General features: G+C 39.2%; 3 protein-coding genes and 1 non-coding gene across 15 annotated transcripts; 2 read left to right on the top strand and 2 right to left on the bottom strand.

Moving 5' to 3' along the window:
• Positions 1–15,977: 15,977 nt before the first annotated feature.
• On the top strand, positions 15,978–32,044 carry DIPK1A (divergent protein kinase domain 1A). Of its 3 annotated transcripts, none has more exons than XM_050306603.1 (5): positions 15,978–16,172; positions 26,796–26,930; positions 27,207–27,314; positions 27,981–28,157; positions 29,278–32,044. In XM_050306603.1, the coding sequence occupies exons 1-5, from the start codon at positions 16,119–16,121 to the stop codon at positions 30,088–30,090; spliced, it is 1,287 nt and encodes a 428-aa protein (XP_050162560.1). In that variant the 5' UTR covers positions 15,978–16,118; the 3' UTR covers positions 30,091–32,044. The 3 variants fall into 3 exon arrangements, with proteins under 3 accessions (XP_050162560.1, XP_050162561.1, XP_050162562.1); XM_050306604.1 differs by lacking the exon at positions 15,978–16,172 and adding an exon at positions 17,797–17,898; XM_050306605.1 differs by lacking the exon at positions 15,978–16,172 and adding an exon at positions 18,381–26,266.
• A 970-nt stretch (positions 32,045–33,014) lies between these two features.
• Positions 33,015–39,608, bottom strand: RPL5 (ribosomal protein L5). The gene is made up of 8 exons (XM_050306610.1): positions 39,490–39,608; positions 38,695–38,764; positions 38,484–38,599; positions 37,095–37,229; positions 36,340–36,542; positions 35,345–35,522; positions 33,825–33,913; positions 33,015–33,178 (listed from the first exon to the last, which is right to left on the bottom strand). Exons 1-8 carry the CDS (start codon positions 39,490–39,492, stop codon positions 33,079–33,081), a joined length of 894 nt encoding a protein of 297 aa, XP_050162567.1. The 5' UTR covers positions 39,493–39,608; the 3' UTR covers positions 33,015–33,078.
• Positions 35,681–35,777, bottom strand: LOC126635898 (small nucleolar RNA SNORD21). The gene has a single exon (XR_007627827.1). It is a non-coding gene; the product is annotated as a small nucleolar RNA SNORD21 (small nucleolar RNA).
• A 111-nt stretch (positions 39,609–39,719) lies between the features above and the next one.
• Positions 39,720–117,821, top strand: EVI5 (ecotropic viral integration site 5). Of its 10 annotated transcripts, XM_050306591.1 has the most exons (22): positions 42,820–42,900; positions 55,347–55,398; positions 55,654–55,883; positions 59,709–59,898; positions 62,669–62,893; positions 63,933–64,007; positions 64,643–64,768; positions 65,531–65,674; positions 66,703–66,792; positions 66,902–66,999; positions 67,562–67,622; positions 69,515–69,568; positions 71,771–71,803; positions 72,362–72,508; positions 78,196–78,330; positions 80,437–80,577; positions 81,082–81,240; positions 82,835–82,981; positions 86,915–87,010; positions 95,979–96,074; positions 111,456–111,465; positions 116,543–116,743. In XM_050306591.1, exons 2-22 carry the CDS (start codon positions 55,390–55,392, stop codon positions 116,590–116,592), a joined length of 2,316 nt encoding a protein of 771 aa, XP_050162548.1. In that variant the 5' UTR covers positions 42,820–42,900; positions 55,347–55,389; the 3' UTR covers positions 116,593–116,743. The 10 variants fall into 10 exon arrangements, with proteins under 10 accessions (XP_050162542.1, XP_050162543.1, XP_050162548.1 ...); XM_050306592.1 differs by lacking the exons at positions 111,456–111,465; positions 116,543–116,743 and adding an exon at positions 100,590–100,610; XM_050306583.1 differs by lacking the exon at positions 111,456–111,465 and having other exon boundaries at positions 42,821–42,900; positions 116,543–117,821.
• The last annotated feature ends 740 nt before the right edge of the window (positions 117,822–118,561 follow it).

Below are 118,561 nucleotides of genomic sequence, written 5' to 3'. Positions count from 1 at the left end.
GAGGGTGAATTTGTGATTCCAGTCTCTCTCCTGCTCAAAATGCCCAAGTTCTCAAAGCCACCTTCTTGAGATAAGCTACCAAAAATAAGATACTGGATCAGTTTGCTATCCCTGGAAAGGGGCATAGAGAGAGAATCCTGGGCAAAACACAAATGCAGCTTAGTCTGGCCAATTCTTAGTTATGTCAGAATAGAGCAGTACTTATGATCAGAATCTCTTGTTCACAGTTGTTTTAAATACAAGTTTTAGGGGATAGTTCTTCCCTGAATGCACTAATTAGGCAGAGTTGGGGGGTTGTGATGATATACTAAAAAGAGACTTGGACAACACAAAGGGCCTTGGCTGCTCTGCACAGATTTCCATGTACTGCAAGCAGCAGTCAGATACTGCAAGTGCTAAAGATAAAGGAGCGCCATCAAGGAGAAAAAAAATTGCTCTCAATCTGAAGTATATCTGCATAGAAATTCTTATTTTTAAATCACAACAGTGGTGTGAGAACCAGTGGTCAGCAAACTTTCTAGTCAGCAACAGAATAAATGTCAAAAATTGGCTACCTCACGACTTTTTCGGTGTCATACTTGGAGAGTCTTACCAGCCTGTTGTCCTGCTGTATCTTTGAAATTAATTTGATCAAAATTGATTGTCAAAGTAGAATCACTCACCTATAATGTGAATTGTTTCACCACCAGCACCACAACCGCCTAGACACATGGTAGCTCTACCCTCCTTGTCCTTAAAATGTTGTTCCCAGAAGGAGTTTGCAGAACGTCACTGCAGAATTGCAGAGCTGCCTGGCCCTGTCCTATCTGTAAATCATCAATTGTCACAGAGCTGGGAGTTGCTGCTGAAATAGCATTATCTGAGGGCAGCACAGAAAAGAAACTAGGAATCCCTATGTTATATAAGAATAATGAGAATTTAATAAACTGATTAGTTTGCTGTTGCAGGGATTGCATCAGTTAGGCCAGAACGTACCCCCAAAGCTGGTTACCATTAGCTTTATTACTACAAACAGCAGACTGAGTATTTTACCACAACTGAGATTCCAGGTAATTCTCCTGTAGTATCCAAGAAGTACAATATGAGCTCATAGCCAAACATCAAATAAAATAAGTTTAAACTCTGTTGCCTTTAAGACCAGCTATTACTAATAGCTAGAAAAATTCCAAGCTGTATACCTCCCACAGAGACACCTCATCCCCCACCACCTTAATTTAGTAACTCATACTATAACATCCTTTTTGATCACTTCTGCAAGTCACTGAATCTCCATCTGACAGGAAGCTCCTTTCTGGAGCAGAGGCTGTGTGACTCTTACCCATCTCATCCATGTGCTAGACCAAGTAAATTAAATGGCTGAGGGATACAGAGACACAGGTGACTTAAATTCAATAACTTCTACTCAAGGATAAGAAATCTGCACTGAAAGAGTAACATTTGTTATTCCTCTGCCCAGCCTGACCAGATTATTACAGGGTTGGGAATCTTACTGGAAATGTGCAAGTGATCCTTTACAAATGGCTTTCAAGTTAAAATGCTCAAATTGACAAACCTATATTGCCAGGAGGAGAACCTTTGTTAATCACTGGCATATGTGGGGCAAAGAAATCAAAAACAATAGTAAGAATTGCTATTTTTAGCAATTTAAAGTGTTTAAATTACTCTTTCCATCATTCCTATTACTATACTGTGAGACATATAGGATTAATCTAATTTGGAGCAAGCTAAAATCTTTGTTTTCTGTTCAGTGCTAGTAGTAAAACAACCAGTTATTTCTTCAGGTAATATTTGGCAAGACTGTATGTCATGGCTTTGAAAGGAACTTTCTTGACTTACTTTCTTTTTTGTCTTCTGCTAATACCTCAAAATTATTCAGAAATACAGTTTAAGCAATCTCTTCTCATGCGTTTTCAATTCCAGACATATTATATGTGTACTTAGAGCACAGAGTGTCCACAGCCCAACTAAATTACTTTACCCCCAGTGTCAGTAAAGGCTTTCTTTTGTAGAAGTTTTGGGGAAAGAAACAGCCTGTGGTTATCTATCAGATTGTGCTTAATAATAGATATGTTCAGCATTATTCCACATCATGTGATAAATAGCTGTATTTCAGAAAGGAGCTAAATAATAACAACCTGGCACTGTCTTCACCTCTCTTAGTATTTGTCCACATACTGTTAGGCAATCTTTTTTGCCAAAACAAAGTCCTGGATTTTTAAAATTGAATCTTGCCTTGCTGACACAGCAGAGAAAAATTAAATTTCATATTCAACATATAAATTCCCTGGTACCCAGCAGAAATGGATAAATTTTAAGAGTCAGAACAGTGGCATTTCCCTTGACCTCAAATTTCCCTTCTCTCAAATGCTAATGTGTTTTTTAAAATATGTTGTTATGTTTTTTATACTTTCATTGCCACAATGTCCAGATAAATATTAAACAAGCACCAAAACACACACAACCCAAAAGAATGTGAGCAGTGTATGTAGATGAGAGCACCAACGGCTGCACAGTATTATTTTCCATTACCTTATTGTATCACACAACATAAAGTCAAAATGATACCCTTGAACAAGACAATAAAGCTTATCCTTGTACAGATGGTTGTCATGACCACAATTCAGCAAGGAGGGAAAATTAGATCCCAGGACATTTTGTCTGCATTGTTTAAGCATGGGAACAGAGAGGAAGCTCACCTGGGATCTTTCTATCTTAAATCAAGACAAATATGGTACATCCATTTTTACATAAACATAATAATTAGTGAGACAATGCACATATGCTGCATTTATTACGGCTCAACTCGGAAAAGAATCTTCAATTTCAAAATTTAAAAAATAGGCAAGTGATGTTATAAGATATAAAGAATTTTGTATTAATTGTCTTACCACTAGCTAGCTAACAATTGTTCTCATAAAATTGCAGTATTCACTCTTTATTCTAAAGATATAAAAATAGCACTGAAAACATTTAAAAATAGACATCTTTAAATATTTTTAATATTAATTTTTTCATCCTCACATAACAACAACACAGAGGAAACTACATTAACATTACTGGTGGTGAGGTACCCTGATATTGATCTTTACATAAAAACACCTTTTTTCTAGTACAAGCACTTTGCCATTTCCAGCTGTGCTTCAAGAGAGGTTGTGTGATGACATCAGCAGCTCTTTGAGGATTCTGGGATGAATCCCATCAGGCCCCATAGATTTGTAGGGATCCAGCTGGAGCAGCAGATCCCGCACAATTTCATAGTCGTCTGGTAGCTGATCATTCTCATGGTCTTCCAGCTCAGGGCACTGAGACCCCCGTGGTCCATCATCCATGCTGAAGACAGAGGCAAAAAAAGCCTTACACACCTCTGCCTTGTCTCTGTCCACATTTGGGAGGTGACCATCCTCATCCTGGGATGGGCAGGAAAGGCTTTTATTGTAAGAGATTATGTCACCCATCTGTCTTAGTTCTACTAACACTTCTTTTGTACTTAAAGACAGTGAGTGGGTCTGAAGGATCAAAAATAAGTGCTTGGCTAGGTTTGGCATTGCTGCCAGTGCTATGTATGAGTTACTGTGTTCTTACTGCTAATACTGCCTTTTCTATATTGACAACTTAGGAGCACATGCAGCAGTACTTCAGGTCCAGAAAATAGCTGTGGGAGAACTGCAGCTTACTGCTATTGCAGCTTGAGGGAATTTTGTGAGGGTATGCAAGCGTAGTCCTGAGTAACCTTTTTCCTTTTTCTTATGAGATCAGTTCATAAAAATGTGAGCTCATTACTCAGAGATGGAATTTAAGAGAGCTTTACTACTCTCCCTGCACTGTCATTCTGCTGCTGTGGTCATATAATTGCTTCCTTTCAGAAAACAAACAGCTGCCAAGACTTGAAATTTGGTTAATTGCTTGGATCGGAAAGAGATTCCAGTTCTCAAACTCGCTGGGAATTCAGTCATGCACCAGTGCGATGCATTCCTTCCCCTACTCTCTAAGCACAAATCTGAAAGCAGTTACTGAAGCTCTAGTAAGTGACTAAAGTCAAAATGCAGAGTCAGCATTTCAGAGTTAAAGCCTAAGCAAGCATTTTATTCATTCACTTTAGCTCTGCTCTGCTGATTTGCAAAAGTAATTGCAGTCTCAAATATTTTACATTGTGATTGGTTGTATCATAACTTCTTGAAGACTGTGGCATTATACAGTTTTATGGTAAGGTTTTGTCTGTCAGTATCTATGCTCCTTTGTGGACTGTAAAGATGTCTGCTAGAGCAGAATTTCCAGCTCTTTTGTGGTTAAATTTTGTAGCAGTACAGACCAGACTTCCCTCTTAACTCTAAACTGAAGTTAAAATATGTTTAACGGCCCCCCAGGACACAGTTACATGGCAGAATATTACCATTTCATCTGCGGTGAAAAATCTGTTCTGGACATCAGTCTGGCTGGAGGGAGAATTAGTACAGCATTCCTTCTGCTCTCCCACCACCTGGAATGCAGTATGGGCCTTCTCACAAGCTTTCAGCAGGTCTGCCAAGTCCCACTCAGATGGAAAATTCCTCACTTCTCTTATTATTTCCTTCTTTTTTTCTTCATCTTCCTGATAACATCCCTTTATCTATGAAGATGGAGACAAAATACTTTTGAACAGTGCAGCATGACAGGACCCTGCTAACACTTAGAGCTGTTTCACTTAACACTGAAGAGCTGTTTGCAGCCCTGAAATTCAGCTGCAGGGGCTGAAGATAAAGCAGTATAAGATAAAGCAGTAGCCCTTTCTGTAGCTGCTGCCAGTCCAGGGGGGCTGTGCAGAAATAACCATAACTGGTCCCGGGCCAGCACACCAGCCAACTCATCAATCCCATACTTCATTCCTACACTGCTTATGAAATAATGATACTGTTACATTTGTTAACTTTGATTATGCTTACTTAAAAGGTGCAATCTAAGTATCATTGTTTTAGCTAATGCAAATGGAAGAGCTGTTGTCAGACACACAATGATCACTCCGCACTGATGTTCTGTTATCTCAGCCTGAAAGCTGAGATTCTGTTCTAACACAGCATTGCTTATCTGCATTCAGCTAAAAAAAAAGAGTGTACAGAAACAGGATCAAAATCAGTTCTTATTACAACAGTCATTCATTTTCTATGTTGCCATGTTTCACATTGGCATTACCCGTCTATACAGTTGTGACTCTATCCCTAAAATTTGGGGCTTCTGGCACAGACAATTTTTCGCTATTTTTTTTCCTCATGCTATGTGTTTTTGTATGAATCTATAAACATTAGTTAAATATCAACATAAAACCAAAATAACAGTACTTTCACTTGCAACATCATCAGGCTGCAGAAGTGTACCATAAGCCAGACTCAGTAAACCAGTGACATTCTTCTAATGTATCTTTAAAATAGTAGGAAAACATGGTCTTATAAACACAGAAGAGCTATATTTCTATTAGATTAGGTAGTTAAAACAGTACAATCTGAAGTTGTCATAGCATGGATGCAGCTGCCAAACAGCTAAAATTAAAGATGGGTTTGGGAGTACTGGGGGAACGTGGCACACGCACACAGCCTGTCAAGTTGTCCCCTGCCCCAGCTTTTGCAGCCAGCTGGAAGTGTGAATTTTGCAAAGTAGCTGATGTGAGCTAAGAGCTGGCAGTCCCACTGCTTCCCTCCTGGTATGCTGCCATGGCTCCACTGAGCCCACTTGGGTGCTCCTCTGACCTTCTCCATAGCTTCAGGAGTATAAACTAAAGGTAAAAATCAGGGGTAAAATGTTTCTGCTGCTTCAGTCCCCTGAGCCTACTCCTCAGAGGTAGGGGAGGCCTGGGCTGAAGAATGGGGTTGGGAGAAGAGCTGCAGCAAGGGGCTGTGAGTCTGTCTCTTCTCTGCAGTTGTAGCTGAGGGTACAGTTACCTGACCCAGCCACACTTGTCCGACAGCTGCTGCCATCTAAGGTTGCACTCACTTCTGCTCAGGGGGCTGCTGGTGTCATCTGACATCTGTTGGCTTGTCCCTGTGCCAGGAGCCATGCAGATGTGGCAGGTCAGTGACTGCTCTAGCTGAAAAACATTGATGTATATATGCATATATAACACACATATGTATGTGTAAAAATGGATTTGTTTGTAGACAGGTCAGCTTTTAGTAACTTGATGGGTGTAGGAGCTGAGAGTACATATATGTGGAAGAGGGAGTACAGAACCAAGGTAGCAGAAGTGGTGATAAAAATATTCATACAAAAATGGAAAGGCACAGGCAAAAGGCTTATTTCTTCCTCTGGTCCAGTTATAGAATGGAACATCTACAACAAGTCAAAAGGGAAGCATAAACTGACCTTCAGTTTGATCCCACGGGCTGCCATCTCTTTCAGACGGCCAAATGCATGTTCCAAGGTTGGGGGCAGCTTACGAAGCGAACAATTGAAATATTTCTGATTATGGGATAAATGAGCTTCTTCTTGAGTCAGGAAAGCAGAAGTTTGCCAAGTAGGACTTCCAAGTAAACACCCTGACCCTGTGAATTTGCTGCTACTGAAAAGCATCATGTGATAGCCTCAGCCTGGAATCAAATCACGCTCCCTCACCTGGGCAGCCCTGATGGCCGTACAGGGTCCTGCTGGCTCCGCTCTGCTGTGCTCCATTCCAGCAAACCAAGGGCCAGCGACTTGCCCAGGAGGAAGGCAAAAGGGAACACCCAGACCTGCCACAAGCAGATGTGAAGACAACTTCAGGATGTGAAAGACCACATTTAAAGGGCTTGTCGATAGGAAAACACACCAGAAAAGCTGAGACAAATTAAAGAAGACAATGCACAAAAGGGAAAGCCTAATAAGCATTATTAGTGAGGATTATGTAATTCAGAAGTCAGTTTGCTACAGTTTAATTCCTTCAAATTATGACAGACCATTGTCAGCTTGCCTCTCCCAAGAACTTTACCAGCTGTCTCAAATGTCTCAGGTAGGATCGATTCTAGAGCTGTACTTGCCAAGGATAGGAGGAAGTGCAGGCAAGCACTGACAAGACACTGCACCAAACGTGCAGGAGTGCTAAAAGTAGAACTGATTTTCTTTTACCCTGCCTGGAATTCAGCAGAACAAGAGGTCAAGTAGTGATGGCCTCTAAGGACTTTTTAATTTACTGCAGGTTCTAGGATGTAAAATGCCTGTGACAGTGCTATCATACTAGTAGAGATATAATGCTGTATCAGATTACCGGTGTGATTTAATTACCAATGCATAGCCTGTGGTGAAAAGGGCATCTGTACTTCCTAGACCTGTAATCCAGGTTTTACTTAGAAACGTTTTTTTATCAGAAACAGCAAATTTATTGAATATGTAATTTTCTTTTGTTTAGAAGGCACTTTGAATCATACACAATGGTTGGGAAGGGGGATTGGGAAAAAAAAGAAAAAAGATGGAAAAATTATGTAGTTTCCACTCTGTTCTGGTTTTAAAATAAAACAAATTGTAACCATCAGCTTCTGATGGGGAACAGTAATTGTGATTTGAATTGAAGTAAAACTGGACATAAATCGATATCCTCAGGTTCAAACAGTACTGTGCAGAAGGGTTTTTATGTGGATGGTTGCAGGATGTGAACAAGAAGGTAGGATAAAACATAGGTAAGAGGAGGTCAGCTGGGATGTCAACACACAGGAAGCCTTTGTTGGTGTATAAAGAGGCAGTCACAAAATAAGCTGATTGAAAACTCTGCAAATCTCATATCAAAGTAGACCTAAACTATAACAAGTTATTTAATACCTATCTAGACAAAACAGAAAATAAATAGCTGTAGTAATTTGAAATATTTTCAAAGAAATTGCACTATCTGTGTCAAATACAATGACTGCATTGACCAGCCACCAGTTAACCCATATTAGAGGTGTAAAAGTCTAACAAAGACTCTCTGTGTCTTCAGAGAACTGTTTAGTTTACCTCACCCACTACTTCTTTTTTTTTTTTTTTTTTTTTGCAGGTATACTCCCAAATCCCAAACCAAAATTGGTATTGTGGGTTGGAAATGTGGATTTGTGAATTAAGTTTCCTTTTGTGCAGCTACATTGCCATATAAAAGATCTAGAAAGGGTCTGTTTGCCTGCTCAGTCAAAAGAAAATGCTTTATCTCTTATAGCTCCTACCTGAGAGTGACGGTGCTGTCATCTGAATGTTGTGTTTGGAAAGAGGGCTCTGAACCTACATACAAAGAGAACTCAGGGCAGGCACAACACTTGCATTGTTCACCATAATGACACCACATATATTCAGTTTATCGTGAAAGATTTATGTTCTGTGCCTTTCCTCTGAGATAATAAAAGGTTTAATTAACTGCAATAGTTTATTATTTATATATTTTAAAAATTATATGACATTTTAATAGACTTAATGTATGTAAAAGGCAGCCTTTTTTTCTTTTAAACGAGAGACAGAGAATCAAATAGCATGATTGCTGATGTAGACTTATACAGAGCAATCTTAAAATGCATCTTTGAGGCCTATGTTCCTACAGATACCATATCATCAGCTAACAAAATTACTTTAGTTGCAGTTCCATTATGCATTTTCTTTAGCAGTTGGGCTGGTTTAAGAAGTTCTGACTACAACCTGCTTTTTGGGTGCTCTCCACACACCTCTAGTGCAGCCAAAACCTTTGTCCAGCTGTGCTGCAAATTTCATTAAAGAAATAATCTGGATTAAAAATAACATCTAATTAAAAATAATTGAATAATATCGATGGGCAGGGGCAGCGAGGGGGGAGGAAGGAGGAAGGGAAATGGGATGTCCATGATGCAGAAATAAAATGATCTGAGAGAGGTCAGGGGAAGAATAACTTCTGTTGTGAACTCCAGTATCGCTGAAAGAGCATGTGGCAGAACTGGATGGTGAGAGCTGCAGTGCCAGGCTTGAAAAGCCCTTTAGGAACTGGGCATAAGCCTAATTTGACAAGATACTTTTACATCATATTGGTATGGTGTAGCAAACACATGACTGTAGTGATACTTGCCTCACCAAAATTAAATGAAGCATATAGATAAAAATAATAGTGCATACTATATTAGCATAAGCTTGATTATTTACTTACAGAGTTTTAAACCATTACTGCTCCAAACTGCCTTTTGTCATTCAATTAGGGGGAAAAAAAACACCTTCAGGAATGCTGTAACCTGGTAGCTTTTGTGCTGTCATTATTTTATTATTATTTATAGATGGATCAAAAACATCTGGTGTTCAGAATTGTGTACTATTTAACAGAAAATAACTCAAATAATATATTTTAAACTGCTGAATTTATTCTGCCTGGGTATTTTTAATGATGTATGAAAAATTTGTGTGTGAATGTTCCTATTTTTCTTAAAGCAGCATTTTTCTTCAAAAAATATGAATTGAAGTATAAAATAGTTTTACTTTATTCTAGTAATTATATTTACAGTGGGAATTCCTGCTAAGTACTGTAGAAATATAGGTGTTGCCAAATTTAAAATAATTCAATTAATACCTTATGTCTACTGGCATTTTCAATCAACAATCCCACAGTACTTTCTATGAAGTAGGCTACAGGAATTAATTAATATACAGTCAATACACTGCCTAGTCTAGGGATCAACAAAGGCATGTGCTCTCTGCCAGGAATGTGCTTGACTCTCTGTTGTTTTGTTTATTTAAAGGAAAGTGAAAATTGTTTTATCTAGAAAAATCCCAGTGATAAATATTTAAGTAGATCAACTGTACATATAGTTAATTAATAGCTTGGAATTTCTGTAATATAGCTACTTCCTTCCTAAAAAAGTTCATGTATTACAAATTACCTCAAAAATTACAAACTTCATTAAGATTTTACCAAAAATACATTAAAAAAAAAAAAAAGATTTAGACCTAACAAATTTATAATCCTTACAATTAGAGGTTTCCTGAAAGGAAATATTTATTTCCTACAGATTTCTGCTAATCATTACTGCTTTCCAGGGTGCTGCCAGATTCCTTTAACAAGGAATCTGTACAAAATTTCTGCATTTCACTTATAGAGGTTTTGAACGTAGCAAAACAAGTAAGACAAAGTGTTATGTTGTGAGTAATTTTAGCCAATATCATGAAGACTGACAAGTCATGCCACTACATTGTACTAATTCTTGCATATGGGGCCAGATTTTCAGCTTCATTAAGGCCTGTGAACCGAAGCAGATTTACTTATGTAAGATTTAAAGCCTGACACAATGATTAGTTCAGTTCAAATTCCTACCTAACACAATGATTCATTCACTCTGCCCAACAAATCACTGGGTTGGAGTACATATTTTAAGGAGACATTGATTTTAGGGCAGACTTGAAGTGCTTTTCTTCTTATCCCATTTTAAGCAGTTCCTGTCTCTGCCACTTCTTCCAAATGTCAAGCTATTCCTGCATTTCTAAATATGCCAAACTGAAGTGGCATGCAGAATCAAAAGAGAGAAATGATGTGGCTTTTTTCTTTTTTGGTGTTACTTTAATTTGAGTTCAGCAAAGAGCTCACCGTTCAGCTACACAGAGCTGCATGGCAGAAATGGGAGAGCAGCACAGGAGTAGGTGTAAGAGGTAGAGGACAAGCGAGGAAAGGGCTTCCCACAGCAGTTCTGTTGTCCGTAGTTGCTCTTCTGGCCATTTTTCTCCTCCATACCATGGCTGGCAGAAGGCAGGGCAGAGCTGCACCTCACTAGCTGAGGTTCACAGTCCAGCATTTTAGTGTGAATTGACTTCTCAGGCAATTAAAGCAAAGGTGCTCGACTGTGAACTGAAACAGTTCTGTTGAGGGAACGTCCTCTGGCAGAGGGGATGGCAGGACAGCTGGGGGTTGCAACGCATCAAACCGTTGCAACTGTTTTCCTCTGTGCATCTCAGTCAGAGCTCTTAACTGAGTACACCACGTGCTGAAAAAGGCACTACCCTGCCAGGTAATTTGTTCCAATGCTAAACTTCCCTCAGAGTTAAAAATTCACGTCTTCTTCCTGAATTGAATTCTGCTGACATATCCTTCTCACCACTGACCTTCTTATATCAGCATGGAATCCAGTATTTAGGACCTAAGAGGATTTCTGAAAGTGTGGGCTAAAACTTGGATGTTTCCTGGCTCTCTGAGCTTCCTTATAAAGTAAGCAGGAAGGTGGAAGTGTTAATTCAGGGGAAGAATTTTTAGGAAATGGGAGTAGAGCATTAAGAAAATGCCAACTGGACTGTTTATCTTTATGGGAAAGTCCATAAATAGGAATTAAGTCTCTAACATTTCTATTACAAAAATGTTTGTGTTTTTTAACAGATGACTACCATGAGCATAAAATAAATGAGCAAAGAAGTATTTTACTTCAAATAGTGTGAATAGGAGTTTATACTGGATTATAACTTTATTTTGCCACTAATTCAAAGAAGGAAACAGCCTGGATAATTAAATAACCATGTTGAAAGCTGGGTACATTTTAAAATCCTTAACAAAAATAAATTCTCTGAAAATGATAAAAGACTTTCCAAACCAGAAATAGATTAATCCTAGCAAGTGTACTCACCATGCATTTTAACATATAACTTCAATTAATCTTGAGTAAAATTCTTGAACCTCATAACTCCTGCAATTATTGAGAAAATAGCCTTGAGAGGACATATATGTACAAATGAACCTTAATTTTATTGGTTGATTGAATCTGAACTGTGTTGTCATTGTAGACTTTGAAACAATACAAACACAAATGTGAAATGTTGTTTAGCCTTTGCTTACAATTGACTATTAATGAAATAATGACCACCTTCAAATCTTTTCTTCTGAGCACAATATTTCTGGAGTTTTTTCAGTCCTCTAATGTATACAGGACTGTAACATGTAAAGCTATCTATTCTGGATTTATGAAGAACTATTTACTCTAAACATGTTATGTTATTAAGACCTATTTGCTGTAATGTTTTCTAGTACATTTTGCATTTTAAAAGGTATACAAAAATAAAACAGACATTGTGTCTCTTAAAGCAAATAGTTGTATCTCTAATTAATCAGTCTCTCTGTTTAATAATAGTGGTTGTATCTAATCTCGCTCAAGAGCTACAAATGAGTCACACACATTTATATAATTTATCTGACTGTATTAAACCACGATTTTTTTATACAAATATGTGCTTAAATAAGATAAAGGTTTCAGTGGTTACAAACAGCCAGTTTACTGTAGCGTTAAGTCCAAGCCACTGAGGAAGGAATTGGACTGCCTCTAACCTAACTCAGAGAAAAAAAGAATCAAAATTAATTTTTAGTTCAGATCTTTGATCTACTTCTTTATACAACAGTAATGGTTGTGCCAGCCCAAGGGAGAAGGTAGGTACCAACAGCAAGAGAAGGTGACAGCATCTGCTTCTGTAGCAGGGTGGATTTATGTGAGATTTAACTGACCATGTAAATACAGCCTTAGAAATGACACTTGCTGGCTGGAAGAGTCTGTTTCTTCATATAGATTAATGATTTGTTTATACCAAGTTAAGCCACAAGGGAATCCTTAACAGGCTGTGTCTGCTTTCTGGGTAAAAGATGGCTCCACCTATTCATGTAATAGAAGCATTAGTGTTTGTAAAAATCTGAATGTGATAGGAAACAATCTATTGGGACAAATTAAAATTAACACATTGATTAAGTCAGAATTCACAGAAATTTGCAGAGGGGAAGGAAACAGAAACTTACTACAAAGAGAGCATGGGGGAAAGTTTTAGGTCTAAAGGTTGGATGGGTCCCCAGATCTTCATTCTCATTCACAAAGACAGGCCTAAGGAAGTAGGGTGTGTACAAAAACACACTCCTAGATAGATCTCTGAGCAAGTAGATAGCTGAGTAATAGGTAAAGAGAAATCTCTACATTTTTCTAGACTTCATTTAGGAAATGCAAGTAGTTTTAACTCATTGTAATGTTATATATTGTGTAAATGCACTTATTAAAAGTAGCTTCAAACGAAGGTAACTGGCAAATGTTAAGGCATTTCATTCCTATTAGTGCTGTAATATTTTAGAACTGTGGCAACTGCTCAGGATCACAGAATATTTCTTAGGCCTATCCAAAGAAAAAGACTACTAATCTAGGATGCCATGCTAGGCAGACTGGAAGTTGGTAAAGCTGCTGGTGAGAAAGAGAAGTCTTGTGATTATCAACATTAGAAGTCTTGTGATCATTAACATTAAAAGTCTTGTGATTATTAACATTAGCCAGAGGCTTCCTGCATATAATATGATGGTGGGGAGAATGTGTGAACCCTGAGGATTCCCCATGGAGTCTCTTATGATAGCATTCCAGTTAAATCGATATGTGAGTGCAGCTGCTTCAAATAAATGAAAGAAGCAAGTCCAGCACCATTGCAATAAGTTAATATTAATTCATTTAATATTAATTTCATTTATGTTAAAATGTGTATTACTTGCTCAAGTAAAAGAAACTTTTCTTCAAAAGAATTTAGAAAAAATTCTTTATTCTTTTTGAAAGGTGCATGTTGTACTATCCTGAAGAAATCAGATTCCTCTCTGTAGTTTTTCAATATTCTCATTTGTCTCATATTTTCATTTCTTGTATGTCCAGAATTCCTGGAGACTTCAGCATCTGCAACCATTCTTTGATTTTTCTGAGTTGTTCTTAATGTGTAATAGGCTCCAAGTTGTCACAGAACTGCAGATAAATGTAAGGAGGTATTACAAAACCACATTTACCTTTTGACACTGTGAGTGACAAACGCTGCCCTTGTATAATTAGCAGTTGATTTCTACCTTATACACAAACCCTACATCACTGCAATAACAACATTCAGTGTTCAGTTATAGCTGGATAGGAAACTTAAATATTAATAGGTAGCAATAAAGCAGCATAATGTCCACTGCTTGGGCATTAAGATATACCAGAATTTTGGCACTGGCATACAAAAATGGATAATGTGTCAACTGCAGAATTGAAAGGCTGCACAATAAATAAATAATACGTCAATATGACTTATATTCTATCTGTGTGGTTTTTCTGCATCTGCTCCCCAGTTTTAGAATATTTCTCTGGTTTTGCAAAACCAGCGAATGCCAAGTCAGTGCATGTTAGAATTTTTCTCTTACTGTTCTGCTTTACATGGCCTTAGCTTTTTATGGGAGTTACCTCTACTGAGGCTTAACTGGGAATTTAACAGGTAACTCAAAAAGGCTGAAATAGCCTCATTTTTTAGCATTTGGCAAAGCCTGGGCACAAAGAGTACTTCAGTGCTGGAATAAAGCACCTCACAAATGATGAAGATCTCATGTACTAAGAGAAAAATATATATCCCCTAATGAACATATGCCAGGAACTGTTTGGATCTAGATGTAACAGGAATGAGACATTTAGATCCTTGCCAGCCATATGGGAGACCCACATTTCACAATTATTCCCAGCCTGTCATTCCAAGGGTTGGCATAGAGCTCTGGATGAAGTAAGGGCTTGCAATTATTCAGCAAAATGTTAAAATGTTTGCTCTGTGGCATCCTCTTGTGTAGCTGTTCCATTTCATGTCCATAATCAAGCTAAACTCGTGCAAACCACTGAACTGTAGCAGGAGGTGATGCAGAAAGTGCAGCCATCTGGGTCTGCTGAAGAGGAAGAGAAGAAAACCCCCCTACCATGAGAGCCACTAGCTGTTATTAAAACCAGGATTGCTTTTACAGGAGTGCCAAATCTTACTAATTAATTTTCAGATTTATACTTCAGGGTGACTCTGGTAGTGATTATATTATTCAAAAACCAGCCACAGACATATCTTTCTTTAATAGTAAGTCCTGCCAAAAAATGGGAGCTTATCCTTACAGTAGTATTTTTGTGAACTATCTTTTCATCAAAGCTGCCTTCTGCACTGAACACCCAAAGCCATAATGTGCTATGTTCATCTCATTTTTATGCCCACACCGTGGCATAATCTTTGTGCCCGAAGTCTCATAGACAAAAAATATCAGAACTGGAGACTCTCAGCTTCTGACTTTGACTCCCCATAAGCCACCCAAGCCTCATGGGCCTCAAGGACTCCATAGGCCCTTTAGGCCCCATAGACCCTCTGCTAAAAGGAGTCACAATCAAGTCATAAACACAAGGCAGCTTGACAAAAATCAAACTTCACATAAGAAAGGGCTATTTTATTTGAGATTAAGAGTGTTCCCATAAATTTCAATTGGACTGAGACTTCCCACAGTGCACGAAGTGTTGAGAGATCCTCTGGTGAAGAAGAAATTAGTAACTTCTTAACCACTTTATGGCACTAATGTAGAATCATAGAATGGCTTGAGCTGAAAGGGACCCAGATAATTACAGATAATCTAGTTCCAAACCCCCTGCTGTGGCAGGGACACCATCCACTAGACCAGGTCGCTCAGAGCCCCATCCAACCTGGCCTTGGACACTTCCAGGGATGGGGCAACCACAAATTCCCTGAACTACCTGTTCTCCACCTCACCACCCTCACAGTAAAGAATTCCCTGCTATGTGTTAACATAGGCCCAGGCAAACGCTCCTTCCTTATTTTGAAGGAAATAATCCTCTTTTTTTTTTTTTTTTTTTTTTTTTTAAAGGCTGTAACAAGCCTGCAGCTGTTTTTAATACCCTGCCCAGTAAATGACAGGAGCCTGTTCGCAATCAACGACACACGTTATTTATTAACTGACTTCTCCATAACTGTCCCCAGACAGCGTCCGAGCGCCTTCTGGCAGACAGGAGCGGAACCCGGGGGTGGCTGTGGGCTCCAGGAGCCCCGCACGGCCCTGGCGCGGGAAGACGGGCCGGGACAGCCCCGGAGGCTCGGGGCGGGCACGGGCAAGGCGCCGAGCGGCGGGGAGGGAGCTCCCCGCGCCTCGCCCCCTCCGCCTCGCCTCGCCCCCTCGCAGCTGCTGCGTTCGGCTCCTTCGATCAGCGGCGGGAGCGGGCTGTGCGGCGGCTGAGGCGGCAGCCGCCCGCCCGCCTGCCCTGCCCGCTGACAGCCGCTGTCTCTCGGCGCCCCCGGTGCCCGAGGCGGCGCTTCCCTCGCCGTGCCGAGGCCGAGCCCCGCGGAGCCGGCGGCGCGGCTGCAGCGGCAGGCGGGGGAGCGCTCCTCGCCGCTCCGCCTCCGACCGCCGCCCGCTGCGGGGATGTGTGATTGCCATGGCGAGGCGGCTCTTCCCGGGGGCCTGGCTGAGGAAGCCCCACTCCGCGCAGGTAGGCCGGCGAGGGGCCGGTGGCGGCGCCCGTCCCTCCCCGCCAAGATCCCTCCGGAGCGGGCGCCCCCCGCAGGGCTCTCGCCGCTCCCCCCGCCCCGGCGCGGCCGCCGCTCCCTCCCGCCTTCGCCTGCCGGCGGCCGGGGCTCGGCCGGCGGGCGGTGGCGGCTCCGGGTCCGGGGCGGGTGTCGGGGCACCGGAGCAGGTGGTGGCGGCCCCGGGACCGCGGTGCCTCTCGCCGCCCCCGCCGGGCGGGTCGGGCCTTGGCGGTGCGCGGAGCAGCCTCCCCGAGCGCCGCGGGACCTGTTACACGGCGGCCGGTCCGCGCTGGCCCCGCGCTCTCGGGGACCGTCCGTGGGGCAGCCACACCTGCGGCACCGCCGGGCCCGGGGAGCGCTCTGCACGTCCCGCCTTTACACCTATCGCCGGTGCCGCGGGCACCCGTCCTGTCAGCGGGGGGAACAGAGCTTGCATGAGCAGACTCATTTTTTCACGTGTTCTAAAGAAATTAGTGTCGGGCACTTTTCTTCTGCTGCCCAGTTGGTAATTGCTCCATGCATCTGTGTGTTCGTAGACAGACTTTTGTATTTAGGTATACAGGTACACGTTTGCATTGCTTAAGTTACCCGAGTAGTGATGTTTGTGTTGGTAGTGCCGTGTCTGTCGTGGGGTGGGAAGTTCTGCTGTGAAATGTCGGTCAGATATGACCCTGTGGTTTCTTGATAGGTATACTCTGGGTTTCCTTTTTATTGGTTGGATTGTGTTTTAATTAAACTGTAACCGAGTATTTGTTAAGTTGGAGCAGAGAAATATTTATATTTATTATATATGCTGCTTATGTGTCCATCATCTGTTGATATGCTTTGTGACCATTGGATTAAAAAAATTAAACTTTGTTTTGATGCATTTTAAAATCTTGAATGTCTTAGTTTCTTCTCATCTGGAACTTTTCCAATCTTACTCTGTTTTTGGAAGTACTCAAAAGAGAGTATAATATTTAAGGAAAAGCATGCAGATATAGTATAATCTTACCCTCTTCAGTATTTGTTTTATGGTATGTATCTGCAAATCTGGGTCAGTATCACTTGGGCTGGGAAAGATTACTGTAGATCTATTTACTGAATTAGACGCTTGTCTAGCATTTGGATTCCTATAGAAGATAGCCTTCAATACAAATAAAAATGAATTTGTAATCTATACACTCTTCTCCATAACTGTCCCCAGACAGCGCCCGAGCGCCTTCTGGCAGACAGGAGCGGAACCCGGGGGTGGCTGTGGGCTCCAGGAGCCCCGCACGGCCCTGGCGCGGGAAGACGGGCCGGGACAGCCCCGGAGGCTCGGGGCGGGCACGGGCAAGGCGCCGAGCGGCGGGGAGGGAGCTCCCGCGCCTCGCCCCCTCCGCCTCGCCTCGCCCCCTCGCAGCTGCTGCGTTCGGCTCCTTCGATCAGCGGCGGGAGCGGGCTGTGCGGCGGCTGAGGCGGCAGCCGCCCGCCCGCCTGCCCTGCCCGCTGACAGCCGCTGTCTCTCGGCGCCCCCGGTGCCCGAGGCGGCGCTTCCCTCGCCGTGCCGAGGCCGAGCCCCGCGGAGCCGGCGGCGCGGCTGCAGCGGCAGGCGGGAGCGCTCCTCGCCGCTCCGCCTCCGACCGCCGCCCGCTGCGGGGATGTGTGATTGCCATGGCGAGGCGGCTCTTCCCGGGGGCCTGGCTGAGGAAGCCCCACTCCGCGCAGGTAGGCCGGCGAGGGGCCGGTGGCGGCGCCCGTCCCTCCCCGCCAAGATCCCTCCGGAGCGGGCGCCCCCGCAGGGCTCTCGCCGCTCCCCCGCCCCGGCGCGGCCGCCATCTCCTCCCGCCTTCGCCTGCCGGCGGCCGGGGCTCGGCCGGCGGGCGGTGGCGGCTCCGGGGCCGGGGCGGGTGTCGGGGCACCGGAGCAGGTGGTGGCGGCCCCGGGACCGCGGTGCCTCTCGCCGCCCCCGCCGGGCGGGTCGGGCCTTGGCGGTGCGCGGAGCAGCCTCCCCGAGCGCCGCGGGACCTGTTACACGGCGGCCGCTCCGCGCTGGCCCCGCGCTCTCGGGGACGGTCCGTGGGGCAGCCACACCTGCGGCACCGCCGGGCCCGGGGAGCGCTCTGCACGTCCCGCCTTTACACCTATCGCCGGTGCCGCGGGCACCGTCCTGTCAGCAGGGGAACAGAGCTTGCATGAGCAGACTCATTTTTTCACGTGTTCTAAAGAAATTAGTGTCGGGCACTTTTCTTCTGCTGCCCAGTTGGTAATTGCTCCATGCATCTGTGTGTTCGTAGACAGACTTTTGTATTTAGGTATACAGGTACACGTTTGCATTGCTTAAGTTACCCGAGTAGTGATGTTTGTGTTGGTAGTGCCGTGTCTGTCGTGGGGTGGGAAGTTCTGCTGTGAAATGTCGGTCAGATATGACCCTGTGGTTTCTTGATAGGTATACTCTGGGTTTCCTTTTTATTGGTTGGATTGTGTTTTAATTAAACTGTAACCGAGTATTTGTTAAGTTGGAGCAGAGAAATATTTATATTTATTATATATGCTGCTTATGTGTCCATCATCTGTTGATATGCTTTGTGACCATTGGATTAAAAAAAATTAAACTTTGTTTTGATGCATTTTAAAATCTTGAATGTCTTAGTTTCTTCTCATCTGGAACTTTTCCAATCTTACTCTGTTTTTGGAAGTACTCAAAAGAGAGTATAATATTTAAGGAAAAGCATGCAGATATAGTATAATCTTACCCTCTTCAGTATTTGTTTTATGGTATGTATCTGCAAATCTGGGTCAGTATCACTTGGGCTGGGAAAGATTACTGTAGATCTATTTACTGAATTAGACGCTTGTCTAGCATTTGGATTCCTATAGAAGATAGCCTTCAATACAAATAAAAATGAATTTGTAATCTATACACTACCTTTCAAATTAGGGTTTTCCAAATTGTTTGCCTCCTTTGCCTTGATAACCTCTCTTTGATCATTATATGGGGTTGTTTGATAACATTGTTCTCATTTCTTCTCAAAATTTAATTTAAGGCCTTCCAAGCAAAATATGTTATTTTAAAGTCCACTGAAAAACGGGAAGACAACAAAATTATTTATTAACTTCTTATAAAAAAAGTTAAATTCTTGTTTCTATTGCAGATTAAAAAAAAAAAATTCTGAGTGTGCTTTCTTATACTGGAAGCTGCTTTTGAATATTCTACAGATTCGTTTTCAGAGATCTGATAGTGGTTTTGTGAACATAAACATATTTTTCTGTGTTGGACAGTGAATGTATGCTGATGTTTGATGCATCTCTGGAATGACAGCAGGCTATCAATATATTGACTCTTCTTGTCACTGCACATTACTGTTGGTGCTTGACAAATGCAGTCGTGGTTTAACTGCACTAATTGCTGAGTGCTTTATGGAGATTTGTCTCCAAAGAAGCCAGTGCTCTCTAAGTAAATGTTAGACTTAACTCACTGAGGGCTCCAAGCAAGGTGAAAAGATTTGTGTAGTATCTCTGTGCAGCACTTCAAGTAGCACAATGGGGAAGGTGTTTGCACAGTGGAAGGTTATCGGTGAGTGAATTCCAACTTTTGATGGCTGGCGTTCCAGACTCTTTGAAAACTGCGTTGTGAAATGTGTTGACAGAACATCAGGTTCTGCAAGACAAAATTTCATACCTGTTCTAGTTTTCCTGCTGTAATAGGAGCAGGATGTTATGCGTTGGTTTGCAACAGATAGTCTGTGGCAAATTTACATGTCCTTCAGCTTTTATGCAGAATGCTAGATCCATAGCTAATGTAATAATAGCAAAAAAATCCCCAAAAATACTCTAAAACCTGACGAGCTTTTGAATTCTGCTACACATCACAAAAAAGTAATCTAATTGTATTTATAGGATTTTACAGTTGGGTAATTAACACTGGGATTTTGTGTTTTATAAAGAGAGGTTAGTGTCCTAAATTTAGGAGACATTGACCTGAAGTTCCTTCTAATAGCTGTAGTTACCAATTGTATCATGAGGCAGGGGACAAGCTGAAACGTTGCTCACAACAATTATCATGTAAGGAGCATTTTCATGCTTGGAAACTTCCTGACCTCCAGAGATTCTGGACCAAGTTTTCAGACTCTTTAGAAGTGCCCCATGGACTTCAGTAACGTACAAGAGACTGTCTTTGAAGAGCCAAAGAATAAGCAAGTTTAAAGCCCCACATAACAGAAATTTCCTGTATCATCTCTTTGCTTTAGGATTTTAATCCCTTTTGTTTTGTTTAACCTTTTAAGGAGAGATATCCCATTTTATTTCAAAAGATACCTCAACTCTGTTTACTCAGTTTAGTTACTCAGGATACAAAATAATTCAAGATACTGGCATAATCTTAAGAATTCATTTCTGCTTTCAAAGATGTGAACATGTCCATTACATGGCATCCAAGACAGTGTGGGCTAATGCTCTGAGACATCATGTCAGCATACCTGAAATGCATCCCATGATCCACAAACCAACCTGAACAGAGAACAAAACAGAATTTCTGACATGATTGGCCTACATTTTTTTCAGTCTATCCTTTCCTATTGCTCCTAAAACAAATGGAGTAAACAGCTCTGATTTGGAGGAGATAAGTGCACTACAGTTATCTGGAATACTCTGCAGAATTAAGCTCTCTGTACGACTAAACAAAGAAATGCTTTCATACTCTTAAACCATAAAAGTGTTTTAAATAAAAAGTACACTTACCAAAAAACTGTCAAGTTATGTTGCATGTTGATTCACTACTCTCCATATGCTTTGGAGTGCATCCAGGCTTGAGTTTTGCCAGAAGTGGTTTTCCAGGGGATGAATGTCTAATTATTATTCAATGCACATGACTTAGCAGAATATACAAGTGATGGAAGAAGTTGACTCTGAAACATCAAGCATAACGAGTGCTTTCCCTCATTCTTGTGTTCCCTGGCTCATATTTAAGCATCTTGATGGAAGAGTAGAGTTGAAAAGAGAAATTGTTTCCTGAGTTTGAACAACTTCTTCCTTTTTTGATACTTTTGGAACTCTCAGTCCTCCTGTTGCCCTGAATATGTTCTTATTACAAATTTCCTAGCAGTTTGTCACAATTTCAAATAAAGTCTCTCTGTATGTGTTGCTCCCTAAATACCAGAGTGGGACTCCTTGCTCAGGAACGTGTTCCCATATGACATGTCTGTCCCACAGACATGGCATATGGGTAGTGAGTCCTCTGCGCTGTGGGACCACAAGTGACCAAACCAGGCTCGATAAATCCTGTCCCTACTGCATTAGTACAGCACGTGCACAGGCTGGGTCTACACTCACAGGCTGATTGTGGGGAGGAAATAGAAATTGGAGAGGAGGAACGTATGGGAAGAAACCAAATAATGAGCAAGTTTTTTGCTGAATGTGATAAGGAAGTCCTTAGAAAAGTAATTCCATTTGAATCAGAGGGTGGAAGCTTGTGGTTGTCCATAAGCAGTTGGATGCTGTTGTCCATGCTCTGAACTGCCAGGATGGCTTTTGCAAGTCAAAAGCTACGCGGCTGCATTGGCACAGTGCTGAGCTCAAAATAAACCCTGCTTCTCTGGAACTTCCTGCCAAGTATGTGATGTAGTCAGATGGCATTTGAGAAGGATTTTCTGCCTCAAACACATTTGCTTTCTGCCTGAGAAGGAGGACAAATTTGGATAAACCCATATATACATTATTCTATAAATGAATATGGTCAATATTCTGCAGTGGTCCTGAAGCCTGCAGGCCACTGCTGGTCTCTGAGTTTGTACTAAATGGTATGCAGTTAATACAAATTTGCATTAAATAGCACATTAGTTTAAAGTTTAGTGTTACAAAGGTTCATGGAAGGTTTCAGCAAGAAACATGAGGAACATAGAGGGTTTGTTGTCCCTGAAGCTTGGGTTCCCAAGCAGTTTTTATACACAAAACAGCTTTGCCTAAATTGTCAGATGTATTTCTTTTGATCTTTCCTGGATTTTTTGAGAAGTTTTCTGTGCTTTATGTTCTACAATATAATACGGTTATTAGAAATAGTTTTAAAAAACCCAAAACAACAAAATCCTGTCTCTAAAGGAAATCACTGTATCTTATCTTTCAAATAATCAAAGATAATCATTAACACTTATTTTCTATAATTCCTGATTCATAGAATATTCGTCTTATTTATGTGTAGGGGAAATACTGAAGAAAGTTAACTTATTAGGGTTTTCAGTAATCCTATTAAGAGAAGACTTTCGTAGAGAAAAGTTTTGTGAGAAGCTTCAGGAAGACCATTTTTTCTTGATCTCAGCAGCTCTAGGCTGAGGAAAGACCATGAGAGTTTGGGTGGGAAGGAAGAGGACTTACCTGAAACTCTGAACACCATCCCTGTTGTGGGAGTTTTGTTAGTGTTTGGTTAGTGGGTTTTTGTTGGGTTTTTCTTGGGTGGGGAGAGAGGGGGTGTTTTTTATGTGGGAGTTTTTGTTTGATTAGAGCTTTTTCTCTCCCCTGTCCCCCTCCCCAAACCCCTGCCTGAAATTTAGATAGAATACCATAAGCTGTTTAAAAAACATACCTCCTTTTCAGGTTAGATGCTCAAGAGTTGTGTTGCTGGAGTTCTGTGATGGTTGTGTTTGGGGTTTATTTTACGAAGTACAGGATGAACCTTTGTCTGAGATAAGGTTCACAACAATACACTGGTGGCATACGTTTAGATGGAAAATAGAATGTTTTAGGTTAGCTCTGTGACAATTTAAAGGCAAGAAGTTAAGGCTGGTTTGAGCGAGGCCATTCTTATTTCAGCCTGGCACATCTTAATTGTACTTGCTGAGTAAGGGGGTACCAGCTGAGTGCTGTGCAGTTGGCTGGGTAGTCCAAGATGCCCCTCTTAGTTCCCTGTCCCTACAGCTCAAGTGGCAGAGTGAGTGTGTGCCCGTACCTTAGCTTCTCCAGCTCCTTATTTGTTTGACTACTGGAAATTTCCAGAGAAAACAATTTTTTTCCCTGCAAATGATGATGCAGAGTATGACACCTGATCTGCCATGTGCTGGTAACCTTTGACAGAGGATTTGGGCAAGGACATGGAAGTGGAAATAATAGGTAGTTGCTTGCTTAGTCAACTCGATGTCAATCCTGATAAAAAGATGTGCACAAACCCCCTAATGATTAAACATGCTTTCTTTGCATAGCTATCAATAATTGAATATGATCTGATTTTATCAAGATACCATGCTTTAATCACTAATACCTTTTGTACTTTTCTTTAGATGTTGCTGTGCATCTTGTGGTGCTTTTTGCAAAGGCAAAGTAATTCTTTCTGTTTCGTGTTGTATTTAGTTACAGAAACATTAGGCCAAAGTAAAAATAGATGAATGACTCACCTAGTTAGATAATTTCAGGCACTAACTACAGAGCACTTATTGGTAGTATTACTAGGTTGAAACCTAGTAATTCAAAAAAGATGTTTATCAAACCATGAATTTTTTTGAAATATAAGAACAAAAAATGAGAAAATATTACAGAAGACATTGAACCTGCACGACTGTGCTGCAGCAGTTCTTGTTTGTAAGTGCTTTAAAATTATTCATTTGTAATTTGACCAGCAGAAAGTATGAAAGGAGCAAAGAAAAAGCCCATTGTGTTCTGTAGGTGGACTGAGAAAAATCTGGTTGTATGCTCACAACTGATCCAGGTCTACTGCTTTGGTTCACCTCTCAGTTTAAAACTGTTTCAGACCCCTCTGCTGGAGGGCTGCCTCTGAGCTGATATCCTGGGCTTCCAGAGATCTGGGGAGCAGTGGATCTCTAGGTTTGTTTTGGTTTATTTTGTGTAGTGTGGGTGTAAGAACTAAACCAGAGAAAGAATCCATCTACCCTGCTCACAGTTTTCCTTTGGTTCTGGAAGTGAGAACAGGGAGAGAGACGCTCTCCTAACACTTTACCATACCACCTCTGCTGGCTTCCCAGAGCTGAGAAGGACGGATGCTTGTGGATGGTGAGCGCATCTGGTACAGGGGCAGGACAAGGATTCTGAAGGAGGAAAGTTGTGCTGGAGAAACTGAAAGAGTGGATGGGGCACCGAGTAGTGCTGGAAACTTACCTGAGATGGAAGACAGAGAGTGGAGGAAGATGGGAACTAAGGCCAGTGTTGGACAGTCAGATGAAAATAGGCTGGAAATAATTGGAAGAAAAAGAATGGCAGAGGATGTGTGGTTCAGGAGGGGGGCACTAAGATTGTCTAAACAAGTGGTTTGAGATGAGTACTGGAAAGAAAAAACCAGTAATTTAAAATGAAAATTGTAAATTACTAAATACAGAAAATGATCTGGAAGAAAGAATCGATGAGACTGAGTGCACCTGTGCTGGAACTAAGATTTCAGTTCTCTTCTTTAGGGGGTGAGAACCTTATTATTGAACCCATAAGGTTTCACTCACTGCTGATTCACATGTAGGATGACTTCTACTGCTTTTCATTGGTCTGTTCAATTAGTGTGGTTTACAAGGAAGTTTGTGATGCTTCCTGTTGTAAGCATGTAGGTGTGGTATTTTGTCTTTTTTTTCAACTAGGAAATTGCATAAAAGGCTTACAGTTCTGTGATTTTAGTAGTGTTCTTTATATGTTCTTGTTGGTTGGTTGGTGTTTTATGCTGCCCAGTCCCTTGCTGTCAGATTTGTTTTCTTGAGTGTTCTGTGCCCAGCTTTCTCATACATTTTTTTAGCTGTTTCTAAATGTGCTGTAAACCACACAGCATTGCTATTGGTCTCCTTTTGTACTCCATCCAGTGTATATCCTTATTGTGGATACCATGCTTTAGAGAAAATTACATATTGCTCCAGCTAAGATCTTTGTGGCTCTGAGGAAAAGAGCAGAAATTATTTGTCTTTACAACACTCGCAATAAAATATCGTAAAAGAAGAAGTTTGAAGGATCTCCCTGCTCAAGATTGATCACTGGAATAAAAAAAGCAGTTAGTTGTATCTCTGTTGTTTTAACTAGGTAGTTTTAAGATTGTCAAGCATATGAAGGCATGAAGGAATAGGGATGAACGGCTGAGGCCCATGGCAGGACCCCAGCTGTATGGATTGGAATCTCCTCTGGGTGTTTTGAAACTGCGTTTTGTTGGATCATTTCTTCCCAAGAGGAAAGGGTGTAATGCATGCTGGTTGTCTGTCATATTTTAATAAATACTAGTAAGTTATTGCAGTCTTTCTAGTTAAAAATAACTGACTTATTTATGTCTACTGCAGTTCTATGGGTGTGATAGCAAAACTGCTCATCATTACTACTTGTCTTAGAACCCTTTCCAAACATGGAATAATTTCTCTATGAGGAACAGCTAAGTTAGAACCTGTCGATCTGGAAACGAGATGACATGACAGGGAGGCATGTGACAGAGCTTACAAAATCATGGCAGAAGGGGAGAGAGTGGACAGAAATTGATAACTCCTCTCTTCCAGTAAATGAACTAGGGGATCTCAAACAAAGCTAATATGAATCAGACTTAAGCAAAATAAACTCTGGCCCCTGTCCTCAGTACAGTGGATAGTAGACCTGAGGAATTAATTGCTAAAGGGTGTTGTGGATGCTAAAAGCTTATGTGGATTTTTGAGGGAGTCTGGGTAAGTTCAAGAAAGATAAATGATTTAGGATTTACTAAATATAGAATATCACATCTGGCTTAGCAAGTTCTTTGAGAGGAAACTGCAAGCACATTTGGGATATATAATACATTCTCAGTCTGTGAGAGCATCTTTTATAGCTAATGCTGAAGATCAGGATACTCATAGAAATGCATCTCATACTGACCCAGCATAGCTGCTCTCATTCACTTTCTTTATATCCTGTTGCTAAAGCTGACTTTCTAATTATTTTCTAATCCTGATGGAAGAAAATCAAACTGTTACCACATCAGACTCTGAGGGGAAAAAAAAAGAAAAATATCAAAACATCCCTCCTACTTAGCAAGACACTTAGCTCTCCCTCAGTTCTTAATTTTTAAATACTTTTTTCCTCTGTCCCTAGTGAAAATTGTAAATGTGAGGCCACAGAAACAACAGGAAAGTCTTGCATACATTTATGGGAAAGATGACTGAAGGTGAGGCTAGTACAGAGGAATTTTATTTGCATAATTAAATGATGCAATTTCGAGGAAGGAGAGGGAGACTTCAGCACGTGGAACCTGACCCTGACATCCACCATGTTCTTCATATATGTATCTTGCATATTTACACAGTAACACAGATTATGTTTTGAAAAAAAGTCCTGATCTGTTGGATTTGATTTACCGTGAGTGGAACAGAAGTAACTGGTCTTAGAGAAAAATGCATGTAATTGAGCTCTGGTAGTTTATGATTTTGATCAAATTGGTTCCTGCAGCCTGGCTTGCCCTGTAAGGGTCTGACACCTTTTTTTCTATTTATTTATATCTCAATTTTCCTTCCATTTACATAGGTCAAACTGACCTCCCCTGTCAGTTTTGCTCCCTGAAGGAAGTGAGTGTTCCATGTAACGTAGTCTGCTTGTTTTATCACTGTGGAAGTCAAATTCCTTAAAGGTGAAATAGTAAATCACGTTTACTGCTGCTCAGTGAATTGTAAATCATATTTTCTCTTTGTGTCCTCTAGGTACGTTTGTCGTCCGTGCGTGTGAAGTATCTCTTCATCTCTTGGTTAGTAGTGTTTATTGGCAGCTGGGTTATGTATGTTCAGTACTCCACCTACACAGAGCTGTGCAGAGGACATGACTGTAGGAAAATAATAGTAAGTATATTTAGCATAACTTTCTAAAGCCTTTGACTAATTCCACAAGCCAATTCAGTCAGTGCCCTGTGTAATTTAATCAAATTCTCATATTGAAGTAAGATTACAGCTTAGTTACAGATAAAACCACTTGTGTCTCTTAACATTATTTTGGTATAGGGTTATTAAAATTGTTTTCTTAGATTTTTCTTTCTAGAGTCAGGTGTTAGAAGAGATGCAGTTGTTGCCTCCTTTCTCAGGCAATTTACTAAATATATTTCTCCCTGTTTGTTTCAGTGTGATAAATACAAGACTGGAGTTATTGATGGGTCAGCATGTAGTAGTCTTTGTGCTAAAGAAACGTTGTATTTTGGAAAATGTTTGTCAACAAAGCCCAACAACCAGGTAAGGCTTTACTCATCCAACCTAGTTTTATTATTTCCCGCTGAAATGTCATTGTCTGGAACATCAAGAAGACCTCAGTGTCAGCAAGTTGTATCTGTTTAATACAGGTTATTTCAAACTTCATTTGCTGTGACATGCAGAGCGTGTGTGTGTGTATATATACAGACATACATACATACAAAATATATAGAAGATATAATACATACTATTAATATATACAGTATGCACCTATATACAAGGGTATAGATTATTCCTATATGTAGAAGGGTATATCATTATTTTATAATACATGTATTCTGGAAACATATATACTGGATCCTTCCACAGTTTGACAGAACAAGCATACTTTTGGACAGCATACTGCTCCTCTGCTCTCCTGCTTCACAGATAGAAGCAGCAGCCTCATACAGCCTGTGCCCAGTGGTATTAGTGCCCATATGCTGTTTGTGAGGCTGTGTTCTGCCAGTGTAGTGTCTCCTAAGTACCTGCAGCAGTTCTGTTTGAGGCTGCCACTGTTTGGATTGCTCTATGCATTGTCTGTGCACAGGACTGCTGTTTGCTGAGCTGTGTTGTCATTTGACTCCTGAAGCAGTGGCTGGAAGACAGGTAGTCTGCAGATGAACTTGTACAGTGTTTTTTTAGCTTTTTCCCTCTTTTTCTGCATAGATATATTTAGGAATCTGGGGAAATCTGCAAAGTGTTATAAAATGCCAGATGGAGGAAGCTGCTCAACTTGATTTTGGTACTGACCCAGAACCAAGGAAGGAAATAGTCCTATTTGATAAACCAACAAGAGGAACCACTGTTGAGAAATTCAAAGAAATGGTATATGGTCTTTTTAAAGTAAGTATATGCTTATTTATTCTATTTTGACTGAAAGGCTCATTTTCCTGAAGCTGGAGAGAATACCCTATTGTATGAGCCTTGTTCAAGTGTGTATTAGAAAAATAATCAGCACAAAACTAGTTTTTCCCAGAGGTGCTTACCTTGAAGTTCGAAGTAACTAATTATTCGGGTTTTTTCCTTACGTTTTAAATGATGGAAGTTGGCATTCATCTTGCATGTTTACAGCTGTGACTTGTATTTGTATAGAAAATACAGTAAAAACATTTAATTTTGGTGCTTTTGAGGTTATTGTTCATGCTTGGGAAGAGATGTTGTGTTAACTGAGCAGCAGGAATCTGTCTCCAGAGTGACCAGTCGTACTCATCCTTTCTGTGTTATATTACCGTGACAATATTTCTATTGCCTTAATGCTACCCCAGAATTTTCGTAATATAATCACCTTCATCCTCTATTAATTCTGATTTTGGGTTTTCTTTCTTAAAATTCTCTTGCTGTTGTCATAGCTCCCATGTCTCTCCCTGTTTGCCCCTGTGTGTGCATTCATGGTAGTTGAAAATGGAACAGTTCTGATTCCAGCAGTGGCTTCTGTGTATTGACCCAATTGAGGTGCTTATATCAAATAAGAAAATTAAGCATTTCAGTACACTTAGCTTAAGAGATTTGTACCCAGTGTGTCTTGGTACTTTTTATAGATGGCCAAGATGTAGTTGACAATGTAATTTCTCTACACCTGTAAGGTTTAACCAGCTGAAAACAAAACCTGATCTAAACATTTGAATTCTGCATACTCCTGCTAAGAGAATATTGAACAAGCTAGTTCATACAATTTTTCTAAAGACTGATGGGACCAAGAATAATGTTTGAATTTTAATGTTTGCATTTTGAAATGCAAAGAACACTAATACTTTCAGAAGATCATATGCTTAGTGCCTATGAAAACAGAACAAAAAGGAAGCTCTTCAGGCATCTGATAGCAGTTCCTGTAACATCCATAGCAAATAGAAACTAGAACATACACTACTGTGCTATTCATATGAGATAACAGGAGGTAGAATGACAGATGGATTGGTGGTAGTTAATGAAGTCACGCCTAATCTTTTTTGCTTGTTGCTTTTAGGCAAAATTGGGTGAACAAGGAAATCTTTCAGAACTGGTTAATCTCATCCTATCTTTTGCTGATGGAAACAAAGATGGCAGAGTCTCTTTGCCAGAGGCGAAATCTGCGTGGGCACTTCTGCAGCTAGAGGAGTTTCTGTTAATGGTGATCCTCCAGGATAAAGAACATACTCCCAAATTGATGGGTTTTTGTGGGGATCTCTATGTGACGGAAAGAGTTGAATATACCTCTCTCTATGGAATCAGCCTTCCATGGATTATAGAACTTTTCATTCCCTCTGGCTTCAGAAGAAGCATGGACCAATGGTTCACTCCATCATGGCCAAGAAAGGCAAAAATAGCTATAGGGCTTTTAGAATTTGTGGAAGATATTTTCCATGGACCTTATGGAAACTTCCTTATGTGTGATACAAGTGCCAAAAACTTGGGATATAACGATAAATATGATTTGAAAATGATGGACATGAGAAAAATTGTGCCAGAAATGAACTTGAAGGAAATAATTAAAGATCGTCAGTGCGACTCAGATTTGGACTGCATTTATGGTACAGACTGTAGAACACTATGTGACCAAAGCAAAATGAGATGTACCACAGAAGTAATTCAGCCAAACTTGGCAAAAGCCTGTCAGCTACTTAAAGACTATCTGCTTCGTGGTGCTCCTTCTGATATCCATGAAGAACTAGAAAAACAACTGTACTTGTGTATTGCCCTTAAAGTCACAGCAAATCAGATGGAAATGGAGCATTCTTTAATACTCAATAACTTAAAAACTTTACTGTGGAAGAAAATTTCTCATACAAATGATTCTTAGCTTCTTCACCAGCAGAAGGCAGTATTGATGCCTGCCACTAGAGGTGGTCTGCCACATTTGATAAAAACAGTCTGCACCTTTTTAAAAAGATATTTCTTTACTCAGATTTTATTAATGGTTCTTTCACTCTTGCCCTTCAGTAAATACCTTGTGACAGGGCTTCTCGAAGAATGAACATGCCACTGAATGATCGGGCAGAGGCCAGGACTTCTGGTGTTCAGTGCTGTGTTATGGAAACAAAAACTTTGCATGCTTGACCGTTCTGTGCACTTTGTCAGATCTTGAACAGGATGAAAGTATTCACTGTGCCACCACATCAGCTGATGGAACATCTTACAGTTCTGTGAAAATCATTGCTCACTTGTGAAATACCTGCGAAGGATTTTTATCGTGAGTAGTTTTCTTAAGAATCACCACTACTGCAAATAAAGTGTCCAAGTCCAAGCTGCTGTTAGGAATAAACTGAACTGTGAGACTGAAGTTTACTAATATTTTGGCATGGCAGAATTTGCACATTAATAACTTTTTAACTGTGGAAAATTAGAATTTTATTCTAGAATGGACAGGTTGTAATATGAGACTTAAATCAGATTCTGTTTACACATTTGTTACCTCATGCTTACATCTTGAATGTTTAACTAGTTCAACACTTTTTAATTAAGTCACTGTATGGTGAACCAGAGTGGGGGCCAAGAATTTTAGAATATTATTTTTTAAAATCATCTGTGTGGTCTAGCAGCAATACCAGCATCTGTTTCAAAACCTGTAAATTATTGTATTTCAGTTGAAATCTTTAACTTAAATTAAGGTGTAGCAAATATTGAAAAGTAAGGAGTTTGTGGACTAAGCTATTATATGGAAACGGAAGTTAATTTTCAAAAATACTGATAGCAGAAGTATCCTACCAGTTAAAAAAAGGAAGCTTGCATAGGGTGAGAATCTGCTGTGTAACCTGAGAAACAAGTTAATAGTTGTGCAGTCTTGACTCTTTACTGTCCCTCCAAATTTAGCTACAGACTTTTACTTCTTGCAATCATCAAGGAGATTTATGTGAGAGCTAGACCTGAACTGTAGGACAGAAGCTGGATTGTTCAGGACCGTGGAATATTGCTTAAATTGGAGCCTATGAGATTGTAACAGCTAGGAAAGAGCTGGAAAGTAAGTGAGCTGCAGTGTGTTACTGTTACTGGTTTTTTTTTTCCTAGTAGCATCTATGAGTCATTGTTAAGTCTCGAGTAAATAAACACCATCTGATCCTGACACTCCAGACAGCATGACCACACTACCACCTTTAACATCCCCTTGTTGCTCTTCAGATTTACATCTGTGTTCGTAATCTTGCAGAATTGGATGTCCATAAAACATCTTGATAGTGTGTTAATGTTTAATTCATAGATGCTTTAGGTATAAGGTTGTTCAAACCTTAATGATTTTAAAGCCAGTCATCCACATTACTTCTGAATCCCTGCCCCTTAATTCATTCTCAGCTTTATTTAAATATTTGAAAGGTTAATTGCTTTAGGTATCCTGTCTTAAATGCAATCCTTGAATGATTAAACTGAAGTACAGGGCCACAATAACATCACATCTTCAAACCCTGTGATAATATGCAGCTTGGGTTAAGAGGGTACTGTTTTGTGAACAGCAGCTTTTTAAGAAATACTGTGCTCATCCTAATTCTTGTCTCAAACTTGCTACTGTGCTACAACCACAAACTAATAAGTATTTGTAACCAGCAATGCACTCAAGTGTAAAGTGGTCATGTTCTTGGTGAAAAAATCTGAGTGATGGCTAGGAGGTTTTGGGCAGAAAAGATTCCTGCCGTTAACAACTGAAAAACATTTTTAATAGTGATTTGTTGTACAGAACCTTCATATTTATTGCTGTTGCATCAAGTTGAACCTTTTGTTGGAACAAATCACTTGTTTACAATAAATCACAGGCCTCCTTTCAAGAGCAGTATTTACATCAACAATCAGTATCTTAAAGCAAAACAGTCTTCACACAGACTGTGTGCAAACAACTTCAGCAAGTCTAATAGGACACAGCAGCACCTGTGAAACTGAGATAGTAGGACCTGGGGGTTCTTGGATTGGGGGTGCTCCTTGGAGGGGCCATCTCGAGTTGTGTTGCTGTGCCAGGATAAACTGCCTTGTGGAATGGGATGTCTTGGGCTCTGCTCAGGGAAGCCTGGGGTGGCTGGGTGTTGCAGGGGGGGTGTGGTGGGAGGCAAGTGGAGCACCTGTGGGCTCAGTGGAGCTGTCCCCAGGGAAGAAGGGCCTTCTGTCCCAGCAGTGACACTCTCTGGTGTCGTGGCTGCCAGAGAGTCTGGGAGGGGTCAGGCAGGGAAGTTTCCTTATCAAGGCCTCTGTAACCAAGCATGAATGTGTAACTCAGAAGTGAATTCTCTTATCAGTCATTTAATAATGTCAGGTATTCAGCTTAAGACAGTATCTGCTTCAGTAGCAGCCAGAACCTGGAGGTGAGTCTGTGAAGTGCCTGAAAGCCTAAGGTTACCTGTGGGCAGAGGCTTTAGAACCTACTTTGACTACTCTTGTTCTTTTCCTAAGCTACATCCAGACTGCCCCCTAACATTACACTGAAAGAAAAATTGTGAAGGAGAGGTAAAGCCCTTTTTAAAATGTTAAAATCTTTTTCTAGTTAGAAGCAGCAAACTCTTGTACCTAGTCTTTGATACTCACCATGCCAAAGATTAATGAAATTGATTTCCCCTTCTTACAGGAGTAATTCTAATGCAGCAACCTTGGTCTTTGAAGTCTTATCACCTCTCTTCTCAGTGAAAGTTCAATTCACACAGTACTTTGAAAGGGGGAAAAAAAACCCTTTCAGGTACAGATTATCTAGATAATAAAAAAGATTGCCTTTATTTTTATAAACTATATAAATAAGCCAGTCTTACACCGTTGCTTCCTCAATAAATTTATTGCCACTTTTTCCAAAGCGTCACAGAAAACTGTGGAAGTTGTCTTAACTCTCAGTTCTGCGCTCCTGGGCCCGGAGGAAGCTGGCCTTCTTCTGAGCAACACGGTCTTTCTTCTGGGCGAGGGACATCTTGGGACAGTTCCATCTGCAATGTAAGCACAGGGTATGATATAGTCAAGGCAGAAATAAGCAAAAAGGTGGCCAAGAAGCCTGAAGTGCACCACAACTGTGATTAGGAGTGTGATGGAGGAATGTATGTATTCCCACTTCTGTAACAGGTTTTATTTTCTTGCAATGACTTAAGGCTGTAGTTAGGGCACCACAAAAAGATGGAAGTTTGATTTCTCAAGAGGTAAACCCTGTACTCTTTTGTGACTAAAGTGTAGACATTATCAGCCCAATGCAATAGCTACGCCTTGATTTCTTTTCTCCCACACCCCTGAAAAATCAAAATAGTTTAGTACTGACAAAGTAGTGCTCTCAGCTGAAGAGAAGCAGCTTTCCCACTGAAAACACTGAGACCTGAAGATACACACCTCAGAGTTGCAGCTATTCAGGCCACACGCATCCTTCACTTGGAAGTTTTATTAAATATAGTTAAGAGCTCTTGAATTTCAGATTCCTACTGCTAAAGTTAACTCCTAAATTATACAGAACTGCTTTAATCTTAATCTCATCTACAGTGTGGATTTTGACACAACTGGTATGTGAATTGCATTGCTTGTTTTACTGTAACTAAAATATCCCCAACTGAGAAGTCACCTGGATGTTAAAGAGAAGGAGAGTTTTACCTCTTTTTCTTGACTTCTCTCTTGGGTTTCTTTTCATGGACTGGATTGTCCCGTATAGCAGCATGGGCTTTTTTATACATTTCTTCCATCTAAAAAAAAAGAAATTAAAATTTAAAGTCACCAAAATGGTCCAGCTGTATGATATCAAAAATCCAAGATACCCCTAGCTGAGCATGCAATAGAAACCAGTTTCATCACAATATAGCTTGTAATTTGGCATGGTTGCCTTTAAAACACTTCCTTCATATAGGAAAGAACTGCCACAGGATTCAGAAATTCCTTCTGTCACAATGTTAAATTTAAATCTCCAAACCCAAACTCAAGGCATTTAACAGAGAAAATAATTTTATCCTTGTTTTACAGTTAATTACTCTAGAGCCTTAGTTCCCTACAGAACTTAGAAGTCTCATAACTACAGGCTGGCATCTTGCAGTTGCTGAAGCCTGCTTTCAGTGCTGCAGCTTCTCTAGATTTCAATTAAAAGGCAAGCCAGAAAGTTATTCTACCTGGAATAAAACACTTCATGGTCAATTAATAAAAAAATACTTCGCACAAACCCAGGCAACAGAACTTTAATCTTACCACTTTTCAGACCCTACTGCAGTACCCACTACAAAGCTGCTTAATAAAAGGCAGATGTTGTGAAGCTGTAGCTGCTCTTACAAGTCTTGCAAGAACCAAGGTAGTGCCTGCATTGTCCCCAGGGATGCAATAATGCTGCTCTGTCCCAAAGACAATTCTGGCTCCATAATGACACAAATTTTAAGAATACCTTTGCTAGTGGTTAATTAAGACCACTGACCTCAGCTGTGAAAAACTTTCTAGGAATGTATGTTTTAAAGCTCCAGGACCATTTACTAGGAAAACCAGGCAAGAATATTCCAGGCAGCAGGACAAGCATCTGAAAGGAGCTTAATACTTGGAAAAAATGGAAGAAGCACCTCTGTATTCTTACATATTCTCTAATATTTTGCACAAAACACTAAAATTTAAAACAGTACTAAAATAAAATGTGGGTTCATGAAATGCTAGCTCCTAGAAGAATACAGCTAGCTTGGGCTATTCTGTGTTCACCTGGAACACAGAACTACCTCTAGGGTCACACAAATCCTAATACAGATTTGACACAGAACCACATGCTCACAGGTGCAACTGCTACAGCTGCAGAAATGACAGGCTGTGGTGCAGGATAAGGACTGAGTGGATAGCATGTACAGAAACTTCCAAGTTAATTTCTGTATTGGGGAGGAGGGGAAGTGGTCCAGCACAGGATGCAATCCCATAAGCTTTGATAGGCAGAATGTTAAGCTTCACAGCAGAAAAAAATGTCCCACTTTTGAAAGTTCTATGATATACTACACAGCCCTTAATGAAGGAAAAAATATTTTCTTTCCACAGATAACACACAGCATGAATCACAGAATTTTACATATCAAACTTACTTGCATTACTACAGAAGTGCCTACGCAAGACTTACCAGCATCTCTATTAATGCACAAGATCAGCTAGGTAAATCTTACCCCGTCAGGTGTTACATTGTTCTTTATGTACTGGGAGAACTGTTTCTTGTAAGCGTCTTCATCCTCCTCCATCAGGTAACGCATATAATCTGCAACATTTTGGCCCATGATGTGCTTGCGGTGAACCTCCGCATTGAATTCTTTGCTCTCTGAGTCATAGCCAGGGAAACGTTTGGTACTGTGGAACAGCAGTTACAGTCACGACACTGCCAAATGCTCTAATTCAGAGGCTAAGATCCACACACAAATTACTGATACATCAGATTCTCCTACAGGTAACTGAGGGATAGGACCCTCTAATGAAAAATAAGAAGCAGAAGTTTTAAGTTCATCTTGGCTGCCATCAGTCCCGTCTTGAAACACTGCAGTACATCACACACACACCATGGACCAACTACAGAGTGTTCAGTCATTGCGAGTGTCATCACGTAGCAGCCAAGTCAGAAAAACTGGACAGTTAGTCAAGAATAGGACAGCATGGGAGAGGGGAGGAAAACACACAAGAGATCTCAGGATTTTCTTTCCTCTGCTGCTGCCAGCAGAAAACAGCAGTCAGCTTAAAAATGTGATAATTTTAAATGCAGGTGGACTGCTCAGGCTATTGTACTGACAACTGGAGCAACATACCTGGTAAGCACAGGTTTTTATGGTGAAATAATAACTACACACAATTTGGTAAAGACTTAACAGAACTCTCAAGAATATTTACTTAAGTGCATTCAGTCACTTGACTTTTAGTAGAAGCAACGGTGTCTAAAAGTTTCTCAGCATCTCAGCAGTTTTAAGATTCCCAGCAGCAGTATCAGAATTGCACTTGTGGATTAAAAAACAATTGACAAAAACCCCACAAACCCAGAACCTAGGCTACATAATCGTTACCAGGTCAGAACAAAATTATTAACAAGAAGTGTTATTAACACTTTAGTTTAAGCAGACTGTCACATACAGAAGCATCTGAGGTTAAGCCTAAAGAAATTCTTCCAAACATACATTACCTATGAGGGATGGACAGACCACCATCCACTGCACCCTTCAGAGCACCAAATACTTTGTTTCCAGTGGTAGTTCTGGCAAGACCTGCATCCAGGTAACACGTAAAAGCACCAGGCTTGCCATCCACGCTTTCTACATTGTATTCATCACCAGTGACTTCAACTTGGCCTTCGTAGATCTTATCGAGGCCAAATTTATTCAGAAGCTGTGGGGAAAGAAAACGCACTTCTGAAATTCTTCCCATTACTTGACAAAAGGTAGAGTCACCACCACCACTTTAAAATGTGAATCTGCAGTAGTCATGTTTTTAACAAATTTCTTTACAGAAGGCTTTTTAACAATCACCAGTGTAAGAATGTCTGTTATGCTTAAACCTACAGTTCCAACAGCCACACAAGTGATTTTAAGACTTATTCATGAGCCCATGTAGAAAATGGACAGATGCAGGTCACATGTTTTCAAACTCTTCAAGGTACATTTCTTACATTTTCATCTGGACTCCCTCCCTCCACCAAACTTAGGGGCTGAGACTTAAAGCGGGCTGCTGGAGCTGAAACTGTCTACAGCTGTCATACATCTGCGATTTGACAGTCACAAAGAGGCCAACAAATCTGTATGGTAAAGAGCCAAAGTTATTATTTTGAGAAACCCACAGACTGAGGTGGGCTGACACACCACTCAAGGAAGTGGGCTTTCCCTTTCATAAGAAAACCAGAAAAACAAGAGCAGCCACCTGCAGGCGCCGTGACATACGTACCCTGCGAGCCAGGAGCAGGCCTGTGCAGTAGGCGGCTGCGTAGTTGGTCAGGCCAACCTTCACGCCGTACTTGGGCAGCTCGTGGGCATAAGCAGCACAGACAATCATGTCGCCTTCAATCCTGGCATAGGCAATCTGACAACGAAACGAAACGTTAGTGTGCTCACAATTCCAGGCTCCGTTTATTGTTCCTCTGGCGTCTGCTTAAGCCAACAGGAATACCGTATGGAGGTGTGCAGCCAACCGCCAACCTCTGCGTGCAAGCTCAAGGGAGTGCGGTGGTTTGGTTTGCTGGAGGTTTGTTTGGATTTTTTTCCTTGTGATTTTTTTTTTTGGTTGGTTGGTGGGTTTTTGGTAAAGGAATAATCAACTCCTCAAGTAAATACACAAAGAATTCAAATCTGTATTAGTACAGCAAAAGTGTATGTCAGGCATAACTTGTAATTACCTCTCCACATAGACTAAGAGGCCAGGAAATGGCCTACAAAATGAACTTTTCAAAGAATCATTATAGATGGGGGTGAATTCTATCCCACTTTCTGGCACACCTCAGAAAAATGCAAAAAGCATGTGATACAGAGTTTGTGACAACACTGTTGCTAACATTATGGAATGAAATGGGTCTGTGACTATCATCATCTCAGGGGTCTCCCGTGAGACAGCAGTACTATCAGGTATGTTTCTGCTGACTCCCACACCTCCTTTCAACATCCAAAAGTTGTCCCCTTTTTGCAGGATTCCTACATACTGGAAGGGCACTATCAGTCAGATGCACGCACCTGCCACTGATTTTCGAGTTTCAAACATCAAATAACCTCGCCAATGACTGAACTGACTGTTCTCAACAGATAATCATTCTATGAAGGAACAACACTTATACTTTTCCAGCTGTCTCTATTTTGAGCTTAACAACATATATTCATGATACAACAAACATGCCTAAGTTTTTAACTTCAAAATTAGTCAAAACATTCTGAAAATCAAACAAGAAAGTGAGCCCAGTGAGAAACTGCGTATGATGCAAGACACAACCGCATACTTCATAAACATGAAAAATGCTTACTGTTCTTATTTACCAGAAGCCTTTAATCTCACAGGAAAGCCATCATAAGGCCTTGCTGCTTCATATGACCCACATAACATTCACTAAAGCAGTACAGTCTTAGATTGCAAATAACCTCACAGAAGAACATTAACACTAGTAAAACTTCTTTTCTATGATGAACATAAACTATTACTGAAGTTGTGACAACATTAAAGGAACTATTATACAATACAAAAACTGCTCAGATCTAGCCTAAAAATCCCCAGATCCTCCAACTATCCCCCTTCCTGTTCACTTCACCCTGGGAAGGCTGGTGAGCAGGCAGGAAGCACCACAGGCCTTACCTGGCAAATGATGTCTCTGTTGGTAACACGCACAATCATCCTGTACTTAGGAGTGTTGTACTTGTTTTTATCCTGAATTACCAAACGTTTGCGAGCATAGTAGTCAGTTTTTCCCTCTGAAAAAGCAAGAGTTGCAGTGTAGAAAAATGTGTGAACAAAGTAAGAATATTCTTCAATGAAATTTAATTTTATGTTACAGGGAATTTAATACCTCTCCTTCTCCTGAATTTCACTTGGTATCTCTTGAAGTATGCCTTATTCTTGACAACTTTCACAAACCCCTTGGATAAAAAATATAACTAGATGTTATTAACATATAACCATGTAAGTCGAGACCATCCTAACTAAACATGCTATGAATAAAACCGTGGTGCAATCAGGAATAAAACGGGCTTTCTTATACATTTACATAAAAAAAGTCCTAACATTTAAATGGGGGAAAAAACCCAATAGATCAAACCCCATAAATTCTGCCCGTCCCACAGGAACTAGTGCATACTTATCCCCATAACTTCGTACAGAAGAAGAAAACCAGTGTATTTGTTAACTGGAGGCCTGTCTGCCCGGACCGGAGCAGTGACCGTGGTCATTTCCTGTCACTCGCGCACAGCCAGAGACTTCTCGGCCGCGTTCTGCCCGGGAGCCTCTCCCCCCGCAGCCCCTGCCCCGGTCGGTCCGACGGCACCGGCCGCTCTGTCAGACCCGGCACCGCCGCCCCGCGCCCGCGGCCCGGACCCGACCCAGCGGCGCCGCCCGGGCCGGCGGGACCCGGCCGAGCGCGGCCCAGGCCGACAGCGCGGCCGGTGCCGGTGCCGGGCCGTGCCCGCCGGAGCCGCTCGCTGCCGCTGCGGCGCAGCCCCGGCCATGGCAGCCATTGCCACGCCGGCAGCCGCCCAGGGCCCGCCGCAATCGGGCTCCATCCGCCCGGGCGCGGCGGCGCTGCGGATGCCGGGCCGCGAGCGCAGCCCCCCCGAAGCCCCTCGATCCCCGCGGGGCCGGTACCGACCATCGTGCCAGGCACTGTCCGGTCCCACAGGCCGGGGCCCGCTCCGCACGACAACTGCGCTCCGCAGCTCCGGGGGAAAGGCCGCGCGCCGCGCGCAGCCGCAGCTCCTGCCTGCCCGCCGGGGCGGGGCGCCGCGCGCGCCCTGCTGCCCCCTGCCGGCCCGGAGGAGCCGCCGCGGTGCGGGCAGCGCCCGCGGGCACCACGGGACGGGCCCCGCACACCCGCGGCGCTCCCGCAGCTCCCGCACACCCGCGGCGCTCGGCACTGCTGCGGACACACCCCCACCACTGCGGCCAGTGCTGCTCCCCCCTCCTCAACAAAGACATTGCGGTGCTGAGCGGGTCTAGAGATGGGCACCGAAGCTGGTGAAGGGTCTGGAGGGTAAGTCCTAAAAGGAGCGGCTGAGGGAGCTGGGAGTGTTTAGGCTGGAGAAGAGGAGGCTCAGGGGAGACCTTATCGCTCTGTAGAAGTACCTGAAAAGAGCTTGTAGTGGGGCGGGGGTCGGCCTCTTCTCCCAGGCAACCAGCGACACGACGAGAGATCACAGTCTAAAGCTGAGCCAGGGGAGGTTTAGGTTGGACATCAGGAGGAATTTCTTTACAGAAGGGGTGATTTTTGGAATGGACTTCCAAGGGAGGTTGTGGAGTCACTGTCCCTGGAGGTGTTCGAAGAAAGACTGGACGTAGCACTCTGTGCCAGGGTCTAGTTAACATGGTGGTGTTCAGTCAAAGGTTGGACTCGATGGTCTTTTGCAACCTAATTGATTCTATGATTCTGTGATATCAGAGAAATACAATTCTAAGGAAGAAAATAATATTGCTGTCGTCTAACACTTGCATGTAATGCATGATCACAAGTCTCCTTTTGTTAACTACCTAAGCAGTTATTAGCTAGAGATATAGCACAGCAAAGGGGTTTGTAAACAGAAAATAATCCATAAATTTGATCTTTAAAAAATCACCAATTATGGAAATATGACAGAATTTTAATTTCCTTCATTTTCTAGGGAAAATTCTCACAACTGATCAAACAGCAAATAAGTAAAAATATCAAACCAACGAAAAACCCAGTTGAACGCTGTTCTTACAAAATTAAAGATTTGTTAAATTATTATTAAATTATAGATGCTTGGGATTACTGATATTTGATGAATTAAAGCAAGAATTGAACATATGCTTATATACATATGTATATGTATATCTATATACACACTGGATCAAACAGGTCAAATGGCATCAGATTTCTTGACATTGTCAGACAATAATGCATCTTTTTTCCTCATGTATTTATTTGGTTATTCTCATTCATTTTACTTTAAAAAAACAAGAACCCACCTCACTAGTTATACGTAGACCAATATTTTAAAAAGTTTTTAATGTGATATAAATAACCAGGAGAATTAAAGATATAATAAATGTTTCCTACATCAGGGAAGTACCAGCATGGTTCCTGCCAGAAATGGAGTCACCGTCCCTTGAGGTGTTCAAGAAATGACTGGATGACTAGACGTGGTCTAGTTGACAAGGTGCTCATCAGTCAAAGATTGGGCTTGATGATCTTGGAGGTCATTTATGAAAAATAATTTTGTGATCTAAGAATGAATTTTAGAAAGCTCAGAATTCTGCGTGCTTTTCTATTTGTACATGAAGTATCACTAGGGGAGCACATTGTCTTAGCTACTCTGGCATTTAAGTCCACGCTCTCCAATAAGGTTCTGCTGGCCACCGCTGGGCAATTACTTCGATGACAAATGTCTCACAGTCAACGGCAAGACTCCACTAATATGTTGTTAAACAAGGAAAAACAAAATCAATTCCTTCTTCTCTGTAAGAAGACCTTTTACTCCTAAATTAGCTCACCGTGACAGAGATCAGCCTGTTAACCCATCACACCCACACACTTTCTTGCTCATTGTCACCCTGCAAAACGAAGGCTTCCAGCTGAGCTTAGTAGCCCCACCCCTGAATCTCTCACAAATTCAGGGTGAATTGCTCCTCCGGCCTTCAGTGACAATGTTTGTTGAAAGGGTGACTGCTGTTCGTAGAGGCTCTGAACTTGTTGCGGTAAAAGCCAGTATTTTCAGTGCTTTAATGAAGTGCTTTTTAGTTATAATGCATTGATAAGTATATGCTCTTTTCCCCCCTCCCCCATGTTAGTTCTCAATTTCTGTCATATTTTATGTGTTGTTTTTACTTAGCTGAGTTCTGGAGAGCAAGGTATCAGGCAGGTCCTTTAGAGCGGTCTCTTGTATTTGTAAGTCTCTCTGTCTGACGAAACCGGTACTTTATCAGCACCTCCTGCAACCAGGGCCCCCCTCCCTGTTTGTCTGCAGAGGAATTAAGGCAGAAACGCTGTTGTCTGTGACTGGGCTGACCTGTGGTCACTTGTAGGAATCGTACTTCTTTTGCTATATTCACAGCAGTGACAGCCTTACTTCTGTGCAAAAGAGTTATGCTGAAGGCCTACCCATAGCCTATTCCTGCTACTGCTGCTTATTGTTTTTTTAAGTGTGTTCTTTGCATATTTGTCTATAAAGCAGTAGTGCAGAGTGCTGTATGTGTGCTGGAATTACTTTTATTTTTTTAATGAAAATTATTTAAGATTTTATTAGAATTCTTCCAAATTAATATTTCTGTATGGTTTTGTCTAGGAGCCTCTTCTCATTGTAGAAGGACAATGGCAAATGGGCTCATTATTAGACGGGAAGCTGCGCCGGGCAGACAGTGTCTCAGCTGTTTGTGTAACCTAATCGGCATCTGGCTGAAACGTGTCTGACAAATGTGCGCGGGGAAGGGCCCATGTAGCCCGAGGCTGCGTGGTGCTCCCGGAGAACGCGTTACTGTGGGCAGCTTCCAACGCGGAGAACGCGTTGTGAAAATCCCTGGGCAGACGCTCTAATTACACCAAAAAAGCCAACTCTTCGCGGAGTAGGGGCTGCTCGTCCTCTCTCCGCGTCCCGCCGCTGCCGTGAGGGGCGAGCTCGGGGCGGGAGCTCGGATGCCGTGACCCGGGGCCGGGCGGGGGCTCGGCTGACGGCCGGGGCTGTGCCGGTGCGGCAGCGGTGACACCTGCACGGTGCGGGGCACAGCTCGCCGCCCAGCCTTCCAGCACCGGGGCGCCGTGCCAGCCCCCGAGAGCAGCACCGCTGCCGTTCCGCGGAGAGCCTGGCGGGGCAGAGCCGCCGCCGCCGCCTTCCCTTCCCGTTCCCGGCCCGGGGGCTGCGGGGGCCTCGGCGGCCCCTCGCGGCGGCTGCGCGCCCAGTGCGCCTGCGCGGCCGGGCCGGGCCGTGTCCGGGCGCGGGGCCGGCGGGCGCTCTGTGGGCGCTCGGCGGGGGCTCCGTGGGGGCTCGGCGGGCGCGGACACCGATGCCCGCGCGCGCCCGCTCCTCCCGCCGCGGGCAGCGCTCCCAAGGTGAGGCGCGCCGGGCCCGCGGAGGGGCCACGGAGGGAGGGCGGGTGCGGCCGGGCCCGGGCGGGGCGCGGCGCCCCCGGCCCCGCTGTCCCGGCGCGGCGGGGCCGGGCTGGGCGGTGTCGGGGCGCCGCAGGCCGCCCCCGGCCGGGCCCTCCTGGCGGGGTGGGCGGTGCCGGGCAGGGATCGCCCGCGCCCCGCCGGGAGGGCGAGGGGAGGCCGCGCTGCGCGGCCCTGCCCGGCTCGGGGGCTGCGGGGCTGGCGGGGCTCGGGCCCGCGGCGGGAGCTCCGCGGGGACAGTGCCCGGAGGGAGGGGCCGCGGCTCGGGGAGACTCCGACGGGCCCGTCTGCAGAGGGCGAGTTCTGCCTTGGCTGGTGGGAGTAACGCTGAGCCGGGAACCCGCCGGTTTGTCGTTCTTAAGAGAGAGAGAATTTTCAAATAGTGCTTCGGAGGTCTCGTTTCCTGCCACCTCCTGCTACAGCTGCATGAACGTGGTTATATAATGAGGGTAAAAAGTCGATATTAATGTTCTGGCTACTTGGTAGATATTATAGCTGTATTTATTAGTGTCATTTTGCTGTGGTTCCATATAAAGCCTGCTAATTGTCAGCACTGATAATCAGAGCAATTCCATAGTAAACGAGAAGTTGGGTTTATACCATTTTCAGTTTCCAGCGTGAGCTGCCATTAACACTGCATATATCAAAACATAGCATTCTACATCAGTCTTCATCCTTTCCAAAGATCACGTGCTAAAGATGTAGAAAGAAGACAAATTGATACAGAGAAGAGCAGATAATATTCAGTATGCTCTACTTATCTCCAAACGTATTTGTTAAAAAATTCAATTTTTTGTCTAAATTTTTTGAATTTTCTTTACTTCACATGTCTAAGGAAGATGGTAGCTGGATTTTGTTTGGTTTGCTGGTAGATAGTGTTAAAGTGTTTTGTATAAATGTGCCTGTTTATTTCTCTTCCCTTTCTCCAGTGTGCGGTGTCAGCTTTGATGATTATACAGCTCTCTATTTATGCTTATAAAGATTTAAGGCTTATTTTGAAATACACAGCTATGAGTTCTCTTTCAAGTAAGGATTAGGAAAGGAAATAGAGACAGCCAGGGAAAGAAGAGCATGATCAGGAGGAAAGCACTCAGTATTATGAATCAGCATTGCCTGAATCTGATAAAGTGGGATGAGAGCAGCTGTAGGTATTGTCACTGAATATCCATCCAGCACAACAGTACCTTGAACAGGAACAGATGTTTGGAGGACAAAAAAGCTTTAAAAGAACAGTCTTACTTCCTCCCCATATCTCTTCCTAGGCTCCTGCAGGCTGAGGTTTTAAGACTTCCTGAGCTACAGCTGCTGGCTTGGATTTTTTGTTTTGGTAATGTTGGTTGGGTTTTTTGGTTGGTATTTTGGGTTTTTGTCCCCATTGCCCTCCCTGTGTTGGCCTTTTGTAGACTTGTTTAAGTGCTGTTGAACAAGTAAGGAGGAGGTGGTTGGAGAGTGGAATGGTTGAAATGGTGTTAATGGAAAGGAAGAGATGGGAGAAAAACCTTCCCAAATTTATGGGAGAAGAAGGGATGGAGAAAGTGACGTGTCTAAATAATTATTGTCAGTTTGTTCTCTGGGTAGCATTGATAGTAAACAAAGAAGTAATCAAAATGGGAAAACAAGTTCTTTGTCAATGAACTTTGAAAAACAAAACTGTTTACCTTGCGAATTCAAGGTTCTAATATCATAATTTAGAAGGAGGCAAACAGCTGAGTTGGGGGTATGCATACTTAAGATTATGCTTATATTTTCTTATTCTTCCTGTGTTGTTTCCATAACTCGTAGAAAAAAAAGAAATTCTAATACTTAAGGAAGAGACACAGTGGAATTTAATATTTTGGATATAAGTTTAAATATTAAATGCATAGTTTAGAAGAACAAATCTTTCTCTGGCGGTCCAAGAAGAGAAACAATAATGAAAACAAACCCTGAGTTTATGAATGTTGTTTTCTAAACTAGCCTATACTTGCCTTGATTACAGTCTCTTCATTCACTTTTTTCCAGACCCAATTAAAATAGTTACAGTTTAAAAACAGAAAGTAAATATTATAGGAGTATGTAACTTGGAGTTGTTAGATATATTCTCTGAAGTTCTTGACTCTGTCACTGAAGGCTGTAGATAGCATACTGAATTAAAGCCTCGTGTCTTCTGTATTTGTAACAACCAGAATCATCTGTAGGCCAGTTTTTGATCCCTTTAAGTTGGGAATACTGTCTTTCATGCCGTTGTCTCTGCTTAAGTGTCTGTGGATTGTAGTGCACCCTCTTCTTCTCCAACAAGTGGGGATTGCAACACCTGAGTGTAGTTGGCTAGTGACAGTGCAGGGCCTCTGCTCTTGCTGTGCTCATTTCATACCCAGCTGTGATGTGGTTTTGTTGTATGTGTGTACACAGAACCTGTATTCTCAAAGGTAGCAGCAGAAGTCATTTACTGAATTGTAGCTTTTCTATAATTACTCTTAATGTTGTCTAACTTCCTGTGAACTCTGGAAACTATTCGGTTTAGCTGTGAAGTGGTGTTTTGGGGAGGGCCTGGGAAGTGTTGAGCCTGTACAGGGGTCAGGCAAGGAAGGATCTCCTTTCAGTCATGATGACAAGGATGATGCTGTGGGCTTTGTCTTATTTCAGACTGTGTCAACTTTGTTTGCTAATTGTCTGCAAAAGTAATCCTTTCAGTCTCAGCCAGACAGTTGTATATTTGGGGTTAAATACAGTAGTAGGGTTGGTTTTTATTCTGGACAAGAAGTAAGCTGGTGTGACAGAATGACTGTGGACACTTAACTTTTTTGTATTAATTTTCAACTTGGAAAGCAGCTAAAAACCATCACTAAATGTCTTTGTTCTTTGTTCTGAACAAATTTTACCTGGGCTATGCTGCTGAAGTCTGTCATCTTGCCTGACCTGTATTATCTTTACTTACACAGTTAAAAAAAAGAAAAACAAACCCTAACTTAGTGTTTTGGTAATAGGTTGTTATAATGTGTTCTGCTACACGGTAAGCTATTGAACTTCCCAGCTCCTGAGTTTGCTTATGCCCTATTGTCATGACTAAATCTTAGTGATTCTTAGCATAGCATTAAATGCCTCTTTGATGACATCATAACATGTTCTTGATGCTTTAATATAAAGAATATAGTTATATTGGGGTGATAATGTATTAATTATGTAGTTTTTTTCTTTGGTTTCATCAGGGTGGCAGATGGGGCCAGTCTTTCAGTCATGCATTGTTGTTGTCATAAGTTAACCATTCACTTGTAGCTAGGAGGATGTTAGAAGAACTTACTGTTATTTTTCTTACAGAAAACTATCAAATGTCACTTAAAATGGGTGTAAAAAAAGTAGTAGCTAGCCAAAACCTGACACTGGGAACACATCCAGTCCACATAACTATAGAGTGACATTGTACAGAAGTTAGTTTTACATGTCTCATTTTTCATGTATTCTTCTTGATTATATGTAGTTCGAACAATGAGCTGCTTTCAGGCATAGTAAGAGGAAATTCCAGCTTCCATGCTGTCTGAAACAGCAGAGCTAAAACCCCGTATTCATTAAGCAGAATAATTTTTTTCCTCCATTGGAATGCATTACTGGTGGAACTTCACAGGTTTGGCTGAGGCCTAAGTAAGTATTTCTCAGCCCTTCGGAAAAAGAATTGTGATTGGTCTTTCTAAAGACAAAGCTACAAAAGCAAGTTAGAATTCCATAGTAAGACACATTATGTTAAAATGGGCTTGGGATTTTTACATAAATTTTTTGGTGTCAGACTGACACTTAAAAATCATCTGTTTCAATGATCTTCCTTGCATTTTTCCCCTAGTAGGCCATTTTGAAAGAAGTAAACAGGCCCCTACTTCCAAATGGAAGTGCAACAGTCAGTGGCCAACTAATCAGAAAATAACTGACTTCCTTTGATGAGCAGATACATATTTCTGTGAAGAGCCATTTCCCTTTATTTAGTATCTAAGGAAAATTAGATTTCCAAGACCTGTGCTCAGAGCAGGCTGCAGGAGCACTGTTACTTGAATAGCATGGAGGAAGACTCTTCCATAGCCATAAAAACACACTGGTTTCAAGTTATACTGTAAGTGCTAGTGAAGGCAAGTCATGGCTATGCTAAGAAAATTAGTGGGCAAAATGAAGTATTACTGCCAGACCATGAATGTGGGATGGATTGTGTTAGAAGAATTGACTGTTGATGTATGCAGCTGTGTTTATACCTATGTTTACTGGATAGCTTGGACAACTTTCCTATGTGGAAATTACTAAATTGGTTATGCTTCTCATGCTAAAATCTTTACTTTTCATTTCTTGTTGGCTGTCAACAGCTGCAGGTTGCAATGAGTTGTAGTTCACAAGAAAAGCTGATTACCATTCAGTCATTTATTTAGAAACTGGTTTACTCTTTTGAGTTTGAGTGTAACTGATAGAAAGTTGGCCTTTTAGCTGATCATTTAAAGGAAAGAAGAGTAATATCCTGAAGTGGGTTCTCACCAGGCATGTGGTTTGTTTAAAATTATAGTAAGTAATTAATAAAGGGTTAAGTGTTACCATGTTGCATAAGGGCCATGCTTATGTTCTTCAGTTTCTCCATCAAGTCTTCCTTGGAAAGGGAACTGTGCACAGCGTGGTAAATGAGAGATGAGCGTTTGGGTTCTAACCTGCAGGTTGTGGCATAAGTTATATTATCTCTGTAACCAAGGAGAATTAGACTTAGAAAATACTGGAGGTGCTGGTACATAAAACCCAAAGCTGCATGGAATGGTATGTTTTCATGTGTCAGATACTGGATCCTTTTAAACTTACCAATTTAACTCCTTGTAAATTGTGTATACCTTTAAAATAAAGAGTTTTGCTAAAAACATTGATTTTAATTAAGGCTCAGTGAACATTTAAAAAGATGACTCAGTTGTTTCTCACTTCTGGAATATGGACCTAAGCCTTTTAGTAAATTTAACTCCATTTGTATGCTTTTGTTTATTTTTGTTCTAATGTAGGGTAGATGCTAGTCCTGGCTCCTTTCCAGGAGAAAGTTGGCTAAAAGCAACATTAAGGAAGCTAGGCTTTGGGGAATGAGTAGGAAAGTAAAATATGTAGAAAGGAGCTTAAATTATAAACATGTGACCTTCAAAGTGTGTTACTCTTGTAAATGCCTGATGATACTTGAACTCCAGTGAAATGATTGAGTTGCATTTTACTGAAAAGAAAAAACCCTAAATCTTCCAATCTAGTGCATAAACAAACTGACTTTGCAGTCAGTTCTTAGCAGATTAATCTGATTCTTCCCTGTTTTGATAGCCAAGGGGATAGTCCTTCAAGTATATGTGTGTGTCATTGGGCATGCTGAGCCTCAAATACAAAGAAGTTTTCAGCCTGAGGTCAAAGAGAACAAAGGAAGTTCCCTGTTAAAGGTTTTTACTGTAGTCCATCAGTATTTTCTCTTGCAGCCTGAGGAGCTCTCAGCCATCTTACGTACAAAAACACTGCATTTAAGTTCTTTTCCCCTTTATAGAAGGCCTCTGTGGTTTCCTGAAGGTTGTTACATCCCTGTGTCAGATTTGAAACTTTTTCGATAAAGGACCATCTTTAGATGGACAGGAGATAGTGTCTGCAAAAACACTGTGGTTTTTCTCCTCAGCACACGGGCAATGCTTGACAGACTGTAAATCATGCTGGATTTCGGAGGTAATTAAAAACCTGACATTGTTCTTGGAAATAAAGGGAATTCAGTTTAACTTGGTCAGTGATGGAAATGTTAGTCATAGGACTTTGAGCAATGATTTCAACTTTTAGTGGATTGCTACGTTTCTAATGAAGTTCCTTCGTAAAACACCTCACGTATTAGTTGTGTTTTTCCACTTCAAGTTTCTTTGGGACCATCAAAACCTCATGACTCATTAGTCTGATGATGCCTTTTAAAGAATGAAAGCTTTCTGATAAGAAAGATGACTTTTAAAGAATGACAAAGCTTTCTGATAGCATGAGTTTTACACCACCTAAAATGTTAGACTGCTTTATTTTTTTTATATCAGAAAGACTTGGAGAGCTAGTGAGTATCAAATAAAATGGAATCTAGGGAATGCTAGCCATGATACTCCTGACTATTGTTAGGCGATATTCCAAGTAGGATCAGGAATATGAGGGTAAGTCAGGAGTTCTTCCTCGCATGTCAGCAGAAATCAGTTCAATGAATTTGTAGTGTGAAAGACACAAATGAAGCTTATAGTGAAACTATGTTTGAGCCCTAATTTGGGATTTTAGCTTGTCAGGGAGCATGATAGCAGGCTGATTCACCAGCTACCTCTGCTGCATGTGTCATTGACTGAGTCAGTTTAATTTATTCTTCAGATATTAGAATGCCATTAACTTTGAAGCAAGAAGGAGACTGGGTCTGTGGAATGCTATATAACTGGCTTGAAAACCACATACACAATTTCAGCTCCAATTATGTCAGACTTCTTTTTATATGTAGACTAGTATGAAGATTACTTCCTGTATTCTGGAAGTTCCCATTTCTTTCTCTTTTCAGGAAGAGAAGGAATAGTTTAAAGCATATCATATGTGCAGCAGTGTTTGTATAAGGTGTGCAGTTATTTTTACTTTGTCATATGATAAGAATGGTTGAGACAGTATTTTGGGTAATCAAGATACCTGTAACTCTTTAATACCAATTGTCTTTAGGGAAATGCAGTAAGCTAATTGGACGTGTACAGTGAAAAAACTTTTTAAAAACGTATCTGAATAGACTTTCTTAGAAAAAAAACAAATGTCTGGCACTGCAGATGCGTGTGGTGCTAACATGTTTGGGCTTACTGTAAGGGCCTGCAATTTACCTTAGGATTCTCAGGGAAAGAGGTTTATACAAATGTATGTAATGTGGGGTGTTGCAGTCTATTTTCAGCTAACCTTACCTAAAATATTGTGTGTGCTAATCCACTGCAGTGCTCCTTTGAGTAACTCTAAACACAATATTGTAGTTCCTCTAGGCAATAAAGCCCTGTAATCATTACTAAAGATATTAAACATAAAGCTTAGATACTGAGTTTTATACATAATAGGCATGTGCATCTGTGTATAATATCAATATAAACATTTATCTTTGCAGTGACTTTGAGGATGTAGCAGACAGGTCTGTGCCTTGCCTGACTGACTGATCAGGTGGCTGAGAATTGCCAGGGGTTCTGTTTTGCCCATTGGAAACTGCATCAGAGTACAAAGTCTTTACTAATTAAATCTTATGTCCTCCATCTTTCTAAAGATCAGTGTGTTCAAGCTCAAAATCCATCCATTTCTTTAGGAGGTATCTGCATGACCTTAGGCAGGCGGATGCAAACGGGGTCCTCCTGGGTTTGCTGGCACAGCGGGGGCAGTGTAGCTGTTCATACGGCTTGGAGCCTGAATGAATGTCCCTGCTTTGGAGCTGGGTGATGCTGCTTAGTTCCATGTGTGCTCCTGCACAGGTAAGGAAGGTGTACCCCTGCCTGCTTGTCTCCAGACTTAGCCATTTTCACTGCAAAGTGTTGGTGTCCTCAGGAGCAGGCTGGAAGTGGCATTTGTGTTCAAAAATCTCTGATAAATTGGCAGGTTCTTGAGTGAACCCTCTCTATGGAAAAAGCAGGTTTTTAAAATTGGTTGATTCTAGTTTTGATCACATATTAATAATAGTTAATAATGGCTTGAACATCCTGATGGTGCTCTGGATGATTTGGCATACTTCCCAGCCAATGTAGGTTACTTTTTGTACTCTTCAAATATAACTTGAATTTCAGCATCTGACAAATGCTGGGAATAACAAGGAAACCAATTCGCTTTGCAGAGCTGAAAAACTGGCTGAGAGTGAGTTGAGCAAAGAATACTGTTAACTGTGGGCTTCCAGCCTGGGCTGCTCAGCTGGAGAGAGATTGCCTAGACCTGGGAAGTGTTGGGACTTGGGGAGCAGAGCCTGGGCTTGAGCTCTCTGTAGCTGTGGCCCTGTGGCATAAGAGGGCGCCAGGTGGAGCAGCTTTACAAGGTGAGAGCCCCAGCGGGGAGGTGCGCAGGGCACAGGAGGAGCAGCAGAGGTGGGAGGGGGACTGCAATGACAGAGCTGACTCGTGCAGTTGGATTTATCATTGTGGTCTAGCTAAGATCCTAGGAGGGGCACTCTGGTGTATCTGGCTGTCCTTGTTACTGCTACAAACAGCTGAGCACATGACTACAACAATCTCTTCCACTGCAATTAAGAGTAGCAAAGGGAAGGACACTTCGTAACTGAAGTGCAGAGCATCGTTGTTGCCGGCAAAAGGCCTGCAGATCTACCACTGTTTAAATAATAACCAGGTTTTTAAAGAAACATTTGTTTAGGAAAGCCTTGAGGAGACTGTCCAAAAATACAAAGATTAAAGGTTTAAGGAGATCTGCTTTCTTGAGTCTTTCCAGAATGCTGTGTTAAGCAAAATCACATCTCTAAAGCAGGGAGGTTAAACCAAGTGCTCGTACAGATTTTACTGTGTTTCCTGGGGTCGGTGATATCCAATAAAACTATCAGCCATCATCCATAGTGCATGTATTCTCATTGCTGTCACGGTGAGTTTTAATTGGGGAAACCCCAGTTTCTGTGACAGGGCTAGAGAGAAACTTTTAGCTCTTTCCTTTGTGCTGTCAGAGGCAAGAGGGACGTATCTCCGGGCAGTCAGCAGGATTCACTGTGTACGGTGTGTCCGTGTTGCCTTAGAGGAGTGACACACATCTCCTGCCCCAGGGGTGGTCAGCACAACGGTGGGAGGGAGCAGTGGTCTGTGCTTTAGTGATGGCCAAGTAAAGTACCCTGCTGGATGGAACGGTGTACATGGAGCTGAAAAGCTTATGACACGTAGAAGGGATTTTCAGTTTTTATTAAGAGGAGGGTAAAGAGTTGGAAAGGCACGATTAGGAGCACTCAGTGTGTGTCCATAGGAATGCTGATATGTTGCTCCTTACAGGAGGAAAAAATAATTAAACTATATAGATTTGCAGCTTAAATTTGGTAAAATAATTCAAGTAACTGGATCTTTACATGTTGACATTGCTATTCTGTGTTCTCCACATCACTAAAACCAGCTCAACAAATGTAACTGCTATTTTCAAACTTTTCTGAAGCAAATCATTACAAATAAACCCCTATCTAAATAATTTGCTTTATTGCCAGTGATTTTCTGTTACAATTTAGACTAAGCTCTATTTGCATGTTAGTATTTAAAGGCAATCAAAAGATGTACTAAAAAGAAATGAGCAAAACAAAAGCCCTAAAATTACTATCGACAATGTATACCCACTTTCAAAAATCCTAATATTTTAAAACTGACATTGTAATTCTAAACCAGAGTATTTTATTTCCACTTCTCATCAAAATACTGATTTGTTTTCAGATTAGAGTAAAACCACACAGCAGAAAGAAAGGTTTAAAACTGTGCATGTGACTTATTTTACAATTAGTATTCTGATGGTTATTGGATTCTGGAGGCAATTTACCAGAGTCATAAATATGAGAAATACATTTGTTCAGATCAGGTTTCTTGGGACACAACTCAAGGTTTTCTCACTTTCAAATTTCAGTGACCTGTTTTCTGGAAGGTCTTAAGTCACTTGTCAGAGAATAATTCTTTGAAATCTTCTGCCACTGTTATAAATTTTGACATTAACGGAGGTGAAATGATGAAATACGAAAAATCTCGTCGTTCCTCTATCCTATTTAGGGAAATGGATGATGAACTGATAGCTAAATGCCTTCGTGTCTAGGTCCAGGAGTCTTCACTGATGCTGACAAAAACGTGGAAAACCCTTACAAAAACGATATAGGCATGGCTAGATAGCTGTTACAATTTTTCCTGATTTAGCTTGGCCCTAGGTGACTGCCATAACTGGTTTTCCCCAGACAAATTCTTCATGTGTTTTTGGTGCAAACTTCACAGTGAACCTTTTGATCTTCAAACATTTGCTTTTGGCAGCTGTGCACTCTACTTGCTCTGTGTGTCAGTGCTTTCAGAGAGCTGGCTTGGAATAGGTTTGTATTCTGATACATTTTAATGGCACTCTGAGCTGCTCTTAGAAACAGTAGAATTGTTAGATACATTGTTCTGACTCATTTAACTGCTGTTTTGCCTGGTTTTCTTGAGCATACTTTTTCTTGATATTCTTTACATAATTGGCTTTTGAAACCTTTGAGTTAATTTGTTTTATGCCTGATGAAATGCTGGTGAATGAATGTTAGCAAGGTTCTTGATTTCTGTCCCTGACACCACCCTCCACTTGAACTCTCTTACCACGCAGTGTGAGCTTCATATTTATAAGCCAGATTGACCTTGAATTTAGTTTTCTGCCTTAAGTCTTCCCAGTTACTTTGTGAAGAGATAAAAAATTGAATGTGTATTTTCTCTTCCTGTTTGCACTACAGGGTATTACTCAAAATCACTGCTTTCCTAATCTTTATACCTAAGATTCTTAGTTCGGGTGACTCTTAAAGCCTGCTGAGCATGGCAGTCATTTTTACCGTGTTGTTGAGATTGGCCCTGTTTCTGCTGGCACTTATTTTTGGAGTAGTTGCATTACTTGTGATATTTTAAGCAGTTTAAAGCCTTTGAGAAAATAATCAGTCTTAAGTAGATGTATGAGTTACCTTCATTATAATGCAATTTTATTCAAAGTGAAACAGCAGTAACTTATCCTTTCATACTGATAGTGAATAAAGGACATAGACTGAGAGTGAAATATTAATATTAATTAAAATCCTAAAATTAGGACTTTGAAACATCTAGTAATTCTTATTTCTTGTATAAAAGATGGTGTCAAAACTAGTGTTAGAAGTAATTTTTGCCAAGATTGTGTTTAAAAGGTATATGTTGGGATTTCTGTGTTTTGGTTTTTTTTGGTTGGTTGGTTGGCTTTTTGTTTTTTGGGGATTTTTTTTGTAATTGATATACCTGAGTTTTTGTTTCCCACAGTGACATAAGAAACAACTGGAATCTTTCCGATGCTCGTGTCGGGACCTTACTATTCCCACCCTGCATCTGAATGAAGGCTTCTGGCAAAATCTGATGCCGTTTTCAGAATGAATGCAAAGCATATGGAAATTGGCAACCCCTTTGCAGTCTCCTAGGAGAGCTCTTCAGTGTCTTGTTGGGGGTGGAGAGGAAGTGAGAAGGTTGAGTACCACTGGTTTGGGTTTGGCCTGTGGTGTTCCTCTTGTTATCTGAAGGCATTCAGTGTGTCTGCCTTTTGATATGAAGTGAAAATAAAACACTGCTGTATTTGATTGACAAAAAGGTTCTTAGTAGCATTGCATCCAAATAAAAGCTTCTGCTTTAGCAACCAGTCACTCAGTCTGTATCTCGTGCTTCAGATAAATGCACAGTGTTATGATATGGATTTACTCATTCCAGTAGTTCTAATTAGATTCTATTGAAGTATCTTCAGAAGTGATTTTTTTTCCCCTGTAGCTCAGTGTCTTTTGTATCTTAGTAATTATTTATAGGCTGTACTGCAGAATTGTTTGTGGCAACTATTGAGTAATTCAGTGTTTTGAGGAAATCAGCAAAGGTCAAAATAAATAGTTACCAGCAACACCACTTCAAAAGTTCCTCTTCAGCCTTTGTTTTGTGAAGTTTTAACCTTTGCTAGACAACCAGCCCTTCCTCTAAGGTGCATCTGGATTTTCTCTGAGTTAGACTGGAGAAGAATTAAACTCTGAGTCACTGTAGGTCAAAGCCCTATATTTTCAGATGCTGAAGGAAGCTCTAGTGAGGGGTTCACTAGAAAATGCCCCAAGGGCTGCTGTTTTTTCTCCCTGAGTGAGCAGTGGCACTGTTCTGACTGTTCTGACCCCACAGCTCTGGTCAAGAAATAGTAGCAGTTAATGATCAGTGCCAGGTAACCTTCACTTTCCCAGCCCCACTGTTTCCCTGACTGCTCAAGTAGCACCTCTTGCTCTTCCTCCAAAATGCCGGGCCTGTCCAGGCACGGGCAGTGAGATTGGGGATTAAGGGCACTTGGTGTAGGAGTGACCTGAAGGGAAAGTGAGGAAAGAGAAAGCTGGCAGTGTGATGCCTTAAGTGAGACATTCAGGAACTGTTGTAGATTCCTGGGCATAAATTCTTTGGGACTGTTTTCTGCACACTGGCAGATGTTAGAAGATATTTTGCTTTGGTGTAGATTAGAAATGTGGTGCCTCTGCTCCTCTGTCCTGCCACTGTAGGGATTAGTGAAGGTGAGCAGTGGGTGGCCTGGAGGGTTTACACTGATGTACTTGTACTGCTTCAGTGCCTATCGGTAAAGTAGTTGACTGTTTCTATATCTAATTTTCTACAGTTTTTGTGCCATTATTAGTTTATCAAGATGTTTTAAAACAAGCTTTTATTTCTATTTATTTTTGTAATGGGAAGTCGGAGCTGATCCTGGATCCTGTGGTATTTCTGTACTGCAGAGATGAGCTCTGTGAGTATGCATCAGGAATTTCTCTGAGTCTGTCTTTGTGGATGAGCAGCATACTTGCATGATACTTCTATAACCTTGTATTGCTGTTGATGCTTGTGTAACTTCTGACAGCCTTGGGGGTTCTGGAGAGATAAATAATCTCAGTGTCCCTTTGTGCATATTGTATATTTTTCCTTTGTTTGGTGCAGCAGGTTTAGTGGAAAAAAGGAATTAAAAAAGGGCAAGTTTTGCATCCTCTTCTTTTTGTCCTAACAGGTGGCGACAGACAAGGTTGCAGGAAAGCTGAGCTCTACTCTCTCATGGGTGAAGAACACCGTGTCACACACCGTCAGTCAAATGGCCAGTCAGGTGGCAAGTCCATCTGCCTCCTTGCACACAACATCCCCCTCCACTACTCTGTCCACGCCCGCCCTGTCGCCATCCTCGCCAACACAGCTGAGCCCAGACGACTTAGAACTACTCGCAAAACTTGAGGAACAGAACAGGTAAATGGAAAACCTTTTTGCTCTTCAAAATACAGCCCTGAGACTAAAATTGTTTTATTGCAATTGCACCACAGAGGCTGTTAAAGGGGGGTAGGTAAAACTTCATGGCCCAACACTTCAATTCCAAGGCCCTAAGGTTTAAGAACTTGAATTCTTGTGCTATGTTTTTACAGATTCTGGTTTTGTGGAACTCTAAAAGGTGTTTTTCTCTCCTGGTTTTACAGGAGCATTTGTAGTTGCTTCTAATAGTAAGAAATTACTCTGAGTCTGTGATTTTCGGTATCCAATTTAAAATAGAGTATTTTGGGGATGAGACTCGTGTATAACCTTACCTTCTAGGGTCAAAACTATACTTTCTATTAGCTTTTTGAAATCTCAAGTATTTCTTAATTCCATTTTCTCTGTTTCTTTCCATTTTTACCCAGTTCTTTCTTTTAACTATATAACCTTCTATGTGTAGAGATAGTGTTCAGCCACATTCCTCTGTTAACACTACTAGTAATACTTCCTAATTAGTCCTTTCTGTTCATCTTGCCTTTTTTATTGTATAGTAAGTAACTGTTTTCTTGGCAGCCTTTCCATGAGTGCACATTTATCTGCACTGTGTGCAATTAAAGGTGCAGCTTTTAGGTGGATCAGTTGCTCTTGATGTCCACAGTGATTGCAAGTTTGCAGTCTCACTAAGAAATGGAATTGGACTTTATAATTTCTTAATGCTGAATTTCCAGAACCTGTACTCATTTGCACTTTCGAGGCAGGACTTCTAAGTCATCTGTCCTCTTGCAAAATTTGATTATGTTTGATAAATATGTTTCAGTAGTAGTTTGATAAATATGTTTTTGAGAGATTGACTGCAAAGAACTTGAGCTCCAAATATCTTTTTAGACTTGGCAGGTGTCTGCAGGGCTTGGATACCTGCTGGAGATGGCTCTCCCAGTGCTGTAGTGCAGTGCAGGGATTGGTAATTTACCTCAAACTAACTTCTGTTCCAGCTTCTGTGAGTGTGACTGGACTTTGCACTGAGGCAGTTGAGGTGCTCTATTTTTGGTTGGGTTGTTTTTGTTTGTTGTTGCATGGTGGTGCTTGTTGTTGTTTTGTTGTGTGGTTTTTGTTTTGTTTTGTTTTTTTCTCTGCTGACTCACTTATCAGGGCAGTAACTTCCAGTGGAGGGAAGGAGTAACTGGGGGAGAAGGGGCTGATGCCTTTGTATCACCTGGCAAGTCTTCTCTCATGTTCATATTCTGCAGCCTAAGAGCAGTACAGTTTGCAGGGAATTTGACATATCTGTCTAGTTCTTGACTGAGAATAGAACTGAGTTCTATTCTAGTTCTTGACTGAGAATGGAACCGCCTCATCCCCTCTTCCTTGTGGTTTATGAGATTGTCTCTTGAAGATGAACTAGATGTAATTTTTGCTGTGCACATGAAAAATTATCAAAAGAAGCAAAAAAAGAGTTAAATAGGGCTTTTAAGAAATCTAATTTGCATTTAATCTGGGGCTTTCTACTCTATTCATGGCAAAGTGACTTTTGTTTGTAAAGCAAAATGTTCTTTGGACTGCTTATCTTAGTTGGAGCATAATGTCCTTACATGTAGAGTCATCTCATTAAGCCCTGCAGTCAGACTAGGTGGCTTGTTGAAAGAAGAATGTGAGCTCAGGCTTTCTTTTTCAACTCAGCTTTCTTCATTTAGTAAATAAATCAGCAAATCTTGTCAGGTTTTATTTAATTTTAGCCAGACCTGTTGTTCAGTCCCACACTAGTCTTGTGTGTATATTCTACTTAGAAGGTACCCTATCAGGTGTGCCTTTCCTCCTGAGATATTACCCTTGAATACTGAAATCTGATGCTCTCCTGCTGGGTTCTCTGTAGTTTCAGAACAGTTTGTGTCTGCAGTTTTGCACAGTGGCACTTTGTTGAGAAGAAATTGTACTCTATTCAGAGGGAACCATTCTGGTTTCTGCTTGCTGGAAGAACTGCTGATGATGGATGTTTTTAAAGATTTCCTTTTCATGGTTAGCTTTTATGTCAATAAGGAGAATATGAGTTAGTTAACCTGCTAGAAAAGGGAAGAACTCAAATAGTATCAAGATATGTCTTGTAACATTCTGTAATCTAATTATACTGAAAGTCTCCTCAGAATAATGAGGTAACTCAGTCCAGAGTCCTGTGGAACTGTTTGGCATTAGTCAATCATTTATAAAGTTTTAAATGAAAGAAAGCAGTAACTAAACATCACAGAACTTGCTACTTACTGTAAAAAGAACTTCCCGTTTTCAAACCTAAGAACAATGAGTTTATCCAGGTAAGGTCAAATTGCAGAAACTTAGCATAACTTCTGTAGAAAGCTGTGAAAACTGGAAGTGACTAGTTAGAACCTTGTTTTTGTAATCTTAATGTTTATTCTATGCTTGTTTTTGCTCTGTGATTACTTTGAATTTGATTGTCTTGGATTGAGAGGAGCTCCAGACTAAACTTTCACTATGGGTCAATATAAAGCATGCTTCTAAACATTTAAAATGGATTTTTAAAATATTTTCTTTAGAACTAGATTTTTTGCATTCCATTAATATGGACTAAATGAAAATTTGTCTTAAGAAGGATTTTTTTTTCCCTGAAGGCATTGCCATTTAACCCTTTTCCAAACAAAATACTGCTGTAGACTATATTTGTCATCGTTGTGAATTAAACTACTTTTTCCATGCCTTTCATAAACACCAGTAGGTGAAAGCTGGCAAAGCTGGTATAAATATCTCTATCGTAGCAGAGAACTTAAAAATTGTAGATATGCTGAGGTTTGTGTACCATCTCAGATACAATATACCTCAGCTTATAATTTATTAAATATACCATAACCTTGCTGAAATGCTGGGCAAGGATGGCTCTTGTGCAGCTGCATTGAGAAATTATTCAACCACGTGGCTCTGATAATACTGATGTTGGAATTCTTGGAAGTTAAAGCACAAATGAAACTCTTGGTATAGCAAAACACTTTCAAGTTAGTCTAATTTCTTGCTCTGACCTAACACATGGTCTAAAAAATTTCTTCCTGCTTATGGGGCTCAGTGTGAGTTGAGGATAAACAAAGCAGTGCCTTTTTGCCCAGAATCCCAGCTCTTTGCCAAGCTGATGGCCATAGCAACCAGCTAACAGGGAAGCCTCTTCAGGAACTTGTCTGGCCCTTGGCACATCTTCAGGTATCCTTTGCTGCCCGATAACCCCAGAGGTTCTCACGTTTGTACTGGGCACATTAAGTAAACATTCATTAACTGTGCTAATCACTCCTGTTGCCTGGTCCCCAGTCTTTAGGTCAGGGATTTTTCCCTCACATTTATAAAACAACATGTTGATTTGTGAGCAGTTGTCAGTAAATACCAGGAGTTTTAAAATTCCTTCAGGTTTTAATTATTTTGTCTATATTTACACTGTCAATTTTTAAAAAGTGTAATCAGGTAGAATTTTAGGAGGCTAATTCTTTGTCTTTGAAATGACTGTATTTTTTGAAGTACTCAAACATCTGACACTATCATTGGGCATATTTACCTTCCTTAGGTTCTCTTTGTCAGTCTGATGCATGACAGCTGTGGGTGACATCTTTCTCCATTTCTTAAAATGCTGCAGTGTGAACTGTTCTGTCTGCAGCATTACTTGAGATCTCAAGAGAAAACTCTAACAGTTCTTTTCAAATTTAGTACAAATTAATGTTCCACCAAATCTCTGGGTGCATTCTTTGTCAAGAGATAGGAAAAACTGACTTATAAACAAACAATTAATAGTGTGATCCTCTGATCAGAACTCGAATTTGGTTTTTTGTGCTTTCTTTGCAGACTCCTGGAAACCGATAGCAAATCCTTACGATCAGTAAATGGGTCAAGAAGAAACAGTGGATCTTCTCTAGTATCTAGTTCATCAGCCTCCAGCAATCTCAGCCATCTTGAGGAAGACTCATGGATCCTGTGGGGGAGGATTGTGAATGAATGGGAAGATGTACGGAAAAAGAAAGAAAAGCAAGTTAAGGTAGTAGCTGGACACTGGTTTTTTTGGATATATTTGTAATGTGATATAAGTGAGACTGCTTTATCTTCCTGTTGGGCTTATTTTTTTTAAATAAATATGTAGTAGAAGCTTCCAGTTTAATCTGTTCCATCCCTAAGCCTTAGTGCTTCCTATATAACTGTTGCCCAGCAAATGTCTCCTGCTGAAAACTAGATGCATTTACTGTATTTCGAATACTAAAGCTTTCAGTCTGCCTCTAATGAGAGATTTCCAGGAGTACAGGGATAATTAGCTTCATGTTTCCAAAAATGGAATTACTGAAAATCAGCTTAAGGGCATCTGATAGCTGGATGCTGTGATTATTTTCCCACTGAGCAGCTCTCTTTTTAAAGCATTCTTAACAGAGTAGCTGATAATTCTACTGTATGAGGCTCCCATGAGTTTTGGGTTTTTGTGCATGCCAAGTATGTAGACCCCAGGGCAAACTTTGATCAGTGTGTCCAGTCTGGGTTAGTTGTGGGCATGCACAGAAGTAGAGTTCAATTACATTTTAAATTCAAGCTAAAAAGCATCTAGTGCACTTGAACATATCCATGTTTCAGTGGCAGCAAGTACAGCAGTGTGGGATTTCTTTGTTTGTAGGCGTCTGTTCTGCTTTGGTTCTTTCCTGGGCTGTAGTCTGTAGTTTTATGTGCAGAATACAAATGTCGGGGTCTTTTGAACAGTCTGAAATGTGTTCTCTGAATAGGTTGTGGGAAGGCAGAACAGTGGGCTAAATTAAAGTGTCTTTTATGTGAAGCAGTTGTGAAGAGAGAACATGACTTGAGAGAGGAAACAAGGGAAGAAAATGAACTCAAGACTTCCTGCTTGCATAGGGAAAGCAGTTTCTGGAAAGGTGTTCCAAAAGGCCATGAAAAGAAGGCCACATGAACCTGGCAAGAGAAAGGAGCAGTGAGATGGTAACAAGTAGATCTGGTTAGTTAGAATTTGTTTGAACCCTTTCAAATGTCACAGATATCACTTGTTCTTACAGCTGGCCAAGTACAGTTTGGGGAGCATTTGACTTAACTTTCAGGGAATATTTAATTATATTGCTAACTAGTATTATATTAAAAACTAGCCAAGTTTTCCTTTGCTGGTTAAATAATTCTCAGTATTTTTTTGTCCAAAGTCAGCCTAAACTCTGTCAGTCTGCATTTACGATGGAATATCAGAACATCCATTCCTATTTCCTGATTGTGCCGGTAGGTACATAGGTAGCAACATGGGTGTCTTTTTGTCCTGGCTGTAAAAGCTGCTTTTAGATTATTAAGAATCTGGTAAGTTTTGTAAGTTTTAGGCATAGGCATCTATACCTTCTTCCATAGGTGATGTGTTCCACCCTTACGTCTCTCAGTCCACTTCAGAACTCCCTGTTTATTTGATTCTGAAGGATGACTTCAGTCCTGCTGTTCAGTTCACATGATACTGTGTAGAGTGGCATCATTTTAGTGCTGCCTAGTAGTGGTGTTTTCTGCTGTTCCTTTTAGGAAAGCTGGAGGGGTTAACCCCATTATTCTGTCGAGCAGGTACACGGTAACTCGAAGCACTAGCAAGTAGTTTCTTGCTTTATTAGTAGTCCCTGAGGCTTTAGATGACTGATGTCCAGTCTGACAGTGTGTTGCTGACAAAGGATAGCTGGAGACAGGTGTGTAAAGCTGATTTGTTAGGATTCTTCTCTTGGAGTTGGGAATCTTTAAGGAAGTAACACAGGGTGTCTTAGTGGCGTTACTATGATGGTTCTGAGGAAGGATGGATGGAGAGCTTAGGGATATTAGAAAACCAATTACTCTGGCTTCAGAATAAATAATAGTGGAAGAAATTATCCTTTAGGAGACAGAACGTTTGATAGCAGTTCTTAAGGTACAAAAAATGGTTAAAGGAAACGTTTTGAGGAGACAGTCTTCTAGGTCAGACTGATTCTAGTTGCAGGAGGACCACTAAGTCTGTAAAATTCCTGAATAATGCTTCTTTCTCAGTTTCCGAATTAAGCAACAAGACTACTTGTTCTTGTGATTTCTTAAAACACAATTAACAGGTTTCTAGTTCTACTGATCTGGGCATGTTTAAATCATCTAATATCTAGTTGATTTTTTTTTTTAAGATAAAGTAAATTAGTTAATTTAATAGATGTAAACTTTAATGTTTTCTTGGTCTGGTGTCTGAAACTGCATTTAGATACTTTCTTAGAAGACAACTTGGAAACAGTGGCACACCAGAGAAATTAGGCAGAACTTGTCAAGTTTGTTAAATGACCTCTGATACTTTTATTGTACGTATTTTTTTGTTGCAGTTGGCTGTGCTACAATTAGTTTCACTTTTTGTCATTTACCTATCTTGAAAGTAACTTTTAGTTAGTGATTTCTTAAATATCACTTACTACAAATTTTACCAAAGGGTGTTATGTTTAGTGATCTTTTGTGAAATTTAGAAATAATTGTATTAAATTCTGGTTAATGAAAGTTCTTGTATAAAATTATTTGAATATTCAGTTTTTCAAGTAGCTTAGCATGGATAGGGTACATTAGCTAATTTAGCCACTGAAAATCATTCAGAGATCGCTTACTTTTGTTAACTTAATAATCTATCACACTAAAATTAAAGTTTACATGTTATAAACTGTATGATAAGTTTTTACCATGATGTAAATTTTTTCTGAAATTATGAAGAACTTAATTTGGAGTGTTTTGTTCTTTAGGCTTAAGTTTACATTTTTAGGAGATATAAATTAATTTGTCTTTTTGTGCTTTAGGAGCTGGTTCGAAAAGGGATACCTCATCACTTCAGAGCAATTGTTTGGCAACTTTTATGCAGTGCTCAAAGCATGCCAATTAAGGATCAGTATTCAGAGCTTTTGAAAATGACATCTCCTTGTGAAAAATTAATAAGAAGGGACATTGCTAGAACATACCCTGAACATGATTTTTTCAAAGAAAAAGATAGCCTTGGGCAGGAGGTCTTGTTCAATGTAATGAAGGTGAGTCAGTATTTCAGCCCTTGAAAATGTATCAGCAACAACATGCACAAGGTTTGGATTGCCCTGTACAGAGTGAACTTGCACTGGTGTTTGCTTTTTTTTCCAATTTACTCCTTTTTAAACCATTGACGCTGGAATGGTTTAACAGATCACATTCCAGTTTCAAAGAGAGCTTCCAATGGTATTCTTATAAGCTTTTTATATAAATAAAGATTTATATACATACAGACATATATATAAAAAAATTATATATATTAATCTCTTATAAAGTAAAACCATTAAGTAGGCATTAAAATGAAGTCACATGCTAACTGCTGACAGTATAGTGCAATGAAGTGTGCCATGAAATACAGTAAACAACATTCACCAAGACAAGAACATCGACAATCAGAACTAGTATTCAGTTTTCAAGTATTTCTGAGGTACAAGCTAATGGTCAGTTGTTCCAGTGCCCAAACACAAAATAAGAAATGCCAACATAAAATTGTTTGCATTATTTTGTCTTCACTGTACTAGAGCTTAAATTTTGAAAGACACACCTTTCTATACAACATAGTTTCAACAGAAAAGTTAGCCGGTTTCCAAAGCATAGTAACTTCCATAATCTTCTAAATGGAAGATGCTACATGCATGGAAATCAACACATTTCATCCTCCCATAAATAAAACTGCAGCACAAATTATTTCTGAAAAAAACTACTTGTTTCTTTGTCCCTTCTGTCTCTTGTAGGAGTAGTAAAGTGTGTGATTTGTATGCCAGCTGTCCCTGTTATCTTTTGGCAAATTCCTTTAGCTGAAAACTGCCCGTATGTTTTGGTAGGTTTGCCTTAGTCTCAGTTTTGTAGGCGATCTGAGAGCAGAGTTCATACCCTCTGCAGCAGCAACCAGAACATGTGACTAAAACTTCTGAACAGAATGTCTGCCCTTGCTGGATTTTGGAATGGAAGAGTGAGTTACTAGCAAGATAGCAGGATGAACTATGATTACTTTTTATTAATGATGAGGTTTTAATTGTTGAGAGTCTTAACTTTATTTCCCAGGCTTACTCTCTGGTGGATCGTGAGGTTGGATACTGTCAAGGAAGCGCTTTTATAGTTGGATTACTGCTTATGCAGGTAAGCATAATATTAAATATGTGAACCTTTAAAATCCCTGCTAGAATGCATAATATATTGTGGTGGCTTATTGGGAATTTTTACAATAGTGTTCTTCATCATTTTGACAAAATGGAGTTGTCAAGGGCACTGTTAACTCTGCAAATGAAATGAGATTTACTTTCTGTTGTTCTGTTTGCCAAGATACTATATTGGAGTGAGAGACTACATTTATTTCTCAGAGCTAAGGTAGGACTGCAGGCTTGCAAGTTATAGTGGTGAGTGATGTTTCAACTATTGATGAACTTCTCATTTCAGTTCTATTACATTGAATCTCCTCAGAGTTGAAATGGAACTTCACACTTTATTTGATTGTCTTAAAGCTGTGTTTGTATTATTGGTTTTTGTTTTATGACAAAGTAGGGTATACAATAAAAAACTACTTGTAGACCTCCATTTCAGTTTAGAAATAATTTGATAGAATTTTAGGATATGCAAAAGCTCACAAAACAAAAACCTTGAAACAAACAAACCAACAACCAAAAAAACTCCACTGTGTATACACACCCAACCCCCAATGCCCTCCCAGGCACTTACTCTGATATATCATTCCATTTGTCCAGACTTTTTACCGTGCTTTTTTATTTTTAATCTAGATGCCAGAAGAAGAGGCGTTCTGTGTGTTTGTTAAATTAATGCAAGATTACAGACTACGAGAACTCTTTAAACCAAGCATGGCTGAACTGGGCCTTTGTATGTACCAGTTTGAATGCATGATACAGGTACATACAAAATCTGTCAAACTTTCTCTTCAGTAACTATTTATAAGGAACGTGGGAATTACAGTTCAAGAGCAGGCATGTCTGCTGGCTAATGGGCTGCACTCCTGACAGTAGTAGTTTCAGAACTTCATAAGTAAATGCATGTGGCTCTGGCAGACTGACTGGCTTTAGACACTGAAGCATGAGGATTTGAATTGCTGCAGTTTAGGCATTTGAAAGTTAATTTTGTTTGGATTGAAGACCCTGGAAGTCAAAATCTTCACAGTCAATTTTTAGCTACTTTACAAGATGGAAACTGGAAGATATCCACATGTAGAATTGAAATTGTTTTCAGATTTGAAACTTAGAGCACTGTCTTCCTGGGCAGGTTGATGGAGAAAAATAGGTTTGTGTTTTGTGATCCAGTTCATAACATGATGATCAGGGGTGGGATATCCTTTAGATATTTCCAGCTCTTTTTGTTCCATTTTAGATGTTACTTAGGGATTTACAAGCTTGTGACTTCCTGTTAGGATCAGGAAGTGTTCTTGTAATCTGTGCTTTGCAGGGTGGAAGTGCTGTAGAACATTCTATATTAGGATTCTGTTGCATGGTTCTTGATAATGATGAGTAATAGCATTCCTAGTCCTGTGTTGCTAAGCTGTTGTCTGTACTAAATATCAGTTATTTTCTTTTATTCAAAATTTGTCAAAACCGTGTCTGCTCTACGACTGCAAGCAGAAGCTTAACACACTTGTGGTTTTTATTCCTCTTCTTTTCCAGGAGCATCTTCCAGAGCTTTATGTGCACTTTCAGTCCCAGAGTTTTCACACTTCTATGTATGCATCATCATGGTTTCTAACTATATTCCTTACAACATTTCCACTACCAATTGCAACGAGAATATTTGATATCTTTATGTCTGAGGTAACTACTATAAATGCTCAAAGGTTATGTTTTAAGAGTAGCTGTTAAAAGCAATTATTTAGGTAGTGGTATAAATCCCATTATGATGAGCAAATCTCATTTGCTTTTTAGTTCTTTTTAGTTCTTACACTGATCAGATTATTTTAAGGGGAAGGTGTCTGTGTGTTGAGTAGTTTGTCAAGGAAGAGGAACTAAGTCTCTGGATGTGGACACTGTAACTTTGTGCTGTAACCTGTTGAGGGGTCACCAAAGCTGTTCTCTCTGGATGCAGGGCAGTAGCACTGCACGCAGCACAGACAGCAGTTTCAGTAGTACAGTAAGTTTGCAGTGGAAACTACTACTGCTTTCAGGCCAAGGATCAAGTTCCATGGGGATATGCAAGCCATGAAGAGGGAGTTTGAGTAACTTTAATTGTCTGGATGCTGAACAGCCGCCAAAGAAATTTATGGAGTTTTTCAGTGTCACTATCACAAAGACATGTTCTCTCGTGTTTAGGATTAGAGCTTTGCATCATTGTAACTAGTAACAAATCACAGATTATGGTTCATTTATGCTCTGCAATGATCTTTTAGAAAATAGTAAGTCAAAGGTGGATCCTTTTAGCTTACCCTCAAGAATGTCTGAGGTAGGGTATATAGTGAGACATTCCCTTGTATCTGTTTCAGTAGTTTAACTACATTGTACCATGTCTGAAATCAAAATGGCTTTTTTGAGAAGTACTTGGGTGTTTTTCTATTAGATGTATTAAAAATGTTTGATGGAGCTGACCCAGAGAACTCCTGTCACTTGAGTTTTTACCTCAGCATTAGCCTCTCTGAGGGGGGTGTCTGACATCAGGACAAATAGCCAGATTGCTTGTCCCTGGAACAAACCAAGAAACCCAGAAGCTGTTGTTGAGAGATTTTTTTTTTTTTGTAGCCCTTTGCTTGTCTGAGAAAGTGGGTGAGATTTCCATTGTTAGTAAAGAGGCATCGTACTATTGATGGTGCCATGAATAATTGTTGGATATTTTTAACTTCTGTTTTCAGGGTTTAGAAATAGTATTTCGAGTAGGTTTAGCACTACTTCAGATGAACCAGGCAGAGTTACTGCAACTTGACATGGAAGGAATGTTACAGGTAAGTTATGATTACAATCATTTTGAGAGATGTCTGAAATGTGCAGTGTGTGTGTGTATTTCCTCACAACTATTAATTATGTGTAATCTTGTGCTCTGATTGCTTTTAGCACTTTCAAAAGGTCATTCCACATCAGTTTGACAGTGGTCCAGACAAATTAATCCAAGCATCTTACCAAGTCAAATACAATGCAAAAAAGATGAAAAAGTAGGTATAACATTTTAAGAAAATAGATTATACTGTTGCTAAGAGCTAGTTTGTTTATTTTTAAAAGTAGTTATTCAGTGTTTAATTTTGAATTTTCTGTCTTTAATTTTATTTGTTTTTATCCTATATAAACAGTTAAAGCTGAAGTTCTGTCTGTAAGAAAATTATTTTAAAGCAATATTTGCTATTTTTCTTAATTATAAAAAACTGTATCTCATTTATAAAGATAACCAAAAAAGCTTTTGAAGAAAAAAAAGGGGAATTACAACACTTCTGCAAACAGGAACTAAATAGGAAACCTGGGTGGGGACTGCTTTTAGAGGCGAGGGGGATTGTTTCTTTTCAGAGTGAGGCAGGGAAAGGAGTGCTGGTTCAGAGTCTGTTCATACCTACCCAAGTCTGTGTTTAAATTTAATGTCCAGTCTAAGCATTTGCAGGAGTGCATTTCAGAGGAAATATCAATAATCTGTATCTCTGTTCTACTGATATTTGTTAGTTAATACACCAACAAGTAAATTATCCACAATTTTTCTAATCCTAATTTACTATTTCTAATTTTTAGGTTAGAAAAGGAATACACTACAATAAAGACAAAAGAAATGGAAGAACAAGTTGAAATTAAAGTAAGAAAGCCTCAACAAATTTATTTATGAATCAGTTTAATTCCTAGGTGGGAGGGTTACATGTTTGATCTGTACATGTATCAGGACATGTAATTAAAGTCCCCAAATTCTTTTCTTTCGACATTTGTATTTGGGATGCCTATTCATAAAGGACACCTACAGTGAAATTACTGAGATTTCTGCTGGACACTAAAAAAAAATCTTCAGAGACCCACTGTACTTATTTTTTATTTTTTCCTGCTGACTAAAGCTTGATTACAGACGGCCTCATTTATCAGGGGTTCCAAATATGCTGGTTTAGTTGTAGATGTCCCACACAGGAGCTCTGTATGAAACATGTTAGGACAGTTTGTCAGAATGCACTTGAGTGGTTTGTCATTGATTTTTCTTATGCATTGGACCAAGATGGAGAACCTTCTGTCTGCAGTCGCCTTTTCTTTTGGAGCTTCTGCAGTTAAAACAGACTGTGGGGGGAAAAGCCAACCTGCCAGTGCAGTTTATTTTTCCCTTTTACTAACTGACCTACTTCCTGTATCTGCTTAATCACTGCATCTTTTTCCTTTTGAGACATAAATAGGCTTTTGATGCCTTTTTTTTCCTTTTTCTAATTTTTTTTTCACAGAATGTTGTTTGATCTGGATTTTCTTTTTTGTGTTTTTAGACAATTCTGTGAGAAAAGGCAGTGGGAGAAACGATGGGCAAGTGCATTAAATAAAGCTTATAGAGGCAGTGAGGTACAGCCTTCCTTTTCTGTCCACTGACAGTCATTTTTCTTTGCAGTGTCAGTTTTTAAGGCATCAGTTCTTCAGAAAAGAGACTGACGTGCACCTGGGAGTACAAAGGTGTTCTGAGCCTTTTCAGGCAGTTTGTTACTGTTGTAGCAGGCAGTGAGGCATTAGCAGCATTATGATCTAATGCTGTAATGGCATCTGAAATCACAAGATTTGCAGGGCTCAAATGACAGCTCTCTGCAGAACAGGACAAATAAAACCATATGGAAGACAACTGTAACTTTAGATTCTGGTATTTTAATTCATTTCAAATCTTCTCTGCTTCTCCCCATGCTCCCCCCCCACCCAAAGGCAACAAAAAACCCCCTCAAAACAAAACCCAACAACCACAACCCAACAAAAAAAGTCAACAAAAAACCCCAACAAAACCCAATGCTGTCTGTTTCTAGGCCCTACTTTGGGACTTATGTAAATTGTTTCTGACCTAGTAGAGCTTCTTAGAGGAAAAGACTGTTTTAGGGAGGTAGAAAAACAAGCACATTTTGAGTTTGTGTTTTAGCCTGGCAGAATAAACCATTTACTGAACTAAAATGCAAGGTTCTGCTCTTGGGGATATGCATCTCTTCTATCTGAATGCTGACTGACAAAATTTACAGGAAGTGCGCTAGTGAAGTATATAATTGAGTACAATTCCTTCTTACTTCTGGGGCATCTGAGGTAAATAATTCTCAGTATAACCTTACAGATTAACTATTGTAAGGAAAAGGAAGGAAACCTTGCAGCTGTCTCATTAGCCTGTCCTAGTGCAGGGAGTGCACTTTCATGTCCCTTAGCCATGCAGACTTTGGCTGTTTTTGTGAAAGGGAGGCTGTCAGGTCTGGTGTGGGGTTAAGCTCTGTGGTTCATCTGCAGACGTGCTGCTTTCAGCTCATGTAACACAGGGGCTTTCGTACAACACGAGACGTCGTCTCATCTTTGCTGGTTAAACTCATCTTTTGAGCTAGGATATCATAGAAAAGGAATTAAGGTCACTAATTATTTTAGTACTTATAGTGATTTTCATAGATGTGGTGAGATAAAAATGTTGTTACCTTGCTTGGCTTTTATCAGACTTCCAATTCATACCTTGAGAAATGCATTTTTGAACTGTTTCCCTTCCAGAGGTTACGAACTGAAAACAGACTCCTAAAGCAGCGCATTGAAACACTAGAAAAAGTGAGTATGCTGGGGATTAGATTTAATCTGTGTTAATTTATGGAAATTTTATTATATGAAATGGGAATCTCAGAATTATAGTTTACTGTTTTGCTTCTAATCTATGGTATTTACTAACAGTGCTTAGCCAAATAGTATGGCAATAACCAAACAATTAGGGGCAGTGCTGTAAAGGTGTAAGGTTGTTATGTCTGACTCTTAGTGATTGAAAAAATCAAACATTTTCATATACCCGACTTCAGTTGTACTGTTTTCTTCCTGAATTAGAAGCATCTGTTCAAAGTGGAGAAGACTGCACATAGTGGACTGCTTGAGTGGAAAAGAGGTTTTTGTGAGAGAATCCTGAGTTTTGAAAATCTGAAGTTGTTTGGTGTTTTTATGTAGGAGGAAAATGACACACCTACCAATGACCAGAGAGATGAGACGAAGGCAGATCACTTCATCACTAGTGAATACAGCAGTAGAGGGTGTTGTAGCATTCACAGGAACACTGCCGTTAATCTGCTCTGTGTAGTTTTGAACTTCTGTGGCAATTTTGGGTACATGATGGGGAGAATATCTGAAGACTTATTTCTCATGGGTTTAGTGTGGAGTAGAGTTTTGTTAGGCTTCTTTGTAACTGGGTAAAACTTCAGAAGTGAGCATGTCAGCTGCTGTGGATACACTGCCAACATGCAGGCACTGTTCTCCAGTGGCCTCTCCTATGTCCTGGTATCGTGCTTCCCATGGCAGATCTCATCTGAGCTGCTCTGCTCTAGAATGAGAACGTTCTTGTCCATCTTCACCACAGACAGTGGAATTGAGCGCTCCTGGGAGTTGCAAACAATTGTGTTTCACAGGGAAGGAAACGGTAAAGTTTCACTTTGGAGTGGCATAGTTGGAAGATGTCACACTTCAGATGTTAAATCTGGTATGATTTCTTGAAGAACAGCCCATCTATGTCAAATTCTAATTAATTGATTTCTGAATTTAGTTTGGAAAATGTGCACAAGGGCACATTGTGAAAGTTGTGAACAAAAATACAATTTCATGAATATTTTTTTTCTAATATTGGAACATTGATAAAACGAATGGAAAAGAGCAGGCTGTCTTTAAGAAGCTTGAAACTGTAGTGAATCATTTCAATTTCCTTGGCAAATATATAATAATAAGTATCTCTAGTTTATACTTAAAAATTCCAGCCCCTACAATTTTTTAAATTATTATATCCGTGATGAAGTGCCAGATCCTATTGCTCTTGCAAATTCTGTACTTAGAATTTCAGAATTCACTTTCAGAGTATCCCAGTCTGATTGGAATCAAAACATTTCAAAATGGGAAAATGTTATCTATTAGTACGAATTTCTGATGATCATTATCATCACAGCATTTGAGAAACAGATCATAAAGTGTGAACAAACATATTCAGTTCTTTTGTTGAAAATTTATTTTAAAAATACCTTTTCCCTCATCCAAACTCATATGATTTAGTTGTGATTGCAAAAAATTGAGTGCTTTCAGGGGTGATAAAGTAGGAATTAATTAAATGCAGCTGCAGGGGGGTAGTGCTTTTCAGTGTGCAAAGAATGAAAATTTCTTTCTTGCAAAAGTTTGTCAAGGAAAAAGAATCAATAAACTGCTCGATGAGTTACTGCAAGAGTTCAGTAAAACAAAATATGAGCTGTTATAGCTGACATTTCCTACTTGTCTGTCAGTTTGCACCATTTAATGTTCCTGCTTCATCTTACTGGAAGCTGTAGCTCTGCATGAGCGCCTTGGTGCTTAGTGGAGTTTCCTTTGTGCTCAAATTATGCCTCTGTTTCATGTTGTGGGTGGACTGTAGTGCTGCATCTATCTACTGTATCATATCAGATAATGCATCAGTAACTTCTGTTAATTAGGGAAGCAAACCCATCAGAGACAAATACCCACTCTCCTGTAGGTGAATTTTACATGTTACAGAAATCTGACTTTGAAACCTTCTTGTATCAAAAATGGATTGTGTTAGATCTGTTGCAGAAAAGGCTGCTTCCTGGGACTTTCAGGCTGAGTTGCCTTAAGTTATATGAAGAGTTGTTAATTTTGCTAAAAGGTTTGCACAGAAAATGGGTAGAATTTGGGCATTTTCTTTCTATTAGCTCTTGGTCTTTTTTGTCACTATTATCAGTCCCTTGTTTTTTGATTTTCTTTTTCCTTATTCCTATCTGAATTTTTCCTTTGTAGGAAAGTGCTTCCTTGGCAGATAGATTGATACAGGTATAGTCTTTTAGTCTTTTACTGTATGACTCTCTTCCTACTTTTAAACTCCAACTGCTTTAATGCATGCATATTTGCATGCTATATTCTATCCCTGCTTTGCTGATTTGGAATAAATACAGAGCTAATATCTCGCTAGAAACTCATTTAATTTTGTTTACTAAAAATATATAAACCCAATACCTGCACGTTATAGTAATTTTCCTAACCTAATGTAATTTTTCTGGTACAAATTCCTGTGACAAATGGATTCTATGACACTGTATTAACACTGAAATTGAATATTGTGAACCTCAATCTGTGCATGTACTACTGAGTAATAATGCATGAAAGGAATTTCACTGAATGCAAGTACCAAACTGTGCTTGCTAAATGGATGCTGAACTTCGTACTAAGGTACTAAAGCAGCTGTTCAGTACTACCTTGTCCTAAAATTTCTACCAATTGTATCTGTGCTGTTCGCAAAACCAATCGGATGAAATAAGCGGCTAAGCATCACAAAGGCAGTCTCTCTTGGATTTGTCATTAAGTGCTTAAAAAAATAAATTATGTCCTAAGGGACAAGTGACAAGGGCCCAGGAGGCTGAGGAAAACTACCTCATAAAACGGGAGCTGGCCACCATCAAACAGCAGAGTGATGAGGCCATAACTAAACTGGAGCAAGCTGAGAATACCATCAGGGAGCTCCAACAACAGCAGCAATGGGTAAGGAGCCTGGCAGCACATCATCTCATCTTTTTCACTCACTTGTGTTTATTTTTCCTCATCATGACATGGTCTCTGTGCTGTCCTTGTAAATCCTTGTTCATTGTGATTTGCTTCTTAAAATTACACAAATTGGACTAAATGAAATTTTAGTCTGTTTTTACTGATAGATGAGATCCATAACCCTGGATAGATGTAAGTTATCAGTTTATAAAGAGCCCCAACATACCCACAATGAAACACAGCAAGCAGAAAACTCAACAACAGAAAACCACCCAACCCACCCCTCCCCACATACCACCAAAGAAATACTAACAAAACCACACACATACAGCCTTTGGTAGCTCTTCATGCTAAGAATCTCCTCATTGCAAATTGTGTCACTCTGAATACTCAAATTTGGAAGTTGGTTTACACTCCTGTATTGTTTAAGTCAGTCTATGTCATGTTAACATTTCTTCTGTGTATCTATATTTGGTTTTTTCCTAGTATGCTAAAATTTACCGCTTGCTGAAGTAGAAGGATGTTGTCCCTGAGTTTGGAACTACAGGACTTGATTAAAAAATGTGGGTTTATGTGGATGTGAAGCAGGAAAGTAATTTATAGATAGTATAGTAGTGTGTTTCTCTGTGTTTTAGGTAGTAAAATGTGCAGGACTTCAGACTGTTGCTGTGAGACTAAAGTGACTTCCTCTAAGTCACTTAAAGCGCTCAGTGTCTTCTCCTGGGGTGCAAGGGAAGCCATTTCAGCATCTTCACTTGCTAAATCAACTGCACAACTAGTGTTGGTGTGAATTTCCTCATACTGTTTTAAGTGGTATCTAAGTACTTGTTGGAGTCTTGGGCATTTCAGGTGTGTGAAATACAACTTTTAAAACTACGACATCCTGCAGCTGCTTACCAGGCCCCTTCAAGTCAGGAGGGCAGTTAGTTTTATACATCTTCCACTAAACCTCTAGGAATACTTTTGTCTTCTCTTGGAAGGTAAAGATGAGATTTACTGTTAGACTGAAAGGAAATCATAACAGACTAGTTCTAAAATGTTGTGTTTATAAAGTCTGTTTAATGCATTTCATTGTAAAAAAGGTATGCTGGAATAATTGTAAGGAGTGATTGATGAGCTGCTACTCTGTCATGTGAAATGCTGGTTTTTATATAACATGAGCAATTTCTTCAGGAGGGAACAGCACCATGAAGAAATAACAGCTAGGAAGATGGGGATGGTCTTGTGATGCTTTCCAACATTTTAGAAATATTGTAATCTTTCAAGTGAAATGCAGTGGGAAATGATAGACTTTTGGTTATCCAGCTGTTTATTGTCTGATTATAATAGTACACGTGCCTTGGAAGGTGTTTTTTGGAGGCATCCACATTAATGTCCTGTATGCAGTTAAAACTTCTAAGAAGAGACTAAGATACTCTATTTATTTATTAGTTAATTGACAGGTAATATGACTTTAAAAGCTAATGCCTTTAATTATGCTGGGAACTTACTGAGGAACAATGATGGGGAGGACTGAGAGGTTGGCTGGGTATGGGAACTGATCCTGAGCAAAACCGTAAATAACTGGATTGCAAACTTGGCTGGATGGGAGTTGTAAGGGCAGAAGACTGGACAGGTACTGAGAGAATGGAGAGTGAGTAAAATACAAGAATGAGCAGTTAAATTAAGAGCCACACTTCCTACTTTGCATGCTTGCAGCATTGTTTTCCTCCACTTAAAAGTGAATGTGACTATAGGAAGTAGTCTGACTGTGTGTGTGGAACTGAGACTGTAAATCCATGTGCTTATGGACAGGTTTGTGTCTAGTAGCTGGCTAATTCTGAAGTGTAAGGAGTAGTGCTGTGGTTTTGAGAACCATCGGGATTAGACAACGTGGGGAAAGTGCTAAAATGGCTTCAGTTAGGAGATCGCTGTGGGCTACTGCATCGGAACAGGCTTTTAACTTTGTTTCCAAGCTATGAAATGGGAACGACACAACTGTGAGCAGCTGCGTTTGTTTAGGGCGCCACCTGGTGGGAATGCCCGGGTTTATTTGGAATTTTGGCATTTTACTTTATACTTGTAAATTTTTTGCCACGTGCTGGTGCCAGTAGCTTTGTTCTTGGCAATATGCTTTTCAGTATTGTCTTGAATATCTCCTTTAATGGGTTTTTTCCTCCAATTATTTTATGATTAGCAAAAATGATTGCACATAAACTTGTAAATGGCTGCATAGTTTATCTGTGCTTATTTAAAGATACAGCATCTGTCCTACATATTTCATAATTTACATATTTTCCAGTCTTAAATAGTCTGTTTCAGCATGATAGAAACTGTAATGTTTGGGTATGAATTTCTGAATAGGAATGTATGAAAAGAACTGCCTAAGGATACTTGCAACTGCCTCCTCTGAACAACACTGTGGGATTAAAAAACCTCAACAAAACCTGTTTTTGTTGGTAGCAAAAATACCACCTAAACCATAATATTTCTAAGAAGGTTAACATGTCCTTTGTAAAAGGTTATGTGTTTGTATTTATATATTATTGAGGTTTATGCAATCTGCTCGAGGAGATTGGATAGCACAGGTTGAGTTGTTCAAGGGTAAGTACGGAAGGTTCTTACTGGATATGTCTGTAAAGAAATTCTCCACTGCAGCACTTCTGAATACAGAGATGGGTAGAGGAGGAGTATTTTGACTCAAGTCCACACCAGAAGCCTAAATTACAGACAAGTTTATTTCTTCCTGGGCTGAAGTATTTATAGGGAGTCTTCAGATGAATCAGAATGACTTCCTAATGAAGTATGGAGTCTACTCAGAGGTTATCACTGTGCTGGTGGATGGTACTAATCTGTCTTTGGCTTGTCTAGCCTTTAAACACAGAAACCTGCCAAAGGCAAGTTGTGGTGGGTAACCAAACAGTTAAGAGGAAGGTGGCTTCTTCCTCATACTGGTGGTAAATCAAGAACTGGATAGAGGAAGTTGTGCCTGACTTCAGCAGAACAGTTTTCTTTTGAGGCATGCTAAGTATATAAAATGGTATTTGAGGAGTTAGGGGCAAAGGTAATCAGCCTGTTGTAACTTAACCTGATAATTATGTGCTGAAGGTTTTATTCTCTGTTCTTTTCCCCTTTTTGTTTCTAAATGAAAAAGGTAGCTTCTGCTGGATGTAAACACCTCCAGTATGCAAGTCTTGTCTTTCCCAGTGATACTTTAATTGTCAATGATTACCCTGCTCATCAGGCTGAATGCTTTAAAACTGAATCTGAGAAATGAGAGGCAGATCAAGCTAAAAATGCATCACATTTTTAAATAGGCTCTTTAACTGTATTATATAAAGATAGAATTTTAATTGACTAAGCATTCAGATAGAATCATATGCATTTTGTAAGGTAATTTATAGCCATGTATTTGGTTATTGTTACAGCAACTTCATGGTTTCTTTTTAGAAACTCAAGCTAAAATGACTGATAATAATTAAAAGCATAGTAGTTGATTTAGAGAATATATGCTTGTGTTGCATTTAGGGAATATATGAGTGTTGCAACCTTATGGAAGGCTTCACTTTACTTTACAGTATACTCTTCTAATACTCTCTTCTGATTTCCAACCAAAACACAAAAAATAAAAATACTTAATAAAATATTTAGTGAAGTACTACAGTTAGTGCTTAAATGTGTAAGCAAAGTTAGCTGCTGAACAGTCTGTTAATGGCTCTTCAGTATAGTGTGCTGGAGAAACATTCTGTACTTACCTCTGTCGTCAGCCAAAATAATATTAGGAATGGTTGTGTTTTAAGAAAAATCGGAGGGAAATAAATCCAGTTCTGTGAAACTAAGCAAGGACTTGTTTCTTTCAGAATTAAATGACTGTAAAGCTGCTTATTTAGTGCTTTGTATTACATTTGTCTTTTCAACTGGTCAATAAAGTGCTAGTGTGGTTAAAATGTCTGGCAGAATCTGGAACAAGAAAGGTAGAGGCCATCTAAGTTGTCGTGTGTATCATGTGAGGAACTTGAACGAGCAGCCAGGGCATATGAAAGAGCTGCTGCCTCTTCTCTGTGTCTGCGTGTTCTGAGCTGTGCTACTTGTGTCCCTACACCTGTGAAGTGATGGCAGAAATGAATCAGCATTGCCCACCCATCCTTTTCTTGCACTCAAGTCAGGTCTGCCTCCACTGCTTGCTGAGGCAAAGACACTGTGTGGGTTGAAAATAATATGAATTAAATTAGTAATGTGTAAGGGCAGTGTTAATGTACAAGGATCATACTATATATGTGTTCCCTGTGTGTTCAGCTGCACAGTTAAGCAGGCAGAGCACTTAAGTGGATGGCCTTGATGACACTAAAAACTGCCTGAGTTCTGTTTGCCTTTCAATGCTTTGTTTACATCACTCCATCACAGCTTCCTGAAGAACATTTATATCAGAAATATAATACATTGTAACACTAAGGTTAGTGCCAATTCTGAATTTGGACTGTACTGTAAGTCAGGACAAAAGGCTTCCTGCAAATTCTGCAAGTTTTTATACTTGTAGAAATATAAAAACAAATGAAAACATACTTTCCCTGATCATGTAGTTCCATGGAAATCCTTGTTTTGTCCTGTTCGCCTTTGGTTTGTGCACTGGAGGTCAGGGAATGCCACACCATAACAGAAGCACGTGGAACTGAAGGCTCTTCATTTTGTCTCTGTTTTTAGATACAGAAAACTACATTTTTTAAATGAAAACATAAAATAAGACACAGTTGTATCTTTAATATAATAAATAATCTGTGGGGTTTAGTGTTGCATTTTTAATTAATTAAAACTTAATCTATTAATCCGAGTATAGTATTTATATTTCACGATGTAGTTAATGACACCAAAAATTTATTGAATTATTTTCCTCTAAACTTAATTTTCAGGGTAATGATGTAAACACAGTAACTAGACAACTGTGCTTTGAGGATGTCAACACCCACTTTTCTCCTAAATCAGAAACTGAAATATCGATTTCAATTTTCAAATACAGAATTGCCCGTCAGGCAAGTCTGACGATCTGTCAAACTGCTAAGTCATTTTTAAGCAACCCAAGAAATAAAATGTGTTTTTTAAACTACTGACTGGGAGAAAAGTTAACTGAAGCTTTTGAATATAAATGCTTCAGTTGGATGTGTCTGAATCTCAGAAGGAATATGTATATGGTGAGCAAATGGGAGCCAAGGGTTGGAGTGAAGAAATGGGCAAACCAAAGTCATTGTACATTGAAGCCATATATGGCTTTATTTTAAATCTAAAATTACAGAAGGATTCTGTTGAATCACGGTTTAAGTGAGTAGGAATTGAGAGATACTAGTATTAACCTTGTAATTAGTAGTGTTCCTGTAGCATCTTCTTCTGCATATCCCAGATCCTTTGAGAATCTTTCAGTTTGGTTAACAATGAGACAAAAGTGTGAGTTGTTGCTTATCAGTGTTAACTGGGATCTCAGTTTAGTCAGAGCCATTTGGCTGTGTGGGGTGTGGTTGGTTGAGGCAGAGAATTGGGGATATTTTTGTTGGCAGTCTGGATGGACATATTAATAGACTTGTATAAGGTAAGCACTTAAGGTCGTATTCCTGATCTTACACATCTGAATGTACTTTTCATACCAGGTCTGGTATATAAAACCCCTTTCAAACCATCTGTGCTTCATACTAAACATATTTCTGCAAACTTTGTAGCATAAATGCAGTTCACGATACAGTGAAGACTTTGTGCTACAGCTGGAAAAAGAGCTGGTCCAAGCCAGGCTGAGTGAAGCAGAATCCCATTGTGCCCTGAAGGAGATGCAAGATAAAGTTCTAGAGATGGAAAAGGTAAATTAAACCAGGACCCTCTGTACAGAACAGCACTAGAAACAGAATACAGGTCCCTGTAATTCTCCTCATTACTGTGCTCTAGAACTTTCTCTTCTATGCTTTCATGATAACAAGATGCTTTTCAAACCTGTAAGAACAACAGTAATAAAACTAAGATATGTTTGCACTGGGAAAGGTTTGTGAAGAACAAATCCCTTTTCTCTTGTTCCTGAAGCCTATTTTAGTGGAAAACTTGGATTCTGATGAAGTGTTTATAGGAAATACCAATTGTTCCAAAATGATATCATGCAACAGGAGCAGGGGGCTTAGAGTGAGCATTGAGGTGATGTGAAACTAAATAGTTCGGGAGAGGAGGATGGAAGAGTCCAATAATACCATTCCCAGGTCTTCATCATCTTCTACTTGGTCCTAATATGGGCAGGGAAAGAATCCCTCCACTATTGATTATTAAAATCTCTGCTGCTTTTTGGGTGCCATGGTAGGTTGTAACTTCCTGATGCCAGAGCTCAAGCTGTACTCAAACCAACTGTCAAACATTTACCTTTCTTTGAGGCAAAACTTAACTGCAAGATAAAATAGCAAAATTTAAAAAAAAAAAAAAAAAAAGGAAAGAATAAAAACCCAAACCAAAACACAAAAACAAAAATAAATTGACCTGATACAAAGCATGCTTTTCAGGTCTTATTGTATTGACCTTGGAAATAGTTTCCTTATATACCCAGGTTTTGGCCAGAACTTACTAGCTGATTAAATTAACCCACTGGAGTCAAGATTAGTTTTTTAATTATCTGAGCAGCTTGATGAGCACCTGGCAGGCTAGTAGTGTGGTACTTTTACTGTACTGACCATTGGTAAGATTTCAGGATATACGTTATTTTTCAAAATTCAAAAGGAGACTACTTAACTCAGAGACAGCATGCACTGAAAACTTATCTCTGAAGAAAAACTGGAGTAATGGGGTCAATTCCAGTGTACCAGATAAACTCAGATGTACAGTAATATTTCAGTCTCTTATAATGAGAAAGTGGCTGAAGCTAATTCCCTCATTCCTACAGTACAGCTCTTTATTGCTGTTATTGATGTATCATGTAATATGGGGAACTCCTGCTGAATGAGCCAAGACTCGCATGGCTGTACTGACAGTGATGGAAACATTCAGAAACGCATCCTCTCACGTCCTAGGTTTGCCAATACTCAGATCCCTTGATTTTGAAACATGGGATGCTAATAAATGGCTGTTGTGCTGTGTTCTGTTAATCGTGTGCTTTACTCTCAGCTCTCAAGAAAACCTGGCAACTGTCACAGTATTACATGTCTTCAAAACCACTGGATTTTGCTGATGAGAAATACAGTAGAAAGTGATGAAGCACAGTTCAACTTTGAATACTTGGTGTCCAATGATTCGCTGTAGGGATGTTGTAGTGGGACAGACTGTCCTTTTTCTTCCCGTGTTATTTTCCCATATTTCCATTATTAGGATTTCATCTCTGTGTTGCTTTTCCCAGTGTTTTCCTGTGTTCTGTTTAGCTTTCCCTATTCTGTTTTCCTCATGTGTCCTGCACTTTCATTTCTAAGACCTCTTCTTGACTTGTTGTTTATAAATATTAATGTATGGTTCCTTGGAAAAGGAGAACAAATATGTTGCAAAGGCTGGTGACCTACTTCCTAAAAAATAATTTTCCATTTATTATTTTCTCTGTAAACCTAAGTAGAAGTTATAGCTTTAAGGTGTAGTTTTTGTTCCTTGTTTGCTTTACTTTTTATCGACTAGCTCAAAATCTTTCAGATTTCTCTCCGTATTTTTGATGGGTTCAAATATTTTAAATATGTTTCGTTAGGGAGATACCATCCAGGGAAATCATGAAGTCAGAATACCTAAAACTACTACCTTTTCATTTTTTCTGTAGTTGGCAGTTAGAAGTTATTTATACATACTATATCCAGAAACTTGGATTTTTCTGAGGGATTTTATTTTGCAAAGGATGTGTACTTAAAGCTTGATTAGTAATAAGAGTTACTGTTCCATGTCTATATTCTTGGAGTGGGTTTCACTAAGTACAGTTTTATTCAAATACGTATTTAAGAGGATGGTCCTTGTTGCAGAGGAACAGCTCCCTCCCTGATGAGGAAAACGTTGCCAGACTACAAGAAGAACTGATTGCAGTAAAATTAAGAGAAGCAGAAGCTTCAATGGGTCTCAAAGAATTAAGGCAGCAAGTCAAGGATTTGGAGGAACACTGGCAGGTATGGGTAGTAATACACTTTTAGTAATTTTTATTTTCAATGAATGATGACAAAGCAAGACTATGAAATTTTGAATTATAGATCAAGTAGAAAGTAATGATTGTGGATCAAACTGCTGAGGTGAGATCTTTAAACGCAGCTGCCGCAAGAAACTAAACTTGGAAAGTATGTTAGAAGTTGGTTCCTAGATGGCAGAGGGCCTGCGCTTCCAGGTAACAGTTCTGGTAGGAGGGAAGTACCTGAGCAGTACTCGGACTTTGCTAAGTGGTAATAATGTCTAGAAATAAGCAAAAGTCTCAGGATATACTTGCAACTCACTGACTTACTGTAGTTGGGAATGACTGTCTTCAACTTTTTAACTGTTCTTAAAAGCAGTAAGTTTCCATGGATTTCTAGCTTTTAAAACCAACAGGAGAACTACAGCTATTTGTCCTCATATAACTCTGAAATAGGGAACACCAGGAAAGATCAGGCAGTGTCAGCAAAAACGTGCTGTTTTTCTAGCGTCATCTAGCTCGTACCACTGGAAGATGGAAAGATCCTCCCAAAAAAAATGCAGTGAATGAGCTACAGGATGAGCTGATGACAGTCCGGTTGAGAGAAGCAGAAACTCAAGCTGAACTGAAAGAGACCAAACAAAGAATGATGGAGATGGAAACACAGGTATGTTTGGAACATTAGTACGTGTGAATTGAACTGGATGCTGCTGTTGGACTAGGATGGAAGAACCTAATGCGTACAGTCCGGCTTACTTTAATGTCTCTTCTTTAGTCTTCCAGGACTATGCTCTCCAGATTTCTCATTTGAATAAGTCGGTAAACTATGTGTGACTCTAAATTCATTAAATTATATCTGGTATAACAACAAAAGAATGCTTAAGGTGTTTTAAATTTCACAAATCTAATTGGCAATTCCAAAAATAGTAATTCTAATTGTTTAAATGGCAGTGTTTTCTTGCTTTTGGGAAATTGGTGATACCAGGTTTTCTGCTGAGGTCATGGATCTGGTTACTAAGCTGTGGACTCAGCAAAGCTCTTGTGTTGGTCAGGTGTTTTTAGCAGAAGCTTTGCCTTTTGTGTGCCAGAAGAGAAACACATGGATGACCCTTGCTGAGGTTTGTGCAGAACAGACAATCATAGCTTGATTGCCAACATTACTTTTGTATAACTAGGGAGTAAGTTGTTAAGTAAAGGAATCTGAAATGAAAGTGCACTAAAATGGTGAGTTCATATTATATTGACTCTCGAGTCAGTAAGCACAGTGTGCTGTTGATGAGAAGGATTTGTAATAGACTTTGGAGAAATCCTCCATAAAATATCTGCTAAATGTAACTGTCTTTTGAAAGAGACTTGTGCATCCAAAAGGCTAAACAAACAGTAATTTTACTTGACAAGGTTCAACAATTCTAGAAATAATGAGAGCACATAAGGGTGTGCTATTGAGGAGAGATTAGTTAACTGCAAGGCACATGGTAGTTTATTTCTGACAGAGGCACTGCTTTGTCTATACCAACTGAATAAAAGTTTCCTTTTGCCTTTTAAAATTTTCATTGAACTGGCAATACTATTGTACTACATTTAAGGTGCTTTTATGTTGCTGCCTTTACCCCATGTGTTGTTCTGGTCAGTAGGGGGCACAGGGATCCTGCTGTCTGGCTTACCTGTATTAAAGTCGCAAGACCTTTTAGGTACTTCAGTGTTGTGCACTGAGTCTGTGTTTATGCTGTTTAGCTCTCAGCTGACAGAAGTGCACTGGTTCTCGTGTTGGGTGCTGGCCTGCAGCCAGTACAGATGGTACCGGCACAGCCTCACGTACAAATGGTGTGACTGCTACTACTGCACTGATCCCAGTTAAGGTGCCACGGTGCTTTCAGGAATTCACCGGCCAGAGAAATGTGCACATAATATTTCTGACATACCTGATGTTTCCTGGATACATGCTGCAGTTGGGATACAAGTTCACAAAATCTTTGCCTTGCCTAAACAAGAAATTGGGAAAAACAAATGTACATGAGTTTTGCAATAGTATTGTTGCAATGAGTCACCTGTTGTTGAGGAACAATTTGAATATCTTGATCATAAACAAAGCATCATGCAAACTCTTCTAATTGCACTTAGAAAACTCTGAATGCTTTTTCATTAAAAGTTTCTATGGTAAACAATAAGTCTGTTTTGTCAGATTTCAGAGAGCTAAATTAATATAAAAAATCTTCCCTTAACATGCATTTTCTTTCCCTTTTTTCTGTCATAAATTTCAGAATCAAATCAATAGTAATCATTTACGAAGGGCAGAGCAAGAGGTTACCAACCTACAGGAGAAGGTGCAGTATCTTTCTGCACAGAACAAAGGACTTCTGGCTCAGCTGAATGAAGCAAAACGTAGACAAGCAGAGATTGAATGCAAGGTAAACAACATCCTGAATAGACTACTTGGGTGCTAATATACATGTACATTTGAGTCCTGTCTGCTGTTGTGGGATAGAATTGTGTCTTAACTGAGAAGTATAAATCAAAAAACCAAAATTCTTTTTACTGATTTTTGGCAACATCATCTTGAATTTACCATCTCACAAAAATACTTGAGGTTTTGACAGAGCTGCTTCTTTGTGGTCCTACGAAGATAAACTTTAAAGTGTGCTTCTACTCAGAAAAGTGTATGTAATGTAAAAAGACACTCCTAGACAACAGACACTTCTAGGTTTTCATTTTTCTTGCTGTTTTGCCAATTCCATTTGTTTCTAGTGGACTCTGATTCAAAAGTGCGATGGAGAGTTTAACTTCTACTAACTACTCAAACTCCACCACAAACTGTAGGGAAACAAGCCACTGAATCCTAACTAGAAGAAATTGCTCCTACTGCCTGTCTTGTTGGCCATAATCATTGGGTCCCTAAGTGCTGTTTTGTAATGCTGAGATTATTCTTACAGATTTTTTTTTTTAATATTTTCAATCTTAGTGATACGTCTTTTTCATATAACCCATAACTTGTTTGATAGGGTCTTGATACTGAAGGTGCTCATTAAACATTGAGATTGAGGATTGGAGTGTATAGTCAATATTCTGGGTTTATGTTGACTATAAAGAGAATATTATGTTTCTAACCTGGCTAAAGAGTTCACATACATAACTGTTCTCACTGGGATAATTTGCCTGTAAAGCTCTGTTCTAGCACGGGCTAGAGAAGTGTGACAGTATTAGACAGAGCACCAGTCATATTCTTTAGAGATTCTCTGAAAACAGCAGTGGTCAACAGCCAGTGAAGTAGCAGTCCTGACATACACTGACATTAAATCCTGAAACTTGTTTTGTAGTTAATAGAAAAAAAAATTACGATTTACATTGTAAGATGTTTTACAAGTTGATGCTTCTGATATAAAATGAAATATTACCAATTTGATGCATATCCATTACCTGGATTTCTACTGTTTAACTTTGAGGTAGACAGTGACTTCTTGGGATGAGACCTGGTAGAATACCATGTAGACTTCTGTACTGCTTAAATGCACAAGTGTTTTTGCAAAGTGTATTGGAAGGTACTCAAAATTAACTTGTTCAAAACTACCTTTCTTCAGTGTAGTTTCTTCTTCATATACCCTTCTTCCCCACTACCTTTGACATTTGTTGTGAATGTTCTTTGTGAGTTTATTCTCTAATAGTTCATACATTTCCACAGTGTTTTACAGATTTAATAAGAATACCATGTCATCAAAAATAATTAAGCAATATTAAATATATGTAAGTTCAAGTGTTCTCCCACTCCTTAAATGGGACCTAACTTGATGTTGAGCTTTCTGTTGCTGTTTCAAACTTAGGAAAAATTTCTCAATTTCACTCCAACTATATAATAATATACAATTAAATGAAAAATGGAAAAGAGGATACAAAAAGCCACTTTTGATTTGTAAGGAATGTCACTCTGTTTCTTGTCCCTTCTCCATATTCAAATTACTGGAAGCATGATTTTTAGTAAATCTAAGATTAATGTCAAATATTTTCCCTTATTCTTATTATAGAAGAGATTACTTTAGGTTCCTGTCTCCCCACTTCTGTACCAGTGAATGAAGACAATTCATGCTTGGGTTATTTCACTATGTGACGAAAAACAAATTTTAATGTTAAAGTGAATTGAAAGGAAAAAAACCCTGAAATTAAAAGTAGAAAGAGAAACATGGTTGTGCTTCTCAGGCCAAAAGCTTGCAGTATTACTGGCTTTTTTAATACTAGGTGTACAAGAGACCAGTGTGTCGTGTGACTACAGTGTAAGGAATATGCTGCAGGTGTGAAGGGCTGGCCTCCAGCAGTAACAGCAGACTTGTACCTACAGGTCTCCTACAAGTAGGTTCAGTATCTGTACCTTTACTAAACAGTGTTGCTGCCACCTTAGATTTGGTCCGAAATACCAGCTGCCCAGAGAGGTTGTGGAGTCTCCCTCTCTGGAGATACTCACAACCCCCCTGGATGCAATTCTGTGTAAGCTGCTGCAGGTGAACCTGCTTTAGCAGGGGTTGGACTGGGTGATCTCTAGAGGTGCCTTCCAACCCCAACCATCTGGGGATTTTGTGAAATGCATACAACAGGTGGGTTGATTTGAAAAGACAGTGCTGCTGTATAAATACATGAAATACAACTATTTAATATGTTGCTATTATAACAACTTTATATTGAAAACTGATGAAGAAAGTTTCAGTAATCTTTCAGATAATGTCATGGAGCAATACAGACAAATATTAAGTTTTTGTAGCACTAAACATTTTTAAAAGTTCCACCTCCTGTCTCCTTAAGTCTAGCAAGTTTGTTATTCCCGATTCCATTAGTAACTGATGTTTATTTTTTTTCTTCCTTTTGTTTCAAGTCATCTGAAATCATGCTCTAATTCTATTTTTGTCAGTACATCCCAGCTAGGTAGCAATATTTCTACTTCTAAAGAACTGGTATGTTATTTCAGGAGCTTATATTTTTCTTTTAAAAGATAACTTGAAATGCATAAGCAGAAGTTACAATTTTTGTAGCAAGTTGCATCTCATACCACCTGTAGGACAACTGTTTTCTGTCACTGGTGTGTACTGTTGTGCTTTTCCCTTTTTATCTGACTACTGCTTCTACAGCAAGGACTCAATTTCAGATTGTTTCTTCTCAACACTGATCTTTCTAATCAGTTTTGCTAAAGAATTTACAACATAAGATTTGTGCCCCCACCCCAGTCTTGTCCTTCCTACTGCCATATCAAGTTCTGTGGTAACTGTGAACATGCTCTGGTGCAGAGATAAAGCATCAGTGCTATCTACAGCAACACTGTTGACTCATGTCAGATACCAGAGTCTGTCCTTCAGCTTTCAGTTAAATACATGCAATCCTGTGGACTTGTCGGTTTGGCTTCATTTGAGCAATCATGCAACAGAATTTAGCAAGGATGGCTAAACTTTGGCTAGCACACGATGGATTTCTCTGAAATGGGCTCCACTGATTACAAATACTGTTAATTGGATCCTGTAGATGATATACCTCTGTTACAGTAATCTTTAAAAAACCCCAAACAAATAGCATGTTTTCAGGTGGCTACTGAGATAAGCTTTGATATGTTCAGTTTGGTCTCAGCCATACTGTCTAACGAAGGGGGGATCAGTACTGTTAGTATGAAGCACACATTAAAATAACTGAAATACTGGCACTGATTTACAGTAACTACAGTTTAGTTACACCAGTCTGCCATAAAAGTAGGTGTACTTGAGCCTAGGCTCTCTTCCCCAGAGTTATTTGCTTTCCAGCTGACAGTATTGCTCACTATCTAGCACTGCTTTCTCTCTGTGATTGTACTGGGCTGCAGAAAATACAATATTAGTTGTTTTGTGCTCTGAAGTCTTGAGGACTTGCCTCATAAAACAGGAATAAGGATGTTTCATGTTTCCTTCTCTCTTGTCCAAACTCAGACTGCCTATCATTTATAGACAGACTTACAGGTTAAACTTACTGTGGGAAGCTGATTGTAGGTTATGTGCATTAGTATTTTATTCTAAGCTTTGTTGTGTACTGATGTGTACTGATGCTTTTTCTGAATTTACAATATAACATTTCTGGAAAACAAGACAGCTGTTTACTAGACCTGAAAACTGATAACAGCAAGTTTTCAAAACTGCAGAGTTGGGGTTTTTTTATAGTTTAGAATTTATATTAGATTATTATGCAATTCTAGGCATTTAAATTTGGGTTCTTTGGAATAGTGGTAGTTTGCACAGTAGTGCAGAGCAGTTTTCTCTTCTTATAATTTTGGGTAAAAGCAGTGCACAGTTGTTAATCAGCTGAAACTGATGTTTGTTAGCTTGCATCTGTCCTTCTTCCAGAGCAAAGAAGAAGTGATGGCAGTTCGGCTCCGTGAGGCAGACCGCATTGCAGCTGTGGCAGAACTCCAGCAGCATATTGCTGAATTAGAAATCCAGGTAACAAGTGATGGCATTAAATGTGTAACATGATGTTGATTAGGTTTTATACTTCATGGGTTTCTTTGCCTCCATTTTCTTTCCTTATTAACCTACTGAGAGTACAAGGCACTGTTTTGCCAAATAGGATAATTCTATATCGTTGAATTCCTGTGCAAGCAAAACCTTAAATCTACCTTATGTGCATACTTGTGAGCTGTTAATAATTGCTTCTGTACAAGTACCATGCTAGTGGCAACACTCTTTTTAACTCTGACTTCTCTTTTTGTTTTTTTCTTGTAATTTGTACTTTGAACAGATGAGGTTGAAAACATTCTCTGTCCAAAAATGATGCTAACATTTTGATTTCAGCAACCACTTTTTTCATGTGCTTACTCTTCTGCTATGACCAGTATGGGAGGATTTATTGTAAAACTCTTACTCCCTTTATGTAAATCTTGAAACCAGAAATGTTTACTGCTACCACATCACTATAGGATCTGAAGGTGCATCCTTTGGCCTCTGTGTTGTTCCTTACACTTTCCGTTCCCTTTTGGAGCTTTACTTGTCTCATGAACTTGGAACAGAAATTACTGTTCTTTGTATTTTCTTGGCTTGGAGAAATCATGATGTCTTACTGTAGTCTGACCTTTCTATACGCATATACTGTTGTCCTGTCTGAATTCTGCAGCAAAGGTTTTCTTGATTATTATTCCTAAATTACAAGCTAGTTACTCTCTAGTTTACTTTTTTTAAAAACTGGTATTGCTATTGTCTTTCCTCCCTCTGAAATCTTTCCTTTGAGGTGATGATTTCTCAACTAGTTGCCTTTTTCATCTCTTTGTGTTTGGAATATACAACTAAATTTTGCTGAGCTTGCATGAAGAATTTTCGCTGCGTTTCCTCTAGTGCAGCAGGCATGACATTTATTAAAAGAAAAAGCAGTCATTTCTTTTAATCATATAATGCTGTGATCAGTACACTAGAAATGCAGTAAGCATTGTATATGAATCATTTGTCGTTTTGTAAGATAACAAAAGAGTAGCTGAGTTTAGGTCAATCTTCTACTCTTGTTAACATTTTACTAAAAAACGGGGGGATGGAAGTTTAAAGGTTACTTCAAAATGTGATTTTGTAGGTGAGAAGTCAGTACTCACTCTGCATAATCCTTACTTCAGCACAGACTTCAAATGCCATCCTCCTTCCCTTATTTGACTCCTACAGGTCTCCCAAAAAGTAGTTGGAATCTTAGCAAATGGTGAATCCCCTAATGATCAGTTGTTTTTTTCCTGGTAGCTGTCACACAATTAGAATTGCATTCATTTTTTAATGTAAATACATCTAACTTGGTTTTCTGTTGTTTGACTGATCAAACCATCCATGTTCCATCATTTTACAGGTCTTTCCTATTCCCTTTCCATATTTTACTCAAGTTATAGGTACAAGAATTGCATGCAGATTTTTATAATACCTTGCTGTGAGAGATAAAGAAGTGCAGGAACATTATCTGTTTCATGACTCTGGTTAATAAATACAAAGATTACACTGCCCCTGTTTTGTTGTGATATTGCACTGTCTCATGTTGAGTTGATTGTCCACATCACCTCTCCTTCCTTTTCACGATTAACTACTTTGTAGGATGCAATTTTTATTTATGTTTTTATTATTCTAGGGTTTTTTTGTTTCCTGCTAAAGTGCATTTCAAGTCTCAATCTTTATGGTGTTCTCAGATTATCACCTGTTAATGATTTCTTGATCTTAGTAAAATTCTGGATTTTCTTCACAAATGAGTGGCTTTGTATACAGTGTGGAGTATGAAATCATTCTGTGGCTGGGGTTCATGTTTCTCATTTGCCCTGTTAGGTTTTTGGTGAACTACTGATCTCAAACTTATATAAGCATGGAAGATAACTTCTTCAGTTGTCAAATACAGATTTTGAGTGTGAACCTTATGTTTAAAACAGAAGTGATTTAGGAGAAATAAGTTCCTCTAATGTTAAGTCACTTATTTCTGACACTGTAGACGTGACCTTGAAAGGCTTTTATTGGACTATGATAATTTTTCTGATTTTTTCTTTCTTTTTTTTTTTTTAAGGAGTCTAAGTAGATACTTTTGACCAGTGTGTTTTGCCAGCAAATATGAAACTTATGATCAAAACTTCCTTTTTGTGTACTCATGTCCAAAAGCCTTTGAAACACCTGCACCAAAAAAACATCATGGAGTTGGAAAGCCTGAACTCCCAAAGCTTGTAAACTGTAAAACATGCAATTGATAATAGAGTTTAAACAAAAGCTACTTTTTAAGGAAAGTGAAAATCTAAATAACTTCTTCCTCATTGGAGAAAAAGCCCCCTCCCATTATCTTCTGTTCAGCTTGTTGCTGCACTTGCTGTGACCTGATGAGAGGAGCAGACAGGCTTTTAATCAGGACTTGCCTTGATGATTTGAAATGCAATATTTAATACCATGAATACATGTTGCCAGTCTTGGAGTGCAGGTGTCAGTCTTAAAGTAGAGATGCACAGAGCACCACAAATAGATCTGCTTGCTATGTTATTTCAAAGCTGATAAAAATGAAGGAGGAAGTTAACCTACCTCATAACCTTCCCTTTTTTTGAGCAGGGTGGGGCTTTCCTAAGAAGCTTTAGGGATTCATTGCCAGGTCCACACGGTCCATAGCAATGCTTAACCTGAACTGTGTGGTTTTCTTTTAAATGTTCATGTAGGTGTAGGTGCAAGACACTGGTGTTAAATTTGTAACACAGAGTATCACTTCTCCCACATAAGATCTGATCTGACGTTACACACACAAATGCTAGATTTAAATCACAGTTTATGGGTCACTCTTAGTTTTGGTTACTAATAATGGCAGAAAGGAGAGAGAACTCTATCATTCAACAGTAGATGTAATTTAGGAAGTTATTTTTAATTTTATTTTATTATTTTAATTTTATTGCCATCTTATTTTGGTTGAGCATTCAGTTCATGATGCTGAGCTTTTAAATTTCTGTGCAAGTATACTGAAGTGCAATGAGTTATCTAATACATGACAGATATTCTGAGTCATGCCTTAGCAAAAATAACACAGAACTGAAGTATATCTGAAGTTTAACTTACAGTGCACATACCTGTTCACACTCTGCAATGAAGTGGCTTGTCCTGGTCAGGTTGTATGTGCTCCAATTGTTTGTCCCACCCTTTTGTAAGATGTAAAGAGCCAGGGCTAAGAAATGGACATTGTCTTCTTCTATGTTTATAGTCAATCAGCAAAGGTTCACGTTTGCGTCCTCAGGAAGCTAGCTTAGTTTTCAGCTGAACTGCTCTGACAGCTTCAAACTGCAGCACGCAAATATATCTGACCTATTAACTAGCAAGTGATCCTTCTGATCACTTACGGGCAGTCCTGTTGGTCCATCGGTGGTGTTTTGGGTTGGTTTGGTTTGTTTGTTTAAAGGCTTTCCCTGCAGTAGTTGAAAGAAGAAGAATAGAAAAATTGAGGCAAGGTTAAATCAGCTGCAAGCTACAGTCACTCAGCTGGCTTAGGGTATGGAGCATTAGGCCATTGCAAGTGTAGGCAGGCCGAGGAAGCAGAGTGGGGCAGCGTAATCCCTCTCCCTCCATTTCTATTCAGGCTGGTAACTTGTACTATCCTCTTAAAATTATCCATGGCTGGTTTGGGTTGGGAGGTATAGAGCATACTTGTAATATAAAAAACTGGTTTTACATCTGAGTAATCTTAAAACAAAAAATATCCGTAAGAACTCATTCTTCTTTTAGTTAGGTTGATCTGGACAGGCGGTAACATCACTTCCTCCTGCTGTGTTTCCTGGCAGATTCAGAGAATTTTGTCACATTTACCCTATCTCTAGCCATGTCAAACCTGCTTTGAGAGCAACTGTAAAGGAAATCCATGATTGTGCTAGTAATCTCCCCCACAGTTTAAACTTTTAGCACCATTTCGTTAGACTGAAGCCTTTCTATGACCTCTGTTTAATAACTTTTCCAAGTACTGACTGTTGAGTAAAGAAATTGTTTCCATCTTTTCAAATTACAGGAAACCTTTTTTTTACTCTTATCAATAGTGGTGTGTGATGTTAGTGATGTGTTTTTTGAAAGTCTAGAATGAGTCACTGTGAAGTCACTGAAAGGACACTAGTTACCACATTTGCCCTTCTGAATATACTTCATTTACATTTTTAATGCAGTATCTTTTGCCCCAGAGTAAGAATTTTAAAGTCTCCCCTGAAAAGAGGCTGAGGCGAGGTGTTATCAAGTAAATATTTCTAAATCAGAAAAAATCAAGGATGTTAGGGAAACGTCTTCCAGCCATTTTTAGTAAAGATGATACACTGTCATCTTAGGAACAGCAACCCTCTAGTGTACCTGAATTTCAACTGCCTATAAAACCTTTTTTTTGTTGTTTTTCTGTGGTTTTAAGTTTACAGTTATTAAAGTGAAAACAACCCTAGAATGCTTATTATTTAAAATGGCATCTTTTCTCACTGATGTGTATTTATTTTCCTACTCTGATGCGATAATTGAGCGTTTTAGAAAACTTGTCCTTTTGCTCCTCTTGGGATAAAACACCTGCAACTGAAATTTCATTACATTGATCTTCCGTTGTCTTTGGTTGAGCAGCAAAAGCAGGCTTAAAGCCTTCAGTGTTTTTCAGGTGATTTCCAGTGATTTATTTATTTGTTGTCTGAACCCTTTTTTTATCATGAGTACTAAACTTGATTTTGGGATGGCATTATACACTAATGGTTTGGGGTATTTTAAAAAGGCACTCTTTGAAGCAGTGTCCCTGCACTGTGGTGTTGCCAGCTATACACGCTGGTCTGCTGATTGAGTCTGAAAGGTCTCCATGTGCTCAGTAGTTCTTAGTAGACATCAGGTGTTTCAGACTAACTGCTGCTTCTTTGGAAGATATTTTTCTCCTGGAAAGCCAGACACAGGAGGATTGAAGTATGAGATGAAAACTATGATTCTCAGCAGATATTTTGGGGGGGGGGGGGCTAGAATTTTTCCTGATTCTAAGAAGGAAATTTTTGGGGTACAGATTTTTCTTCTCAGGAGCTCTCGGTGTAACTCTTGTATGTGCAGAAGTACAGTCACTCTGGTATTTCACAGCAGGATGACAGAGGTGAGAGCTTCCAAAACTGTGAAGGGGCCTAAGTGAGTTGTGTTTTGGCAATGGGTTTTTTTGATCTATAGAGCTCATTTCCTGCTTCACTGCCCGTGCTGCTCCCACTATATACACAACCTGTGGGGCAGGGGATTGGATTGTGTTCTGCTGTGTACACTGTGTACACCTATCACCTGAGCAGAGGTGATACCTGGCTGACAGGGTGTTTGTTTCCCTGATACAGGGTTTTCTCAGCCTGTTAGTGCTGGTGGAGCTGGTCTGTTGGAAGAGACTGTAAGACTGGGAGGAGTTATCAATCCTCCAAAGCAGTGAAACTGAGATGAAACATCTTTATTACAATGTAACACCAATTGGCATTACTTTTCTAAAAACCTATCTGTGAAGAGGACATGGGCACTGCAGCAGTGCTGATATGCAGAAGCAACACCCCAGTGGGTTGTGCATGTAGAGAGGTTTGTTCACATATAACTGCAGGATGTTTTAAACAAATTCCTAGATTCTAAAATTGGCTAGCTTTCACTGTCTTGCAATTCTGATAATACTCACACTTTGCTTATGACATGTTATCTTTTTCTCTATATTTTAGTTTTAAAGTTAATATGGCTATTGTTTGCCTAGAGATTAGCTATTCTTAGTGTCATGACCTCTCCAAATACAGATTTTCTATAACAGTGCTCCCCCTTAAAAAAAAACAAAAACAAAACAAACCTAAACAACAAAACAAAAACACCAAAATACCAGCAGCCCACTCTGATGTCTATAATTCTAGATTTTAAAAAATAAAACATGAAGAAATAGTACTAATTGTTTATGCTGTTTCCTTTTAAAAGGTGCAATGTTTGTACCTTAAAGACTTCTAAATTTTAAATGGAGTCTTAACATTGCAACCCATGCAGTTGATTTGAGTGCTTTCCTCAGAAGTACAAAGCTGCTCAAGCACAGTAGTACAAAACTATTCAAGCACAGTATAAAAACAATGCAGAGTAAAACGTCCAGTTCCTACTAAAGTAAACGTGACAATAGGAAGCATTAAATGAAATTAAACTTGGTGAAAGCAAGTTGATTTTTCTTGTCAGTGGGACTGTCTAGTAACTAATGGTATGGCCTCACCAGGAGTACTGTGTGCAGTTCTGGGCCCCACTATTTCAGAAGGATGTGAAGGTCCTTGAACGTGTTCAGATGAGGGCAACAAAACTGGTGAAAGGGCTGTAAAGAACCCTGTGAGGAGGGGCCAGGGATGTTGGCCCTGTTTAGTTTGCAGCAAAGGAGGCTGAGGGGTGGCCTCATTGCTCTGTACAGCTTCCTGAGGAGTGCTGGGAGGTGCTGACATGTGGGAATGGTTCAAAGTTGCACTAGGAGAGGTTCAGACTGGACCTTAGGAAGCATTTCTTTACCAGAGGGTGGTCAAACAGGCTTCCTAGAGGCGGTCGATGCCCCAAGCCTGTCAGTGTTGGAGGCATTTGGACAATGCCCCTAACAGGCTTTAACTTGGTCAGCCCTGAATTGGTCAGGCAGTTGGATTAGATGATCATTAAGAATTATGTAACATAGTGTTATCCAAGCTGAAGCTGCTCAAGCTTTGATTAAGCTACTCATGAAACAGGAACATAAAATTATTTGTGCAGTTTCCATGTGAGTTGATAATTGTTTGGAGCATGAGTTTGCTTGTGATCTCTGGGGTTTTCACCATTCACAGTGATGCGTTAGCTGTGTTTTGGCGCTGTTCTAGCGTCATCTAGAATCGTGGTGTACAGGTGGGAATCTAACCTGCATGGGGGCAGAATATAGGGTTTGCTCTGCAGTTGTGGAGGTTTTCATGATCTCAAGATGCACATATACTGACCTTAAAAGATATACTCTCCCTAAAAGAGATTCTAGGATGATATTAAGATCACTTGATAAAAACAGTAAGAAATAAGTTTTTATGATAATCAGGAAGTAATAGATAATGTCATACAATCTAGGGTAATCTTGAGAAGCAAACCTAGAACAGCAGAATTTTTGAGAGGAAGGTTTCTGTTTTAGTGACAGATACCAAGAGATAGTAGGGAAAGCTGTTAATATTGGTTTTGGTCACATTAAAAGGAACTATGTTGAAGTTTTTCCTGACAACAATTTTTCTTTTTGAATTCTGACAAGCTGCCCTAATGAAAAAATACTGTTAAAGAATATTACTGCTAAATTTAAGTTCCTCACATTAAAATTTGCCTTTTATTAATGAATACTCATCAGAAGTGGGAATTATTTGCAATAAGTTCAGGTTATTTTCTAATGTGAAATGTCACTAGAAAGTGAAACAATTTGTCAGATCATGGTAATATTTTGTACTTGTATGGAAATGTATGTATTGATGAGAAATACTAATCTTTCCTCACAGTTTTAAAGAATGTTGGGTAGCTTAATCATAATCTGACAGATAAAGCTTTGAAATTTTTACTGTTTATCTGAAATATGTAACCTTTCAGATGTCTACTTATTATTCTCTAAATTAGATGATTTTGGTAAACATTAAAATATATTTTAATGCGACTGTGTCTGACCCCTGCATGTTTTTCAGTGGTTTGCTACTGCACCTGCATGAGTGTCTCTAAAAGACAATGGCAGGATCAACTTAGTCTACTTTTCTTTTTAAAATAAAGTGTATCTTTTCTATTGCTCAGAGATGAACAGCAACTGTGAAGACGACTAATAACTTGTCCATAATTTTTTCTATGTCATCTTTCCAATTTATCCACTGTAGACAGTTGGTAGTTTTTAGAACATGGGCTTATTTAATTAGAAATATGTAATTTCTGTTGCAGCCAGTTAAAAGGATCAGCTTCTGATCTCTAGCATTTTGAATGTTTCAAGAGGAAGTTACTGTGTGACCTTTCTTAAAGTATGTATGTAGAAAATGATATTGCAGAGTTCCCTTTTTTTTTGTGCTAAATACATTTTTGTGAATTGCCAGCTCTACAAAATCTGTAGTTCTGAAAGGAAAACTGAAACTTACTTGCCTTTCACTAAAAATGAGGATCTTGCAAGCCAGGTTTATGCTCTGTATTCAGCTTCAGCTGATGGAAGCAAGAGTCAGTTCTTCCATGGGCAAATATACATGTCAGATTATTTTGTAATATCTGCATTAACTTTACAGTGTTATTTCTGGAATAAAAAGTAACAATAAAATAATTTAAATATAATGAAAGTGTGCAATTCCCATATGGTATACACAAACAGCTTTCAGCTATTTGTGCAGTGCCAAAACCAACCTGCTAAATGTTACTGCTTCTGCTGTTAGTTTATACTGACTGAACCTGGGAACATCTGTTTCATGTCCTCTCGTGCACCCAGTTTCAGCTGAGCTCAGCTGCTTATTACACTTCTGTTTTAAAAGGGCTATGACACCTGTGTTCTACTTGTGCTAACACTTTGCTTTACTGATGCTTTTTGATACTATAGTATATGGTGACATAGTCATTTAGAGTAATAGAGTAATTTTTATGATTTAAGACAGGAACTGTTAGTAATTTTGATAATATTAGTATTTGTGTGTGTGTGTGTGAATTGGGTTTACTAAAACGAATATGCAACCTCATGTACGTAGGATGTGAATTGCACCTGTGAAGCTGTTAGTTCTTCGTGCTCCTTCATAGAATCCTGCCTGTTAGTACTGAAAGAGTCAGCCTGCTCTGAGCCACTGTCACCTCCAGGTGCCTGCTGTAACTTCAGCCAAATGAAAGTGCTCGATGGTGTCTGGGACTAGCTTCTGTTTGTGACAAAAATATGCAGACAGTTAAAATAAGGTTTTTAATAGCTTAGATCTTTGAGTAATTTGAATATGATTCCTTTTTTTAACCAAAACAGAAAGAAGAAGGAAAAATTCAAGGGCAGCTTAATAAATCTGATTCTAACCAGTACATCAGAGAACTGAAAGATCAGATAGCTGAGCTGCATCATGAGGTAAGTGATAAAATACTACAGTCTCTCAGCACTTGTACCTTTTGTCCTTTCACCTGTAGCAGGTTTTGCTTATTTAACAGTTATTACATTTTCAGTACCTGATTTTACCCAAGTACATTATTTTAAAATGAATGCAATAAAACTCTTATATGTGGATCTTTCCCCTGGGATGTAAAAGAACAAAAACTGTTTAGTTCCATGATTTGACATTAAATGAGATCAGCATTTATGTTCTGCCTTCATTTTTCTCCCTAATTTCATGATTGATCATATTTGTGTTGCACTGACTGCATTTGGAGCTGTGTATATGAAAATAAGCCCTTTTGTGTCTTTATTTGCTACAACTATTAAGGCTACTGTAGTTAGAAACTATACTGTATTTGTTCAAGTAGAAGAGTCCATGTGTAGATACTCTGGTTCTTGCTGTTGCAAGGATGGATTTTGTGGTACTATACTGAGATTGCTTAAAAAAAGAAAAGGATGCTTGCTTAATATCAGTTAACAGATTTTTAAGTTTTAAACTGCCAAAACCTTCAACCTATGAAATTTGTCTTCAAACTTCCTTACTCCAATAGTTGTAGTAACTTTCTGTTAGTTAAAAAGATCAGGTGGTCTTGAAACCGAGATGGCTTATGTAACTACCACACACTGGCTCATTTCACTTCATCCAGCATTGTGAAAAAATGTCTTTACCTAACACTACACTGCGTGCAAAATGCCCAGTCATCTTTGTATGATAGCCTGCTTCTGTTTCAATAGCCTTCTAATACACAGCTGACAGTGTTGCTTAAAACCATAGCATCACAGAGCAATTCAACAAAATTGTTTGTTTGTTGCCTTTTTGCTTTTGTTAAATAAACACACACTTTCTTTAAGTGTAGATAGTGTTTTCATAACAATCTCAGTAGATTCAGCCTTTTAGGATCAATCCCTTGAGAGCTGTAATACAGTTGAGGATCTTGGAATGCTGTGTATGGTATAGATTGCTATGCTGTAGATTGAGGATAGTCTCTAGGGCCATCAGTCCAGCACCTTTACCAATCATTAAGCTCACTTAAAAAACAGATTTAAAAATCAATAACCTCTCTTTTTCCATTAAAGCACTCTAACTAGCTTGCTTTGTTCCTTATGAGAAAAAGTTGTTTGCTGAATTTTCAGGAAGCCAGATATTTAGTGTATTTTTGCATTATGAATAAATAAGGCACTGTACTGGCTTTTTCTTCTGCTCAGTGTATGTTTAAAAGGTAAGAAACACTGCTTTGGGGGGAAAGTGGCATTACTGTTGGAAAGGTGTTGCATAATCTTCTCAGTACAATCTTTTGTTACATGCCTGGCTGAGTAACTCAGTTGTCATGAAGGCAGCCAATATTGTATGTGTTTGTGTGTAAGTTAATGTGAACAAGTTGGAATGAAGATAAGGTTCATTAGCTCACAAAACAATGATAATTCTCAGTAATACTAGTGATTATTAAACAGTTCAACCTAGACAAACCTTTATTAGCATTTCAATTTGACTGAAAGAAAATACCAACCACAAAGAACATGAATTTTAACACATGAATTTTAACAATAGCAGAATTTCAGTAATTCCATGTAGAAAACCACTCCTCATCCACATTTCTTTTTGTTGTGGCTTAATTTTTAACTTCCAAACTGGGTAAACACTACAGGAACAAAGTCATTCTGGGACACATTAAACAGAAAGAAGAAACGGTTTGACTTGATAATCTTACAGGTCTTTTCTGACCTTAGTGGTTCCATGATTTTATGAAGTTCTGTATGTAGTAGACATGTTCTACCCTGGCAGCATTCTGAATCTTTCCTTTCTTGAAGCCTGGAAGTCTTTGTTTACTAATGACTTTTTTTTCTCCCTTCCCCCTTACTGTTATGTATCTATTTGTCTAGTTTTTAAATAAAAAAATAAGAGGGAAAGTAGTGATTCCTGCAGTGTTTCCTCAAAAAGCAAAATCTGAAGAAAATAGCAACAGGAAGAGGCAAAAATGTTTACCCTCAACTGGTAAATGTAAGGATTAGAATAATTTAGTCACATTTAGTCACTTTAGTAGTTCAACAACTACTTTAAATCTGCACTGAAGGACCTTCATGTATACATCCATTAATGACTATGTTCTCTGCATTTTGGCTAGCTGCTTTTTGATTCTACTTCTGCAAAAGTTAAAAGAAACGTTACACGTTTGCAAATTCATCTTCCTGAAGATAGGGTGATGGTGTATGTGACATGCTGACCACAACCTCCCAGCTGGTTAGCATGTGAAAGGCACTGGAAATGGAACAGAGCACTGTATGGTTACCTTCTAATATATTGCTATGCTGTAGCTTTAAGCTGGGCATAAATGCAAATATTAATTAATGCAAAAGTTATAATTTAAGGCAGTGGAGGGACAGGTACATGTGAAACAAGATTAAATATTCTGGTATGGCCATCAACGTTGATTCTCCGTTTTTAACCTTTTTTTCTCTCCAGTACTGCCTATTTACAGATGTTTACACCAGAAGAGTTGCAGGTTCTCTATCTGAAGGATGGAACAAACCAATAACCAAATCCTATATTGAATACAAGTAACTGCAGACTAAGTCCATATTCCAGCCTTTGGATAAACACTGTTTTTGTCTTTGCCAGCAATCTCATATGTGTTTCTGTATCAGCAGAACCTGGAGGAGCTACATACTTTAATTCTACTCTGTGATATGCATGTTGCAACAGCATAATCTATCCTAATTGCAGGGTTCTGGTGAAAGGTCTACTTGTTCCATCAGTGTCTGGAAGCCAGGGTAGTAGCCAGGGACAGGGCAAACCTAGAATATCAGTGAGGAACACCAACAGGGACAGCAAAGAGAGTTGTTAGTACTGCCCAGTGCCTAAAGCTGAATTGTCTCCACTAGAAAGTGTTTGCTATGGCACAGGTGCAAAACGCTGCTGCTGTAACTTCTCTTGACTTTTTAAGTAGAGAAAAGTTTGACCCTCAGAGTTCAGGTATTTCTCTCAGCTGTTCCAGTGTAGTGACCTAAATCAGCTACGTATTGGAACTCTGCGTATGATTTCAGATGATTAATCAATGGACTCAAATTACAAAGGGCAATTGGTTGGAAGCTTTTAAAAGTATGAACAAAACTTTTTAAAAAAGTTTTTAATTTTGGTCATCTTTTTCGGAGCTCACAATTTTGCATGTGTCTTAAATACATTGCAGCTTGCAGCCTAAAGGATAAATTTCAGTTGCTTTTTTTACTCATCCAGGAAAAATAATGCTATAGTCAGTCTTCAATTAATATTATAAGACTTATCTTTGGTAAAATCAGGTTGTGTTCCTGTTGAATAAAACTGCACATACTGGAAACTGGTAGTATGGTACCCAAAATTGAACTGATGAGGCCCAAACCTATTAAATCTACAATGTAAATTAAATAGAAAAAGACACCTTTTTTTTTTTTTTTACCTTTCAAATAAAGTTAAAATAACTATAAATGGAATTACTATATTGGATTTTGGGCTTGTTCTAACAAGCTGCCTACCTGATTCCTTTTATACCTAACCAGAGGATTTCTGTAGCACAGTAAGTTGAATTGTATATTGACTACTTCACAGTAGGTCATAAACTTGTAGTTTATAAACACTTCAGGAGAGCAAACAGGCAACATTTGGAGCTTTGAGAACACTGTAACAAGAAGTTGGAGGCTTCTGCTCTACTAGATCCTCTAGACTTCTGTAAGCTTCTGGTTTAGTGGTGAACACGTCAGTGTTGGGTTAACGGTTGGACTCTGATCTTAGAGGTCTTTTCCAGCCTTAACAATTCTGATTCCATGCATGTTATCTTCAATCTACTTACATGCACCTCTTTCTTTGCACTAACCTGAACAAATACGGGTTAGAATCCTAATACTGAGTGTAACTTAGTGTTATGTAAAATAGTGACTTAATTCTTAAATTCCTCAGTGCAATGATAATTTCACTCAGAGATCAAGTACATGTAGATCAATTATTATTAATTTTTTTAACTTTAGTAAATATATGTCAGGTTTTATGTTCATTCCCTAGAAAGTTACTGGCAGCTATCCTTTAATCTTTTACACAGCCTGTCAACATTCAAAGAATAGCTGATGCATAATGAAAGGATACTCAGACTGCAGTATTTCTAGTTAGCCAGTAGCTAATCCTGTGATGAGTTGTATTTACTGCTGTACTTCCTTTCCTGCTTTGTTGGGCACAAAGTTGTTAGATGGTTGCGACTTATGACTTTATTGTTGAAGGCTGAAACTAGTGTGAAAACCTGAAATGTTTGTGATGAGGATCATCACAAACAGGAAGTCATGACATAAATTTCTTTGAGAGTTTTTAATATGCACTGGACTTGGATACTCTGTTTGCCTTTTCAGAAATTCATGTCCAACTGCCATTTGTTCTTTTTATGAATTGAAATCTCTCCACCTAGCATATTCTTAAAGCTATCTCTACAGTATTCTTGACTTCCAGCTTAGTGGGATTTTCTCACTGTGCAGTCCTAACAGGCTACAGCTTCTGTGGAGCAACTTGTGTTACTGCTGTCAGTAAGTACAGAAGCCTGGTTGTCCTGTCTTTGGCACAGGAGAAACAAGGTCTAGTGAGCACTGTATTCTGTCACGTGAATTTGCAGTTAATGTGCTTTAACTGACGTGACATAAATGGCATGAACATGCAGACACTGCATACTGTGTTATGTAGCATGGTTATACACTCTCAGGCTGCACAAGGAGCACTGGGACTTCACACAAGTTGCCTTTGATTAGACACCAAAATGATAAGTGAAAGCAACTTATGTGGTACATTTTTACTGTTCAAGAGCATATCCCACACAGTAGGCAGTACTGAAGTAAAGGTGTTATCCTGTGTGGAAATTAATCCATTGGAAGTTCTGGATGGTTACAAGTTTCCATTAAGTAAATTTGAAGGTTTAAAAAAAACTAAGATGAATCTTGAACAGTTGTTACTCTTTTCAACACAAATCACATACTGAGGAAACAAGGAGGAGGGTGTTTGTAGTTTCCCACTTTCTTTTAATTCAAACTGAATGGAATTAAATGATTTATAAACTGCTGAAGTTCTGCATTTCATGCACTACCCCTCTGTACGTGCAGTCACTTTATATATATTACCCAGCAGCTGCCTCTGCTTCCTGTTGGATGTTGCAAGGCTTGCATGTGTTACCTAGATTACAGGAGTGGTACAAAAGATTAGAATTGACATGCTTACCCACAAACTACACTGGCAGACCACAAGAAACCTTTGGAGACAAAAGCAAGTGGTTTCCAGTCTTTCAGACTTTGTGATTTAGGACTGAAGTGCTTAAGTTTGTTTTCATGTGAATACTAAGTTTGTCTTTGTCATACTGTTAGCTGATTTTTGTGTCTCTCGGAATCCTTTAATGAGTTTGTTTAGCTCTTAAATTGCACTTTCTTACATTTATACTACTGCAGTATCTCAAATGGGGATTTGTTTTAAGCTTACGACAGTTTTCATATTAAAGGCTAAATTCTACCTAACACTGAGGTCCACAAAAGCCTCTACAATTTTGGATTGCAGTGTATTTTTCCACAAAGCTGTGATTCGTCTGTGTATTGGCTATCTGTGTTAAAGGACAGCTTTGTGAGGAGAAACAACACTGCTTTCACTTAGCTCATTTTTCCTTAGGAAGCAGAAATATGGAGGTTGAAGATAGCCCATTTTTCAATTATACCACGGCATCTGTGCATCTGCAGGGACTGTTCAACCTCCCTTTCCCCCCATGAGTTTAGAGAGATAAGTGCTGGAGTTTGGGAAAAACATTCTGGGAAACTTCATATTTTGCCTTTTTTTCTGCAGGCATCTGCTATTGACCACTGTCAGAGACAGAATACAGAGCTAGTTTTCTCCTAGCTGTTTCTCTGCAATGAAATATGCTCTCAACAATTAATTGCAATATTTTGAGAGGAAGGAAGGATGAGATTGTTTTCTAATGTGCAAATTTTATGCATATGTTTTGGCATTTGAATGAAAAACAAGATCCTGATGTTAGCGTAGCACACTGTTCCAACAGTGAGAAAATCCTTTGCAAACTAGTCCAGTTAACAATATTTCAGCATGGCTGATGGAAAAGAAGATGGCAAATTACTTGGGGCATTATTATTCTGCCAAAATAATTTCTGAGGCATTTAAAAGGTTTTATAATAGTACCGTTTAAGTGAAATTCTAGTGATTAAATTCTTGCATATTGACAATGCAGAAAAGGGGAGATTTTTTAAAGGTATTTCCTATTTCAGTATCTGAAAACTTGATGGCTATTCAAAGAAGTAATGACCATTAGCTTACTACTCTTCCATTCCCACATACATAGAGTTTATCTAGGAATGGATGTGATATTATGTTTTAAGAACCTAATGCAGTCAGTAAGATTCTGATATAGCTGTTATCTCATGGTCTGATCGTGCTCCTGGTGAGCTAACATTTTAAGATTGGCTTAATGAAAAGAGATATAAAAGTTGGAGATTAAATACTATGCTTTTAAAAGATTTTGCTTGTGTAAATAAAATTCAAGACACTTTAAGTAATGACTTTGAGGATAAATAATGCATAAGTTGTGACCAAAGCAGTAATTGGTAATATGGCTGAATTAAGGATACATCCTGCAACTTGTGTTAGCTTTCTAGGCTTTCACTGCTGAAACTAAAATGAAGAAGGGAAAGTAAACCATAGCCCCTCAGTGTGAAGGATTAAAAAAAAACACCTATATGGGCCACGCAATAAAATACCTAAATAAAATCCAGTGCACTGTAGTACCAGGATGAAAGAATAAACCACATTAACAGTTCATTTAGTCTTAAATATCATAAATGTATATGGTAGGTAAACTGTGTTTAAAAACTGTCAAATAATGTCTTCCTTTTTTATTATTAGCTAATAACCTTAAATCACTCTGGGACAGGGAGTGGTTCTGGTCCCTGGCACAGCTAGGTCCAGGTTGTCCACTGAGGAGTTGAGGGAATATCCTTACAAGCAGCTAAATGATGACTCCTGCATCAGTCATAGATGAGCACAAAATTGTGACACTCTTGTGACCCACTGGAATAGAACCAGATGGGTTGTCCACTTTCAGCAGCATTCCTAGCTCCTGTTTCTCTCACAATCATAGTATCTGAGCTTGATGATGGGATACCAGCAGGAAGCATTATTTCTTTGCTCTTTTAATTATTTGGCTTCCTTTGAGTCAAATTCAGTGCTTTCCAAATCAAATGTTCTCTTATCTGATGCACCACTAGACTGAATTCAGAAGCAGAGTAAATAACTTGGAGTAAGTACCATACCTTAGAATAATGGAGATATGAGGATTAACTGGGGAAAGTGAATTTTAGTTACAGTTCAACCTACTAGAATTTTTTTCAAATTTTCTGAAGACACATTTAGAGGGTGAGGGATAGTTGTGGATCAGATCATATGGGCAAATGAGAATGAGAGATCAGATTTATCACTGTTTAGGTACCTCAGCAACAGAAATAGGTAACACTTCTTTCATCAGAACTAAGGCAAGAAGAGCAAGTCCAAAAAGGCCTAGTAAACTTCCTGTAATATTTGTTATTAGATGTAATGTTCTTTCACTCAGTCTCTCAACAACTTATTCCCCCCCCGTCTTTTCAAAGGGGTGTACTATTTCCTTTTCATGTAGTACCAGCACATGTGTATTTGTCTCTTGGAAATTGTCATTTTGCTTGCTTTCATAAAACCACCTAAGCTGCATGGGATTTACTGCAGTCAATTTTCACACAGTTTTCCCTCCATAGTTCTTAGTAAAACTGTAATGTTGGTTAAAAGTCCTGTATTAACTCTTGCAAAGCATTTGTTTCTCAATTCAGAATAGAATCACATTAACATCTTCTAATAGTTTGTTTTACTAGACAAATGCTTTCAAAATATGTGGCTCTCTATAAATGTTTTCTTACTTGATAAGAAATGTTGTCCCTGAAAGGAAATATGCTAGTCCTCAGATTTACAGAGTGAGCCTTTCAACTTGTGGTGGAAGTTTATAGCACAATAAATCATGTGCTTTTCTTTTACCATATCTTGCAAGCACAGTTGGGCAAGAGATGATCAGATTTTTCCCTCTCTACAAGTAAAATTCTTGCACAGCTGCTGGACAGCTAAAAAAGTAGTTGCTTTACTAGTTATGTGTCAAAGTTACAGAGCCTCCGCGCTGGCAGAGTCTGATTTAAGTGGTTGTGGTCAGTCTGAGGAACCTGTGATGTGATAAGATAGCGTTTGTGAGGTCATGTGGTTTGTAAACACCCAATCTAATGCAGCAGCTTTGTCTACACAGGATAGTTAAATATATACCCTATGCTTTAGAAAAATGAATTGCTTTATTCCTTAGGCTCAGCTTGTCCTTGAGAGTCAGATGTTAAACTGGCTTGATAATGCCCAGATTGTTACAGAAGTGGAAGACTGATCAGATTGGGAGTCTTATTATCCAGTAACTTTCTCCAATTTAACTCCTGCTGTTAATAAGGCAACTAGCTTTAGAAACTGTCTGGCTAAACGAAGCAATCAACAGGCAGAAGGAAGGCACAGTGGAATCTGTATTTTATGAACTCATTTGTTAAATTCAATTAACTTTGGGGGGGTTATGGTGTAATTAACACAGTCATGTTACACTTGCCCAAAATGATAGGATTGATTCCTTAGTGATGGCACTTCATTCCATGAATCTTTGGCCACAAACTCCATCTTCATCTTGGCATCAGGTAAGGTTGATTCCTCTCTCTTGCCACCAGTAACAACAGCATCAACGAAATATTGTGAGGGTGAAGGAAACCTCTAAACGTGAATAATGTAACCAGGACACCGATGTAGCCTGTCTTCAAATGGAACACATCTTTGTCTACTTGGACGAGGGACACATGATTCTTAACTGTTTCACCGCCACTAGTGACAGATTAGATTCAGTGATAAAATAAATTAAGATGGGTGATGGTTTTTACATTTTCCCCTTTTTTTCCTGTGTCCTACTGCATCAAAGTTCCAGATCTGTCTTGCTGAGCAGTATAATAGTTCTTGACTGCAACATTAAAGGTGAACGTAGCTATACTGTGTCCTTCTTTAGAGTTTGTCCAGATTGCTAAAGCAAGTAAACTGATAATAGATAAAGTTATTTCACTATCTTGGCAATAATGTTCTTGATTGTTGAAACTGTGTGACCTGTCTGCTGTACTGATTAGAGCTATGTCAGGGTTCTATTTTGTGTTTCTGCCTGTAAATTAAGTTTTTGGGGATTGAAAAGTGGAGGAATTGAGGTTCTACTGGTTTATCTTGAGTGGTTGTTCCTTGCAGAAGTTGTGTGTTAGCAGCCATACAGAGGGGCCACCTAGGTGAGAAACAAGCCCAGGAGAGGACTGCTATGTGTTAGCTTGTAATAGTTCTCTGTCAGCTTATCTGAATGTGAGGCAAATAGTGGAAATGTGGTGGAAACCCCTCCTAAAGTTCTTTTATTGCTCTGAGTGGCAGCCAGCACAGATGAAAGTAGTTTCTGCAATCAGAGGCAAAAATGTTACTTAGTCTATTTAAAACTGCTGAGTTTAACTTGTGCTTTAAAAGGACAGAGTAAAAGTGTGAAATGATCATTTCCTGTAACTGTTGCCTGGAACGGGTACATTTTCAGTCTCTCAGCCAGCACATTCTAGTTAATGCTTGAGGTTTCAGTAACGTTTGTATTTACAGATGCATAGAGAAGAGCATTGAGACTTAGGTATTTCCTTGGAAAGAAAAACTGCAGTACATTCAGTGTGATTATACTGCTGTTTTAAAATATTTTTGTTGTTGTGTCCTCACTGCAAATAAACACTTCCATCACAGCTTCTTGCAGAAAGCTTCTGGGAACTTTCCATAAATAACCAGTAGGTAGGTGGAAGGAAAATTCCTAGGCCTGTAGCTTGGAACTTTCTTTGGAATTGCATACAATCTCACTACAACAAACCTGTCAATCTTAGAAAAATTCCCTCAAGAAATAAAACCTGACTTATAATTGTCAAATACTCACTTGTTTTGAAAATAGTGTATGAGTTGGGTATTCCTTAGCACTGTTGCTATTTCAATTGCGTATTTAGTACCTAACTTCAAAGTTTAACTTGATTACACAGCACTAGATCAAAACCAGATTCTTTAACCATATAGTGCAGTGATCAAAAAGTCATGACCTCCCATTGATCGCTTTATTGGTTTCCTGTTCTGATTCACTGGAAACCTTCTGGTCTGAACACTTGTTGCTGGTTTTAATCTTTGTCACGTTTACAATACAGCAGGCTCGTCTATGGTAAAACTGATACACAACATACATTTAACATATTTCCTCTTGGCTCAAGTGCTCTTCAAATAATGTTGAAAAAACACTTTCTATAAAAACTTAAGTTGGGGAATGTAAGAGTACATTCAGAGCAATATTAAATAAATAGCTGGACAACAGGTCCTGAGCTTTCTTTTAATGAATTAAAACTCTTCCATAGATTTTATTTAAACTTCCTGACATGTATAGGGATTTTGTAATGCGTTTTGTATTACCGTAAGACTGAATATGACTTAGAGAGGCTGGCAATTTAAAACAGACCAAATATTTAAATGTTATTTAAAAAAACCCAGAAACCTGAAATTACTCAGTCTTGGAAATTTTTTGCTACTCTTTTGCTTTTCACTTAGAATACACTGCAATGTTTTGAACTCTGTTTAGTGATGTGGTCAGCAAAGTTCATTTGAGATAAATATTTCGGGTTCTATACCAGTGTGTTATATATACTAGCGTGTTACTCTTGGTCATCCTTTTAGAAGTATGAGTTTCAAAAACAAAGGCAACATTTTCATTAAACAGAAGTCTAGTAATTAATCACATACTTAATCTTGGATTCCAGAGTTAAAGATGAGTTGGGCAGATTCATCTAATATTGTAATACCTCACGACTGTTGCTTTTACACCTACTACAGATGGGGAAAAAAAAGTCAGTCTAGTTTTTAACTTCTGACGAGCAGCCATATTGGCACAGCCAGAAAAAGCAGCCTCGGCCTGTTCAGGTATTTATTACTGTCATTCACTGGTGTTCTGGCTCAGGCCCACAATAGGATTATCCAACCTGGAGTTTACTACTTTCTCTGATTTCTGATTAGTTTTTGTTGCCAGTTTCAAGGTGTTTTGCTGCAATTGCTCTAAGACGTGGATACTGCAACTATTTTAGATTGAATTCAATTTACGAACTCCAAAACCAGATCATACTGTTTTGACATAGTGCAGATTAACAAGTTCAAAGCCGTAAGAGAACCTGGAGACAACTGGATGTGGACACTTGCAGTCTTCCTACCATGAAGTGTGCTGCAAATCAACACCTTTGAACCCTTCTGCTATACTGAAAGTAGTTAAAAACTAACTTTCCTGATCTGCTTCTTTCTGCTTGTCCTAAAAACTCTAACAAATCAAAATTAATTTTTCTCCAAGATTCATTTTATTACACCTCAAGATACGAAGCCAAATATTCCACCAAGTCCTCTGAAACTTTTTGTCAACAGATTTTTATCTTGGTATGACCATTGTAACATTTTTTGGGGGCCATATGAGGTAATGCTGGAAGGAAACAAATACAGCTCTGAACACATCCCTACAAAGCAGAGTTAATTTCCTTTAGGACACTATATATTCTTTATAAATACTACTTTATAGAAACCACTAAATTTGCACTATTCTAGAATCACTAACTCACATCAGTTGTTTGTTGTTGATTGTGCAGGTTTCCTGTTTTAGTCATGCTAAACTCAGTGCAAATAAATGGCCAAATGTGCTAAGATGGTCCCAGACAGTCTTGAGTATGTTGGAATGCATCCTGGCTCCTCCTGAAGGGATCTTACAGGGATTGGCTAACAACCTGATTTCAAAGGTCACTGCAGGACTCCCTAATAATCAACATTTTGTTCATCTCACTGAAAGCTGGGTGAAAATTTTTAGACAAGGAAGTGAATTTCCACATTTAATGTATATATGAAAGACTTTAAAAGTGTCTTAAAAAAAAAACTTTTATCATAAATGTTTAATGGTGATTCATTAATCGCTAAGCAAAGGAAGCAGTTTTGCAAACAAATTTTTAAATGCTCTCACTGCATGTTCTCTGTAAGCATGGTCAAGACATTTCCTGCTTTCTTAAGTCACAGCACCTAATGTACTGGATTTTTTTTTTTAAGCTATTTCAGTTTGCTTTATTTTACTTAACTAGTTTAATTTCTTTATTTAGTCTCTGGTGAGAAACTTGAGTACTGCCCTACAAATATCACCTTTGGGGGTGGGGGAAAGGCAAAAGCAAAGGCAAACGATAGAGCTATGTAGTGGTGGCTCCAGTCGGCTAAACCCCGAATTTATGTCAAACTCTCACCTTAAGCACTTCAGGCTAACTTTAATATTTTCAGTTTAAGTGAACTCCATGGGGAAAAGTATTTTTGTTAGTAGTGTTGTAACACTTCCCTGAAATAGTCTTCCAGAGTTTTTAAATGCCTTTTTAAATGTATTCACTTCCCTCCTGATGCCAATGATTCTTCAGCACCCATCAGAGTGTACTGAACAGCTTGATTTCGGCAAGATTTAGCTAATTTGCCGGGATTTTTTTGCTTTCGGCACAAAATTAAATCTTACGGAATGGAACGGTAAAGAGAACTGCATGGTAACACTTCCTATTTGAGAATGTCATTATCTGTTGTGTCAATTTCAAAATTAGTTAGATTTTACGATGAAGCAGAATGTCTTCAGGGAATCTGAGAAGACTCAAAGTTGTTCTGGAAGAGTTTAGATATTTTAAATTGAAAAGAAAATAAAAAGATTGTGAAAGCAATAAATGAAGATGTGACCTATTTCCTGAAATTCTCTACTAAGAATATCCGATTGCTGCAGACATCTTACATGTCTGCCTCACAGCAAAAGGAAGACACAGTTTGTTGTGATTTCTCTTTCCTTTGCCCCCCTTTTTTTAAGATACTCTCTGGATATATTTTGAGGTCTAAAAAATTTATTTTTTACATTTGATTTTTTTATATCTGTTGAGGTAGATATGGCATTGGAGAATGCAGAATGGCTTTGGTGGGAGACTGGGGGGAGGGCCCATCTCTGTAGCTTTTCCTATGAATTTCAAGGAAGGTTTGTTAAGAGTCTCTTCCTGAGGAAGGACAACAGTGGGTAGTGGGATGAATTCGAGTAAATGGGAGTTCCTGGATTCAGCATCTGTTTGGTCGGGTTTGTTTGGGCTTCTTGAATCATCAATAATTTTCAAGAATGACCCTTGACTGACATTGATCGTGGCTGTTATTTAGAAGCTGTTAATCCTAATAATGGCTGCATTTATAGCTATGCTTTTAGAAAAAAGCCCTTAATGCTAACTAAAGTGAAACAGGAAATTCACTGATGCTGAAATAAAAGCCACAGCTTTGAGCTTTGTCCTAATACAGTTACAAAGATAACACATTGCTAATTTAACATATATTTTTAAAATTTGTTAGAGAATGTGTCACTATTTCTAAGCAAAGAATACTGTACTATATGCAATATTTGTTGTTGATTTTTACAAATAATCTTATTTTACCTGTAATCTGAAGCTATAAAAGTTCTCAGGAAAAGACTATCCTGTGTCTTTTGCATATGATCCATATGTTTGGGTAAAAACTGACTCCTGCTTGAGGAAGATGAAGAATGTCTTAAAGCTGGTTTGGTTTTGCTTTAAACTTTTTCTTTCTTGCAGGATTAATTGAGCCATACCTAATATTTTTTAAAATCTCAGACTGTTCAAAAATGGCTTTTATACAATTGAAAAATGCTTTGATACAATTCTGTCACAATGCATGTCTAGCAGTCCCTTTCATATAAGGAAGCTGATTCTGTTGGGAAAGTTTAGAAATGCTATTTGTGTTGTAGCTGTACAGCCACTGAACTTGTTAAGAATTGCTTTAGATGATGGATTGCTATTATTAGTTTCTGCAACCATTCGTTTAGCTCACATTGTCTCCATTGGTGCCGTGTTCATGTTGTGATGGTTTCAGTATGAATGTGACTCAACTACGTATTTTAAAATGCGCTTCAGAGAGTTTAAGATATCTAAGGAGCTGCTTGTGTTCATGGAAGTGAAAAAGTAGCATGAAAAGGCCTGCAACCTTAACATTGTTCATTGCTTTTGTGTGCATGTGCAGAAATGCTTCTGCATTGTAGTACCTGCTGGACTGATATTTGTCTCTCAAATGACAACATATTTTCCATTAATTCAGTTGAAGGTGCTCTAAGTACTTCATTTGCTGAGATAAGCATTTTTCCAAAAGAAGTTACTGGGAGTGATTTTAAAGTAGTGATAGTGTACTACTGTATGCCTTGAACTGAAGTAATCTCATTACAAGTGGGAGAGTCAGCACTAAGTAGCAGTCAACTGTTATGTATGATAAGGGATCCCATTAGATGCTGTGGACAGTCTCAGGACATTTTAAGAACTCCAATTAAATTGCTGTTATTCCTGTTAAATGTAATTATAATTTAATAGATCATAACTGATTTTTTTATTGGCCTGTATTTAGGTTTTGACTTCTAAGTCTCTATTTTCATTTTGCCAAATTGTCAATTTTTTAAATGAATTATAGCACAGGTATTTGAAAATGCTTCACTTGTTTCTTCAGCTAGAACATACATTCAGCAAGACTTGAGTTTTGAATCAGGTTTGGTTTTTAAGTATGAAATCTTATGAAGAGTTGCAGCTGTTACTAAGGTAGAGAAAAATAATGAGGGAACTCTGATTTTTAGACTCCTCTTGCTGTAAGTAAAAGCACTGAGAATTGAGTATCTTTATTCTTTAAATAGAAATTTAACATCTTGCCTTCTGCCAAAACCAGTTTTATTTACCTGAGGCAGTGGTCATTTTTTTATCATATTTTGATCTCACCTGTGTATTGCTTGTTTATCCTACTATATTAAATATTTATTGGCAAGTTTTGTTAAAACTTGTCTTTACTACTTCAGAATTTAGTAAATTTCAAAAGTTAGTAACTGAAGCCTTTTAAAAGAGCAGGCAGTAGCATTTTAGTTTGAGTTTTCACCACTGAACTCCTAGCTTTAAAAAATCCTAAAGGTTACAACATAAAAATGTCTCCCAGAGCTTAAGCAGAACTCTTTCACAAAGTCCCACTTGAAAAGATGACATATGTTCTCTAGTTAAAAAAAAAAGAGAAACGGTCTTAAAAATACAACTGGCTTGCAACTGAGTAGCACCCTTCAAACTATGATTTAAGATAGAAGACCTTTTGAACTGTTTTAAAATTTCTAAATTTCTCTTTACTGTTTCTCCTTCATGCCTGGCTTGATGAGGCAGTCAGCATCAGGTAAGAAAGTTTATTCTGAGGTTCAACGATCTGATTGTTAGCCTTTTCTCAGCTCTTCTGAATTTGTGAAAATACAGTGTTACCTGTTAAGATTATGTAAAACTGTATGTTGACCAGTAGACATATAGTTTGTCTTTAAAATGCTGAATTCTTTAGGGAAGAGAAGGTATATAAATGCACACATCATTAAGATTCTGCTCTTGGTTCAACCGGCTTTTGAAGGGATAATGATGACCTAAATTTTGGTCATATAATGTTATTAACCCTTTGAAATATCCTAAAGACCATGTGAATGTGCTGTAGTGAAAACTGGGTTGAAGCTGCAGTCATCTAGACAACGTGACCTGGATTTGAGAATTCAAAGCAAAACACATGGGTTTACCAGACCTGGTTTTTTGTCAGTTGTGCTTTTTTTCACAGATGTGATCAGATTTGAGATTCTTGCAAACAGTAGGAAACAGGTTCATTTAAATGTCACTTGCTGGAGTGACAGAAATCTAGTTCTTTTCACTTGACAGACCAGACCCAAAATTGAAAGCCTTTGTACAAAAGAGAACAGAAGTGACAGACCCTGGGATGCAAGTCCATACTCTGTTCAAGAGAAAAGGATTGTTTTCCTTCAGGGAAAAGGATAGAGTGGAACTAGGGCGTGGAGATGTGTGTTTGGGTTAGGTCCACACATCTGCATTGCAAGTCCTTAATCAAATTTCCCATTGTTTTGATATGCTGGCTACACGAATGGCAAATCTTGGCATAATGCTTTAGTTCGTGCAAATGACACGCTGACAGCAAGAATCTCGTCTGTCTTAAAAAGTGTCAGATGAGCTTCAATGTGAGGTGATTCATCAGTTGCAAAATCTAAGCCATTACCTACACAATGGTAAACATAGAATTGGTAATTACAAACCAGGAAAGGTATTTTCAAGTTGGTTTTGAGAGTCCTCTTGACATCACTGGCTTAGCACACAGTAGCAGCCAAATTGGACAAGGAAATGTTGGGCATCAATAGGAAGTATATTAAAAAACAAATAAAGGGGTTTGTATTACCACTTGGTATCTAGATGGATGTAGAGAGTTTAAAGAAGGTCTGTAGGAAAGTTAAAAGGCAACTGAAATGATGTGTTGTCTTGATCACTGCCTGTTCACGAGGCTAAAAAGGAGTGGAATTCCTGTTTAGAGAGAGGGCTGAGGGAGGCATTGTGACATAAGGTTCAGAAGCATGACCGCAGAACTGCCCTTCACCACTTGTCCCTGTGTTAATTGAATTTGGGGCAATTAGTTACTTAAAATGAGTAGGAGATTAGTTTAAAACAAATGAATTTCTGGAACTTACTGCCACAGGAAGCTGTGGAGGTATACAGCAAATAAAAATCATCAGTCATGGACAGCTGGTCTGTAAATGTATGCTGAAGCAACTAGAAAGAGATTGCACTTATATTTGCTACAACTGCTCCTGGACAAGTGCATAGGGGCTTGGTAACATCAAAGTTCTGTTGTCACTGCTGGAGACGTACTGGGCTGGTGGACCAACAGGACAGTAATGTTCCTGCCTTGAAAAAAGATACTGCTTTTTCTGTTCAAGTGCAGAACCTCACTTGCATGACTGTAAAGTTATGTGAGAATGCAAAACTTAAGAAATCTCTTTTAGAGCCTTATGCTGGCATTAGCCACTGCTGTGTAACTGCACTGGAGCACAGGCTGTCTGCAAGTTGTTTCAAATACTGTGAGAAGCCTTACAAAGCCTTTCTGTTGCAACAGAAATTACAAATAATCAGGCTCCTTCAGAAATGCTCCTGAACAAATATTCGATTAAAGTGCCCCTGAACTATCTTCAACTCTGAAAGTACACAAAACTGGAAACAGTGCACAGCTGTTCCCACCTATTCTCTTGTATAATTTTAATTTCTTGAAGATTAGTTACTTTCATCAACACTGAAGTTTAAAAGTCAATGCAAAACAGATTCTACGTTCAATTGAACAAACAAGTATTTTCAAGATTCCAATGATGCATTTCTAATTATAAAATAAAAGTAACATTCTGTTGGAAGTCTAGATTTTGTGACAAATACAGACATTTAGTACTGGCATTTAATGTAAAAGCATTTGTATTCAAATGACAGTATTTACATCTTTGAGAAATGCAACAACTTGGGCAGGTACAAAGTATCTCAGCTTCTCAAACTCAAAATGGCAACCATAAAGAGCAGTAACATTCATCCCACTGCCTGCTCAGAACAGGACCAACACTGAATTCAAAGCAGGTTGCTGAGGGCTTTGTCAGTTGGATGTTGAAACTTACTGACAGGAAGAGTCCACAGTCTCTGAACAACCTATTCTAATTCTTAACTTGCCTTGTAGCAAATATTCTCCCTTCACATTCAAACATAACTTTGTGTTTTGTGTTATGATCAATGTCTCTTCTTCCACCATGCAGTTCAGTAAAGAACCAGCTCTCTGTTGGCTTAAGGTATAAGCTCTGCCCCTTAACCCTTAAGTCTTGGTGCCTCTCATTAATATTTTGTACTGAGGAAGGAGTGAGGTAGCAAGTGTGCAACAGGACGGATGCAGGCTAGTAAGTGCCAGATAAGAATGCGTTCCCATGAGGTACTTGCTGTGCCCCTGTCACTGCAGCCTAGTGTGCTGTTAGCCTTTAGCCCTGCCTGGGGACACTGTGCAGTCACATTTAGCCTCCTTTGTGTGAGGCCCCCCCATGTTCTCTTCAGCAGTGCTGCTCTCCAGCCTGTTGATCCCCATAACACAAATTCTGTGCTGCAGTGTCTGTGTTTCTGGCTGAGGTGGCCTTGTCTCAAGCAGACAGAAGTTACAGAACTCTGTGACCATTGATATGGCCATTGATTGTCATGTATATCCTCTGCAGTACATTCATGTTTCTTCATAACAATCCCCTTGGATGCAAGGAGTACTTGGGAAAAAAGGCAGGCAAGTGTGAAGCTGCAGATCAGAAGTGTTTCTGGAAGGTCACAGATTTGTTATTTTAATGAAAAGATGCATAGAGATAACACAATGTTTTCCCAGGCTTCCTTTAGGAACTGGCAAAGGCTGTGTCTATTCATGATTTTTTTCACCAACAGCATTTTCCACAGACTCTCATTTGGAAAGGTTACTACCTAAAACCATGATTTTGTCATGTTACCTAAATATATTCATCTAAAGGCATCGCATTTAAGTCTTCAGGAAAACAGTTGAGGTAATTGGCTTGGCTTTCTGAGTGTTCAAAACAACTAACATTGAGTATCAGCTTCATAATTTCAGGTGAGCCAATGGCTCAACTGTGCAGACCTAAAAGCATATAATTTCTTACTCTAATATGAAGTTTGTAGTCACTTGTACAGTGCATCTTTTTTTATTTCCTGTGGTGAGGGTGGACAGAAAATGTTGGGTTCTGTGTTTTATTTTCTTAGTGACTAAAATTGATAGCTGTTTTGGAAAATTCATGTGGTAGCTAATCTGATCATATTCCAGGATATTTTCAGGGATAATATTTCTAAATAACACAAGAATGTCTGTATCAGGCTCTCTGTATCTAGGTATATAAGCTAATAAAAATTACCTATTCCAGATATATATTACTGTCCAGTATCTAATATTTGGCATAAGCTTAATTTGCTTGCATCATGAGTTACTCTGTGCAAGTGTGGAACTCTGTTCTGCTTGCCTTTATACAAGCAAAAACCTCATGAAACAACTGCAGCTTATGTGTATGTGAAGAAAATGCAAAAAACTAATGTTAGTGCACATCGTATAAACAAGGTTTAGGTCTACAGCATGTATGCTAACAGGGATGTTCTGATATAACACTAAAAACTGGAGCTTTTACATGCTGTTAACATGTGATTTAATGGCCGCTAGTGTAATTATGACTCTTGATCTTTTTTCAACTCCTTTTTTATTCTCATCTTCTCCACAAGCCCATGGTAAGTACAGAGATTCCTTCTTCCCCAAATGGACAGGTAAAAATCTCCCATTGGTGTTCAATACTAAGGACTTACATGCACTTCTTATTTATCCAAGTGAATATTGCTTCAGATTTCTGAAACATCAAATAGATTTCTGTAAAGAAACTCTTCAGGCATTTTATTCTGTCTATTCTCCAGGTCTCTTACTGTGAAAAGTTGCTTACAAAGTAGCACCTGGTGCATCTTCTGTTTTAAGATTTTAGAGTGACATTAGGAAGGTTCTGTAATCCGTTTTTAATATTTTTCTGCATCCTCAGGATTTTTTATCTTAATACTCTTATACTGTCAAACTGACCCTGAGTAGTTGCTACTAAAAGCTAATAGAAGTGAAATTACAAAATAAACAAACACGACAAAACCAACCCACCTCTGGAATGTCTTCCATGAGTTAACAAGAGACTTCAGCACTTTAAGTTTTAGCTTTGAATATCCTGCATGTGTGCTTGTAATAGCATTATCACTCCATAGTGCATTGAATTAAATATTATCTGTCTATGGTCCGATAGTCATTTTTGTCTTGTTTGATGTTCTCTTAAAATTGCAAATATATCTATGCTGTACGAAGAGATGTTTCATACTGCTTGATCTGAAATCTCATTGGATCTGAACTAGATAATTAAGACAATCTTGCAATGTAGACAGAACTAAACATAATCTCTGGGATTTTCTTCTGTGGCTCTGTGAAACTGGCAATATTCACTTGGGACCCTGCTCTTTGGAATAGGGGGAGGGATTTCTTGAGTGAGAAGTCAGGTGATACAGGAGAGAATAGAGCTGTAAAAGTAAGATGTTAAGGCCAAAAGTCCTGTCAAAACAAACAGACCACTCTAGAAAACAGAAACTATCCTTGTGGGGATATTAAAGATGCAGTAAATAGAGGAATCTGTCATTACTGATTCTAGGTACCTTGATTATTAAGCCTTAAAACTGCAGCACTTCAAGTGATCATCAAACAATCTACTTCCAGATCTAGCATTTAATTTTATCCACTAAGAGTTCAATTATACATTTCTTGAAAATGTGTTTGGTTTTGATTGTTTGGAGTTTTTTATTACCGGACTTGAGCTCTGATTAACTGTAAATTTCCACTTTTTCAACAGATCAAATGCCTAAAAGGCCAGAGAGACTTCTCAGACCAACCCACTTTTGATGGGATTCACATTGTCAACCATTTCACAGGAGACGATGAATCATTTCATTCTTCTGATGAAGATTTTATAACTAACTCCATACAGGAGAGTGGGGTAAACTTTCATCTACCCAGAAGGACTGGTCAGATGGCTTTGGATCACACACTTGTGGACAGCAGTGACAGTGATAATGAGGAAAGTGCCCTTCAGACTGGGAATTCAGACAAGATGGTTTCTAAGCAGAGAAGAATGGAATCTTACTCTACTACTGTGTGATTATCACTGTGACGAGCACTGAAGACTTTCCTATTTCTTTAAGGTTGAAAATGGTTGGTTGAAACTGAAGCCATCCAGCAGTTCGCTTAGGCAACTATTGGATCTGGTCTGGCCTGTGATAAATATATAGATGTACTGTCTATCTGCCTTCTCTCTTTGCCAAATCTTGCTAATGACATACCATTGCCATAAAAAGGTTGGGAAGAAGTTGATGGATGACAGTTCTGACAGTATTACTGAATGTTCTTTGGTTTAGAAGCTGCAAATATATTATTTCTTTAGTGCACAAGAACCATTTTTGCTGTTCACAAACACGGGAATTATTTTCCTCAAAAGAAATTGCTTTTGTGCAATATTTTATGCTCTGAACAAAAGTGTATGTTTTACATTGTTATCCTTTTGTGATCAAGATGGACCCTAGTAAACCATCTGATCATGACACACATATATATAAAATTACCTTATGCTTCTCAATTACTTTTGGTTTTTTACTAAAGTTATTGGATGCCCACAGAAGGCTTGAAAGAGAAGCCTCTATCTGTAGTACTTCATATATGCAAATAATGGTCACTAATGTCATAAAGGTGTTTTCACCACTTTCACTTAAATCTATGTGCATCTGCTTTTGATGTTGCTAAATAATAACTGGTCTGAAATATATTAATTACAATAATGTTTATTTTGTACATATTTATATATCTACACCAAGCTGAAAATGTACATTACACCATTTTATATGAGGAATGTAAATGTTGCAATATTACTGTCTCTGGTATTCTAACAGGAAAATGAATTCTGTATATACACACTAGAAGTGAATTACTAAATAAAGGCAAAATACTAACTTTACATTCAGTTTCAGCCTAGCTACACTAACAAGCTCATGTCAGAAATGCTTGTTCAAAACACTATTGACTGAAATCTTTTACCTTCATGTATATGTAATGAAAATAAATTTTTCATGATTTAACAAGGTTGCAGCATTTACTGTTTAGTCACTTCCAAGCTACAGTTCTTAGTTACCACATAGTCACTTGTGGCCTCTAAATGGGTTCAAATAAGGTGAAAAATTATTCAATTCTAATGAAGGGACATGGTCAATGCAGTGGAAAAATATGTGAGTTCAGTCCTCTTACAGTTTGTATTGCAGATCTGTGTAGGAAGTGAGCTACTGGTGCTGTCACCAAATAGCTGTGATTGAGCAAAGCAGGGAGAGCTGAGCTGAGCATTCTGCTGCCAGTCTCCTGAAAACAGATCCAGTAAAATGGCTTTACCTTCTTGAACAGAACAACATATTCTCCTATTGTCATATGAACGCTTACTTGTCCTCTGAGACACATTCTAGTCAAGAATATTCTAAATATTCTATTATTGCCATCTTATGTAATTAAGCAATCCTTAAGACTTCTTTTAGCAATGTTTGCAACTGTTCTTTTAATAAAGGGAAAAAAGCGCACAAGTTGGTACTGATAGGCAGCATGTATGTTAGCTGTTTTGCTACCCACAAGAAGCAGCGTAGTTGTTTAAAACCACAGAAGTGGGGAAGCATTCTGCTGAGTGCATCTCCTAGTCCCGTTCCTTTCCCTTTCTTTGGAATGTGATTTTAGAAAGAAACAGCACAACTGAGGAGATTAACAAATGTTCAAAGAATGATAGAGAAGGTTGCATGGAAGTAGCATGTTCTGGCCCTCTCAACTGTATTATCTGACCAGG

The sequence above is a fragment of the Myiozetetes cayanensis genome, unplaced genomic scaffold (assembly GCF_022539395.1).
Source record: "Myiozetetes cayanensis isolate MyiCay16 unplaced genomic scaffold, myiCay2020 scf12, whole genome shotgun sequence".
In the NCBI taxonomy this organism is placed as follows: domain Eukaryota; kingdom Metazoa; phylum Chordata; class Aves; order Passeriformes; family Tyrannidae; genus Myiozetetes; species Myiozetetes cayanensis.
This window is presented reverse-complemented; position numbering and strand designations above follow the sequence as displayed.

Excerpts from the sequence above, each read along its gene's own strand:
- EVI5 (XM_050306583.1), top strand. Across the intron at positions 80,578-81,081 it reads ATTTGGAGGAACACTGGCAG|CGTCATCTAGCTCGTACCAC; the intron begins GTATGGGTAGTA and ends CTGTTTTTCTAG. Across the intron at positions 82,982-86,914 it reads AAGCAGAGATTGAATGCAAG|AGCAAAGAAGAAGTGATGGC; the intron begins GTAAACAACATC and ends TCCTTCTTCCAG.
- RPL5 (XM_050306610.1), bottom strand. Across the intron at positions 38,600-38,694 it reads GAAATTCAGGAGAAGGAGAG|AGGGAAAAACTGACTACTAT; the intron begins GTATTAAATTCC and ends TTGCTTTTTCAG. Across the intron at positions 33,179-33,824 it reads AGAGAAGTCAAGAAAAAGAG|ATGGAACTGTCCCAAGATGT; the intron begins GTAAAACTCTCC and ends CTTACATTGCAG.
- DIPK1A (XM_050306603.1), top strand. The coding sequence starts at position 16,119 with ATGGCGAGGCGGCTCTTCCCGGGGGCCTGGCTGAGGAAGCCCCACTCC. Across the intron at positions 26,931-27,206 it reads ATGACTGTAGGAAAATAATA|TGTGATAAATACAAGACTGG; the intron begins GTAAGTATATTT and ends TGTTTGTTTCAG. Across the intron at positions 27,315-27,980 it reads CAACAAAGCCCAACAACCAG|ATATATTTAGGAATCTGGGG; the intron begins GTAAGGCTTTAC and ends TTTTCTGCATAG.